Source organism: Centruroides vittatus, unplaced genomic scaffold (genome assembly GCF_030686945.1).
Source record: "Centruroides vittatus isolate TY-2023 unplaced genomic scaffold, ASM3068694v2 contig_876, whole genome shotgun sequence".
NCBI classification, from domain to species: Eukaryota; Metazoa; Arthropoda; class Arachnida; order Scorpiones; family Buthidae; genus Centruroides; species Centruroides vittatus.
This window is the reverse complement of record NW_027122568.1, coordinates 371,422-476,764: the sequence shown is the minus strand read 5'-3', so window position 1 is coordinate 476,764 and position 105,343 is coordinate 371,422. Positions and strand designations below refer to the sequence as shown.

The following is a 105,343-nucleotide window of genomic DNA, read 5'->3' as shown; positions in this document are numbered from 1 at the left end:
AGGTATTCTTTCCTTAATGGTGTGATTTTTCCCACCATTTTTTCAAGAAATTTAAGATTATAAAAAAAAAAGTCTTGTGATGATTAAATTTTCGAAAATTCAAACGAAAAAATATTCGTATATTGTTTTCAATTAGAATTTTAAACAGTACAGTATTGTCACAGGCAAATTGAAAATGTGTAAAAATTAAGGTAACTGAAAATTTTGTGAATACAATGCATCATTTTATTAAAACCCACAAAATCTATTCTCAACACAGTGTATTCTTCAAAGATAGAGTATATTCACACACTCAGTTCGAACCTTAATTTCTGAAAAAAAAGCTTCACAAAATTCATCTTCCTTGAATATTCGTGTTTAAATAAAATAAAATAAAATCTGTCAATTTTATCTGGCTAATAGTCGAAACGATAAGGACGACACTATGGACGATCTGATCTCGAATCCGGGTCAGGGACCACGAATTTTTCAGAGTTGGTCTGATCCGAATACATCGTCTCTATTCTCATCAACTGGCTGTCCTATTATGAGTCTAGATGACCATGATCTGCACGGAAAAGGCTATTTCAGCGTCTACAAGTCAGAATTTAAAAACATCTAGCTCATAATCGAGAATAAGAAATTCTTATCAATTTTAACGTGGAAGAACTACAGTAGAGACTCGTTAATCGGAACCCCGGTAATCGGAATCGCCGGTAATCGGAACGATTTTCAGTCGGACTGTGTCGTGCTGAATCGAACGTTTTTGATACTAGATTTACTTCTAAAGTATAATTTTCATATTTTTATATTCTTCAATATATTTATTTTGTTTGTACAAAATAAAGAAATAATTTTTAACGATACGATAGCCTCGATTATTATTATTAAAAATTTTCATTAGACTTAAAATCGACGAAAATTCAACACGAAGCGACACGCAACGGAGAAAAATTTGAACATCGGACAGGTTAATGTATTTTTTCGTGCATAATCAGTAATCGGAACAAATTACTAATCTGAATCACCTCAGTCTTCAATTGATTCCGATTTTCGGTTCTCTACTGTATTTTCATATAAAGCCAAAAACATTCAAAAAGAATATCAAAAACAACGACAAGCTTGCAGAGATTCCCAAAATCCCATTTCACATTATAATGTTGTTGTTAGTGATATCTTCACCAGAGAATTTTTATCGAAAATCTGAATCAAATTTGGAATGTTTACAAATTTTGTCTTAATTGGTAACATTTTCTTTGAGGTTTTTTTCCTTCTTTCCTGTAAGCAAAAAAGAGGACCTTTTTTCCATCTCATCGTAAGTTCGGCCAGAATTATCTTACAAATGGAGAGAAGGATAGGCTCATATCCAGGAAGGATCATCTAGAAAACTTCTTAGGATTTTCCAACCGCCTGGATTTGATCCCCTTCTCTCAAAGTGGCAGGTTGGTGTCTGTACCTCATCGACCCTCCGCCGTCTCCGTTTGGCAATTTGTACTATTGATAGAATTTCAACTCTTGATGGCATTTTTCCTGGCAACAACCTGGGGCAGACTATGTTCCTTATTAGGAAGCCAGTAGTTAAATTATTTAGAAGTCACAAAGTGTAGGCCTATAACGTTTGGTTAGGGACGGCCGGATGGCCGAGCGGTAAAGGTGGCAGCCTACCGCTCTGGGGGACCCGGGATCGAATCCGAACGGGTCGAATAATCCCCAGGAATTTTTCGGGGGGTGGTCCGTTCGGATATGTCGGGCCCCGTCCCTCACCACCCGGTCGCCCCATTGTGGGCCTGGCCGAACCCATAATGGGCCTACTAAAAGAGGCCCTCTTAGTGCCCACAGGGCGGAAAGAGTTAAAAAAAAAAAAAAAAAAAAAAAAAAAAAACGTTTGGTTAGATCAGTGCAGTGGCGCACTCAAGATTTAATCTTGGGGAGCCAAGTTGAATGGATAAAAAATTTTAACTATGAAATAAATAAAGTTCACATCTTATGTGACCGCTAATTCGTAAATATTATAGAAATAAAACGCACGAAACAATATAAATGAAAAAATAAATTTTAATTAGGAAAATATTTTTGGAAAATTTACTAGTGTTTCTTTCCCTTTTACTTTGCGGGTACCAGGGTCTCTTGGCCCACTCCCTGGGTGCGACCACTGGAACAGTGGTTCCCAAAGTGGGCGCTACAGTCCCTTTGGGATAAGGTGAGTAAACCTAGGGAGCAGTAAGAAGCAAGGGGCGGCAGTGGGCGTTGAGTCAGGGTCCTGACCGAACGGTGCCTTTCATTCTTTGTTTGTTAGTTAGGCAACGCAATACATGGGCGACCTGCCTACAAAGGATTGCCTTCCGGGAGGTCTTTTAAGGGTAACTGGTCCCTATTTAGGTGTTAGAGATCTGGAGAAAACCCGGAAAAACTTTACGTGGCCAGCCCGTCCTGGCGAACGCAAACCCACAACCGAACTACCAGTGTTTAAGGAACGGAACCGCTTGACCACTGGTGGGCCTTTTTCTCCATTAAACAAGTAAAAAGAAACATTGCGTTTAATGGCTTTTTTTAAAACTTTTCGCCCTGTGGGCACTAAGAGGGCCTCTTGGCCCACCAGTGGCCGAGTGGACTCCGTTGCCGCTCATAGCGACGGTAATCAGACCCTAAACACAGGGAAGTTCGTGGGTTCGCGCCTCGGTCGGACAGGCTGGCAGCTAGGAGTTTTCCGGGTTTTCTCCTTGCAGATAACGCCTAAATAGGGGCCAGCTCCCCATAAAAGTCCTCCCGGATGGCATTCTATCTCCCCTCGCGTACGTTAAGGCCGTCTTCTATAAGGCCGGCTCATCGGTCGCCTAGCGATCAAACCAAGCTCGGAGTATAGTGTCTAACTGTGCCATAAACTCCATATAAACACCCTGTCCAAGAAAGAAAGAAAGAGGGCCTCTTTTAGCAAGCCCATTATTGGTTCGGCCAGACTTATAATGGGGCGGCCCCCGACATATCCGGACGGACCACCACCGAAAAATTTCTGGGATTTTTCTACCCGTCCGGATCCCGGGTCCCCCAGAGCGGTAGGCTGCCACCTTGACCGCTCGGCCATCCGGCTGCGTTTAATGGTTTTCAGATATGGAGAACAATGTATAGTAAGGACATAGAGTGTGAGGTTTATAAGAAAGTTTTTCTAAGAATAATTCCAATCCTTTCTCACACAAAGAAAAACGGGCCAGAGGCGTTGGGTATGTCTATGGAACTAAGGAAGCTCAAAGAGGTTTGGGCGTCACTGTGTTAGTGTAACGCGTTTCGTTTCTTTTAAATATATTTTGAGATTAGACATTTAGACTGCTTAAAGTTTATATTTTATTCTACCAATACATGATATATTTTAAATTATTAAAAAATAAAATTTATCAAATATTAATCAAACAGAGCTCTCAGCAGTTCTTGTTTTGAGCGGTCAGTCTGCTTTTCAAGAGTTCTGGTCGCGTATCTGATTTGTTTGGCAGTTGTCTGCCTTTTTCATTGATGATTCCAGTTTCCGTTTTCTTACAATTACTGCTTTTAGGATAATTTTTTCCCACATATATAAATTAACTAGTTCATTTTCTTGTTGCTGTTGTTGATTGTCAATATTCTTCAATTGAGTGTTGTACTGTATTTACTTTTTCTTTGGCTGTCAAATAAACCAAGAGAAAAAATATATACAACACTTATAAATATTTTTTAAAGCAGAGGAATAATGTTTATGAAAAAGTGTTTACGCAGACATATAATAAGAATTGATGACCCCACTGGGGTCATCAATTCTATAATTAGAGGAATCGCTGTTCTAAACTACACTACGCTACTATAACGAGTGCAAAATGATCGAAAGTACAAAACGGATGCAATAAAATATTCTTATTTATTTATTTATTTATTAATATTAATCGCTTTTATTGAAAAAAATAATTTAATATTTATTTAAAGAATGGAACGTAATTAAGATAAAAAAATGTTTTTATTTGAATTATGTTTCAGATGGCGCTGCGTCAATTAATGTGTTCTTGTAGTAACACGTGGTTTTGTGAAGTTTTCGTTTGAAACAGAAATGTAAGTTTTATTTGTATTTAATTATAAAAGTGAAGTTTAGATGAATTATATATAGTTTAAAACATAACGATAGCAAATGACATTAGCAAATTAATGTTTTCGATATAAGTATAATGTAAGAACAAGATAAAAATGTAATTCACGAAACGATCAGTTTTAGATTTTAAGATATTTTAATGTCTGTATATATATATATTCACAAAAAGAATAACAGCGGGCAGATAAGAAACACTTAACTATTTCACAAGAATTAAACAAAATATCAATTACGGGTAAGAGTCCGGAATTCCTACATTTCTATCTGTTTAGGACAAATCTACTAGTGAGGTCTCCAAAGAAAGCAAAATTAAGAAAAAACGCGTAATGTGGGAATTCTATATTTTTTACCCTTAATTATTTTTTAAGAAACGTATTTGAATTAACGTAATTAAGTTTGGGGCTCAATTCAAGCTCCAAATGAGACCGTTGGGGTACAATTCTAGGTCCGAATGACGCGGTTGGGACCTTAACAGAGCTGTAGAGCATATTCATACGAGCAAAAAAGTCAAAAACCATATCTCTACATGTAACCCTTCGTGATAGGCTCTTGTCATTGAGAATTCTTGGATACCTCCAGCCACATTTTCTTCCACACTTCATTCATGCATTTATCAGTAATTCTTGCCAAGCAAAGTCGATATTTCCCATGGCATCCATGATGTTATATTTTTTCCAAAATTGCACAAAACAAACATAGATTTAAGGGAAGTACAGCACTATGACGAATTGCCACCTTTTCTTGATTGGTTCGTGTTTGTAAATAATCATATTATATACGAATTAATAAAATGCCATAATAATTTAAATCAGCGTAAATTTTGTGCTTTTTTTAGGCTTCAAGCAGATAGCAGTATATTGAATCAGCGTTAAGCGGGATCTTACTGTATTTTACACTGCAAGCTCAAAAGCTATTACATATGAACTGAAGCAAAGTGTGAAAGGAATTGAGTTTCCAAAATCAGCCACTAAATCAGATATCATTAGTTCTATTTTGAAACACAGTAAATAAACTAGATTTAAGCATAAGTCTTGCTCAGCTCAGTTTTAAGGTATTAAAAACAATGAATGTGATCCTAGTTTAAATGCTAATCATGGGAAATGTAATGTATTATACTGTTTGCTTAACAGAGATTTTGGAGAATTTAAAAAGTTAGGAAATTTTTGTCCATTGTCCACAAAAAAATGTGTGTACTTAATCAAGGTAAAAATACATTCTGGGATGGGTTGTTTTGTCTGATGAGTACAAGTGCCTGCTAATCCTAGCTAACTAAAGCCAAGCCTGTTTTGTGCTGTTTTCACAGTTTGATACAACTATTTTATATTATTTATTATAAATTAAATATCAGTGTTTCATATTGTTCTGTACAAGAAAGATTTGTTTGTTTATAATTTAAAACTTCTCTTCATTATTATAGTTTCTACACTTGATAAAATCAATCAAAAGTCTTGAAAAATTTTATATATTCAGTTTTTTTTAATGTAAAAATCTTAAATAGTAACTTATGATCTGCTAAATTTTTAGGTTATAATAAGGCTAATATAGTAATTATATACAAAGTAGTTTGTCCATATATAGGCAATTAAGCTGTCCTTTCATGATAATTTTAATAATTATAATAAATTATCACAAGACAGCAGCCTACCTCTTTGACTGCCTACCTCTAGACAAATTACTTCATATCTGGTTATTAACTTAGCTTATTATAACCTGATAATTTGGCAGATAATCTGGCTTTAATTAATAAGTTGTTCATTAAGAAATGGTTATATTATTTAAATATGTTATTTTTTTAAGAGTTTATGCAATGTTATTAAAAATACATAATAAATTATTAGAAAATATGGAAACAGCCTTTCCTAGGGGTGGAATTAAATCACATAAGAAAGTGCACAAAGTAAAAGATGATGATTTATTTAAGGTATGTGAAATATTTTCATTTTATAGTATTATAGAAAAAGTATGTGTATAAATTTTGTTGAAATATAATATAATATTGATATTTTAGGTACAACAAGATAAGAAAGTTTTCAAAACGAAACGAAAACGTGATAAGAGACGGAAGAAACAAGTAGAAGAATCTACAGATGATTTAGTATTAGTCGAGCCATTAAGTTATAAAGTATGTCATTATAAAGTACTTATAAAGTTCTATAAAATACTTATAAAGTATGTCATTATTGTTAAAATTTAAATCTAATCATAAAAATTTAAATTATAGGCTCAGTATTAATAAAATTTATAAAAATCTAAAATATTAAAAATTATATTTGAAAATGTAAATTAATTTCAAACTGAATTTTAGCTAAATTTAACATCTTTATACTTTTAAAGAATTTTTCATTCTAAACAAGGTAAACTAAAATAATTACTAGCTAAATAATAGATTAATTATTTAGCTATTACATTTTATTTATAGCTAAATATAAAGCATTTTTATATTACATGAAATGTGCATAATTATTTAACCCTCTTAAATGTATATGAAAATTAGTCAGGACATATAAATATGTAAAAAAGAAAATTACAGTAGAGAGTTGTTAATTGGAACGCCGGTAATCGGAACGATTTTCAGTCGGACTGTGTCATGCTGAATCAAACGTTTTTGATACTAGATTTACTTCTAAAGTATAATTTTCATGTTTTTATATTCTTCAATATATTTATTTTGTTTGTACAAAATAAAGAAATAATTTTTAACGATACAATAGCCTCGATTATTATTATAAAAATTTTCGTTAGGCTTAAAATCGACGAAAATTCAACGCGAAGCGACACGCAACGGAGAAAAATTCAACACGAAGCGACATGCAATGGAGAAAAATTTGAACATCGGTTAATTTGAACATTTGACAGGTTAATGTATTTTTTTGTACATAATGGGTATTTTGTACATAATGGGTAATCGGAACAACCCCAGTCCCCAATTGATTCCGATTTTCGACTTGCTACTGTATTTCCTAATAAGCACTAAATTCAAAATACAATCTTTTTAATTTAATTTATCATGAAAAGTTTGTTAAATTTAACTGTTATTGAATTTATGTATGTTTTTTAACTAAATACTTTGAAGTTTTCTTCTTATCATCCATTATCTGGACATGATAAGAAAATTTCTTCTTGAAAATATTTAGTTTAAGAATTTACATGATGTTTGTAATGAAACTTAATACAATTTTAATGGTAAATGTTTTAATAATTCAACAAATAAACACTTAATAATAATTGCTTGGAGATATACTTTATATGAGGGTAATTTTTTCAACCTCCACTAATGCCTGAAAAAAAATTGGAAGCATGTGAGTCAGGGACAGGTTGCACACCTAGTGAGTAGTATATTCCCTCACCACTTAGTGTTGTGCCAAGCTATATTAGACATACTCCACAGTGAACATGTAAACATGGCACTGCCAATCTAGTCTCTCGCCAATTGTGAAGTATACAAGCAGTAATTTGATTTCTACAGATTGAAGGGCTGAATGGAGGTGAAATTTGTGGAAGGATGTGTAATGTGTATAGTGAGAACTTCATGAGCTACAAGTGTGTGCGTGAATGGTGCAGGAAATTCAAACAAGGATGTGACAACGTTCATGTTGAGGGCGGTCAAATGAAGTGTGTGATGACCAAGGATTTAGTGAACAAAGTGGATCAATTGATGTGAGGAAGGCATAGGTTCACAATTTCTGTGCTCAGTGAAAAGTTTCCTCAAATTTCAAGGTCCATGCTGTATACTGCTGATTGACAGTGTTAAAGGTTGGCTGAATGGCCCGGTGACAATGTTCTTCAACATGGGCATACAAAAGCTGGTGTCACAGTATGATGTCTGCTTGAATTGACAAGGCAATTACGTGGAAAAATAGGTCAAGACTATAACTACCTTCTACAAATAAAGTGATTTTGTTCTTCATTCTTGTTTTTCTATTCTGGGTCAGTGGAAGTTGAAAAAAATAACCCTCGTATATTCAAATATGTAGATATATTAGGCTTGAAGATGGATTAAAATTATCAAAAAATGTGTCTCAGTGTACTGTATGAAAACTTTATACAGTACACCGATACACATTTTTAGATAGAATATATTTAAAAGGAATTAAAAATTTTAAAAGAATAAAACAAAAGATTGATTTTACTAGATTTTTTTTTGACATTTTATTTTTTAATATCATTAAAATAAAATTATAAAATTGAATGTTTTGTTGATTTATTATTAATATAATAACCAAAGTTTGCTTGTTTGAGGCTTCATTTGTTACTTATTGCTATTGCTTAAAATCAAGCTTAAAACTTTAAAAAACAAGAAATATTTATTTTGTTTTTACCTCTTTATCTGCTTATATAGTTATTATTAATATTACTAGTAATATTTTTATATTATTTATTAATGTTATTAATTTTATTATTATAATCCAAAGTCATACTGTTGACCACATGGCACTACTTCATATTATTCAGCATTGCTATTTTTCATTTAGAATTTGCCTTATCTCATTCAAGAAACCAGAAGAATATTAAGATCTCTATTACTCAGAAAAGACAGCAAGGAAACTTTTTTCAGAGCTATAGAATTTTCAGTTATTGTTCTGATACAGAATGATACCAAAAATCGGGAAGCATCTGTACTGTCATTGTCTGCCATTGTGTTGTCCTGGTTGGTTTAACGTGGCAGATTATGTCTTAACTAGGGGAAAGGTGTGGGATAAATATATTTCATTCTTTTCCTCATGTTACGGTAACATATTAACAAGGGGACTTCAACTGATTGACTGGGACAAAAGGCTGGACCATTAACTACATAGTTCTGTCATGCCAGACAAGGGACAATTTTCTGTTTATCATAATTTGTGAAATAAAAATTAATATCCTAGACAAATACATTTTTTATTAAATATTGTATTAATTTCTAAAATAGTTGAAAGTGTATATTCCTCAAAAATGATTTATAGTTCAAGTTTGTTGTTTTTAATACAAAAAACTTGAACTACAAATCTAAATTTTAATCTAAACTTCTATAAATTTTGAAAATAATTTTATATTACTACTGCTGATTAGCTTATATTTGTATAACTTCACATAATGTTATTTTTATGTCATTAGTTGATTTGAACTGATATTTAAATTTTTATAAGATTCAATGTTTATTTTAAACTTTTTATATTTTAGACATTGTCTATAGAAATGGTAGTTCTTGGTTGTATTGAAACTATCAAAGAATATGAATTAAAAGTGATATTACCAGGAGGATCAACAGGAACTGTGTCAATTGTAAATATTAATAATCATTACAGTAATTTATTAAAAAGGTATACTGAAGATCCAAAGAATGTGGAAGATGTAAGTATAATGAAGTCATTTCTCTTTTTGTATATTGAAAAATTTGGTTAAATTCTACCTGGGTAGTCCCAATGGCCACGTTTCCGGTTGCCATTTTGTTTGCAACCTGTGCACGCACAAAAATTACTCATCTAAAATTACCAATACACACATATTTTAAAATTTTTTAAAACTAAAATATATTAAAAATGTAAATTTGCTACTCAATTTTTTCTGTACTTATTTCATTTTCCTGTTATTTTTTCCTACTTGACGACTTGATTCTATTTCTGTTTCAGAACCTTTCTTTCTCTAATTTGGCGATTTGACTACATTTTTAGTAGACATTTCCTTCTGTTCTTTTCAGGTATTCCTATCTTCCATTTGCTGGATTTGGGGACAGTAGGGGCCCACGTTCTAACCTAACCTAACCTAACCTATTCTAATAAATTACCAAATAAATTCATTTTCTGATTTTTTTTTGGGCAGACAAATCCTCCATAAAATGCATTAGCAAAATTTTCTAGTTTTTAAAGTACAAAATAAATAAAAGTACATTTGAATAACATGAACACCATCCAAAAAAAAAAAAAAACACAACCTGTACCTTACGTCTACACCATCACAGAACTCAAAAATTTGCATAATTCCTTTTACTTTCTGAAGGGGAAATTTTGAAGCAAATTTGCATAAGAAAATGTCAATGTGATCAGCACCACCTACATCGGATTTCTAATTGTGCCTGCCGTCGAGATTCTGGAAGCATGGCCATTTTGGACTATCTAGGTAGAATTTAACCAAAATTTTTAATAATATAATAACTTTTCAAAATGTAGTTATCTATTAAATAATTTAATTTAAAAATGTGATTAATGTGACTTTGGTTAAACATATTTCCATACATAAATATATAGTTCCTAATAAAATCTTATAGATCTGTGTCTGTATGACTATTTGAATCTGTTAATTAACCATTTCATAATTGTTTTTTTTTTGGTATAACCATTTAACAAATACATTTTAATTAGACGCTCTACTTCTATTTGTTGATCTTTTCTCTCTCTCTCTCTCTCTCTCTCTCTCTGTTGTTCTGTCTTTTATTTTATTCATGTACATATGAAATGTGTTTTTTTTAATTGCCTGGGTGAAGCACAGGCTACTGGGGTATCATTTTCACTTTCTTGTTTGAGTTTTTAAAAATAATTTTCACATTAGATTTTTGTGATTTTGGTGTCAAAATGCTCTGTATAACCTTTTCTTTGTGGGAAATACTTTTTGTAAAATATAATCCACTCTGAGAAAAGATATATTCAAAAAATGAGAATCAACTCTCTCCACTTTGATACTTAATAAGAAAAAAGCATTTTGACATTTTTAGGTGCTGTTTTCTGGAATATAAAGGCACACAGTTGCTTGATATTTTTCCAGAGTTTGGTGAATTTTGGTTGAATTACAGAAAAGTTATATGAATTCTAAGAAAAAAGGAATGTCCCTCATTTCCACTAGATGGTGCCATGTTACCTAGCTCTGATAACGGAAATACATAATTTAAATGCTTAATTGGGACAATTTTTCGCTTAAATGGGACAGTAGCAGAAAAGGAATTTAGCAATTTTTGATATATTTTAGGGATCTTCTGAAAATATGTCAACTTTATGTATACTAATTCAGTGATCTCCAAACTTTTTTGATCACGTACCCCTAAGATGAAATTAATTATGAGTTGTATTTCCTATAATATAATATAATATATTATATTAGGGAAACTTGGCATACCCCAAGTATTACTTTGCATACCTCACGTGGAGACCACAGCACTAATGTCGTGTAGGCCTAATGGTTGGCGGAGACAAAGCAATTTTGTCTTTTGCTCAAGTGATTTGATTTTTCCGCAGAGGGTCAGCATAGTGGGACATAGTGGTATCACACCGGGATCACGTCTGAGGCAGACATAAATATGAGTTACTGACCCTCCTCCAGATTAAACTGGCTCAACTCCTCCTCCTTGTTCCATTGAAAATTTTTAACTTTTATGTAACTATTTCAAATACATGTTTTTAGTTGTGTCAAGCAATTCACTGATGTTATGTTTCACTTGCAGTTTCCTCAGTGGAGACTGGACAAAATTTCAATCGCAGCTGCTTTTAACAAGCAACTCCAATTTATCTAAGACTGTTCTTGCTTAACTGCCAATTGATTTTATTTTATTATTTTTTCATTTCTTATTTTTTTGTTTAATTTAATTTCTTTATTAAATTTCTCTTTTTTATATGTACTTTCTATCATATTTTTTTCTTTTCTCAACAATAAATCACTTATAATCTTTCATTTGTGACATATCAGTGCTTGAACTACTCACCCAGGCTAACTACATTGATAAACATCATCTCGAGTTTCTTGATGTTACATCATATCTAGTATCAGTTGGTATTTCTGAGCTTTGATGTACAGTAAAACCTTGCTTAACACTAATTCAATATAACGCGGTCTGCTTGATGCCTAAAATTTGAATCGGTGTAAAGCATTTTATGCTGATTCAAATTAATGCGGTATTTCATTGATTTGTATATAATACAATTATTTCCAAACACGAACCAATCAGCAAAAGGTGGCAATTTGTCATAGCACTGTACTTCCCTTAAATCAATGTTTGTTTTGTGCAATTTTGGAAAAAATATAACCTCATGGATGCCATAAGAAATATTAACTTTGCTTGGCAAGAATTAACTGATAAATGCATGAATGAAGTGTGGAAGAAGTTATGGCTGAAGGTATCCAAGAATTCTCATTAAGAAGAGCCTATCGCTGCATCTTAGGTTGACAAAATTGTCAACTTAATTGATACAGGACATGTAGACAAGCAGGATATTGGCGAGTTATTGCAGGTTTCTGGTAAGAGCCTTACCAACGATGACCTTCAAGAACTGGCAGAACAAGGAATTCGTGTAAAACTGGAATATAGAGATTCTGAAGACGAAGAACCCAAAAAATTTCTCTACAGATTTCCTTACTAAAAGTTTGGTAATGATGACCAAAATTGTTTATCAAATTGTAGCAAATGATCCAGATTTTGATAGGATACCAAAGCAAAACGAGTGTTTTGGATGCAATTTCCTGCTACCGACATTTGCTTAAAGAAAGAAAAAGAAAGTGTCCAATGAAACTACACGACTTCATCGCAAAAAACAAGAATTTCAGAAGAGCCAGGACCTTCATCACAAAAAATTAACTTTACATTTCTGTGTGCATATGTTTGTGTTATTTAACATATATTATTATGCAAAAGTTTATATAAAAATAACTTAAAATTATAGTAAAATTTGCTTATTTTTTGGTTGCGTGTTCTCATATCCCTATTTACTCTATGTTAAAATGGTCTTGTTTAACACTGTTTCGCTTAGCGCTTTGTCGTCTAGGAATGCGTCCCCCGCATTAAGCGGGGTCTTACTGTATAACTATCTACTTGACATTGTTTAACAAATTTCCTAATATTAATTCGTTTTTCGCTTCTAATCAATCTAATAAATTTTATATCCAAATATGATAACTATGATTCTTCTTCCAAATCAACTTTAACTTCTTTTTCAAATTTATTAACTTTATCAAGTATCTCCTGTGTAGTTATTTTTCCACTATCATACAAAATTAAACAATCATCAACATATCTGTATAAGGTATACTGGCATAATGAAGTGATGCTTAATCAACACTGGGCAAGTTTTCCATCTTTATTTAGTTAGTACGCTATTTTACATATGCGTTTTGGGCTTTCACCCCTTTTCAGCTAACTCAGTTTAAACCACACACCTGCGAACAACACTTAACGGATTGGCAGGTGACAAAAAAGTGCATGACAATTATTGTGGTATCTATAAATACAGTTCTCTGGTACTATCGAAATCGTGTTGTTATTTGTATTTGGTATACTGGCACAATGAAGTGACGCTTAATCAACACTGGGCAAGTTTTCCATCTTTATTTAGTTAGTACGCTATTTTACATATGCATTTCAGGCTTTCGCCCCTCTTCAGCTATAAATTTTCTATATTATTACCAAAAAACGAGAATGGATTCTACTAGATATGAAGCAAACAATAATAACTGAAGATAAGACATTAAGCATTTCCTGTGCAGTCAAGCACTTCATTGCATTTTATGTGTGATTTATTTTCAGCTGTAAATTTTACGGTTCATGTGATAATATAGTATTGTAGTACAAAATTTTCAGCAAAAGTAAGCCAATGAGTTGCCTACAATTAACATGACACATCATCTTCAGAATAACCATATCTTTTATGAAGACATTGCATAATTTTTTACACAATATTATTATTTAATGATATTCTACTGTGAGATAAGCTGCGGGTAGGGGGAGTCCCTAACCCTTGAGCAGCATTGGGTTGATGAAACCTGCTCTCTTTGTCACTGGATGGCTCTTCGATAATAGGTTGGTAGGATTACAAGATCCTTCCAACATCAGGAATCTGACACCAATTAGGATAGATAAAGGTTGCATCCTCACTCACAATTAGTCCAATCTCTTCAATTTACTGAGTTCAAAGTTTCAAAGAGGGCTATTAGTCGAGTGGGGAGTGCGGTAGGTAAATCAATAAGGTCTGAGAGAGACAGGTAGTGCCAGATTAGGAAACAAATACAACAAGAGTTTATTATAACTAAATTCTAGAATATACAAAAGAACTACATAACACATGACCATATATGGGGAGTACTCTATAAAGTGGTGCAACTACGCGGTGTATGTCGCTTACACTAGATTTACAAATACTGTCTTCTATGAGACTGAGACAGTCTATGAGACAGAGTTTACATAAGGCTAACAAAATACCTCTGAGAAAGAGATGTCATCCTCGATTTCTTCTGGAAGAATATATGAGGTCCTAAGGTGAGCCATGGTCTATGACAGAAATGAGCAGGGCAGGAGACTTTTTCTATAGGGATGTTCACTCTGAAATATGGCAAGGCTGGAGATGTCTGTCTTGTATGGTCCACTGGTCCGCCTGGAGATGTCTACTCTGGATGTCACTGGGATGTCCGCCTTGACTCAAGTGCCAGCCTTCTTTTTATCCGATCTAGCCTGGGAAAGCCCATCAGGTGATTGATTGTTGTTGGAGATGAAGGTCAATTTTGCAGGTGTTGGGTCATAGGTGAGTCATTGATGATATTAAATTGTCGTTCCCATGGAGCTGACAATACCATATTTGGTTCAAGACCTGTAAGATTCCTTCTGTTTACTTATTCCACGGTCAACTTTTCCCTCTTATAACAATAGGTTGTTATCGTTTAGCACTCGATTGTTATAATTCTCTAACAGTTGTTGATGAGAAGGGTGATATTCAATTCATTTTCTGTAGGATGTTTTCTTAATGATCACAGTGGAGAATTAGGCTAAAAATTTCATAATTTAATGCAACCTTCACTCTTATATCTCACACTACTGTAATAAAAAGTACAAAATAATTATTAAAAAATTATTTTGTATTTTTTGTTTATATAAAATAACTTTATGATATCATTGATCAAGTTGGTTAGTTGTGAGCCTGCTGTAGTAATTTTCTGTATGGAATTGTTAATTAAATATTAGATTTGATAATATGATGTTTTTATTTTGGTATGAAAATCTATTATTCGATAGCATGATAAATAAGTCATGTCTGCAGAGTTTTTCTAACTGATTTAATATTGTTATTTAGATTATATTTAAAGGCTTAAATGAATTTGATTAAGTTTTTATGCCATGTCGAAGAATTGATTTATATCAAACATTGCAAAACCTGATATGTATATAGAAATGTAACCAAATGATCGCCTCAATAATCGGACTATAACTCCGCTAATTTAATGAGTATTTCTAGTAGTAAATTACTTAGTATTAATCATTAAATTAGCAAAGTTGTAGTCTGATTATTTAAGCAATCGTTTTGTTATGAATTGATTTATGAAAGATATTTTTATAATTGAGTTATAAAATAAAAATAAAACTTAAATTGCTTGTTAAGGCAGCTTAAAATAAAAATTTGTAAGGAATTTTTTCAGTCTGGGCAGCATGTGGTACCCACTTTCATTCATTTCTCAGATATACACCAACCAAAGCCGAATATAATCGGGTGAGAAATGGTTATAATACTAATAATTTAATAGACAATTTGGCATTAGAGGTAGACGTTAGGTGCCATCTCTTAATAAATTTAATAATTACAATTAATTAAATTATTATTTAAATTATTTAATTAATTGTAATTATTAAATTTATTAAGAGATGGCACCTAACGTCTACCTCTAATGCCAAATTGTCTATTAAATTATTAGTATTATAGCCATTTCTCGCCCGATTATATTCGGCTTTGGTTGGTGTATAGCTTTACATGTATCGGGTGTAGTAAAGATGTTTGATTATTTCTCAGATAATTAAGCTATTCATATTGAATTTAAATTAGATCAAAATAAATTTTTTGAACATTATTACTCTTTACAGGCTGTTATTACTTTATCTGGAATGTTTGTTGTTGGACAAGTTGTTTTATGTAAAGTCATTTCAACTAAATATGATGCTGAGAAGATGAAAGCAGAGATAAATCTCTCCCTTGATCCAAAAGATGTTAATGGGAGTTTAACTCATTCATGTCTATATAATGGAATGGTAAATATAAATTATATAATTGCAATGGTTTATTATCAGTATGTATAAACATTAATTATAAAATAATTTTAATTGTTTTTATAATATAATTTTTTGTAGATATTACAAGCAGCTGTTGCTAGCATAGAAGATCATGGTTATGTTATTGATGTTGGAATAGAAGGTGTAACATCATTTTTAAAATATTCCAATGTTCCAAAAAATCAAGATAATCAATTAGTTATTGGCCAGCTGATAACTTGTTGCATTGATATACCTAAACTTTCAAAAGGAGAATGTATTGAAGACAGAACAATTATCTTATCACTTAAAAATTCTCTTGTTGATCATTCAAAGGTATGTCTTAAAATATTTCAAATTTTTTAAATCATTGTTTCTCTTCAGTTTGTTTTTTGAATTACATAAGAGTAATTGATAAAAGTAAAATGAACATATTTCAAATTTTCTAATTAATTAAAACTGTTTAAAATGTTATCTTTGTTGTAGAAAATTAGTTATTTTGAGACTTATCAATTATACACAATTTAGAATAAGAATGCCAACTTTTTACATCTCTGTGCCACTTTGAAAATTATTTTAAGCATGAGTTTTGTAAATGCAGAATAGACATAAAAATATTATTAAACCAAAATATTTTAAACTATCAATTAGATATAATTTTTATACTTTTACATTTGTAAAAATATATGACCATAGTGTACCTACCCACTTCTAACATAGAAATATTTTTGTTATTATTTTACTTGAAAATTTATTTTTATACTAATTTATTGCAGCCCATATTGCATATAGTGTCATTTTATTTCTAGTTTAGGAGTGCTCTTGAGAATATATCAGCAGAGTTCTGAAAATGTTTAAATTATTAAAATTTCAAAATTTCTTGAATGACTGTATATTATTATTAATTCTAATTCTGTATGATATATAGAATAATTGTAAAAGCACTTTGTGGTGCTCCCACAGTTATTGTTTGTCTTTATCATCAAATGATCTTGGCCTGAGTGGTGGCCACTTTATGCACCTCACTTTGATTTCCAAAGCACCTTGGTGAAAGGTGTCAGATTTTGTGGATCCAAATGTAGAGTGATTAAGCTTGCCAGTTGCTGAAAGAAATGAACATTTATTGTGATTTGTACGTACACACTGCAGCTAGTATAAAACTACAGCTAGTATAAAACTAGTCTGATTGTAGAGAGAGAGTTACAATTATTCCTTACAATTATTGTATACTTTTGATAGTTTGATGGGTGTCCATATCCGGCAATAGTTTTGACATCTTCAGATCAGTACTGTTGGACAATCTTCTTTAGCTCATTATCCCAGGACACACGCCAGGCATTTACTTTTTCAGAACTTTCCATTAGACTTCCTGTCAGAATGACTGTCCATCCATTTTTTTTTTTATTGGTGTACCCAATTAGCTGCTGACCAGTCAATTTCCATCCAATCCCAAATGACTTCTGGGATGATAAATAATTGGTCTTTACATGGGAATATATAACATACGTGGATGTTTACTAGGTAACTTGACAGTAATGTAATATCCTTTTGTTGTAATATTAAACTCTTTTCATGATAGATGTAATCTCACAACTTTGACACAAATAATTGAATGAATTTATTCTTATTTTCTCTTTAAATAAAATTAATCCTATTAAAATATTTTAATATTAATAGTAATGAAATGAAACTGAATTATTTTTTTTAATTTTATATATATCATTTAATAATTTATGTAAGAAACATTTTTATGAAATATATAATTTGCAATAGTAATACATTTATTGATACTATTAATGTTACATAATTTTTCTTTCTGGATTTTGAGATCATCAAAAACTCTGTTAATATACCAACAGGCAAAGCAGGTAAAGGACTGATTACTAAATGATGGAATCAATTAGAAACCAGTAAAGTTGAAAAAAGAAATGAGTCTTGAATTAGAATATTTTTAAGGAACATATTTCCTATAAAGCAAATTTAATAAATGAATTAGGTTACGTTTGTATAGATAATTAATCTATGAAATTTAATCTAATTTAAATGAATTTGCCTAATTCTTGTATTGGTTATGATGGTGATACTTTTGTGATTCAAAAGAAGAAAGAAAAGACATGACAATAAATAAAATATACATTTCAAACATAAATATTGTAATATTATAAATTAGATATATTAAAGCTGTATAGACAAATTTTTATTATTTTTTGTGAAGATGAATACTAAAATTTTATTTATATTTTTGTTTTATTTATTAAATGTTTATAAGAATTAAATTTGGGAATTTTAAATATAAAAATATATATGAAAAATGATTAATAATAATTGTAAAGATGATATTTATTTTCTTTTAAAATTTATTTAAAAGTTAGGTTATTTTATATTAAAACTGATGATAATTTATATTTTTTTAAATTCTTATTTTTTGAAGGTACCTGAGAATGTTAATTTGACATTGCATTCACTTCGGCCTGGAATGTGTTTATCAGCAATAGTAACAGATGTAATAAGCTTTTATTATTATTAGAATTTTAATTTACCATTTTTTTTATTCTTTTAAAATTATTTTTGTTATTTTTGATTTGTTCTTTTGTTACAAAATATAATTGCCTAATAAAATTTTTTGTTTGGTAATTTAAATCAATAACATATTTTTAATTCATTTAGTTAAATATAAATATTTACAATTTAAATATAGTAAATGGCACAAGTAGATTATAAAAATATTTTAATCATGACTTTTTATAAATTAATTAGATTCAAGATAATGGTTTGATTGTCAACTGCTTAGATTATAAAGGTTGTGTCTATAAAGATCATTTGAAAACTATTTGGTGTAAACCTTCTTCTTATGAAATTGGACAGCAGGTATGATATATATTATCTAAATCTTTTTAAAATGATGATTATATTATTTATTTGATACAAAATTATCAAATACACATATTTATATGAGAGTAATTATGCTAAAAATATTTTTATTAGATATATTTAATGATTTAAACTTTTTATAAACTGATAGGTTGATGGGACTGTGTTATACTTACATCCAGTTTCTAAACATATATATTTTAGTCTACATTTTAATATAACTCCTCAAAAAGTTAAAAAAATGTTTGGTGATTATAAGATTGGAAGTATAACTGAAGCTAAAGTGATAGAAATTGATAAGTTAATTGGAGTTTATTTTTCAATAGATGATAAAATCAAAGCTCTTTGCACAGTAAGTATATATTGCAAATTTATACTATGCTTTTTATTAATTAATATAATGTTTATTGTATTATGATTAAAGTTAGTTTTATTAACTTTTATTTTTGTAAACAAGTTGTATTAAAACAAATTACTTTTACATTAGAAAAAAAATCTGTCTGATGATGATATAGAAAATATTGGTGACGAATTTCTTGTTGGTATGACTCATAAGTAAGTTATAATTTTGATATTTGAAACTTATTACATTATTCATTTTTTACATATTAAATTTTGATATTTTCATGATAGTTAATGTTTGATAATTATTAACTGAAGCATTTTTGTTAACAATAATTATGTAATAATTATTAAACTTATATTACTAGTATAATAAAATACAGAATTTTAATGTACAAATAGATTATAACATACAGAAACTATTTATGAATTATATTGTTTAAATCAGGGATGGGCAACCTTTTTCTACGTAAGGGCCGCATTTCAAAACTTTTGAATTGACGCGGGCCTCACACAAGAGAAAAGAGGGGAAACTGTCGGTAAATCACAATTCTTTATTCATATATAATTATAAATTAGCGGTTAATGTTACCTTAGGTTCCGAGATGGCGGCGGTGGGAATTTTTCCCTATCTTGGCGACTGCGGCGGGGAAAAATTTTTTCCCTAGAGTCGTGACGTCGACGCCGTTGAGAATTTTTCCCCGTTCGGTTTCAACCCTGAGATCGACGTTGCCGAGTATCCTGTAACCTCGAAACGGCGACGGTCGTGTGTAAATTTGCGACGGTAGAGGGAGCCTTTTCGTGACGTCGTGCGAGAGTAATATCGGCGGGAAATTCGTAGTTGTGTTACGAACGAATATGCAAATGCTCGATCTGTGACGTGATTTCTGTTCATTTCAATGCAATTTTATGCAAATCGACTAGTTTCCAGTTGGAATCGTTTACTGCAGTGTTGCGACGAATTGCGTATTGGAATATTTGCTGTTTATTTTTCTGGTTACGATATTTCATTTTTTTTCCTCACCACCTCCCCGCGTTTAGTTTATTGCCAATTATTCGATAATGAGTAGTTTTGCCGATTTGAGTTTCAACGACGAATTTCGGTCGAGTTGCACCACACGTGATTTCTACAAGTTAATGGAAGACGACTTCTTGGAGCTAGGTTTGCCTCCCCGTATCGATAACGCATTGAGATTTCCGAAATTTGCTGTAAAATTAGGCATACAGCCGACCGAGTCCGTTTGCATTCCGTGCGATTCTAAATGCAAATTATATCATCGGAGTAATAGAGAAAGCTGTTTCTTGCGAAGTAGTAAGTGCGGAACGAAGACTTCTGCCTTTGAAGGAACATTTAAAAGTAATTTTGGCCACATTTCTTGGGGTTGCATTCTGTCGTTTATATGGCCAAGTAGTAATAAATCGAACAGAGGGAAACGCCAATCGACCAATAAAAGAGCAGCCGAATCGAAAAGAACAGGGAAGAAAAGAGCCGTACCAAGAGAAAAGGAAAGTATCCAAGCTGGCAAAACCGAAGAAAGAATGGATCGGAAAGGGAAAAAAAAGTAGGAAGAAGTAGGCAACCACCATCGAAAAGTGAGTAAAAATATTTTTTATTTTTTTTTTTTTTGTTATTTCGGTTAACGTCCGCGGAGTCTGCAGAGAAATTCAAGATGGCGGCCGGAAACGCGGCCATCTTGAATCGAGGGAAAAATTTTTTCCCCGTCGCAGTCGCCAACGTAGGGAAAAATTTCCCCCGTTGCCATCTCGGAACCTAGGGTAACATTAACCAAATTAGCATATGTATACTTAATATAGCTTCTGGCACTGATTTAAACGTAATATATCGGAAATATTTAGCCAAATATCAGTCACCGCTAGTTTTAAAATAGTTCCATGTGTCTGTTAGCCAGTTTCTTGTTTTAATTTTTACTAAATTCATTGTGAAAAAACTTTTCACAAATATAAGTTGTAGAAAACGTTTGAATTTTTGTCGAATATCTCATTAAGCTGGGAAATTGATATATTTATTCACATTTTATGCCATGCGGGCCGCAAAAAATATTATTGCGGGCCGCATGCGGCCCGAGGGCCGCGGGTTGCCCATCCCTGGTTTAAATGAATGCTGGCTAAAACTGTTTTCATTTTTCATAATTGTCATTTTTCAAAGTTATTCTTTTTCAAGTTCAATAACGGATGGTTGGTCAGATTTTATAGACCGTGTCACTGCAGTTAGTGGAATAGTTTCATCTTTCAATTCTCCATCTAATGTTCAACCATCTGTTATTGAACTTGAAAAAGAATTTCTATCATAGTGACCACAAGACTAGGCTCTTCAACTTAAATTTATTAAAATAAATCCAATTTATTGGCAAATCACTATTATTATTTGACTAATGCAAACGTACAGTCGGATTATGCTCATCAGAATTACATTCCTTCACAGTTAATTCATAAAAGGGAACAAAAATTACCTACATTCCTTATTTTAAGGAATAATGCATTATTTCTTCCCTTGTGGTAACTAATACTTAAAAATTTATGAAGGCTGTATTGTTTTTAGTTTTGAGTGATTTTGCTAGCAAATATTAATTATACAATTTAACATTCCATAACATTCCTGTTGGAATGATTACCAACTTTCCTTTTCTTCCCAAAGAGCTTTCCAAAAAGTTCATGTGATTTGAGTGAGATATTCAATGGAAAAAATTAACATTTAAAATATTAAGAACATGAATATCTGAAAATTTCAAACTAGCAGCATTGAGATTGATAATGGCAGAGAATGAATTAGATTCTGTGATGGTCTCTCTATACTTTTTAGCTTATAGTAAAAAAAATCAAAAATTGTAACTCGAAATGATATAAATCATGAATTGTATAGAATTTGAAAATAAGATTAGATTGCATGATTGCTACTCTGAACCTATTATATATATTCAAAGTGTCTTGAAAATTTGGGACAAACTTACACTATGGATTTGAAGATCAAATAAATATATTTTATTAAAACATTTCTCATCTCTCATATAAATACATAGGGCTGAAGCACTTTGATTAAAGACTTATTAATATCATAAAATGTGTACATTAATAAAATTTTAAATTTATTTTTCATGTCACTTTTCAAATTAGTTATATTTGTAATATATGCTCATATGTTACAAAGGATGTTTTTGACAACAATCGCTTGTTATTAATATTAAAAAATACACTAGCAACACAAGTCAAACCAAGCATTATATTCCACATTTAGTTATCAATCATAAATATTTTAATAACATCAATTTAAAGTCATTTCAACCTATACTGCAACTGGTAACTTTCTTCATACACATGGTTCTATAACATACAATACCATTAATTTATGTTACTTATGTATTCAATGAATTTGTTACATTAAAAATTTGTGGGCATATTTATATAGTCTATAAATTATGTCTATCTTGGCTGTATGGAATATTTCATACATTGCTCTTTCAGTAGTGCACCTTGTTAACATATGCAAGTCAAGATTGTGTGCCAGTTCCTTTGCATCTTTACAGCCACAAAACATGTGAAATTTTGAAATTATTTTTTGGCATCTTGGGCAGATACTCTTAGAAAACTCAATGAAATTATTATTAATTAATATTAATTCTTTGTTTATTCTAAGTTGTATGAAAAATCTTTTAACATTAAAAGCCAGGTTAGTTAACATGTAGTTATTAATAAATGGATACTCAAGAATTATGTTATACCAATCAGTTTTCTCTCTTGTGAATATGTCTTCTATGTCCTGTGATAAAGAGATTTCGAGCACATTTTGTATCAACATTTGGAAATGTTGTTCACTTATTTCAGGTAAATCTAGGAATATTTTAATAGAATATCCAAAGCGCTTTAAAATTTGTGCAATTTGTGACACCCAGTTTTTACTTTGTACTTTAATCAAAGATTTTCGATACAATTGGTATAATGGTATAATAAAATGTGTACATTAATAAAATTTTAAATTTATTTTTCATGTTACTTTTCAAATTAGTTATATTTGTAATATATGCTCATATTTGTAATATGATTCATATATGCTTTTTGTCAGCAAAAATCTTGTTTGAATACCTAGTTATTCACACGATATATCAAAATTTTGTTTGTTAAAAACATGATGGCAATCAAACAGTTGTTAAGTACAACATTGTGTGCGTTTTTTGTTTTATATATTAAAATAGTATATAAATATAGTATCATATTATTAATTATCAGGATATTTCGAGCCCTATAAGATTTTGTTATCCATTTGATTTTCTGAGTCCATTGTGTGGGTTTGTTCTTTTTGAGACACTCGATATATAATAACTGGAATATGCCAACAACATAAAATTTTGTAATCTGCATTTTTTTCAAATTTTATGATTAAAAAATAATGATACTCTTTTTATATTTTGTTCTTTGATGTTAATATACAAAAGAAAAATGTGAATCTCTGCAGCTTAATACAAAATGATGATGCTATGCATAACAGAATCATGGATAATTTTCTTCAGTAGTACTGAAATTTATTTCAATTGATCAGCTTTATTGTGTCTAAAGTTAATTTCATATCTTTGTTTTCTAGTTACTGTGATTTTGACTTATGTCAGTAAATTTTGACAGCCAGCAGGGTTTATGTGTTTTGTCCTATTTATGTACTACATTCTAAACTTTGTAGTAAAATAATAATAATAATACAGTTGTAATTGATGGAACTGTTTGTCACAGATATGTCCAAGCTTGTACATAAATCTGATATATTTACCTGAAATAAATATTTGCAAATTCACAAATTTTTCAAAGTTATAAATTTGCTATTTTAATGATAATATATAAGACATTCTGAAGGCAGTATTTTTCGGGACAGAGGTGAATTTAACTGAATTTATACTTTATTAAATGAAAATAAATTCATTTTACAACATTTACCTTAATTTCTAGACTGCTGATATTTTAATACAAAAAAATCTTGAACATTAAAATTTAGAACTTGATCCACTTTAGCTCTGAAAGCCTCATATATACAGTATACACATGTTATGGACAAAGTGATTAATACAGGCAAAGTGATGATAATACGTTGAGGAGTGATCATCCGACATATGCTATCCAATCAGCACTCGCATCTGAGTTGCGCATACATATTGCGTTTAGTACCGAATTTGGTGGCGGTTGCGACTGTTTGTGCTCTCGATGGATTCCTCCTGGAGAGGAGCTGCTGGCAGGCTGCCAATTGTTTAACGTCACTAGTTATTTATTCACAGTAGTTCTTGAACACATGTATCAATAACTAGTATGTATCAATATCTATTGACGTTAAACAATTGGCGGTTTCCCTCTGGGAGGAATCCATTGGGAGCACAAACAGTTGCAACCACTGCCATGATGGTACACACAGATAAAATTTTACCATGTAATTAATATAGTTAATAGTACATTAGTTTTAAAAGATTACATGTTCTTTTTAAAATACTTTGAAATAATTCACAAAAAATAAATATTTTTAAATGAAATAAGTGGAGTTTTTTTAATCAAATTAAAATGTTGCACAATTTAAAATTCGGTACTAAACACGATAAGCCTTTAACGCGATACAATTGGCAACTCAGAGTGCCGATTGGCTAGCATATGTTGGATGATCACTCCTCAACATGTTATTATCACATTGCCCGACTAGGTGATAGCAGTATTCATAATGACTGGTTAATTTGATAAATTAATCAATATTTATCACACTGCATGCCCGTTTTGGTCCTTATTCATAATGACTGATTAATCACTTTGTCCATATCACACACACACACCACGTGTGTGTGTGTGTGTGTGTGTGTGTGTGTGTGTGCTTAGCAAATGTGTGTACATATAAATAGTAAATCACTATTAAATGATAATATATTGAATATTCATAACTATAGCAAATCAATGGATAAGATCATGTAAGAATTTATACTGTATATAAAAGAATTTTGATTCTTTCAGATGACACTGTTCAATCGTAAGAAACCTGTTAGCCAAAATGAAAAAAATTTTTATTTTTTTTTTTTTTTTTTTTAGTGGCATGGATAACCATGTAATCTGTTAATCTAAATATTTTTCCTATAATGCTTATTTTATGAAGTATTTTAAAATTAATCTTTTAAAAATCTACAATTAAACATGAATTAAAAATAATTAAAACATGCTAGGATGAAATTAATACATTACAAAATTTAATGCTTAGAAGTATCACAAAAGTGTCTTTTTTTTTAAACTTTTAACAACCTTTACACACTTTAGGAACAAATAGTCCCTACGGTAGAGTCAACTTTCCTTTATGGGCTACTTTTCCTGCCTCAATATGTAAAAACAGTTCTCAGGTTTTCAGCATAATCATAAAATTAATTTATAATTAAACATTAATTAAAATTAATTATAAAGGAATGAAGGTCCACTCTGCCATAAGGACTATTTGTTCCCAAAGTGTGTAAAGGACATAAGGAATTAAAACATTTTGTGGTACTTCTACGCATTAAATTTTGTAATGTTATAAAACTCTATTAAGCTTCTTGAAATCAATTATTAAACAGAGAAAATAAAACATACAAATGCCTAAGATATGAAAAATCCATAGGCAGTTTTTGTTGGAACATGAGTAGATATTTTAAAATAAATTAATTTATACAAACATACATCAAATGAAACCTGATATCATAAGCAAATACACCAATAACTGTCGTAAATGATCAGGCTAAATTTTGGATAAATGATTATAGATTAGAAATAAATTTGGCGCTAGAGTTAGGCATTAGGTGCTATATCTTATTAAAATTAATATTAAATTAAATTAATTATTATTAAAATTAGTTAAATATTATAATTATTAATTTTAATAAGAGATGGCACCAAATGCCTAACTCTAGTGCCAAATTTATTTCTAAATTAATTTAAAAGAGTTATAGTAGCTTTTGTTATCAGTTCATATCTGATGTACAGAAATGTTCAAACTACTGTTTATATGTATCCCTGAGCATGCATGAGCATTTAAATTTTGAATTTAGTTATTAATGTATTTTTATTTTTATTTTTTATCGTTATTTGATTTGTATCTAGTAAAATTTGTTGACATCTTTGTGGGTTACTTCATCCACTTTTATCTAGAGTTGTCATAATGGTTGACAATACACAATTCAGACTTCTTATATAGTATCTTTTAGTTAAAATTGAAATGTATCTCAAACTTTTAGTCTAGCTTTAGAGGCAAAACAATTTTAAAAATCAACTAAAGAGGACTAAACGTTGAAAATGTATTTTAATTTTAAATAAAAGATACTATAAGAAGTCTGAATCATCTGTTACGTTGACCATTATGACAAATCTGGGTAAAAATGAATTAAGTAACCCATAAAGATTAATTTCGTTATGTAAATTAATTTTTTGAGTATCTGATGATGGAATGAATGAGTTCAAAAAGTTTATCCTGAATAAACTACCTTTCTCTTTAAAAATAATAATCCATGACATTAAAATCACAATTGTAGACTATCCAAAATGTTGTTCTCACTTGTCCTTTTTCACACTAAAAATGACAAGTGAAGATGCCATTTTGGATAATCTACATTTGTGATTTTAATGTTTTTCTCTTATTTACACTTTCAAGTGCTTGGGTTCTATCATTTACGTAAGGAGTTGACCTTATCATTGAAGATTCTTTTGTTATTTTTAGTTTTACAATTGTTTAAATCAAAATACATTGTTATTGAAACTTTAGTTTTATCTAAGGTTATGTAATACTGCATGTGAGAATGTTAAAAGTGATTTTTTTATGATTATTTATTAACGTTTCAATAAGCATTTATTTCTGAACTTAGTCATTTGTAAATGACTAAGTTATATTGTAAATTTATAATGCATTCATAAATACATTATTATTATATATATATAATTTTAAATAAATGAATTAAAAGAAGAAAACTTTTTAATTTGCTGGCTAATGAAAACAGATAATTGCACATAAAAGACATTTAATTTTATTTTCTAAACTTATTTGAATATAATAAGGAATATTTTGATAAATTACAAAAATTATTTTGTTTCAGGTGTCGTATTGTTGGTATGAATCACATTGATAAACTGCTTAAAATATCTACAAAAAGGTAAAAATGTTAATATCAAATAAGGGTTTTATTTTATTAATCTATAAATCGATTTAAGACTAGAGATGCATTAATTATTTATGTTGGTGTTAGCTAAATTTTAATGTTTAGAACTAATTTGTCAATTAATAGTTATTTAGCATTATTATCAAATGTTAACAGTAAATATAAAAAAAATTAGTAGAAAATTAAAGATAGTTCTAATATTATTTGTTACTCCATAATAAAATTTAAAATTAAAATATTCTAACTTTGATTCAAAAGCTTTTGATATTTTCCTATTTTAAATTATATTTTACAAATAATCATTAGTCAAAGCCATTTATCTCTTGAAAATGTATACAGAATTACTTAAAAACTTTTCATAAACTGGAAGATATAACACTAGAAAATAAGCAGACAACCTTCATAAATTCTAGCAAAATAATTTAAATAAATTGATAAATTTTTTTGCCTTCTTAATATGCCAGCTTCAGATCACATGATAAACCTACAGTATTTGATGTTTGTCAATTTTATTAAATTGTTTTGCTGAAATTTATGAAGATTTATTTTTAGCATCTCTAAATAGTATGTATTTCTTATTTTTATAGGTTTTGTTTTGCATAGGCCTTGTTTAAAATTTAACAAATAAATAAAATATTTCTCTTTTATTAATAATGTAATATCATGTTTTATAAAATTTTTAATAAATTGATTTTTTTGTGATGTTTTACAAAGTTTATGTGACTTTTCATTATGATTAAAATTTTAGGAGTGTTGTCGAGAAAAGTTATATTCCTTTTGAAGAATTAAAAGTAGGAGCTATTTATAAAGTAAGTTTTAATTATTGCTATTCTGAAAGTATTTCTTAATAAGATTTAACTGTAAAGTTCTTACAATATATAGTTTGTTTATAATTTCTGTTACATATTACAATTGTACAAAATATGAAATAAAAAAATTGTTATAGAAATAAAAATTATTGGATAATTTATTTTATAGCTTAAACAGAACAATTTTTTCATTTGATTAATAATAATAAAGAAATATATAAATAAAATATACTGGAAGAAGATGATTTTAAATAATTAGGAACAAATAGACACTCACAGTTGCCATAAGTAATCGGGCTATATTTTGGAAATAATAATTATGAATTACTCGTATTATTCATAATTATTATTTCCAAAATATAGTTTGATTACTTACGGCAGTTGTGGGTGTCTATTTGCTATGCATTGGGTTCTGGTTGATGTTTATATTTGTAATTAGGAACATGTATTTGTATTGATAACTTGTCATTACAAAAGTTTTTGTTTAATATAATAATAATAAATGAAGAAAAGTCTCTACATCAGGCATGTCAAACTCATATGATATTGCGGGCCACATGATCTATATTGTATAAGTCGGGGGCCGCATGTTTTCAATGTTCAAAAAATTAATAAAATACGGTTTTTAGAATGATTATATTATGTATTTATTAAACTCAATGTATTGTATATTACACGTACATAGACATTTTATATTTCATATTATTTTTTAAACTTAAACTATAAATATTTTATATTTTTTATAAAAAAACAAAAATAAAGGTTATAATAAAAAATAAACAAAATCACAGTTTAATATTACTTTTAGAAGATATTTGACAACGTTTTTCACAAAGCAAGTCATCAAAATTTGGTTGAATATATTGAGCTGATGCAATTTTTAAAAGTGATGATAAATGTTGATTGGTTAACCTCGACCTTTCTGAATTTTTGTTATTTTTCATTAAAGAAAATAGTTGCTCACATAAATAAGTGCTTCCGAACATGGGTAACAAATATATGGGTAATGGGTAACAAGCCAGTATATGGGTAACAAACGATAACATTTTAGGAAACCGATCTACAGATAAATATGTATAAAAATCTGGAATTCCAACATCCATATATTTTTGCTTCAGCAAATTATCACATTGGATTTCAATTAATTCCATTTGTAAGTTTTCATCAATAGTTTCAATATTGATAGATAGAGGCGAAGTAAAAAGACAAAATTGTAATTCACAGCTTTTAAAATCAGAAAATCTTTGATTGAATTCCGTTTCTAACAATTTAATTTTGTGAGCATATTCTGTAAATTTTAATTTAGGTGATTTAAGCAATAGATATTGACAGCTTTCAAAGTGAGACAAGTTTTCTTTTTCTATTTGTTTTCGCCAAAGTGATAATTTTTGTTTGAAAGCGTTAATATTATCAAATAGCGTTGTAACAACATGATTTTTGCCTCGAAGCTTAAGATTAAGTTGATTAAGATGACTTGTAATATCAACTGAGAAAGCCAGGTCCTTTATCCATTGTCCATCTTTTAATTCAGCACATTCATAATTTTTTGTTTCCAAGAAAATTATGATTTCGTCCAGCAATGTGAAGAATCGTTTTAGCACTTTATGACTCGAAAGCCAACGAACTTCCGTATAATATGGTAGATCGGTGTATTCACATTCAATATCTTCCAGAAATGAAGCAAATTGACGATTATTAAGTCCACGTGCTCGAATATAATTTACAATTTTGGTGACTATTTTTAAAACATGTCCCATATTTAAAACTTTGGAGCACAGTACTTGCTGGTGAATAATACAATGAAAATGTTCAAAATTATTATTACCATGCTGTTTGCATGTTTCTTTTAATCTTGCAACAACTCCTTTAGTAATACCGGTCATGGTAGGTCCCATCAGTTGCAGACAAACCAACTTTTCCAATGGTAACTTAAACTTCTTCAAAACTTCCATAAGTGCATCAAAAATATCAGCTCCGGTGGTTGTATTATGCATAGGAATGATTTCCAAAAGTTCTTCACTTATTTTTAAATTAACATCGCATCCGCGAATAAAAACGGCCAGCTGAGCGATATTTCGAATATCTGTACTTTCATCAATTGCAATAGAGTAGGCTTGAAATGTTGATATTGTTGAATTATGCTGATTTCTCGAATTATCGGCTATTTCATCAACTCTGCTAGCTACAGTATTTCGACTTAAACTTACACTTTTAAATTTTTTTTTTTGTGCTGGACATAATACTTTCGCCGCTTTAATTAAGCATTCACTAATAAATTCCCCTTCGGTAAATGGTTTCGATCTGCTTGCGATTAAATGTGATAATATATAACTAACTTTTACAGCAGCTGTATTGTCTTCAACAGATTTAGTGAATACACTTTGTTGTTTTTGAAGGAGTGATTTCAATTCTGACAATTTGTCTTCACGAAGTTTTGCAACGTATTGGTCATAGTTTCTTTTATGATTTCTGTCATAGTGCCTTTTAAGATTATATTCCTTAGGAACTGAAATAGAGTTTTTACATATCAAGCATAATATTTTATTCTTGTTTTGGACACAAAAATATTGCAATTCCCATTTTTCTTGAAAATTACGATGTTCCTCTTCAATTGACCTTTTCTTACTCATTGTTCTTGAAGTTAGTCAAATTTGAAATACCTCTTTTCAAATTAAACAAAACGTTTATGACAACTATTTGACGTTACATGAACTTACAAGGTTTACGAGATTTACAAATCACAAAAATTATGACGTTTACAAAGTAGATTCACACAAACAGTCAAAGTTCCAAAAGTTACTATTCCTGAACAGATCCGTCGAAAAGACACCTTGCGACGTATACTTCGGATACAGTTACTCAGAACACTCCTCCCGTCACTCGTCACGGCAATAGTAGACGAAACACTTTATGGTAGAGCACACAAATGTCCGCCTTGAAGTTCCAGCAAAAACTTGACTTTTGCACCAAAACCTTTCCTTTTATACGGATTGTAGCAATTGCTGATGGACCAATCAGCACGAAGCAGTCTTCCATGATGTCCGCTCTCGTACGATGTTCGCTGGCCAATCATTGTTCGTAGATTCAAAGCCGCGGCCGTTATCCAACTGTCTTTCGTAGTGTCGACCAATTTGAATTGGTTGGACAAAATACGGAACGAACAAACACAAAAAGGGCGGAAATCGTACAGTTCAAAAAAGTTCAAACGTTCCAACTTCAAGCGTCAAAGCTTGATATTTAAAAATTTTTAAAAAGTCTTGGCGGGCCACAACCCATGTGTTGGTGGGCCGCATGTTTGACATGCCTGCTCTACATGAACCAGTTTTCCCAAAACAGCACTGAATGTCAGTCTGTCTCAACCTATTATTAACATATTGTTGCGTAATTTTACTTGCTGGTTTTGTTTTCTAATATCATGAAAGATTGGGAATAATAGTTTACGTCTAATTCTGGATTTCTTTGTTAGATCATGGGAGATTTGCATATCTGTCCATTCCTTCAGTGAGATTTTGTTATTTCATTTTTATAAATTTTGTGAAAAAGTTATCACGGATTTGATTGTTTTGTAAAGTTAATCTTATTACTGGGTTCATTGATTTAGTCAGTTGAGTAATCTCCAGAATATCTTCATGTGATGCATTTTGTATATTCAATACTGTAGTAATAAAATTATGTAGGGGCATGGTTTGCATACTATTTAATCTGTGGTTGCTTGGACTTCTTGGGAGACTATTCGATTTTCTTTTGAACAAGTGGTTTAAACTGTTGTTTTTCTTTTTTCTAGGTAAGTTTTAGCCTAGTTGATTGTTAATTTGTTTAGGATAGTTCTCCCATGTAGTTTCTTTCTGATTGTATTTAGTTTAGAATGATATTAATAATTTATGAATTTTGTAATTATGTTATTGCAATTGTTGAATATATTTGTGGAACATGTTTATATTATCTTGTAAGATTACGTTTACTTATGTTTTGTACTATCCCCGCATCAGGGTCTCTGTACCAGAATGCTTAAATAAATAAAATTGTGTATTTCTACTTTTGAAATATTCCTTGAGGTCGGATAATTATAAAGAATTATATTATTACAATGAAATTCATTAATTAGAACATCATTTTGATTGTGTCATTTCTTTTTCTGATTTTAAAGTCTCAATTTGCTGTTTTAGGTTATTAATTTGTCCTTGCATATCTTTATATTGCTCTTTGGTTTCTCGGATACTTTTGCGTATAAGATCCAAATCTTCCTTAATATATAATATTTGGGTTGAAAGTTTTTCATTAGAAAAAAGAATTAAGTCAGAAATTTTATCCCATAGAACTGTCGTTGGGATGTCCGGCAAAAAGTTTGGATTATTTAAAGAAATATTTGGCTCACCTGGTGGTCTTTGCGGGTGATGGAGAGTTATATCTTGAAACAAATCAATAGCAGCCGAAGATGATTCTTGTGAAACTTTATCACCAAGCAAATTATAATCCGTTATAAATTTGGAAGTAGATGGAGAAGACAAGTGTTTTTTACTATCCTGTTTGGCACAGTTTAGCGTTGGTCTCCCTCTTTTGACCAGCAAATGTTGCATTTTAATTAGTATGTAATATTTCTTCAAAAATATTAGATAGAATTTGAAATAAAACTTTGTTTAGTAAAATTAATTGAACGAAAAACCAACACTGCAGTTCTTGCAAGTTAACAAAGTGCACAAAAAAGTCACCTGTAGCCTCGACTACCAGACATGCCTCCCGTTTTTGTTTAACCTTTTCCATTTGGAAAATCTTTAACATTAAGTAATCAGGTGGAATTCGTTATGCAGCACATTTTTGCATTTTTTGGGTATTTTTTAAATTGCAATAGTTTGCTTCAATATCACACAATATTCAATCTGTTTTTTGTGTTTGATTAAAAACATATTACAGTTTATGATTGTTTAATTTTTAGTTTTATACAAATTTAAAATAATATTCAAATTTGAAGTTTATGATCAAAAGAAAAAACAAATTAATTTATAGAGAATCGCTGAACTTTGTACATCTGTTAGGTAGACACCTCTGTCTTCTTTTAAACAAAACAAACAGCAGCTGTCTAGCTAGAGTAGGGGAGAAGTTATTGCCATTATTTACACTGTCTCTAATTACTTAGTAGGGAGAGGAGTCGATTGTTTCACGAGAGGAGTTTCGCGGTAAATTTTTCGGCTGGAAGCTTTTGATAAGAAATCTTCTTGTCAAAATAGAGTCAAATAACATAAAAACTAGTAGAATTATGCTCTAAAATAAAGAATATAGCTATTTTTTAATGTTTGTTTACATTATTTCTGACTCTAATCACGTGGATTGGTTCTTTGCGGAAAAATCCTGACCAGATGGTTCTGAAAAATTCTTATTCGTTGAAGTTGATTCAGTCATAATATAAATTACCAATTAGAGAGTAATAGGCATAGAAACAAAAATTTTAAAGCCAATTAACAGCAAGATCTTCCATAGACTTACTGTAGGGAGGTGGAGTTTTCCGGGATTATTTATTGCTAGATAGTTTTGAAAACATATTTACTCACTTAAATATTGTCAAATTAGCTAATTTAATGCCCAAGAACATTAAATTAGCTAATTAGAGCTAAAAAATGATTTAAAAAGCGAATTTATTGTGATTGTTTACATTTTAATTTGAAGGTTGGAGGCAGGGCTTTTCTCAGCAGTTTTTTCCTTTTACAAGTCTATTATTAGTTAAAGTAATGTCAACAAAGACAGAAGATACCCAATAAAACCTTAGAAAAAGTTTCCCTTTGATTGTTTTCAGCCAACTGTGTACTTAACTGCGAAGATTTACTGTAGAATGATAGGGGGATGTATTTACCAAAATATTTATGGCCCAGGGGTGATAATAAAACACTTATTGGCTTAAACAAAGTCAGTCGACCTACAGAAGAGCGAATCAAAGCTAATATCACTGGAAAACTTGAATATAATGCAAATTAATTGAATTTTTTTATTAATTTTTTAATTTACTGATCAGTGTATTTCACATTACCGATTAACGAAAAAGTCATGCGATATACACCGATCGGTAGCTAACTGCCTGGAAAGGATTAATATGTTTTCTACTAGTTAATATGAATGTGATAAATTTTAAGTTTTTCATATTAAATTTTTGTAAACATTTAATTTGAAATTTTTTATAGCAAATAAATTTCAAACTAACAGAGTTTAATATTTAAAAGAGTTTAGATATAAAATTTAAAATGAAATTGTTTAATATACTTTTTATTTTTGATTATTTATTTCTTTAAATTTATGAAATAAAATTTGTGTTATGTTTATTTTTTGGAAGTTAATAATTTTTAATTAATGTATTTTTCTTAAATTTTCTTCTTTTTTGTTTTTATTTAAGGCAACTGTTCAAAAACATGTTGATAATGGAATGATTGTAAAATTAGCATATAATATAAAAGGATTTATTCGTAAAATGGATATGTCTGAAATTTGTTTAAATAATCCAGAAAAAGTTTTTCATCCTAGTTCAGAAGTGAAATGTCGGGTAAGTTTTAATAATCTTAATTGACATTAATTTATTAAATATATAAAATGTTGTGTGTGTGTGTACGTGCACTAATAATATGCTGTATATTCAGAATCCACTATGAATAATTATCCAATATTAATTTTGAACGGTGTTCTATTCAGGATGTTATATGCGCATGCATTCTAAAACCTTTAAACATTGAACAGTACGATGTGTATTAAACTGTGCATGCATTCTACATTAATTCTGTTTGTAAAATTAAATGTTATTGTCCAACAGCCTTTTAATGGCCAGCTTGCAGGAAATTGTATGTAGATACCTGAGGAAGAGTCCAGAAAGGGTTTCGAAAATGATTGCAAGTATAGAACATTAACACTCTGGTTATTAGGTTAAGGCAAATAGATATTTATTCATTCCAGTGTGGTGGATAGTCAAGTATAGTGGTCATTCATTTACAAACAGAGCCAGAATATAAAATAAACATTCTCAGTCAATATTTGGCTATCCTCAGCTTACAATCTTATATTTAACAGTTTAGAATAAAATATCATAGAATATACAAATTAGAACACATTAAAAATTAATATTTTGAGTAGTATCTTGAGTGATGCTTTTACTCTGCCTCTGGATGGTGGACAAAGATAGTGTTACAGTTACTTGTGCATATCTGCTGCTCCCAAACTTCTGTGCAGCTCTGATCCATCCAGATGGCAAGATGGCAGGTAATTTTTCTTCACTCAAGTTGTATATGCAATCTTTGACAGCTGTGCATATTGTTTTTGATTGTGTTATACAGGCATTCCTGTCATTCTTAGGGCTCCAAACAATAGATACAGTGAAAGTTTTGAACATAGTGATCCTCTGAGAGCCTTTTTATAGGATTCTGGGGTAGAAATTTTAAGGTATTTTTATAACATTACCTGATATACAGTTGGACCCACAATTGCAATCATTTATCTATATATATAATCGAGACGAGTTGATGATAATAATAATAATAATAATAATCAGCGCAGAGCCCAAACGGTTAGGAGTTGAAAGTTGAAATTTGGTACACAGTTAGGGTACATCACGAAAACGCACACTAAGAAGGGATTTTTCGAAATTCTTCTTCATGGGAGAGAGAGACAGGATTTAAAGCTTCTATATACATTATCGAGATGTACCTAAACGGTTAGGAGTTGAAAGTTGCAATTTGGTACACAGTTAGGGTACGTCATGAGAACGCACACTAAGAAGGGATTTTTCGAAATTCCTCCCCACGGGGAAGAGGGACAGGATTAAGTCTGAACACTTCCATCAACAATGGAAGTGTTAAGTAACAATGGAAGTGTGAAGCAACAATGGAAGTATGAAGTAATAATGGAAGTGTTACGTAACAATGGAAATGTTAAGAGCCCAAACGGTTAAGAGTAGAAAGTTGAAATTTGGTACATAGTTACGGTACGTCACAAAAAAACACACTAAGAAGGGATTTTTTGAAATTTCTCCCTACAGGGAGAGGGACAGGATTAAGGCTTAACACTTCCATCAACAATGGAAGTGTTAAGTATCAATAGAAGTATTAAGTAACAATGGAGAACAAGAGAAGGCGACGTGCAAGATTTACGGGTGCTGGAGGAAAAAAAAAAGTAATATGTTAGAACATATTCGATTTTCAAATTTAAACAGATTAATTCGGTTTTTCTCGACTTTTCTTCTTTAGAACATTCGATGAAAATTGAACTATATAATCAGAACACGTCGTGAAAATCGAACAATATTACAATATTCGATTTTCAAATTCGACCTTTTATTAAAAATATTTAGTTTGTTGATAAAATTACTCTTTTTCTTCTGTGACTATAACGTAATAATCTTAATCTTTGCTATCATTACTTTTGCCCGAGCAACGCCGGGCCTATCTGCTAGTATAGATATAACTGACATAAATGTATGCCAAGTTTTTACAATGATGAAATAATTTTATTTGGGTGCATAACTGTTTTTGTCAATTAAAGTTTAATTTTTTTCTGCTTTTGTTATTTATATTATTTTATTTTTATCTATATTTTGTTATTTTTAAATAATTTATTTGACAAAATCTAGCTGTATGTAACTTTGAATTATTTTACATAAATTATTTTTCTTCCACTTTAAGTTGTTGCATCTTTAACAATTAGAAAAATACTTGCAAAAAGTTAAATATCATGAATAACAAATAAACACCAACGAATTTATTTAATTGTTAGTTTGCGCAAGAGATGGTGCTACTAAAATTAACCCGTTCACTTACGGCTGTTGGGTGTGTTGTTATCATGAATAACTCAAATATTATGAAATTATATAATAAAAAAAAGACACTATATATTTTATTCTTAAAAACCTGTAAATTTTTTATAATTATCAATTTTGGAAACAGGCAAACAAGTAGTTCAAATGCTCTACTTGAATGTTTGTAATACATTTGAAATTGTAACCTGAGGATGGTCCATTAAGCAGATTGAAGATGTTTGTTTTAATATAACTTGTTTTTTTATTATTATTTAAAATTATGTTACTAAAATTTTTTACTATCTTATTGTCCTTTTTTTATTTTAATCATTTAAAACTTAGTGCAACATTTAAGATTTTATTTAGATTTTTTAAGAAATTTTGAATAAATTAATAGATAAATTTTTACATAGAAAATTCACAAAGTCAGCAGTGTTCCAAACTTCAAACTATAGATGTTTGACTTCATATAAGTTTAGCCTGACGAAGGCCCTGAATGTGGCCAAAAACATTTGTTTATTAAACAGCTATTGCTGGAAAGTGTTAGAATAATGTGAATTTTCTATGTTATACATTAGTTTCAGCATACAGATTCAATAAGATAAATTTTTAGTTTTCTTAACTATGAGTAATATAAAAATTTATTTATGTAAATATTTGTGATATATGTTTTCTAGATACTTGAAATTGATGATTCAAAAGATCCTCCATCTTTATTATTAACATGCAAAAAAACTTTAGTAAATTCAAAATTACCAATTCTTGCCAAATATGAAGATGCTTATTCAGGAATGATGGTAGAAGGTAGCATTGTACTTGTGAAAAAGACAGGATTGCTTGTTCTTTTCTATAATGGTGTAAAGGTATGATTTGAAGTTTTTAGATTAATATTATTATTTAGCGTTAATCATATAAAATATTTCATTATATTTGAATAATTTTTGAAATATTTACCAGTAAATTTGTAATTTATTTACATGCATTTGACTAAAAAGTAAAAGAACAAATAAGCTACTTAACCATTCAGAAACTGCACTTGATCAATACATCAGTTTCCATCAGATCACCTAAGTTAAGCAGCATGAAGTGTAGTCAGTACTATAGTTGGAAAATGACATGGAATTGCTAGATATTATTGTTGAGCTCCAGCCATCAACTGCTAGTCTGGGTCCAGAAGAAAAGCGGGGGATTGGCATCAGAAAGAGCATCTAGCCATACAATGCAAAATCTAATTACATGCACTCACTCACTAACCACATTTTACATGATGTGTAAATGAAACCTGGAGTAAGACCAAGTTTTAAGTAGAATTAGTCAACATCAGTTTATTTTATTTATTTAAGCATACTTAATACACTCCATGAAGAGGGGAGAGAAAAACAAACTCTTACAAATATAAAACTTTTCTATCAAGTACAATCAACATAACACGCCATCAACTGCTGTAATCATCGGGCTATAATTTGGCAATAATAATAATAAATTACAAATAAATTTGGCCCTAAAAGTGTAGTAACTGACAATGGTTATATCATAGTATTAAGTATCTAGAAGAGGAGATGAGACTGGAGGTCTGGGTAGCATAACTGGCAATGCATCTGCACAGTAAGCGGCAGTTGCAGGTTTGAGTTCTACTCCAGGTCATTTCTTTTCTTTCAGTTTAGTCTAAAATTATTTAATTAAATAATAATTATTAAATTTAATATGAGATGGCGCCTAACACCTCCCTCTTGGGCCAAATTTATTTGTAATTTATTATTATTATTTCCAAATTATAGCCCAGTGATTTATGGCAATTGGTGTGTTATTGCAATGTATTGGGTTTAATAAAGTTGTTTATATTTACACTCAGTCAAAGTTCTTTAAAGAATTGGCAGATATCTTCAACAGTGGACTGGAGTAATGACTTCTGGGTTTGGAATGGATCTTCTCTTCTCGAGGAACGGCGATAAACTCCTCGCTCAAAGTGCGAAATTCGGTATATTTTAAAGATTTTGTCCAATCAAAATAAAGGATTTTCTATATGTCAATGAGGAGGGAATCTTTGTTTGATGCTAAGATTTTATGATAAAGGTTTGGCAGAAAGGAAAGTCAACTTCCTTTGCATCAGAAGTATGTCAAAACATCTTCCTTTTCTCTCAACCAAAAAATGGGAGGTTATTGGTCCTTTTGTAAATCAATTTAGTACAAACTTTAAGAAACAATAATTTAATTCATAGAGATGACCAATCTCTTATTTTAAAGTAAGAGAAAAATTAAAACATAATACTTTTATAAATGGGAAATGAAAGTTCTGTGTACTTCTGTTATCAGGATGTTTCCACTTGAAACTTCCTTCGAAATAAACAAAGTTTAAGTGAAAAATTTAAGTAATAAAATGTAATATAAAGGGCAGACCTCACAATACATATCATACTGAAAAATATGTGGAAATACAGCCTATAGATGAAAAATATAAAAATTTTTTCACAAATCTTTATTGGTTATAAAGATTGGTTCATAAATCTCTGTTATATATTTTAATTATAAAATGAGTATCACTTTCTGAATAACCCTTGTAATTTGAAACAAGCAAAATTGATAGAGAAATCTAATTATAATGACACAATATAAAAAGAAGACATTTGACAATTGTTATCAGAGTTAGATCACAAAATCCTGTTGAGTAAAAACTGAATGATTTTTACAGATTTTAAGAACCAATTTAGAATGGCTTCCATAGATTAGCATTATTTTTATTTACATATATAATATTTAATGCATTTAACATTATTTAATTAAAGACATAATTATCTTAATTAATACAAATTAATTACTATGTAGGGTTGGATAACATCAAGAGAATTAAGCACCGAAATTATTGAATACCCCGAAAAAGTATTCCATATAGGACAAGTGGTTAAGTGTTGTGTATTGTTGTGTATTCCAGATCAGCAGATATTGAAACTTAGTTTAAAAGTAAGTCTTTAATTTATTCAATTATTTCTGTCATTCATTCATTTATCGTGTTTTTATTTTTTGTATTATAAAATAACATATTTTTGTTTGATTTATTTAGTATTAAAAAATTAATAATAATAATTTTGTGAATTTATGCAATGGACTTTTAAAACTTTAAATATTCTAAAAACTTTTAATTATTTGTTCCAGTCTCTTTCATTTACAAATATTACAAGAAAGTTTATGACAATAAAATTCAAAACTTGTTCAAAAGAATCTGCATTATTAGAATTTTTTATTTCTCAAAGGAAATAAATTATACAAATAGATTTGAACCTCAATCAAATATTTAAAATTTTTAAATGTGTCTTTTATAATTAGATTTAACAGTTTTGTTAAAAAGTAAATAACCAAACACATTTATAAGTTTCTAAAAGAATAAACAAAGTTTAATTATCAAATTAAATGTAGCTGTTCCATTTCATTTAACTTAATTGACAAAATATGTTATGAACAACTTAACAGTTTTTAATACACCTATCCCTTGTTTTACACGGTGCTTCTTTTACACGTTTTCGCTTTTACACGGTTTAAAAAATAAATGTAGAAAATAAACTGGCTATTATCAAAAGGAACAATTTTTAACTCTAATCTACATCTATATTCCAATCCACCTTAATTATATGTTATAGTTGATACTTAGGATACTAGGGGACAGTTTTATTTCAATCTGTCAAATAGTAACCAATAAACCGATGTAGAGTACTCCCCCATACTCATGAAGTTGCATTCATTGCACATAGTTTTAAACCAGAAAATTTTAATTTTTCATATTCATAAGTAACAAACGATTACATTATTTTTAATTACATTTTTTACATTACATATACATCACAATTACATTACATTTTTGTGAATCTTTCAGATTTTATTTTTTGTTCCTTTGTACTTTGTATTTAATTAATAAAAGAATATATTTTTTTTTGCCTTTCAATATTTTTGTTTGATTTATGTACCTTTAAAAAATTGAAAAAAATTCATAATTAATAAACAACGAAATTATGCGTTTTTTGCATACTTTTCGATTTACACAGTTTTACATTCAAAAAGATACAAATTCGATTTACACGTTTTTCTCAGGAACCTATCTTCCGTGTAAATCGAGGGATAGGTGTATTTTAATAGCTCTAATTTCATCTCAGTTATGCATATTGAACAGAGAAGAACTAAAAGAGAAAAAAAGCAAAGATTAATATTGGCCCAAATGAAAAATCTCAATAAATGCTAAAATTACTGAGAAATTATCATGATGGAGACATTTGATAGCTTGGGTCTTTTAATGGATATAATTTTCAGTTTTTGTTATTCCTACTGTTTCATTATACACATTATCTTTCCTATTGATATTGCTAGAAGTTATGTTTGGATTTTAGAATTAAAGCATTTCTCTAAATATCAATTAAATCTCATTTTTACATTAAAAATATGGGAATTACAGTCCTTTTTGAATGTGTATAATAGAAAATTTTGTGTAGATATCTTAGATAATTTAAAATTTAATGAACTTTATTAACTTTTTCAAATTATACCATATTATTATACCTTGTTTTTTGTATTTTATGTACTTTTGTGAGATTTTTATTGTTATCTTGTTAATGTGGGGAGGTGATCCATTGGTCATAGACATTTCCTAATGTAAAGATATATATATATCTTTATATTCTCAAAGTAAAGATATGAATATATATATATATATATATATATATATATATATATCTTTACTTTGAGAACTTGTTTTTTCATTGTAACAAAAATGTAATAAAAGGTTGTTTAAAAGTTTTTGAACAAAGGATGAGAGTATTTATTTTTGTTAAAAAATTTTAAGTAATTGATAATTTTTAATAAATGATATCATACTATCATAATTTATATTTGAAAATCTTGTTTTAACATTTCTAATTCATTGAGTTTATAAATGTGTAAATTATTTATTTATATACATATACAGTAGAGAGTCGTTAATCCGAATCAATTGGGGACTGGGGTTGTTTGGATTAGTGATTTGTTTGGATAACGATTATGTACGAAAAAATATATTAACCTGTCCGATGTTCAAATTTTTCTTTGTTGTGTGTCGCTTCATGTTGAATTTTTCTACGTTGCGTGTCGCTTCGTGTTGAATTTTCGTCGATTTTAAGCCTAACGAAAATTTTTATAATAATAATCGAGGCTATCGTATCGTTAAAAATTATTTCTTTATTTTGTACAAACAAAATAAATATATTGAAGAATATAAAAACATGAAAATTATACTTTAGAAGTAATCTAGTATCAAAAACGTTTGATTCAGCACGACACAGTCCGACTGAAAATTGTTCGGATGACCGGCGATTCAGATTACCGGGGTTCGGATTAACGACTCTCTACTGTACAAATTAAATGCTATAGAAATTTTTTTTTAAATATTTGTTAATATTTTCCCAATTTTAATTTTTATATAATTCTTTTACTTTTAATTCTTTATAATTTAAAATATTATAAAAAATTTTTGTATAGATAGAAGGTAAAGTTCCTTTTGGATTAAAAGAAATGGCAAAAGGAAATATGTTTGAAGTTGGAAATGTAAGTAAAATAATATTGATAAATTACTTATCAAGGTAATACAATTAGTTTTTATTTGAAAAAGATTTTTCTAACAAACTAATTACATTAAAATGAATAGAAACATAATTTCTTAAGTATTTATAATTACAAATAAGAAAGTGATGTGATATATAGATTAGTATGCATTACAATTATTTTTAGAAAATTTACATTTCAATCTATTAAATTTTGATGGAACCAATACATAAGATGCCTGTGAGTATTTATCCTTTACGTAACAGCTTTTCAGGTGTTTTTGGGGTGTTTTTACATTTCAATTTTATAATGTCAGATATTATTTTTTATATAGAAGTATTTGAATTATTCTTTAATAAACTGAAAATATTTTAAAAGTGATAAATGATTGGCTAAATAAAAAAATACAATGCAAGTGACTGTTTCAGTCATCTTTTACAATACAGGGTCTGTTCGAGAAAGCTTGCAAACTTTGCAAATAAAAGTTGTTTGCATTTATGTAGAAGCTATTCAGTTTTGTTGCCTTTGAAGTAGTCTCATCCTAAGTCTATACACTGAATCCAGTGTTTCTGCAATGAAAGGAATACTTCCTGAATTGAGATAATGGATGTGCAACTACGCTAGTGAATTTTTTTTAATGGCATCAAAGGATTCAGTGACTTTTGAGAGTGAATTTAATCTGGGAAACAAAAAGAAGTGTGCTGGAGCTTAGTTTAATGAAAATGGAGATTGAGAAACAAATAATTTTGAGTTCTTAGCCAAAAAATCTGTTATCAGAAGTAATATTTGGGTGGGTGCATTGTCACGTCATGATACTGTTCTCTCCAAGCAGTCAGTCTTTTCATCCTCACTGCTTTATAAAGACAAGCCATCATCTCCGGACAATATTTATGGTGAATAACACTTTCAGAATCAAACAAAACAGCGAGCAAGACCTTCACATTCAACTGAACTTGTGCCTTTTGGGTCATGGTGAAAATTTTTTCATCTATTGTGCTGACTGACATTTTATTTCCATATTGTACCCATAGACCCACAAGACATGGGTCTTTGGGTACAGTGTGGATATGTATGACATGTGATGATGTTTTTTATGAAATTTTCATTAGATCTGACTCATCCCAGAAGCTCTTCACTTGCATTCACTGGAAGAAAATTTCAAAACACATTCAAACATTTGTTTATACGAATGAATGTAACACAACAATAAATGAAGATAGAACAAACTGCTTTCAGCAGTTAGTACAAAAAATTTATTGTTAGAGAGCTGTGCAAGCTACATTCAAATTCAATTATCAGTTGCTACATAATTTTAAAGTTTGTGAAGTTTCCGGAAGACCTTGTATATTGAATAAAAAACTTTTTCAAATTATTACATATTCTTGAATTTATAATCTTCATTGCATCTTAATTTAAGTAATGTTCAAATAAATAAGTAATATTCAATACTAATAAAATATTAAAAATATAAAAATCAAAGATTATCACTGTATATCTTCACTGATACCTTAATGCATACAATAAGTAAACAATTATCAGTAACATTGAATTGTCTATTTCTGTGAAAAGATTCTTTCAACCCTACAACCATGTAATGAAGTAAAAATTTTTTTATTCAAATGTTTTCAGTCATCTCAAATGATCTTCAGGAAATTATATTCTAAAAGAATGAATGCTTAACAGTTGTTTTAGAACATATTTGATTTATGGAATGCATTTAATGAAACAAATTTTGATTTTTAAAGCTCTTACCAATAATAAATAAATACAGTAGAGAGTCGAAAATTGGAATCAATTGGGGACTGGGGTTGTTCCGATTACCAATTATGTACGAAAAAATACAGTACATTAACCTGTCTGATGTTCAAATTTTTCTCCGTTGCATGTCGCTTCGTGTCGCTTCGTGTTGAATTTTCTCCGTTGTGTGTCGCTTCATGTTGAGTTTTCGTCGATTTTAAGCCTAACGCAAATTTTTATAATAATAATTGAGGCTATTGTATCATTAAAAATTACTTCTTTATTTTGTACAAACAAAATATATTGAAAATAATAATAATACTGTAATATTTTGGAATTTAATCTAATATTAAAAACGTTCGAATGCAGAAATGAGTTACATGCCTTGAGTAGGCCTACAGTTTAAGAAAAAAAGTCCAAAATTGTCTTTTGCTTCACAGCTGAGAGTCGCTTTTTTGCCGCTAAATCACGCACACGTCTTAAAGACAGCAATTGGATAGCATCACATTCTTCTTATACCCACGTGCCTGGGACCCAACAAAATTTTACAGAGAAATTGCGATTAATTTCTCTGTAAAATTTTGTTGGGTCCCAGGCCACGTGGGTATAAGGGGAAATGAAGAAGCTGATGCAGCTGCAAAGTCAGCAAGTCCTTCTCAGCATGCAATGCATATTGGAGCAGGTGACTTGAAGCTGGTCGTTAAAAAACGACTAGCAGAGAGTCAAAATATGTGGAATTCACAAGTCCACAATAAACTACATGAGATCAAACCTATGATAGAAAATTGGACACATAAGCAACTCTATGACAGGAGATCTGAGGTTATTTTTACTCGTTTGAGAATTGGGCATACTTGTCTGACTCATCAATACCTTTTGAAGGGCGATGAGCAGCCAGTATGCCAGTATTGCAAATGTCCACTTACCATAAAGCATATACTGCTCGATTGCTCTGCCTTTGAGATAATGCGTAGACAGTATCTTGGGACAGGACGTTTGACAGAGATTCTGGGCCAGAGGCCCAATGTGTATAATGTATTAGACTTTTTAAAAGTCACTAATTTGTACAAACTATTTAACTATTTATTTATTTATTTATTTTTTACTTTTATGTGTTTTGTCATTAGTTCGTTTTAATTGTGTATATACTTGTTGTTTTTATGTTGTTATTTTCTGTTGTTTTTATTTTGTTGTTATTTTATATAATATATACATACAGTGTTTAGAGAATCAACCATTTGGCGTGGCGCAGCTTGGCCGTGGTGGCCCTTGTGCCAAAAAACTTTAACTAACCAACCAACCATTCTTCTTGCTGTTCTAACCATTTCAGAGCCGTCTTAAGGCAATGAAAAGCTTCCTCACTGGATGGTCCTTTTTCAGCATGGTCAGCGTCATTAGGCTCTTCCTCATCTATCGCAAGAGTCTTGGTTGTCGATGACACTGGCAATAATTTCATCTTCCGACAATATTTGATAGCCAGGGTTATTGACATCACACTTGAGCCAGTCTTGAATGTTTTCCTTGTCACATTCTTCAAATCCAGGGCATTCTTTAATCAGGTCAAACAGTTGTGATACAAATTGGCTTTTTGGTGGCTCTTCAGGTGCAGCGATAGACTCATCTGATGGTAGGAGCTTATTTCAAGCTGTTGCTAGTGTAGTTTGCTTGACAGTAGCCCAAGCTTCTGCTGCCATGTACATAGCATCCTTTAAGTTTATTTCAGCGTACACTTGCTGAATTGGTTTCTCACATTCTTCTCCGATTATTACCATACGCAGCAATGCCTTCCTGTAATATCGTTTAAAGCTTTCAATGACCCCTTGGTCCATTGGTTGGAGAATTGAAGTAACGTTGGGAGGCAAGTAAACAACTTTAAACTTTCCGTTTTCTCTTTCAAGAGAAATGTTTGAGGGATGACTTGGGGTGTTATCAATTAACAACAACACATTTCCAGAATTTCCAGTTTTAAGATGATGCTTTTTGACTTCAGGGATAAATACTGTGTCGTACTATTCTATAAAAATGGTTGTATCCATCCATGCATTCTTCTGATTTTTGTAGGTCACTAGCAATTTTTTTATTCCTTTAAAGCACCGCGGATTTTTAGATTTTCTGACGATTAGCAAAGGTAGCCTGTGCGTTCCGGTAACATTTCCGCATACCATAACAGTGATGCGTGATTTGCTTACCTTAAAACCAGATGCTGACAATTCATTCTTAGAAACTAGGGTTTCTGTTGGCATTTTTTCCAATACAAACCAGTTTCGTCTGCATTGTAGACATTGGTTTTTTAGTAGTCCTCCTTATCAATCATGTTCTTAAAAGACTCAAACATTCAGCTGATTCAGTATCAGCCGATAGTTTTTCACCATGGATGTCCAATTCCCTAATTCCATGCCTAGATTTGAAATGCTTAAGCCAGCCAGTAGTCGCTTTAAAATCAGCGTTACCCCCTAGTTTCTTGTTCATTTCAAGAGCTTTTTCGCAAATCAAAGGGCCAGTTATTGGTTGTCCTTGGCTACGCACCTGCATGAACCACATGTAAACTGCAATGTCCAAATCTTGGTTTTCTGCCATTCTCATCATTTTTCTGTGCAAGCTTCCGTCTTCACTGTCAAATACACTAGCAAATTTTTTAATGGCATCACTGTTCTTTTTAATCCTTGATATTGTGGTCTTTCCAACTCCATATTCCCGAGCTAAGGTTGCTCCACTACCACCACACATCAACTGATTTATTATTTTAAGTTTATCAGAAATACTGAGAAAAACGTGTTTACGTTTAGTTGCCATTTCGAACTTTTTAACAACTACAGAACGATCTGTTACAAATAAAAAATTCACAGATCCAAAATTAACGTCCCTCGACAAAAACGGATTTCGATTAACCATGACACACGTCCCGAAACAGAGTCTTCCAAAAAACACTACACAAAAATGCCAGTGCTGCCAGCTAAAACACACACGCCAACAAAAAAGTATTGGAGTAGCCCAAAACATAGCCAAAGATTGCAGCGCCACAGCACTAGCAAAAATTTAAATTTACCGACTGAAAACTATTCCGATTACCGGCGATTCCGATTACCAGTGTTCCGATTAACGACTCTCTACTGTAAATACATACATAAGTAAATTATTTTGTATAAGTAACAAATATATATATATATTTATTTATGGTGTGGTTTTTTTATATACATATATATTTTTAAAAATTGGTCTTTTAAAAAACTTCTTAAAAAATTAAAAAACTTCAAGGGTTAATACATAAGACAACCATTGTTTTTTAGCTATAACCACATTTTACCAGAGACAAAACTACTAAGGATTACAGCCATTATTAGCTTTTATTAAAATGCATGTTGGGTGCAAAATTTGTTTCACTCGAACCCTCTTCAGGTAATACATATCTGCAATAGGGAAACATACAGATGTTACAAAATTATTACAAATTACAGCATTTAAATGATTTATATTATAACGAACTAACCTCTTTTGCTAAAACATACAGCACTCCACTATATCGATGTCCTACATCGTTCTAACAGGCATTGTTCTAACAGTTTTTTGTCTGTTTATGTGCTATTTTGCCCTTACCACTTCTGCTCACATGTCATCTAACTCCATCCCATTATTTAAGTTAATGGTGTGTGCACTTACAATCATGAAATGTTCTTGAACCTTTGTAAGAACTTATCTTTTTCTTTGTGGATTATTTTTATATTATATATTTTTTATTTTATATTATATTTTTATTTTTGTCTGAAACGCATTGCAATGTAATAAAAGCTAACAGTTGTAATTCTTAGTAGTTTTGTCTCTGATAAAATGCGGTTATAGCTAAATAACGATGGTTGTCTTCTGTATTAATCCTTGAAGTTTTTTAAAAGATTGATTTAAAAAAAAAAAAATATATAGTAAAATTATTATTTGTGTATATGCATATATTTATTTATTTACTGATGTGTTTTATTTATTGAGTTATTTATTTATTAATGATGTGAGCTTTTAAAATCAAAATTTGTTTCATCAAATGCTTTCCGTAAATCAGATACGTTCTAGAGAAACTGTTAGGCATTTGTTCTTTTAGAATGTAATTTCATGAAGAAGGTTGTTCAAAGAGACTGGAAACGTTTGAATAAAGAAATTTTTACTGCATTAAATGGATTGATAGTTGTACAAGTGCAGTTCTTGTAGGAATAATTAGTTGAAAAGATTTTTAATAGTTTTAAACTTTTTTTTTAATTATTAAAATCAGTAGTTCTATCCTAATACTCTGATTATTGATATTAATTTAATTATGTCTGTAGAACATTAGTAACTATATTATTTTTGCCCGAAGAACTGCCAAAAAGAAATATATTTCTTTTGGGCAGTTCTGTATTTAAAAAACTGAAAAATATTAAATATTCCATATAAGTTTTGATTTTAATTTCTCCATAACTACAGAGGAATAATGCTTTTTTTAATCATTATGTCTTGTGTAACTGGAATAATTAAAGTGAGATAAATCTAATATGATAAAAGTCAAAATTAAATTAGAATGATATTAAAGTAAAAAACTAAAAAGAAATACCAAATTGAATGTTAGGATTGAACCTTAGACAAGCTAAAATAAGATCATTGCTACCATTAGATTAAATTTTATTTTGAATTTTTGCTATAGAAATCTTGCTATTATTTTTTAAATTTGCACAAGTTAAATAAAATGATTTTTTATTATATCATTTTACAATAATAAAGATAGAATTTAGGATAAAAGGTTTTTTAAAAATTATATGGATTTTGATTTTCTCTTAAAAAATACTGTGTAAAAAAATTCATTTGTATTAATGTTAATATATTTTTATACAATGTAATCTGTATTTAAAAAAGTTTATTTATGATACTATAATAAATGTAAAATTTTTATATATAAATTAATTTTGATGAAATAATAGATGGTTTTTGTTAAATTAAAGTATATTTATTTTTTTCAGATAACAGATGTTAAAGTTTTAAATGTTTCAGATAAAGGCTTGGATGTCATAGTTTTGTCTCATAATATACCTGCATTTCTTCCAGTAAATCATCTGTCAGATAATCCTGCTAATTGCAAATATTTGCTTCATGCATATGAAATTGATGAAATAATAAAAGATGCAGTGTGTTTTTCTACTCGAGGCGTATTGGTATCCTTTACAAAGATCTATATAAATTATCTTGTTAGTCTCAAGCAGGCAGTATAACATCTTTAATGATATCTTACTAAAACTATTTTTAATGGTGTTTTATTTTGAAGCTTAATATAGAAATCATTGAAATATTAATTATCATTTGATATTATTAATCACTAATAAAATATTTCTGCTTTATTAGAACTATTTATGAACGTTGACCCATTTTTAAAATACAGTAGCTTATGAATATGTTACATGATTTATCAGAATCTTTGGTAATCTGGCATCCTGTTGAAATTAGCTGGTAATCCATCTACTTTTCAAAGGGTGCTGTTTCAAGCAATTATATCAACTTTATCTCAAGAATAGTGTGAGGCCCACCATTTCCCCAAAATTTTGGTTGTTATTATATACCTGTATATATATATATATATACACACAGGTATAACATATAATACATATAATTATATATTCTTAAATATATATATCTTATAAGTAATTAAAAATGTATATTAAATATAAATTACTATTAACATTATAATTTTAATTTTAATCAACTTATTTTAATTTCAAGATGATAATGTATTCTCTTTGTAAGTTGGAAATTTTATTGTATTTTATATTTCTTTTTTGTTTTGTCTGGTTGTTCATCAAACAATTATTAGCTATCAGACAAGATACCCTTTGCACCCACATCTCGAAGATGTGTGTGTGAATGCGACACCAGGATTGTTTATGTTTATCAAGCAATGTTGTAAAGGAATTTTATCTATTTTTCTGATTTTAGGGATTTCCCTTCTAAATTTTTAGCAATATGATTAAAAATAATTAAGAGAAACAAATTAGAAAAAACAAGTTATCAATTATTATAAATTCACAACATTGGAGGAAAAGACAGAGGGGATGACCATTGTTTTACCCTTTTTCAATAGTATTAGGTGACAGATGTTACTCTATCCAGATCACATGGACAAATATAATTCATAATAGACAAGAGAGGAGGAGGAGTAAAGAATAACCAATCATGCTTATCCTTCATTATCTCAAATTCCTTCGGAATAAAATCATGATTGGTCAATAAGAATAAAACAAAAGGGAATGACGAAAATCAGGCAAAAAGTGAAGCAGAAAGGGCGAGGAAGAGAAAGCAGAAAGTGAGAGAGAAAGACAGAGGAGCAGGGAGAAAATGAAGAAAGAGAGATAGAAAAGAAGAGAGTGAACACAACATCCAGAAAGAGAGTTAACTCTGAGAAAAGAGGACCATCACAACTGGAGAGAGCTGCACCCGAGGAGAGTGTTAAATTTGGAGAAATAGTCAGCAAAAAGCAAAAAGGAAAGTGCAAAAGGAACTGAAAAGGAGATAGAAGGTCTTTGAAGAGAAGACAACTCTTTTCCTGATATGTTGTGAGTCTCAAAGTTTTGGATACTCTGTTAGGTACCCCGTTTTACTAATATAGAAATAGGCTAACTTCCAAGGACAGACTTTGTATTTAATATTAATTTAACACTTATTCTAATGTTATGTTTAGTTTTTCTGTAATTTTCCTTTTTATTCTTAAGTTGGTTTAATTGATTTAGCATTCACCCTATTGAGAGGCTAATTCCTGGACTTTGAATGATTCTTATCCTTGCATCTTACATATCTGCCTTTTCTTTTTGAGTGTAAATTGTAGGTGTGTCCGATAATACACACCTATGGCAGCACCCTTCACACACACACACACACACACACACATATATATATATATATATATATATATATAATACATGTCATAAAGTAAAAATTATATGTGTTAATATTAATTTTGTGCAACAATGTATTCATTAACATTTTTGCAAGTTTTTCAATCTTAATACAGCATAGTCATGCACTGTGTTGTCTTCAGACTGATTAAAGAGCATGATAGATTAAGATATATACAAATATTTTATATGATTGTCTTTAATCAAAATATAGATTGTTAGTAAGAAAAGTTGTTTTATTCAAGAAGCAAAATCAAATAAAGTGGCTAAACAGTTCTCAGATTTCGAAGTAAGTATTTCAACAAGAAATTTAAATTATGCTTTATGAAAAAAGTATTGAAGTTTATTTAAATATTAATTTTAATAATAATAACAATTATTTATTCTTTTTATCTTAGGAAGAAATGATTGTACCTGGTATTGTAAAAGGTTTTGCTACATTTGGAATGTTTATAGAAACATTTAATAATGTAGTAGGACTAGTACCTCTTAAGGTAATAATTTTAAAATAATATACTTTTTCATAAATAATGATATAAAATGATTATTTAAACTATATATAATGTTAATATTGTTATGTTAAAACACATAATGTTAATATTTAGAGAATGCTTAATGAAAAAGTGGAAGAAGCTTCTAAAGCAGGATATGTTATACATCAATCTATAATGGCAAAAGTAATTGCTCTTGATAAAGAAAAAGAGAGAATTGTTTTTTCAACAAAACTCAACAATTGCTATTTAGGAAATACCAAACCAAGTTTAGATATATTGGAAAATTATTTGAACGATTGGATGAAAATAAAAGAATATTACAAAAAACAAACAGGTAATAATAATTAAAATGTATACATATTTTTTAGAACAAAGTAAATTTTTATAAAATGTTTTCAGGATTTTTTAACTAAATAAAACTAAAAGCTTATGATTCTATTAAAAATTTTACCTGTATGAACAGAAAATCAATTCTTTTTTTAAAAAGTTTAGGAAATTTACATTGATTTCTATAAATTAAGAAAGAAAATGAATTTTGAAGATTTAAAATTTAAGTATTTGCAAAAAAATAGTAATAAAATTTATTAAAATATATCTTTAAGCATATTTTTCAAGAACACTTTTAAAAATATATTCTTAAACCAATGACGAGCAACATTTTCTGGATGTGGGTCACATTGAACTTTGTAGAACTTTGTAGATTTTTAGTGTACTGCATGCATTTTTTATTATGGCATTGCATGATTTAAGCCTGTAGTACCATCTTATTAGTACAATAGATACTAAAATAATATATGCTAATGATATGCAGACTAGTAACCATATACAGTAACTTATTTTCATTGTTTCACTGGTCAAGTTCAGTTTGAATGCTTGCCAGGAATATCAAAATAATTAGGCATAATGACATAAGACAGAAAACAGGAAATTAAAATTACATTGACAAAGCTCCAGGAGCCACAAACTAGGACCTCAAGAACTACATATAAGCTATAGGTTGATCATGACTGATTTAAACAATATCTATAATATCTGTAGTTAAAAACAAATAATTAAAAACCTAAGAAATTAAAATGAATACTGAATGTCATCATTTCTGACAAAAATATCTTGCATTGTGTTTTATGCTGGTTAGGATTGTCTAGAAACTCTCTTAGCAATAGCAATAATGACTACTATTTTATCAAATCTCTTTCACATTTCTACATATCTGAAATTGAAGATTTGAGAGTAGTAATAAATCTCAATAAGGCATCTGTATTAATTAATCTCAGTAAGATTCAGATAAAATAACTGTGTTCTAGTTTAGTAAGTTAAAGCAGTTGATACTGTTTTCTTATTCCTTTGACCAAATGAAATTGATGAAATTCTATTTATTATCAACTCCATAAATCTCTACAAACTAATTTGAAATGTAATTATTATGTTTTTAAACATTCAAGGAATTATAAATAGCATAAAAAATTCTTTACAACTATTCAAGGAAATGTCTTCAAACCATAACCATCAGAGTAAGTTTTTAAGCAATTTGCAGATGCAACTTATTTGTATTGTTTTCAATAATAAACTAGCTTTATCACTAATTGTGAGTTTGCTGTTTTGAACTAATCATATGAGGACTATAAGATGGTTACTGCTTCAGAAGCATTTTATTACTAATGTTTCTGTCAGATATGCATTTTTGGTACAAACCCTCATCAGTCTGTCCTATACAGATATCAGAACGTATGAGTTACAATATTTAACAGTACATTAATTATCTTATACAAATTAAAAATTGTTTATAAAGATAACTAATTTTACAATTATAGATTTCAACTGTTCAGATAAAATTCTTAAATTAAGATACAAAGATTAAAATTATTAACTTTATACATGAGTAAATGGAATAAGTGTAAATTTTAAAATTCAAACATTAAAAAGATAAGCTGGTTTATACAGTACATTAATTATCTTATACAAAATTCTAAAATAATGTTGTAATTTGACATTAAAAGTACCTAAGTGTAATTCAACGTTTTGAGTACTGTATAGCTAAGGTCTATCCCAAAAGTTTAGGTAAAATGAGTTTTCATGAAGAACTTTTAAAATACTGAACTTTCGACTGATTTAATAAGTGAATGAGATCACATCACGTCAAATATAAAAGATAAACTGAGGAAACATGAGAAGTATTATTGCATTTTCTCCATTAAACTATACTTCAAAAATTTTGAGCAATGTAGTAGTAATTTAGTTTCTTAATAGATTTTTCAGAATTTTAATCAAATATGTTTAATAATTATTTATAGATGTCAAATAAAGTGGCTGAATATATTTAATTCTATCCTTTATATAAGGATAGAATTAATTAACTATTAGATGAAACAATATGGCCAAAATATATATTCAATATTGTAGTATTTTTAGACTTTTAGCAATCCTTTACATAAATTATTAAATTGTAATTTTACAGTATAGAGATAGTGGAATCTGCATCTACAATTTCATTGTCCTATCACTCTATAATTATTGCACCAAAATCTTTAAATCAACTTTTTCTGAATCTATATGAATCATATAGATCTAAAGGCAATCAATTTAGAATGTTTAAATGGTGTAATTGATTAACTAATGATTTCAGAAAATAATTTTTGAATTGGATATTATAGGTTTAAACTACAGTTTCATAATTAAAGAGTGTCTTTTGTATTTGTTATAAATTTCCATATTTGCCTTCACTGCTTTCCTATCTCAGTACTCATATATATTGATATTCAAATATTAAAATTTTATTTTATTGTAAAGGAATGAAAAAAAAGTTGGCAAAATTGGAAGTAGGACAAGTGGTAAATGCTACAATAACTGAAATCACTGATATAGGAGTTCTATGTAAAGTACAGAATGATCTTCCTGGAGTAGTTATCAAAAAACATTTGGGAGGTAAATTTTAAAATTTTATATTTTTAAATAATAAAGTTTTAGAATAACTTATAGTAATGATCAATTAATAAGGTCAGATTAACTGTCAGACTAGAATATAGTTAATTAATTTCATGGATATTATGTAATTTGGACTAAAGTTTGGCAGTTATATTGTCATTTATATTAAATTTAATCAGCATGATGAGTGATCTATATCAGCGGTCAGCAACTTTTCTGACTTCACGGACCACTAAACTCACAATTTTGAATCCCGCGGACCACTATCATGAATTTTTTTAAATGATACAAAATCTGTAGAATAATGATCATAAAAGTTTAATTTTACTATATTGATATGAAGCTAGTGTGTTTAATTATAACAAATTAATGCAAGCCTAAAGTTCATTGCTGCTTGTTTGAAACAAGTTTATGGATTCTTAGCGCTTTTCCATGAAGGATGACAATCACACTCACAATATTGTTTATTGTTCATTATTTATTGATAGCAGTTGCTTTGTATTTGGTTTTAGATCCGAATAAAAAACCCCCAATAAGTGAAAAAAGTAACTAAGCATTTTGCATTTCTTTCATAATGCTTCACATAACCTTCTGTTGATCAATGTCCAAATTTCTCCACGGACCACCCAAATTTTCTCGCGGACCATTGGTGGTCCATGATTGCTGACCGTTCTGGTTGTGGTTCTGTATCTATATAATTATATTTCAAATTAAATATTCTGGAAACAAAGATCAGGCAGAAGTAATTTGAAAAGTATATGTACTGAAAGCAGAAGTTACAGATTTGAGTCCTGCTGCAGACCAATTTTTTCCCAGAATAGTGTAAATTAAATAATTTCGCTATTAAATTTAGTACAAAATGATGGCATAACTGCTTAATTTTAGAAATTAAGTAATATCTATGAAATTAATTTAGTCAGGCTTTGGCCAGATAGTTAATCCAACCTTATCATTTAATCATTAGAATAATTTAAACTTAGTTGTCTGCATGTATTTATAACTTATTCCAAATTTCAAAAGTATATGTTTAATTATGTAATCATTATATTTGCAGCTGTTTTTGAACAAAAAATTTCAAATTTTAATTGCTAAAGTTAAATGTTTAATTTGAGAAACCTCTCTATAAAAATGTCCTCTATAAAATATTACTTTTAGTCGTTATTTATATTGCTAAATAAAATTCTGAAGTTCTTTATTAAATTCTTTATTTTCTAGCTTAATTGAATAAAAAACAATTTCTTTTTTAGCTCAGAATTTGAAAGTTGGAAGAGTGTATGAATCACTTATTCTCTTTATTGATTTAATTAATGACTGCGTAGAACTATCTTTAGATTCACATTTGATTAAAGGATTTAAAAAGACTCGTGATAAAGAAAGTTCCAAGGTAAATTATTTTTATTTTTTATATGATAAGTAAAATTTCTTGAAGGTCTTAGTGGTTCTGTATTTCTGCAATTCACTGTTCTTGATGTTTAAAGTTGTATGTGCTGATTTCTATTTAATTTGGAAAAAGTATTCATTTAAAGACATTATACTTGTTTTTTTTTTTTTTTTTTATTTGTGGTTTAAGGCCCTTTACCACTCAAAGAGAGTATAAAAAGGCCCCTAACATTATACTTGTTAAAATATAATTAGAGATATATATATAATGAAAAGCATTTATTCAAATAATAAATTACAATTAAAAACATTATAGATAGTGTGCACTTCTTTATTTGATGTTGATTCTAAAAATAAAATTACAGTAGAACCTACATAATGTTATTATTTAGTTATTAAATAAATAATAGTATAATTACTGGAAACTCTAGTTTTATTGACTGTGACATTATAATTAATATATTTTGTTTCTTTTAATTATAATAATTTTTATCAATTAATAATACAAATGTTGTTTATCTACTGATTTTTTTTCTGTAACAATAGCTAGTATGTAACTGAAATAAGAAACACCAGCAAATTTAAACTATTGTATTGAAAACAAATAACTAATATTTTAAACATGAAACATTTCAATACTGGGGGTACAAATGACATCACATGATCCCACCTATATACACAGAGACTATGCAAAGGAGCATATAGGAGCATATGCTCCTTTGCATAGTCTCTGTGTTTTAGTTGCTTCTTGGTATGGTTGTTGAGCTCTTTGTCCCTTAATAAATCATATTCTCTGAAGTTTAATTTGAATTTACTATGGTTTATTGTGTAGTATTTGGTTGTAATTCCAATTATGGAAAGCATAAAGATCAGTTTTTTTTAAAATTCTGGTGGTAAGTCAAGATAAAAACCAGACTTTTCAAGGCAAAGGTGAATGACATAGCTTGCCAGAATTAACAGGCAAAACTCTACTGATTCCACTGACAGACAATTAACATGAGACAGAATTTACAATCTAAAAAATACTACAAATAGAACATAAGATTTTATTTAATATTTAAATGAACAGAAATAAAAGGTACAATACAAAAATAAACTTCTTGCTTTAACGTCTCTTTCACAACTAGAGTTAATGTTTAAACCTGAATCATAGAGGAAAAAATCAGTTAAACAGAACAGAGAAGTAAAGTTTGATGAAAATAATGTACAAAATCAATGTAAGAAACTGCTATATTTTCATCTAAGTAAATAGTTTAATCTGGTAATATATTTTAAGCAACAGTAGATTGTTAGAGACTTTGCAAACAGCAAAACTATGGTGACAAAAGGAAAAACTTGTTAGTAATTACAGTTAAAAATTACATTTATACAAATACAACTTAATCAACTTAAAATATAACTTTAAATATAAAGCTACATTCATTTTTTAGTAAAGTAGTTTGTGTTGTGAGTAATACAAATCTCTTGTATAGATACATATCTTTCCTACAAGCAAAATTAAATCATTATCAACAGCTCTTGATAAAACATTATGGTGGCTAAATCCTCTTGTCAAATATTAACAATTATAGCTTCAAGTAATTTGTATGCCTTCATCTGATCCAATGTGACAGCAATATTTGTTAAAACTTAATAATTATTAAGTTTAATCTCTTACTAAATTTAATAATTATTAAGTTTAGTAAGAGATGGCGCCTAATGCCAAGCTCTAGTGCCAAATTGTCTTATTAATTATTTATTATAGCCGACTCTAGCCCGATAATTCGGCTTTGGTGGATGTATAGCTTTGTAATGGGTTAGTTGTTATTTATTTATAAAACTTAATAATTTACATGTCACCATATTCTATAGTGGGCCATGTGGTTAGATCATTGGATGAAAAAATCCATTGGTTGCATTTTGTATGGATCCCATCTATTTTTTTCAAATCAGCTGCATACATAGCCAGACAAGATTCCATTCTTTCACATTGACATAGTAGAGTAAATGAGTAAGGTAAAGCAAAATCAGCAACCAATATGGCAAATGAATTGTTTTGGTGGGCAGAGCTATGACATTAAATCACATGACTGCACCCTCTATTGTTAAGTCATAATGGTAAATGCTAACTATTGTGCATTATTAGTCTCAAATATATAAATATAACCAAAATTCTGACTAAAAAACCCTTATAATTTTAAAAATTGGCAATAAATGTTTTGGAAGAAGCTAATTCTGATAATATTTGACTGTTGATAACAATATGCTTGATTACAATAAGTGATTCTACTGTGTATTCTAACACTAAAATTATTATTATCTTGGGTTAAGTGAGATATACTCGGTTAACACTGGTGGTTGTACTATGCCAGATCAAAGTCAAGGCATAGTAACCAAAACAAAAATTGAAGTGTATCAGTGTATGTGTCTGTATTCAGCAATTTTCTCACAATATGACATGTATTCAATATAGTGGCCTTCTGTAGTGTGATGTATGTGTTTCTATTCAATTGTAATGTGCCTAGGCTTTTGTGTAGTGTGTGTGGTATGACACCTGTAGAGGAGAGAACAACAGGTACAATATTGGGAAATTCATTTGGGAAATTCCCTATCCATACATTTGGGAAATTCCCTATCCATCCTCCACAGATGCCTTATTTCCTGGGCGAGTTCTGTGTACTTGCTAATTTTTTCAGTGCATGCGTTTTGTATATTGTGAGTGTTTGGAATGGATATGTCTATAATGTATGTGATTTTATTGTTTGTCAGTGAGTGTGATGTCTGGTCTGTTGTGGTAAATTGTTTTATCTGTGATTATGGCTCTGTCGTAGTACATTTTGTGCATGTTGTTTTCCAATACTGTCTGTGGAATGTATTTGTAATGCAGTTTGTGGATGTCTAATAATTTGTTTCTTTGCAAGCTCTTGGTGTATTATATTTGCTACTTGATTCTGTATATATAAATAATCTGTCTGTGCCAAGAGCTTGCAACCAGAAGTGATGTGTTGTATAGTTTCTGGCATGATATGACATTTTCTTCATGTGACATTTGTGAGTGTTGTACCTTCCAGTATGTGTTTCTTATAGTTTTTATAGTATTTATGAACTGATCCTGTATGGCAATCATGAAACCTTCTGTCTCCCCAAAGAGGCATCCCCAAGATAACCAGCTGTTTGACACAGTTTTGTCAACAAAATCCTGGGTCAGATCATAAGGATGCCTGCCATGGAGTGCCTTTTGAGCCCATGATTGCTTAATGGTGTCTATGCTTTTTATATGTTGTGTTGTGTCCATATGATGTGAGTGTAAGTTTAATGATGTGTTATTAGAGTCTGCTAGAGTTACTGCTTTATGTAACTGTGATGTTTCTTGCTTTTTGTAGAAAAACTCTCGCAATGTCTGTATTTGTTTGTAGTGAAGGTTAACTATGTCAATCAGGTCACATCAGCCATCTTTATGTGGAAGGGTTAGTCTTTCTATGGTGGATTTAGGATGATGTTGTTTATGCTTAGTAAGTGTTGTTCTTGTTTTTGTTTGGAGTTGCTCAAGATCTGTGTGAGTCCAATGTATAACTCCAAAAGAATATGTGAGTACTGGGATGACATATGTGTTTATTGCTTTAACTGTATGTTTTGCATTTAACTGTGTTCTGAGAATAGCATTTAACCTACTTTGGTATTCTTTAATCTTTGCTTTATTTGTGTATGTTCTGTTAGGTTGGCCTGTTGGAATCCCAAATACTTGTAGAACTTGCCCTCTTCCATGGATTCAATAATGTCTCCATTTCCAAGTGCAAAATCTTCTTTCTTCAGGATTCCTTTTTCTATGTGAAGTGTTTTGCATTTGTCTAGGCCAAACTCCATTTGTATATCCTTGGTGTATGAATGTGTGATTTGTAGGAGTTGATGAAGTTGTTTTTGTGTGGATGCATAAAGTTTTATGTCATCCATGTACTGTACATGAGATGTGACAGTGTAAACTGTGTTTTTATTATTATTAATCAATCTTCTTTACACACCAGGATTCAATATAAAAACACACTTACGTAAGAACCAGATAACCAGAGTGGTTGATATTAGGATTGATATTTGGAAATTGCCACACAAAACAAGATGGCAGTTTGACAGGGAATTAAAAAAAGATAAAAATGTATTAATAGTAAAAAAAATATTTGTTCTTTTAGTGTGAGTGGCATACACTACAATAATAAATAGTTTGATAGCCAAAATTTTAACAATAAGAACAGAGTCAAGATATTTGAATACTTTTTTTACATGTAGTAAGGATGGAAAAATTAGAAGGATACCTACTCCCTTGCTGATTATGACTAAAGAAATATGAGAATATCCTAATTGGATTATAAAGTTCTCAATGTCATATAAGTCAGGAGTGGCCAGCTTTCAGTCAGAATATAAAAACCAAGAAGATCATTTAAGATAGTAGGCATATTTAAACATTTATTTTTTAAATCAGTCTTCTTTACACACCGGGATTCAATACAAAAACACACTTACGTAAGAACCAGATAACTGGACCCTAATATCAACCACTCTGGTTATCTGGTTCTTACATAAGTGTGTTTTTGTATTATTATTATTATTTTGATAATCAATAAAAATTATTTTTAATGTAGTAAATGGTAAAATATACTAAAAACAAAATGCATTTGTTTCCAAGTTTTTATTAATTATAAATATTTAAATCTTTCTAGCCCAGGATAAAACAAATAATTAAATGTGAAGCTATTTTAATTAAGAAGTTCTTCATTTTAGCAGCACTTAAAGGACATGCTGTTGGAAGTTTAGTATATCTTCCATCACTAAAGGTAATGTAGTACAATAACAGCCTACATTTTTTTTAATTAAAAAAATTAAAAAAGTAAAACTTAGAAATTTTAAAAGAATTAATAATGATTTTATTATTAACTTAAATTAATTGATTATGACCATACATTAAAAATATAATATACATTCAACTATACAATGGAGGGAGAATTTTCAAACCCAGTAGACTGCAATGTGTTAATGTTTATTTAATAGATTTCAGTATATAGTATTTGAAAAATTTCTCATTAATATTTAGATGATATTATTCAAATATTTAAATAAATAAAATGTTTTATTCCTTTATTTATTCTTTATCAATGGAATAAAATTTTCTGTAAATATTTTAGGAAATTGGAAATCTTGTCTTATATGTTTGATGATGTAAGCCAAGGATAAATTTTCTGAATATATTTAAAACAGAAAATAAGAAATATAGTGTACTGTTTTAATTGTAATATGAATTAGTAAAAAAATTAATTTTTAAATTAGGTTGTTTTACCTTTCAGATGTTTTAATTAAAAGAAAAAACTCTCAATAAAAACATTTTCTAGAGAGAATCAGAAAGATATTTAAATAGTTGTAGATAATTAATACAATCATCATTATGTTTTCTTCTCTTCAGAGGAAAAACTTTCTATAATTAGTTGGTTGATAAAGTCTATAATTAGTTGAATGATATTTATAATTATTTCATATCAAGTAATACATTATTATAGACAGTAGAGTCTCACAAACTCATTTTAATGTGGACTGATAAGATGACAACTTACCAAAAATGATGAATATTATGGCATAGTGAGAATGCTAATCTAAACAGCAGAATTTTTTTAAAGTTATTACATGTACAAATTCATATACATATTAACTATGTACCAATATTAACTATTTCTATTCTTAATTAAATTTTAATTAAAAGAAAAAAATATTGGCTATTCAGTGCCTACTTTCAAGTCAGTGACATTCATGTCATGACATTTTGCAGTGGCAGTTTGGAAGAGGGGTTATATTCTTTGTTAACATGTAGAATTGATGTTATTGTCAAATGTTGCCAGTGAAGAATGATAACTTATTTGATCCTAGTGTTCAGTTATAGATGTAAAAATTGATCACATGCATTTTGGTTTTTTGAACAACGTGATGAGTTTTAAGGAATGTTCAGTTATCAAGAGTTGAGTTTCCAGTATTCTACTGTATGATTTAAAAATCACATCATCAAATATGAATGCAATGTAGAAATAATTATTATCAAGTTATATGAAATATCCTGTATATTAAGTAAATACTTCAGATTTAATTATTGATGTGATATTATCAATTTGCACTTGAAATTAACATCAGTTCCACATATTAACAAATATAAGCCTTTTTCTAAAGTTTCACTGCAATTCACCACAGTGCGGGTGTCACTAACTCAAAAGTAACCACCGAATAGCCAATATTTTTTTAAAATTAAGATTTAACTACAAATAGAAATAGTCACTATTGGTATGCAGTTAATATGTACAGTACACTAATTTGCACATATACTTTTACCAAAATTCTGCTATTTAGACTAGCATCATTGCTATGCTGCAAAACTCATCATTTTTGGTAACTCAACACCTCTTCAGTCCACATAAAAGTCAAGTTTGTGGAACTCTATTAATTTTGTCATTAATTTTTATACAAGATTGATTTTTTGACATAAACTAAATGAAAATTATATATTTCAGCACTTAAATGACTTACAGGGAAGAGATAGAAATTATACTATTAGAGAATCATACCATGCTAAAATTAAAAGGTAAATGTACAAGCTATTTTAAATTAAATTTAATATTTCTTGAAATTGCTTGATTTAAGATTTTGCACTATTGCTGTAGTATCAGAGTTAATATTATTTACTAAACAAGAATATTATTCAGTTTAAAAATATAGTCATTTTCACATTTTCATTATGTCCAGTCACCAAGAACAAAACAGTCTTCCTTTGCAGAGATGACTTTTTTATTAGATTTTTAACTATTTTAATACTGTTTTACATAATTTTTGCAGAGACAGAACCTCTAATAAAATATTGTCTCTATAAAGGAAGACTGTTTTGTTCCTGGTGATTGGACATGATGGATGTGTGGAGACATTCGAGTTTCTTCTATATTTTTAATTGTATAAAAATACTGTCAGCCATTTTACTTGAAATTATACAAGAATATTATTGTGTTAGTATTCTTAGCAATTGCTTTACAATGTATAACAGGCTTGTTCTTGATTTTGACTTGCTAAATATTGTATACTAAAATTTAATTTTTAGTCATATATTGTGTTTTAAAATGATCAATTATTAATCACTTTAGAATAGAGATAGCTTATTTATTATGTTTTTTTTTTTTTAATAAATAACAAGATATTTGAATAAATTAATATAATTTATTCATCAAAATTTGAATAATGCTGTATGTAAAATAACATCTATTTATTAATGTAAAAATTTACATTAATAAATAGAAGTTTTAAAATGTTGTTAATTTAAAATGTTATTTATTTTAAATATTTATATTTATCATTCAAATTTGAATATTGTTATGACACAATTTATTAATTAAAATAATTTAAGTTAGTAATAGAGGACATTTCTTATACTTTAGTGTTAAATTCTTTGAATCATTAAATTCTGAATAATCTAACTTGTAATTGATAAAAATTTTAGAAATAATTTTTCTGCTGTTGATCTTTAACTATTTTATTAATATATAAAATGAAGTTTATGCTTTATCTATTAAATAAATAAGATCTGCAAGTAAAATTGATTATATGAAATTCACTACAGATTGAAAAGATAAAAATATTTAATACGCCAACAACTACCAGATTATATTGTGATTATTTTATGTTAATTACTAAATAATTTGTCACTAGAGGGCGACATTAGGCATCATTTCTTATTAGATTTAATATTTATAATTTAGGAAATTCTGGAATAAAAGAATCGGTCCGGAGCAGAACTCTAATCTGCAACTGACGCTTACCATACAGATGCGTTGTTATGCTATCCAAGCCTCCAGTCTAAACTCCTTTTTCAGATATATTACATGTAACCGATAATGATTAGCTCATGTTTAAATATATCTGGAGGAGAAGTTCAGATTGGAGACTTGGGTATCATAACTGACAACACATCCACATAGTAAGCAGCAGTTGTCGGTTCAAGTTCTGCTCCAGGCCGATTCTTTCAGATTTTTCTAAATTATTTAATTTAATTATAATTATTAAATCTAATAAGAGATGGCATCTAATGCCGCCCTCTAATGACGAATTATTTAGTAATTAATTTAAAATAATCGCGATATAATAGCCTGATATAATCCAATAGTTGTTTGTGTATTATGTATGTCATCGGGTTTTTAGAAGTTGCTTTATATATATATATATATATATATATATATATATATATATATATAAGGGGCAGTCAAATGAAAATGAGACAGACTATATAACAAGTGTGGTGTGGAAGTTGGTAATGCAGATAGATGTGTGTGTATAGAAAGTGCCCTCTACCATCTATTGGGAATCAGGAAGGAACAGCGTGAATCTTCACTGCTGTGCCATTTGTCTGTTAGACGTGCTCGAAGTGAGGTCGGCAAGTCGTCAGACATTACTATGCATCAGATATTACTATGGAAGCCCACTGCTCATTGACTTTCTGGAACACGGCACCACAATTAACACATAGCAGTATGTGGAAACTTTGCAAAAATTGAAGTGTGCCATCAAATCCAAACGCCCAGGAATGCTGACAGACAGCATCATTCTGTTGCAGGATAATGTTTACCCACATGTTGCCAAGGTTGTTTTGACTATGCTGCAGAAGTTTTGCTAGGAAGCCCTTACTTATCCTCCATACAGTCCTGATTTCTCCTATGCGATTTCCATATTTTTGGAGTCTTGAAGAAAGACATTCATGGCTGTCAATTTGCTTCGGACGAAAAGGTGCAGATCTGGGTACAATTATGGTTCCGTAGGCAACCACAAACATTTTTCTATGAAGGCATTGACCATCTTGTCTCACAATGGGATAAATGTAGTAACAGTAATGGTGATTACTATTGAAATAATAAACAGTTTACTTACTTTTTTCCCATCTGTCTCATTTTCATTTGACTGCCCCTTATAAATGATTACATATTGTATACAGTGGTGCCTTGTACTTCAGACTTAATTAATTCCAAGAGGTCATTTGAACTCTGAATTGTTTGAAGTCTAAAGGAATTTTTTCCAGAAGAAATAATGAAAAGTGAATTAATTCATTCCCTGACCCTGAACAATACCCATTTCAATAAATTTAAAACTTTCAAATACACATTATGTAATGTGAAAATAAGACAATTACATGCTCTAATAACAAATTAAAACTTGAAAACAATAAATAAAATAATAAATAATGTATGATAAAATTAAAATTGTGTTTACTGGTTGCACACAGTCAACTTCAGCATCTCAAACATGGCTGCCAAATGTGCCACATGTGTACTGCTTTTATGTTTTGCAATAAGTTTTTTTTCTAAATTTCAATTGTCTATACTACACCCATCCTTTTAGACTTTGTTGCTTCCAAACTCTTTTCTGATTTCATAGTTAATAAGTAAGAGTTACATTGAGTTAAACAGAAAGTTTTTGCCTATTTTAACAGCTGTCATTACTTAGCATAGTTGTATGATTTAATTGTAACAATCATAAAATTTAACACATTATTGCCAATGAGAGATTGTATTCTTTGTTTAGAAGCTTATTTTAAACTTTTTGCTTCATATTTTGTTTGAATAAAACCCAGTTGAAATGTCTTCAGATAAAAAGCATATCTGTCATTCTACTTTACAAATTTCAGAAAGGATATAATGATGTACAAACAGTAAAAGAGGTTTGTAACATGTATGGGGAAAATGCTCTTAACCTTCGAATATGCAAATATAGTTTAAAAAGTTCTGTTTGGGAAATTTTGAACTAACAGTTAAACAAGATTCTTTCTTTGTAAAAGTCATATTTATATTATTATATTTCTTAAATGTAAATAATGCCGGCCACGTACCTGTATTGGTTTTTTACTTAAAGTGTAATATTATGATTGTGGCATTAGCACCAGAGGACGCTTTACTTGTTTTACATTCTTTTGTGGAGGCAAGTAGCCTCAAAAGGAAGGTGGTCTCCGAAATTTTTGTGAATTGTTCAAAGACTGCTGATGGTGTGAATGGTGAAAAAGAAGAACAAAATGCAAAGTTTTTTCTTTCTAAAAGTCATATTTATATTATTATATTTCCTAAAGTTAAACAAGGTTTGGGACATTCAAAACATATTGACAAAGAAAAATTGCAGGAAGAAATTGTTAAAAATTGATGAAAAACAATATATATAACCAAATATACCAAAATGATGTGAAAAGGTGTTGAAAATATACGAGCATAATGCAAGAGTGAGAGATGCATTGTTCTCACTTTTGATAGGTGCATTATTTAAGTGCTTGCACAGTTCAACCCTGAGGCATTATTTGAAATCTGAGGCAAATTTTTGTCAAATTTAGTGGTCAAAGTTAGAGTCACTTGAAGTATGAAGTACCACTCTACTTATATTAATTATACTTGTATTTTAAAGTATTTCAATGGTTGATTGGTTTATTGATAAATAAGGCCTCAATTTTTATGAAACTAATTTGGATAGAATAACGTGGTCAATTTGAAATAGTAGTAAAAAAGTATTTAATTTAATTATAGATATTCATTTTTCAATGTAATCAGAGTTTAGAGTTAGACATTTTTTTCTAAACATTCAATTGAATTTTGTATTTCATTCATAAAAAAGTTGCTAGTTTTTATTTATTTATTTATTTCTATGAAGCAAGTTGAACTTTGGCATATGATAGAAGCACTGATCTTTCAACCTTTAGTTTTTCAAATAAATCAGCACTTAATTTTTGAAAGAACCAATAGTCTATCATTGTACAAAAAAGAATTTTTGTTTTTTTGCATTCTTATGATGCAACACTGAAAACAGCAAAGACAGTGACAAATTTGAAGTTACAAGTTATTCTACATCCTTCTTACAAGCCAAGATTTGGCAATATTGGATTGTCAAACCTTGTTTTTCTGGTTCTGGTTGTTCTCAAAACTAAGGAAGTGTTGAAAGGTAAATGCTTTTTTATTAGATGTCAAAATTTAAATATGAATGGGAAAGCTCAAAAAAATTTTTCATGTACATAATGTAAAACTGGATTGAACATTTGGAGAAGTTATTCTAAATGGTGATAATGTTAAAATATGAATATATATGATTAAAATAATTTCTGCTAATTTACTTTCACAGCTGTTATGTATACGTAACAAGACAAAGTATTGGAATCATATTAAAACTCGATCTTTTAGTTTTCTTTTTTTTTTTTGTTTTTTGCAAATCTCCATGTTTTGAGACCTGAACCCAAAAAAGTAAAAGACTGGGAAAAAGATTCTTTGGATGTGTGTGTGTTTCATTTAGTATATCAGGATGGGCTAATGATTAAGAAATGGAAATTTGACATGGTAGCTTATATATAAGGGGCTTTGATACTGTTAAATTTTGGTGATTAAAGGTTGAGGGGTGGAAAGGATAAAGGGAATTTTGTGTCATATCTTGAGAGGGATTGGACTTAATGAAGATTTTACTCATTATTAACATTTACAAGTTTTTATAAAACTCATCACTATCCTCAAAATTAAGCATTTTGCCTATTTCCAATAGTTAATAATACAGAAAGTTTGTGATAAAATCTCATAACAGATGGAGCCATACACAATTTATTTATTAATAGTATGATTAATAACAAAAATTATTTTTTTTAATAAAATTTTTTAACAACCAGGAAAGTCATGCAACTTAATGCTGAATTTTTTAAAGACTGATCCATTATTTGATTTCTTCTCAAACTAATTTTATAAAAATGGAGATCTTATTTATTAATCACACCTCCTATATGTTGTTATACAACTCAAAATATTGTATTTTTAATTTGTGAATTATTTATATATTTTATATTAATAGTAAATAATGCTCATCTAAATGTAACTTCATGCATATATTATATAACTTCATTCAGTAATACTATGATATCATCTTAAATTAGCTTTATTTATGATAATTTGTTAAAATTTTGATTAAAAGTACCGTATTTTCTGGCATATAAGACAACTTTTTAACCCAGGAAAATCTTCTCAAAAGTTGGGTGTCATCTTATAGGGTGAGTATATCCCAAACTGTATATTTTAACTGTAAAAGTTGGGGGTCATCTTATATGCCCAGTCATCTTATATGCTGGAAAATACGGTAATAATTATTGACATAGAAAATATGCAATCTCCTAATTTTACTATTATATGATGATAATTTTATGCAGTTTTTTTTTGTTTTGCATTTTTATGCCATTTAATATTTATTATTATGATTTTATAGAAATTGTACTAATTAAGGTAATTTAATTATTATGCTATTCATAATTATTAGCATCATAGTCTAAGCAATATATACTGATATTTAACATATGATTTAAATATGACTTTAATATATTTGTAAATTCCATGGAAAATAAATAAATAATATGAAAAATATTTTTCATTTTAGAATTCAAGATAATATCAATATTGGTATTTTAAAACAGCATGATTATGATGATGATGATGATGATGAAACTCAGCTAGAAAGTAAATCATCAGAAAATGTGCAAGTTTCAAAAGTTAATTCAAATGTTGACTCTAACATTAATGACAACGCTTCAAAAAATTCAGTAAAAAGGAGACTTATAGAAATGAAGGAAGAGGAATCTGATAACATTTCAAAGAAGGCAAAAAAACTTAATAAAGATGAACATGAAAAATTTGAAAAGATAAAAAGAAAAAAATCTAATAAAATTGGAGAAAAAGAAAGCCAAGAAAATATCAGAATGTAAGTTAACAATTTAAAAAAATAATTTTATAAAATATAAAATGCTTTTATATTTGAAGTTATTGAGTAATATAGTCAAAAAAATTTCATATAATTAATTTCTACCTAATAGCATATATTATTTGATGAAACTTGAATAATGCTGCACAACCTTATTCAAGTTTCAAATTTATAATTTTTTTTGTAAAATAACATTGTGTTGTTAAAATAAATTCAGTGTTCCTACACACTTGGAAAATCAGAGATTTTCATTAGTGTTCAGGAAAGGTCATGGAAAGTCAGGGAATTTGTTTCCTTGGTTGCCTTGTTGATTTTGTTTACTGGCAGTATGGCTGACTAAGTGTAGCTGTCTTCAGGCAGCAAGAAGTATTCTGGTACAATGGAACTTACGAAAAGGGAGTGTAGAATATTTTCAGGATCCAAAATTTCTCCAAAATTATAGTGCACAAAATGTTCAAGCATACAACAATATCAATTGTTATTTTCAAATTTTAAAATACTTTTAGATTTTAAAACTGCTGTATTAATTATGCAGTATTATAAGTTTGAGAGAAAAATCTAATACGCTTAATAATCTAATGTTGATAAAAATGTTTTGAAATATTTTAACTCTACATCTCTCACAATTTCAGTTTGAGGGCAAGTATTAATGAACTGATGAAAAAAAATGATAACAAAGAACCAAACATGATAAGTAATAATAATTCAAATGGTATTAAGTTATTTATTATGTTTCATTTTAATAATTTTGATCACATAACAAAACAATTTTTGATTTCAAACTTTTTTCCAGTTTATTAATATTTTATAAAGATTGAAAAAAGAAAAATGCCATTAATTATTATTAAAAAGTTTTTCAAAGCCATGAAGTTTTAGTTATGAGTTAATAACAGGATAAATTATTTTTATTTAATATAACATTTTAGTTTTATGTAGATAAGAAAGACAGAATTATGGCATTTCTTATTTTATTTTTAATTTTACTAATTCATCAATTATAAAAAAATATATAACTGTTAATAAGAAAAAATAACCAGTTAAAAAGTTTGCAATAATATATGTGCATAATAAGTCAAGTGATGTTTTATTTTGCTAATGGGCCATATTGTAAGGAATGTGAGGGTCAGGGAATTTGTACAAAGTTGGTCATGGAAAGTCAGGAAAAAAGTCATGGAATTTAAAACAAAAATTTGAGTAGGAACCCTGTAAATTTCAATTAAAAAATTTTTTTTAAATGTCATTTGAATTGATTGTATTCTTTCTTTTCAAAATATTGTAGAATCTGCTTATTTAATCAAGGATATTGTTATCAGTCATTTAATGTTATCAGAAATAGCATGTCCTGAAATGTAAGTTAATACACACTTATACTAATACAAACTTTGAATATTGTAATCAGTTTTGTTTAAGATTATTTATTTCTTAATTAATATAGGCAAGTTCCAAAATGATTACAATAAACAGATTCCATTGTAATTATAAATTTTATAAAATGGTTATACTGATTTGAACACTTGAAAGTGATTGAATACTAAAATGTAATTAATTTGTATCCATGTTTTGTACAGAAAATTTTCTAATTCTGAATTTTTCCTAAAACAAACTTCTCCCTATGTTGAACAAGTGGCAATCCTTGGCAAATGCAGTATACAAATGTACGGAGGTTTATTATGCCATGTAACAAACAAATTTAAAAATCTGGTAAAATTCTGTTTATTTTGAACGCTTGCCATTTATATTACAGAATGATAGATCAAAGTTTCACTGTATTAAGTTACAATCATTATCACTATCATCTATAAAGTGATATATTTAATATATAATTCAAATATAATTTTATTTTTTACAGAATTTATAAATATATTAAATAAATGTACAGTATTTATTTATGCTGTAAAAATAAATGTGTTTTATAAATTATTTATATTATTTTTTTTCTGTTTATTTAGTATTCAAGATAACATTAATATTGGTACTTTGAAGCAGCATGATTATGGCAATGATAAATGTCAGTTAGAAAATAAATCATCAGAAAATGTACAAGTTTCAAAAATTAATTCACATGTTGACTCAAATATTAATGACATTGCTTCAGAAAACTCAAAAAAAAGGAAACATTTGCAGATGAAGGAAGAGGAATATGATGAAATTTCAAAGCAAAAGAAGAAATGTAATGAAGATGAATGTGAGAAAACTGGAAAACTAAAAAGAAAAAAATGTAATGAAATTGAAGATGCCAAAGAAAAAGAAAGCAAAGAAACTAGCTTGTAAGTTAACAATTTGAAAAAAATATTAATTACTTTGTAATATTTGAACTGATTAAGTTGTGAGTTAATAAATCAAATTTTTAAATGCTAACAATTCCTATGTGATAGGCATGTTTCAATGGATAACTTATTATAGTAAACATCTTGCTAACTTGGACTAATAGAGGGTGAAGGTTGTCAGAGTTAGTGAGCTGTTTTCTCCAACAATGTGGAAAAAGAGATGGTGGATATTTAATACAGTAATTTATTATGTACAGAAGTTTTGCTAAGCTTTAGTAGGTTATACTGCTACATTTATTGTTATATGAAGTGAGATCAACAAATTTCATGACAGTAATGTACTGTACAGTCTTAGTAAATTACTGACTACAGTAATATACAAAGACTTCTGGATATTGAAAACACTCCTTAATTATAATTTTTTATCATCAAGAAATTTTAAATTACTATACAGTTTTTCAAAAAAGTTTGTCCAAATTGGCAAGGGTTTACTGTGTAATGTTTTCAATTTGGAAAAGATTCTAAAAATTATTGATGTTTTAGGATATTATTTTTGATTGAATTTTGTTTGGAAGAAATAAATTTAGAGACCTTATAAAATTGAGTTTGGCTGATTATCTACCTTAATAAATTCAAGCAAAGTCTAATCTCCTGCATCTAGAAATACCCAAAACATGCTTTATTGAAGAACTAACATAAGATAAATGAATACGATCAACAGATCCTAAGTATTTTAACACTTTTGGGATTGACGTTTTTAGAAGTCATGTTTATGTGCACTGACTTTTGTTGACCTTTTTAAAATTGCATGTATTTGAAAATGATTAACTTTATGGTTTTTGTTATTAGTCTGTGTTAAAGATTATTTTTTCTTCATTGAATTTGTTTATAATTTCAGTTTAATGTAAACAAATGCAAAAATCAATTTTTAGCCTTTTTTATAATTGCATCGTTTGAAAAATCCATATTCAGTTCTGATTGGGTAATGGTTTATTTTCATTCTATTTATTTTCTGTCATTTGACAAAGACTTAATAACAAGTTTTAGTTTTTGGTTTTGTTTATACACTATTTTGATTGATGTGAAAACTAGCATTCCATTAAAAAAAAAAAAGCATAAAACTTCAATAATTGTGATGTTTTTGCCTATTTGCTTATTTATATTTATAATTTTTAAAAGAACAACATTAAATTATTTAATAATAGTAATAATAACAACAACAATAACAACAACTTTGGTACAAGAAAAAAATGGAAAACCTTTAGTTGTAAAAAATTCAATAAAAATTGAAAAATTTCAAATTTCGAATTTTAATCTTAAAATTTTGTCAATAGAGAGAGCTTGGAGTATATTAAAAAAAGAACAATGGCATTGGGAAAAATGAGAACACACATTTAAACCATTATGAGAATAGTATTTTAGGGATGAAAGATCATTCCTGTATCTTGCACAAGAGCTGCTCTGAAAGTAAAATGGAATAAAGAATGAGAAACAGAATATGAGCCAGAAAACTTGATAGTACTTAGTACTTGCTATATGTTGATTGGTTCTATTAAATTTATATTGCTTCATGAATAAACAGGTTTAGATTTTTCGATAAAATTTTAGAAAAAGTGCTTCAAAACTTAATTGGGTTTTTACTTTCATTTATTCAAACAATATTGATATCACTAGTATTATATTAGAGTGACAGAAAAGGGATATAGAGTAACCAAGTATCGAGTATTGAATCCAGGCCTTTTCTACAGCTCATTTTTGTATCACTGTCTATGTAATAAGTTAGATTACAGTTATTATAAATAAAAGTAAATTTTATTTTAAACTTATACACAAAAATAGTTTTTATAACAACAAAATAATATACATACTGTATATAAATATATCTATGCCTGATAGTTATATTAAAGCCAAACAATTGCTGGATTAAATCAGGATATACTTCCAAATTAAATCTAATTTCATTAATTGTTTAATTTCTAAAATTTGTAACACATCATTCATATTTATAATTATAAATCTTTTAATTACAAATTTATTTTATATCAAATTTGTAACTTTTAAAACTTCTTTAAAATGAAAATCTAATTCTTTCAAAGTATATTTATATTCGTGAAAAAAAATTGTCTTTATACATTATGAGTCTTTATTACAAACTCCTTGATGTGTGCATCAAGGAGTTTATTTCATGTATATACTTTCTGGTATGCTTCAAAAATATGAAGCACACCAGAAAGTATATTCATGTATATTTTTAGTATAATGATATTTATTATATTTTCAGATCAGTGAAAGAAGAAGAAAAAACTATTTCTACAGAAAAATCAGATGAAATTAAAATAGAAAGAAAGAAATCAAAAATTGAATCAGCTTCTTGCAATGAAGTGAAAAAGGAAGAAAAACTACAAAGCGAAAATAATTGTAATTTAAAAGTTGGCAATAGATATAAAGCAATGTAAGTTCTTATATGAAATAATTTAAATTTGTAAACTTTTTTGCTTGTTAATACAATATAATATTGATTGTTATAAATTTTTTAAAAATTTAGAAAAATAATTGACATTTAAGTATTAAATAAAAATTTTTAATCCAATAATAGAAAAGTTATGTTTTGGTTTGGTATCTGCAAGCATTTTCATAATTGGACAGTTAAAATTCACGTATTCACAGAAGAATTAACAAAATAAGCAAACAATGAATAAAGAAAAAATTAAATAATTTTTAATATCTTTATCTCACAATATAATGCATTTAATTCATGTTGTTGACGATTAATTAAACTAATGGATGGTATCTTATAGTTTCTAGTATTATTTTAGAATGTGCACTTAAACAGATAATAAACATTGTGTTTTATATGAATAGGTATTGTGAATAGTCAGCATTATGTTTTTCAAGAAAATTTTATTTAGTTTGTATTTTTACAAATTAATAATATTTTCTATGAAAAAGACCATAGTGACAAAATATTTTTAAAAAAAGTACATATGAAGACAAAATTAGTTTTGGATTGTTTACAGGAAAGAAATTCAGTAACTATAGTTACTTATATTTCAGACGTAACTTAGATGTTTTTATATTAATTACATTATTATATATTTTTAGTTAATTAATTTATTTCCTTTAAGTTATGCATATTACTGGAAGGAAATGTGACAATAATCTTACTTAATAATTGAAATAATTTTAAAATAAATGTTACAAAGCAGTTTTTGTTGAATAACATCTGAAAACTGTTTAAAATTTTTACTCAACTACCCACATATTAACTTCTTATTTTTGTATTATTAACAATTATACTTTTATATTCAAAAATCCAACGTAGTGTGAAAAATTCTATATTTTACAAAATGTACATACTTCTGAACTAACTATGATAATACTATACTTGTTCCATAAAAAAAATTATTTAAATGAAATTAATTTTCCATTGAAGAAATATTTCATGCAGATTTTCCTTTGTATATAATTGGTATGTCTGACATATTTAACAAAAAAAGCATGCCCTGGATGATAGCTTGAGTTTTGTAATCTTCCATCATCAATTTGATTAAGATATTTCTGAAAACTGACCAAAATAACTTTAATATTGTTATTTTTATATTTTATTTTTATAATCTTTAGTTAAATTATGTCTTAATATGGTGTTTTTTATTAAGAAGATAAATTTAATGAACATTTTGGAAACATCATCATCATTTCTGTGGCCAGATAATTTTGACTAAGTAATTTTACTTTATATAAAATTGTATACAAGCACTTCTGCCATATAAGTTGAAAACATTTGTGTAAATTATTATTAAATTAACAACTGCTACTTTAAAACTGGTTAAAAATAGAAATTAATAAACACTGCAATAACCTAAAAACCATCAACAATATTTTAAACAAAGTGTGAATGTTTTCACTGGTTTGACATGGGTGTAAATGTTTGCACTTTGTTTAAAATATTGTTGCTGGTTTTTTAGGTTATTGCAGTGTTTATTAATTATTATTAAATAATATAATTTTTGAATATGCACATTAACATTATCCATATATTAATTTTGAGTCATAACAATTGCAGATATGTTATGAATGAATATATTATATTTTTTATTTATAACATAGAGAGAAATCTTCATTATTTTACAATCATCCAAAATGCAGAAAGTATGCTCTCAGAATTAATTAATTATATAAAAAGCAAGAAAAAATAATTATGCAAATATTTTAAAAATACTTTAAGTATATATCTTCATTCAGTACTTATCTTTTTTTAATATAACAAAGCAAAAATGTAATCACACACAAACATACAAAAAGTTTTTAATTATCTGTCTATTTGATGACGATGATTTGTGTGTTGATAGTTAAAATTTGACATTGCATTGTTGATTTAGTTTTTATATTTTTTCTATTAAAAGAAATAAATAAATTATATTTCAGCATTAAGTCAGTGAAATTATTTCAATTGAATATTCTTGTTGATGGTAATGTTCCTGGTCGTATACATATAACTGAAATTGCTGATAATGTGCCTGAGGTAAGAAAATATATATATAACTAAAAATACAGTAAAACCTCTAAATTTTGAATTTGAAGGGACAAAAAATAACCAGTTTGAATTATAGATAGTTTTATATGTGGAGATATATGGAAAATTTTCATTCAGATGCAAAGTACAAGGCAGTAGAATAAGGATTATAATTCTGTATTGTATTTAAGTCTATGATATTTATTTTAATCATTATTAGGATAATTTATGAGGATGTAATAATGATTGAATTAATTATCACAAATTTAGGTATATTACAGAATTACTTTTCTGTACTACATTGAATTTATTCAAAAAAATGAAATTTTGCATAATACATTACATCAAATTTTGATATTATCAATAAACTGACAACCTGTTCATGAGAAAAGGATGCATTGCCTAGCAAACTGGTTTTAATACAACTGGATAAGCAATTCAATAACATTTCAAGTGAAATGGGCTATGTTATTGGCTTGCTTGTCCAGTTGTATTAAAACCATTTTATCAGATGACAAAGAGATTTTTCAGAACTCAATAGGTTGGACAGCACTTGCTAAGTTTGACTAGTTTGACTTAAGGAGGGATTCAAGATTAGAAGTTTTACTGTACATAGTATTAGTGTTAACATACATATAATGTTACATTATTTTTTAAATTAGGGTATCAATCCTCTGCAAAGTTTCAAATCAAATCAAGAGTTGGAAGTAATTTTCCTGGGATTTCGTACTTGCAAATCACATAATTATCTACCTATAAGCCATGCAAATTCAATACTTCGAGCAGAATGTAGTTTAAGATCAGTTAGACCAAAGCCATTTAGCATCGGGCAATCAATAACAGTTTTTATTAAAGAAGTAAGTTTAATTACATAAATTTACTTATAAAATTTAGAATAACTTTTAGAAAAGAAATTAATTTTAATTCATTAAAGTCTAATATTATTAATGTACAGAAGAATTATAGATTTATTAATATGCTAATTAAATCAATTATTACAATTATTGATGTAATAATAATTTAGAAATATAAATAAATAGAATTTAAATTTCTTAGATTTTATAGTATTGATAATTATATTCAAATATAATTATTTTCAATTCTTAATAGCTTCTTTTTCAATAAGCACTTAAAAGTTTAGACACACATTTATTTAACTAAATTATAAGTAATAATATTGAATGATAATCATTGCTACACTTTATTATATATAATTATTATAATTTTAAGATTGAAGGGTTTAATATTTATAATTTAAAAAATCAATTAAAAATTGTATTTGTTAATTATTTCTTTGAACAAATATTATGTAATTCATGTTAGCTAATTACATCATAATGGCTTTGTATTTCAAAAAAAAAAATTTCAGTTAATTGTATTAAGATACTTATATGATTATTTAATTTATCAGTGTAGAAAAATTTTAAAATGTAATGATTCAAAATGAGATACAAATCAGACAAAGCTTGTTTTAGAAAAGTTTTCTTCTTAATGTAGAACTAATTTTAAATACAATATGATTATAATTTGTATGTAGGCTGTATTTTTAGAGCATATGTATAAAAAGATCTGTGAAAATTAATATCAGTTATTGAAACAATTTGGGAATGTGAGCTTCTATTTTAAAACTCGTCATCTCAAATTGTTATGTTAGTCTAAAAATATGATTCTCAATATTTTTGAAGTCGGGAACACTAAACTTTGACAGTAAAATTGATTCTATGAGGTGGAAATTTAATGCTGGAGGTTATAAATGCAATCCAATTAAAATAATAATTATATCTTGTTTATATCAATTAGTCTATGGTAAAATTGGTTTCTTTTAATGGTACTTCATTTGATGCCATCAATAGATTCTTTGAAATTGTGACATTAACCTCTTAACAGTGAGGGACGATTATAATTGTCTAAGGCGATCGTGTGGCAGTGGTGAGGGACGACTATACTCGCAAAATTTTTTTGGGGGTATCTAGCCATAAACTACCAAAAACTAGCCAAAAACTACCGCAAAAAAGAAATTCACATAAAAAATGAATTATGTAACAATAAAAAAAGACTTTTCTTTACTAGACAGAACTGTTTACAAAATCTTTTTCCGAAACGGTAATGAGAAAAAAATGCTTGAAAATATACTTTAAAAATTTCCCACATTTCTTCTCCACAACTAAGTGAGAGCCTTACACCTGACTGTTCCACTGTTGAAAGGTTAAATGAGGACTTGCTGTATACACATATACCTCTGTTTTTGTTGATAATTTGTCTGAAAACAATCGGCAAAATCCGAAACTGACAAAAACCAAGGCAATTATTTACATATGAATCAATGTACTGTACATCCAACTAATTCATTCTAGACACTCCAAAAATACATACCAAAAACACATTTTATAGAGAATTAATATAGTGTTAAATACAATAAGAAAGTAATTTAAAAGACTAATCTAAAAGAAAGTGATGGAATTGTTTAGCTAAACATGCAGGGTAATGTCTTGTTTTGTAGAAGCTAGTTGGACATGAGTTTCTAGCCTATATCACTATGTGGTAAAGTGTGATGTAATTGTCGTGTAATAGTATTTCTATGCGCTTATGATGGTCATATCACAGGGAATAATGCCTTCCGGGAAGTCTGTTTAAGGGTAACTGGCCCCTATTCAGGCATTACAGATGTGGAGAAAACCTGGAAAACTTCATGCAGCCAGCCCATCCTGGTGAAGCGCGAACCCACGGCTGAACTCAGTGTTCAGGGAACAGAAACTTTGGCCAATGGTGGGGCCTCGCGGGGTAATGCTCACACAACAAGAAATAACGTCACACTTAGCCGGAAAATGTATGGGTTGCCATTTGTTTTTGTAAAATTAGCAGTGATATCACTTGGGCATGCTGACGAAAACCAAGAGATTTTTCACGAAAAAAATTGACGAAAACCAAAACCAATGATAACCGAAGTCAACGAAAACAGGTATTACTGTATTTAACATGAAGTACAAAAAATATTATACAATGAGACATTTTTATGATACTAAAAGAATATCTTTAACATTAAAGCAGTTTGTCAGATTTATAAACAAAATCAGTTCTTAGTTCTGGAGATTTAGCATGATATTTATACTTGACTATTGATTGATATTAAAATTTTGCCAATGTATCAGGTTGTTGCAATTCAAATGGCTGATTTGAACCTGCTTGATAGACTTAAGCAGTCTGTGGTTATTAATGTATATCTGATAATACATTATCAGACATATTAGATATGATAACCAATATTATTGTGTTTTAAAAATGCTGTTAATATGAAGAATTATTGGCTTTGGATGTGGATGCTTTAATGGAATATAAATACAATATAAAATTAACACAAGTATTTCATCAAGCTGTTTGTCTTCAGATTGTACCACAGAATCAGTTTTAAAATGAATTTTCTACAGAAACATAACAAAACACCTATTTATGAGACATCTTAAAAAATAGAATTTTCTTAAAAGTTGGAAAATCTCATTACTACAGTTAACAAATACTGCAGTTACAATAACAGTAGTGTTTTTTTTTTTTTTTTTTTTTTTTGGGGAAATCTGAAGATGGACAATTTGCTCAAAATACTTTTATTTACTTTTATGCTAGTTTTATGTTTTATTAAGATTTCATTAAAGCATTTCATAAATTTATTGTATATTTTCATGTTATAGTATTACAATATGAAAATATACAATATAAAGTTTAAAAGTTTTTTCTGGTTTTCATTTTATGCATAATTTAAATTGCTTCATATTTGAATATTTTCTTTTTATATCATTTAAATAATAAACTTAATGCAGATGAAAGAAATGCTACTTTAATATAAATAAATAAGGATAAAGTTTACTTAATTTATTGTTGCATATAAAAATTTTAAATTATATTTGTAGACTAAAAATGTTTGTAATAAATGAATTTATGTATTTTTAAAATTAATGATTATAATTTTTATTTAGTTTGCTAAATCTCATATTAAAGTTTGGGTAAGATCCGAAGAAATTGGAAGAATTAATCTTCTTAATTTAACAAATGTTATAAAGGTAATATTTTATAATTTTACTTCAGCTCTAAATTCATAAAATTTCTGTAAATGCAGTTGTCATTTTATAGCTAGTAATAATTTATGTTAAAAAAAAGATTTAGATTTTTTTTATGTAAGATATTTAAACTGATAAAATATGAGGAAATAACTATATTTCATTACAGAGAAGAATTTCCAAACAGATACTCAATACTTATCTGATGAGAATATATACAAGACATGGCTACTTGACAAATTTTTTTTTTAATTTATAAATTGTGTGATAAAATGCTAAAAATAAAGGAATTATCTTTAGTTTTAAAAACAAGTAAAAACTACTTTCTTATTCTGACTTTGAGGAAACGATACAACTTTAAATGGATGAGTCAATGATGAAAAAAAAGACCTCAGTATTTTACCATTACCAGTTTTATTTTATCCTTTTTATAATTCACAAAGTCCAAATGCATTTCCCTCTAGGTTGAGCCTCTTCAGTGGAACAATTGAATTATTAATCGTTACATTCCTTTTATGTCAAGCGAATCTATCCCAGCATGCATCGACGGCTATGCTGGTATTCAAATTCATAGTATTTGCATGTGCGATGATATAAAAATGTTCTATAATTTTTCTTTCGGTACAATTTTCTTTTTTATATAATATTTTTACATCATTATTATTTATGTTACAATTGAATTCGTTACAATGTAAAAACAATGCTGACTCTTATCTCTTTAATCTAATCGCCGCTTCATGTTTTTTTATTCTTATGCCAAGCTTTCTTCCTGTTTCCCCGATGTAAAAATTTGGAATTGGACAGGTACAAAACAATTTATAGACCACTCCTGCGGTTTCCAGTTTGTCTTCCGGCGTCTTTTTTTTCTCCACTATTCAAAAAGTTAATCATACCGGACATCTTGTTTTTTTGACATGTCACTATACATACAGAAAACTCTTTAAAAATTGGTTTATATTTCTCAAATAACTTGAACATATAAGGAAATTTTATATAAGATGTATTTTTTATCTCGTTTTTTACATTAAATCTATAATTTAGATATGAATTGTACCACTTACTAAGGATGTTCCTGGGATAATCATTTAACATAAATTTTTTAAAAAGCTGTTTTAATTCTATGTCCATATCTTCTTGTAAGGTGGTTCTGTTCAGAATCTTTTTTAATTCCATAATGAATACATTCCTTTTGGTGTCTATGGGGCAATAAGATTTATAATTAATAGTTTTTTTATATTACATGGTTTTTCGTACTTATTGAATAATACTCTTGTTTCCTTTCTCTTTATAACTACATCCAAAAACTTCATATCTTGTTCTGATTCTTCTTCACTTGTAAATTTTAAGTTTCTATGTAAACTGTTAGCATGGTCTTCTATATCTTTGCACGTAACTATTTTTGAATCATATATTATTATTATGTCATCAACATATCTTGCATAATACTGAATACCTTTAAATTTTGATATTTTTTCATCCATTGTTATCATAGTAATATCTGCTAATTTTGGTCCAATGACTGATTTCATGGCAATACCTTCTTTCTGTCTGTAATAACACTGGACAACAATGATTTTGTTACGGGCTCAAAATTAGCATATTCTTATGTATTTTCATCCGCTGAATTCAAAAATCTTTATAAAAATGACCGATTAGCTCTTGCTTTGGAGATACAGTGATATGTTATTTTTTAGAGTCTACATTTGTATTTTGGAGAAAATTTATTTTTTGGGAGTTGTCACACCTCTCACACTGACATAGCAAAACATTCTCCATATGTTTGTAGGTTATAAACATAATAAATGTAGCTATGACTTTGAGTTTAATATTGCTTCTGTTTTTCTTGGTTAAAATTTCTGGTTTTGGAGTACTTTTGAAGTGTAATACTGGTTATACCAAAATGCCACGAAAATGTGTAAATTTAGTGAACAATTTTTGTTATATTCGTAGTGAAATAACATTTTCATCACAGAAACACAATCTGACACCTCTTCTGAAGACTGCCTATTACCATTATTTGGGTATAAAGGTAGGGGCAGGATAAGTCATGGGCTCCACGTTGCAACTCTGTTCAGTTATACTACAAGAATGACTGAAAAATAAAAAATGATCTATGGCTTTTGCTGTGCCTAAGGTTTGGCGGGAGCCTACAAACCATACAGATGACTGCTATTTCTGCTTGACTCCACTTATAAAGACAGGATTGTCAATGAAGAAAAAAGAAACAGTTCAATACCCAAATATTCCATCTGCAATTCGACCTATTCCACATTCAGATAGTTTACCAGTTTCCACTCCATTCCAACATTATGAGCTTGAAGTAGAAAATGAAGAAAGTGTGGGTGAAGAAGAACCCAATAAGCGTTCCACATTCCATGACCCTGATTTTGAGATAAAAGGTGATACACCACAGACTGAATTAAGCAAAATTGAGTGATCTCATTCAGGATCTAGTCTTGTCAAAGAATAAAGCAGAACTTGTAGAGTCAAGACTACAGCAACGGAATCTTCTCCAACGTGATGTCAGGGTCTCACAGTACAGAGAATGTCAGAGGGATCTGATTCCTTTTTTTGAGAAGAAAAACAATCTGGTTGTTTGCTGTGACGTTAATAGCTTGATGAAATGTTTGAATTTGAAATTCAAACATTTTCAAAAATTCAAAAGCACTTTCAATGTTGTTAGCATATGTAATTAAAATGTGTCGTTTCTTCTTAAGCCATTAAAATCACATACTGCCACCTCTTGTATATCACAGAAACTAGAGCTAATAAAAATTTTTCTTTGTCATATTCAATTTTATCACCCCAAAATTTGTAAGATTTCACTCATGAAATAAAGGAAACATTCAAAAACATTTTTTTGTTGTCCAATGTAATCTGTAGACATTTTAAAATAGTTATTATTAAAAGTAAAAAGGATAAAATAAAACTGGTAATGATAAAATACTGAGGTCTTTCTTTCATCATTGACTCGTCCATTTAAAGTTGTATCGTTTCCTTGAAGTCGGAATAAGAAAGTAGTTTTTACTTGATTTTAAAACTAAAGATAATTCCTTTATTTTTAGCATTTTATAAGTATACTGATCCCATTGTTTTATTATTTATAAATTGTTTGATGTTTTAATGATTGATGAACTGTACTCACTATGTGGATAAGCATATGATTACTAGAAATGAAATACTCTCAAGAACAGTTTTTTCAAAGCTTAGTTTTGATTATTTTTTATGATTGCAGTTTTGAAATTTATTATGTAGTATGTAATATCTTGAATCTTTTGTTCTTAAAAACACCCAGTGTTTTGAGAACAAGAGATTTGAATTCTAACAGTGTTTAAATGTATCAGTATTAAATAGTCAATAATCAAAAAAGTGATGGTTTTTGATTCTCCAAATGGTGTTATATTCCATTAACTTCATTCAACTGATATATATATATTACTGGGAAAACTTGAAATCTGTTAAAACCTGGTTTGTCTAGTTAGGATTAGTTTCAACAAAGCTCTTTTATAAATTCTAGTATTACTTAGTCAATACTAGAATTCACTAAGAGATTTTAGGGAAAACTGGAATTGTCTGCAAGAATTGTTTTATTTTCACTTATTTACATTTTTACTTGTTTAAACTATTTTAACTGATAAGTTAAAAGTGTTTTTGCTTGTCCAGGCCTGCACATACTTCAAAGTGATTGTTTTTTTCTATCAGTTTACTTCTCCTCTTATAAGAACTAATAGAATCTCAGCAAAATTGCTCCACCTGTGCTGTCCTGTTCAGGACTACTGAGAGTACATGTGGGACTGTAACTTCAGTGTATTGAGAGCCATTGACAAATGTGGACACATTTCTTGTCGTGGTTTCACTTTTTTTGATTTTGTTCAGTTGGCATGCAATAACTTGTTCATTTTAATCATTCATGGTCTAATGAGGACCAAAATCAATCAGAGAAGGAGGTATCAAATAATGTTTTTTGGGACAAATTCATTGCTTGGCAAATGAGAGACTCAGAAACTTCTCTGCTCACTGCAGTGTAATGACCAGAGTTTACAATAGATTTTTGAGTGAAGTTGAAGAAGCAAATTGTGCAATAAAAAAATACTTTTACAGTACAAATGATTGAACAATTCAATGTTTTGGAAATTTGTCAAACAAACAAACTGATATCGAGAAGTGAATCTGAGAAGGACTACTTATCTGCTGATGGCAGTCCTGGTAAGCTTTTTTCGGAATGACATTAAAACATGTCAAAATGGCGTCCTTTCAGCACTGATTTTAATTTTGGAAATAAGAAAAAATTGCAAGGAGCCAGGTCTGGTAAGTAGGAAGCTGGGGAAGAACAGTCTGGCACAAAACTGGTGAATTGACAAGGCTGAGTGAGCAGGCACGTTGTCATGGTGAAGGAACCATGAGTTGTCTCAGCACAACTCTGGTCTTTTTTCGTGAATTTTTTCATTCAACTGTTTCAAAATACCTGCATTGTACTGTGGTTGACTGTTTGACCTTGAGGCAAAAATTCAAAGTGCACAACTACATTAAGATAAAAAAAAAACAGTGATCATCACCTTGACATTGGATTGAGACTGTCATGCTTTTTTCAGGTATGGAGATCCCTTGCCAACCCACTGTGATGATTGAACTTTTGTCTCAATGTTGTAACCGTAAACTCAACTCTCATCACCTGTTATGATCCTTTGCATGAATGTTTTTTCATTGTTGGCTTGTTGAAAGAGTTCCAGGCAAACATCTACTCAATTTTCTTTCTGCAGTTTGGTCATCAAATGAGGAACAAATTTTGCTGCAACTTGATGCATGTTCAATTTTTCTGTTAAAATGTCATGGTATGACCCTATTGAGATTCCAATTTCTTCTGCAAGTTCTCTGACAGCCAGACAACAATTTGCATGCACCAGATTCTTGATTTTCTGAACGTGAATGTCATCAATTGAGGTCAAAGGCTTTCCTGGTTGAGGGTCATCTTCAACTGATTGATAACTACTTTTGAATTGGATAAACCATTCATAACACTGTGTACAACCTAGACCATCACTTCCATAAGCTTGATTTTAAAAGTTAATATGTTTCTGTAAAAGTTTTTCCCAGTTTCACACAAAATTTCAAATTGCATCATTGCTCTCATAAATCACACGTTGCAAAAATTGCCGCAAACACAAACACATTTACTCAAAAAATAATAATGCGGGAATGAAACGAGATATCAATAATCCAAAAAAAGCAGCTTGCTTGGTAGGTTATCATGAATGAGTGTTGCCAACCTCATGATGCTAGGACACTCCAATTCCGCCCAATTCGAAAAGTTTGGTTATGTTTTGAACAGACCGCATATTTAGAAGTGCCAGATTAGCTTCAATATAAGAGCCAATATCATCGTTTTTGTGTTTCTAATATTTATTCATACAGAAAGATTCTTTAATTGTAAACTGTCTTTTTATTCTTTTTTTAAAAGAAAATTATAACAAGATTAATTTAAAATTGTCAATTTTTAAAACATCGAATGTAAACAAATGTAGATTTAAAAATAACTTAAGTTACTTTAGAAATTCTTCTTAAATAATCAATATTATGATGTCAAAATTAATTTACAATATGTATATAGCATTTAAGATTTATATTATTGAGTTTATAAAGACCTTTAAAACTTTAAATTTTTAATTCATATAGGTTTTAAAGAAACCTACCAATGAATATCAGTTATGTCAAGCACTAAGAGTGAAAGTTTATAATATTACTGAAGATCATATTGATTTACAAAAATTAGGTTTGTATAGATTTAATAACGTAATAGGAGAATTTATAAATACAAAAATACTTGTATATGTATTTAAGATAATTTAATCTAATTAAATGATAAAAAATTCTTATGCTTTAATTCAAATAAAACAATGCAATTGTCTCATTGTTATGATATTATACCATATTTTCATGGATTGTCTGGAATGTTGGTCTATTCGGAGGAGACCATGAAATCAAATATTTCTGTACAGTAAAACTGGCATGCTGGTTTAAGTGAGGTTATACATCCCTCTCTACAGGGTGCATTAAAAAAATGAATGACTTACGTCACATAAAAATGAATGAGTTTTTATTCTAAAACTGTGAAACTGTCAGCATTACATCAAAATCTGCAATTATGTTTAATTTCTTCATTTTGTCTTCTTTCTAACAATGTAAAATACTGTGGAATTCTGAAAGTGCTTCTTTTATGCATATTTTATTGTTATTTGATTCAAAAAATGCAAAAATAAACATTAAATTTAAGAAACTTGCTGTAAATTATCTCAATTTACACCAGTTAACATTGGCTTTGTGAGAAATTTGTGAGGAAGGTGTTATTTTTAAGGTTGGAGTAGATGGTCAGTGTAGTCCACACTGACTAAATACTACTACTACTACTACTACTACTACTACCACCACCACCACCACCAATAAGTTGTTAATTGTTTTATTGTCTTGTAAACAAAAACTCTCTTCCTGACTTTAAGTCAGTTAAATTACAATATTATTTTATTGTACTTGGAAAAATGTTTTCTTTAATTAACAATTAGTTGCAGTTTAACTGGCATGCCAGTAACCTTGATGTTTCTGGCTTGCTGGTGTTCCCTGTTTACATGTGGCATGCCGGTCACTCACTGAAAATATGGTAATCGTTTACAACTATCATCATCATGAAGTTCACATAAATAAAGTTTCATTCAATTCCAATGTCTCCTCCTTAGTGTGTAGCTCTTTTTGGTCAGTGGCTGCATTCGGCAGACTCAACAGTTCTGGAGCAGTTGAACACTTTTATGCTGAATAGCTTTTACAGGTACATGTGGAATGTGTTGATGTTATATTTAACAGTAGATTTCATTTACACTACTTTTGAGTAACTATAACTGATCAAAGATGGCTGTGCTCATAAAGCAAGTGAAGTATATATTATTTTTTGTACTATTACTACTACTAATGTTCTGGTTGTATTATGCCAGCGTTACAGTACTAATCCACTCAAAAGCATTTTATTATTAACTAAAAACAGATATGTGCAAAATAAAACTTAAAAACATTTGAAAAAACAAATTAAATTAATTTTTAAAGTTCATGGAAACAAGCGTAAGCTATTGTATTGTCATTATCACTTGCAAATATAAACATCTTATGAAACCTGATACATTACAATAAAGCTACAAGAACTGTCATATAACATCAGGCTATATATTGGCAATAATAATTACAAATTACTTATAAATTTGACTCTAGAGGGAGCTGTTAGGTGCCACCTTATATCTTTTCTTCAGTTTAATCTAAAATTATTTAATTAAATTGTAATTAATAAATTTAATAAGAGAGGGTTCCTAATGCCCCCCTCTAGGGTCAAATTTATCATTAATTTATAATTATTATTGTTGATATATAGCCGAATGTTATATGGCAGTGTAGCATTGTCCCTTGCATTGAGTTGATGTGATAGCATCGATACAATGAATGAGATGATGCAAGTCATTCATTGTCATTATGTAACAGTTACTGCTACCATAAAGTCTGCTGAACACAGCCAATGAGTGTATTTTAATAACAGTCTCTAACACAGTTTGAAAATAGCATAATGGGATTTAACAGATGCAAATAATCTGTTAGATCTGTGTAAATAATTACATAACTATATACTTTTGTACTGTAATGCAAGGAATTGCTGTTTAATATTAAAACATAATCATATAAAAATATTTATAATGTATATTCTAAATAATTTTATTTTCAACTACATTTAGGAATTGATACGATAAAAGAAGGAAAACCAACAATTGGCCATGTTCTCAGTGTTCGTCCAGATTTGGGTGTGTTTCTACATTTGCCTTTAGGTTATCGTGGAACTATTTCATTGACAGATTTTAAGGATGAATTTAAACCTTTAAATAGTTTTATGGGTTGGTTAATGAAGCAATGCTTCATTAGATGTCAAATATTGCATGTAGATCATGAAACGAAACAATGTGTCCTATCAACAAGACCTTCTAGGTGAATATAAATATTTTAAAATTTTTAGTTGAAAATTTATAAATTAAAATATTCTTTAAATTTTTAAAACAGATTACAGGGAGCATCTTTAGAAAGTATCATTGACAGAGAAGTAGAAAGTATTTCTGATTTATCTGTAGGCGATTATTTACGTGGATATTTAGTTGCACTTAGTCGAAAAGGAATATTCGTAGAAATTGGAAGAAAAATAAAAGGAATCATCCCAAAATCAAATCTCCCTCCAGATTTCATTTATTCAGAAAATCATCATCCATTGGGATCTGTATTAAAAGTGCAAATTGTATCAATCGAAGATGAAAATATTATATTAGATTTGTTAGAATCTGTTTCAGATGAAAAAACAGAGTTACCTCAAATAGTCCGTGAAGAGTCATATGAAGAGTTAAAAGATGTAAGTAAAACTATAATATATTAGTTTTAAGAATTTCTTTTTTAATTTTAATGATTAATTATTAAATGGCAACTCTATAAAATCTTTAGCAGAAACAGAAATTGTTAGCTATTTCATATTCTGTCTAGTTTCAATTTTCTCTATTGTTATTGGATACCATAAACAGAAATAAAGGCACACACTAGTGGGCTGAAAAGTAATTAAGAAATCCAATATAGATGACATATGTGCATTGCTTATCTTTATGTTTAATCATGTTGTTGGAAATGACTAAAAAACATAATTTTTGGGTACTATATATAGAATTTTCTGTGATTATTTAATATAAAGTGTATAGTATAGTAAATATTTAAAATAATAAGATTATTATTCAAAACAATTGAATCAAAAATAATTTACTAAGAACCATTTTTTTGGGAAAATTTTGCTGCTTTTAGTTTTTGTTTTGTGCTCTTATTTATATCTGTGGAGTCACTTGCAGCTTTAATTTTTGAAATTGAATTATGCTGCTTTAGTGAAGACTTCAATATCATAAAAAATAACATAACAATGAGTTATTCAATACAGCTGAATATAACAGAAAAAATTTTTATTCAATAAAATTAAATTTAAGTTATCTTGTTAAAAAAAATATAATATATTAATTTTTTTGTTAGAGAGCACAACTTTCAAGATTGGAATTATCAGAAGGCTTTGTTTGGGATATTGATACTCATTCTTCTACAATGAATATTGACAATGAGAGTGACAGTGATGTAGAAGAAAAAGTTGTAAATAAAAAAGAAAAGCAAACAACAGAGAGAGAGGAAGAAGACTATTTATATATGGTAAAATGTTTAAATATAATAATTTATAGCTTTACACATAGGTTGTTACACAATATAATTGACGACAAGGATGACTGGAGAAAAATATTTTTTAAAATTCTACATAAACTAATATTATTTGATTTGTTAAATAGTTTTAAATTACAAAATTTTATAGAATTAATATTGAGAAATTTTATTTAAGATTAACTAAAATCTTATCTTATTTAACTTTAATTAAGAGAGAACGACAGCTGATGAATAATGAAAGAGAACCGACAACAGTTGATGATTTTGATCGCTTAGTTTTAGCTTCACCTGACAATTCAATGATTTGGCTTAAATACATGGCTTTTCATCTGCAGCAAGCTGAGATAGAAAAAGCTAAAGCTGTTGGATTAAGAGCATTGAAGACAATATCTTTCAGGTTTATTTTTTTATATTTTATTATTATACTTGAAATATAATTTTTGACACTAAAATTGTATATAATATTTTGTTGTATTTATTTTAGGGAAGAACAAGAGAAGTTAAATGTCTGGGTAGCTCTTCTTAATTTAGAAATATTATATGGTACAGTAGAATCCTTAAAAGAAACTTTTGATAAGGCTTTACAATATAATGAACCAATAAAAATTTATAATCACATGGTCAACCTATATGTTAAATCAGATAAATATAATGTGAGTATAACATTAATATAATTTATTCTGAGTAACATTCATTAGTATTATTCTGAACACCTTTTTTCTGTTGACTTATTTCCTGTGTTTTGTGCTAGTGCACTTTTCCTATAGACAGACTTATCAGAATGACCTTGAGACACAATTTTTTGTATGTATTTATTACAATATTCATTTCGGATCTGACAGGTTCCTCCTCAGTCATGATACATAGATCTCTTTGTGGATTTCTAGATATATGCACTTACATTATTAGTTTTATAGTAAAAACTTCTCAGCATATATACTCATATATGACAAAATCCACTAAACGGGTACATTTTATCCTGGACATGCAAATTTGGAAAGAAAATTCTGTATTATTCCATACAAAAATATGCCCTCAATCATCCACTATTCCAATAGAATGGTCTAGATCAGCAGTTGTCAACCAGTGGTCTGTGAGAAAATTTTGGTTATCCGTGGAGAAATTTGGACATTGATCAAAAAGAATTATGTAATAATGAAGGATGTTGTCTGTTACAAAAGCATATCAGATGCTAAAATGACTATATCTTAGGTAATTAATCATAATTTGGCACAGATCAATCTGATGGGTGGAACCATTGATGAGGATAGAAAATAGGTAGTACATTACAGGAACAATTAAAAGAAAATGATGGGATATGAAGGAGTAGGATGACCTCAGTGAGTTTGATGGAAGCTTAGCTGTCAAGAATTTTTAACCACAGTATGGAAAAGATTAATATTTAGAAATGGATTGGGAAAGCATTAATTTTTAAGACATGGATATTTTGCTATCTTGATACTAAGGGAGAAAGAGGCATATATATATACTGCTCTGAGGAATCTGATTTGAATTCAATTTGATATTAGGTTAATACATAAATATAAAAATAATATTTTTCTTATATTTGAATCTGAATAATCAACTTTATTAATTTAATGATTTTTGTAATATTAATAGATTTTTAAAAATATATTAATATGCTGATTAAAAGTCAATTATTATATATATGTAGGAAGCAGAAGATTTATATAAAACAATGGTGAGGAAATTTAAACATGATAAAGATGTTCATATCAATTTTGGATTATTTTTTATGAAGCAGAATAAGATAGATGCAGCAAGGAATGTATTACAAAGAAGTCTGACTGTTTTAGAAAATAAAGATCGTAAGTAACAAAAAATTTTTAATAGAATTTAAAAATCAAATTTTAAGTGGAAGATTCGTGCATTTTAAATTTTTTTGACAATTCTTATTTTTATATTAAACTTATTTTTAAGAAAGCTGAAAAAAATTTAATATAATTTGGAGTTATAGTAGATAATTGGAAGTATACACCATTTTTATTTAATGTATTACATAAATATGTAAAACTACCTTTCATCGATTCATCTAAAATTACACATTTTGATAGAATTCTGACATTAACATTTTTAATGTCTTATTTTCTTTTATTATAAAATTATCTTTTGCAAAATGAAATTTGTCTTGTTACTAGTGATCCAGTTTAGAGTTTAATACCTTTGAAAGATCTTTCTTGTAAATATTATAAACCTATAAAAATGTTTAAAAACTTGTTTGAAAAATTAAAAACTGTTTCTTTAAATTCTCACAATTTTAGGGTATATACAAAATGACCATAAAGTCTGGCTCAATTATTATTTACTACATAGTTTTAACATTTGTACATTTTTATTAATGTATGATAGAACTAATTTATTTTATTTTTAGTACTACATTAATAAAAAGACAAAGGAAAAATAATAATTTTTATTTATTGAAATGATGGGTATGCTAAATCCTAAACATTTTAGTAATAATAAAAAGAAATTAAAATTTATCCTCTATTATTTATTTCCTCAATCAGAAGCAGAAACTGTGTCGTAATATGAAAATTACTTTTCAGAAGTTTAACCACTATATTTCACATTACTTGATGAAATTCTGTACAATTTTATATAAATAGATGAAATAACTGCAAGTTTAATTTTTAAATTATTCAAATGATACTTTAGATGTTTAACTGAATATGGTGGTATTAGTACTTCAAACTTGATCCATTCCAGGAGGTCGTTTAAAGTCCAAAGCAATTTTTTCCATAAGAAATAATGGAAAATGAATTAATTCATTCCCTGACCCTGAACAATATCCATTTTAACCCTTAGCCAGCCGTTTGCCACGTTCCCTTATTTTGTAAAACGGCCAAGGTCAAAATAGGTGAATCAGGCAATATTATTTTAAAAATTCACTAAAAATTAAATTATTATTTTATTCATATGAAAAAAATCACATATATTTATCAATATAGTTAGTTTTAAATACGACATATTTCAATAAAGTTCGTTTGAAAAATTTATGAGAAAAAAAAATAATATATGATAACTGACATTCAGACTTGAAAATTTGTTACTATTTGTCAAAATTAATATTGCCTGGTTACTTCATTCTTATTGTCACTGAGCCAATACGACGTACAATATTGTTCTGTACAATTTGATATAACATTTATGCATGTACGTTTATTCGTTGTGAAATTATCGCACATTATATCAAACATTTGTTTAAAATCTGAACTTTATTCTGCTTTCAACTAATATAATGAACTAATATACTTTATTCATTTTATATCAAACAAGATTATTTATTTTCGTAATAAACATATGATTACCAGTAGCAATAGATGTAACATTTTCGGATATTTTAGATTTAAAAAATAATTAAAAATTAAAAAAATATCTAAAATATCAGAACTGAAGGTCATAACTTGAATATTTATGATGCATTAACATATTATAGCTGAATAAACTTATTATAGCATTGATGAACTTATTATAGTAATATTATTGCATGAATATGCTAAAAATAAAATAAAAAATAATCAGTAAATAAAAAATTAAGGAAAAACCATCAATAATTAAAATTTTTTAAGTCGACAAAACACTACCTGGACAAAAATATGTGAAACAGACAATAAACAAGACGATACCGTCAAGTTCTGACATCTGTTGTCGATAAATTTTATAAAAATCGATTTTTAACAGGGTAACAATGAATCGGTACCCTGGCCGTTTTGCGACACAATTAGGGTAACGATAGATCGGTACCCTGGCCGGGAAAGGGTTAATAAACTTAAAACTGCAAATACACATTATTTAATGTAAAAATAAGACAATTACATGCTCTAATAATAAATTAAAACTTGAAAACAGTAAACAAAATATATAAATAATGTGTAATGAAATGAAAATTACATTTAATGGTTACACACCATCAACTTTGGCATCTTAAACATGGTCGCCAAATACATCACATGTGTAGTACTTTCATATTTCACAATAAGTTCCTTTTTAATTTCAATTGTCCACACTACACCCATCCTTTTAGACTTTATTGCTTTCACACTCTTTTCTGATTCCATAGTTAATAAGAAAGAGTTATATTGAGTTTAACAGAAAGTTTTTGCATATTATTAACAGCTGTTGTTACTTAACATAGTGTGTGATTTAATTATAACAGTACTGAAGCTTAAATTAACACATTATTGCCAATGAGATTATATTCTTAGTTGAGAAGCTTATTTTTAAACTTTTTACTTCATATTTTGTTTGAATAGAATAGTCGAAATGTCTTTGGATAAAAAGCATATTTGGCATATTATTCTTTATGAATTTCAGAAAGGATATAACACTGTACAAACAGTAAAAAAGGTTTGTAATGTGAGTGGGGAGGATGTTCCTAAGCTTAGAATATGCAAATATGATTTGAAAAGTTCCATTTGGGAAATTTTGAACTAATGGAGAAACACTATGGGACATTCAAAAGATGTCAACAAAGAAAAATTGCAGGAAGAAATTGTTAAAAATAGACCCATAAAAAACCACAATATACAAAACCAAACACACAAAAGTGAAGCAAAAAAAAAAGCACTGAAAACATATGAGCATAATGCAAGAGTGAGAGATGACTTGCATTTATGGTTCAGATGCATTTTTTCAGTGCATGCTTCAGAGTTCAAACTGTTCATCATTTTGAAACCTGAGGAAAATTTTTGTCAAATTTAGCATTTGAAGTACAACATACCACTGTATTTTTATGCAATGACCTAGAGCTATTGAGGATATCCATAAATTGTAGAATATAATATACCTGTATTCTAAGTTTTGGATTTGAAAATTTTCTTAAAACACACGTAAATATTTCCTTCTGACTGTATTGTTTCATTTTCTTATAAGAAGAATTTGTTTCCACTCAAATATTTCATGTCAATCAGCAAGATCAATACAATTATACTGTTTCAAATTTTGAAATTAAGACTATTTACAAAAAATTATTTCATTTTTGAGTCTATCATTTAATCCTTTACACTACTCCAGAAGTAACAGTTACTATGGACTCAAACAGTTAAATGATAGACTCAAAAATGAAATCATTTTTTGTAAATAGTCTTAATTTCAAAATTTGAAAAAATAATATCCTGAGTTAACATTGACAATTATACTGGTTTTGCTGATTATTGTAAAATAGTGATATTATCACTATATATCATAATTTCTTGTAGATAATAATGTTTGTTGGGAATTATTGCTGTGTTGAAATTTTTTTAAATTTACACTTTATCAGTTGGCATTTTACAAAGTTCAAAGCATCTATATTTTTAATAAAATCCTATAATTAATAAGGAGATAACATTTTCCATTTTCTTTTATGGATTGATTCCATAATTTTAATAAAAAATTTTATAGTTTTACCATTTAAATTTAAATTTATTTCATAATTTAACTTAATAATTTTTTTAATTATAGATGTTGATGTTATTGCAAAATTTGCACAGATGGAATTTAAATATGGTGAAGCAGAACGTGGGAAGACAATGTTTGAAAGTATTCTTACAAATTATCGAAAAAGGACAGATTTATGGTCTCTCTATATCGATCTTATGAAGAAGCATAGCACAGTGGATGCAGTAAGGTAACTAATTGTTTCTCTTCTTTTTTTTTATCATTTTAGATATTTCACTCTTTTAATCATTGCAATATTTTTAATAGGAATTTATTTGAACGTGTAATCACACTGAAATTATCAGCTAGGAAAATGAAGTTTTTCTTCAGTCGTTATTTAGATTTTGAAAAACAATTTGGTAATGAATTGACTATAGATGCAGTAAAACAGAAAGCTATTCAATATGTAAAATCAAGTAATATGAGTGTATAAATAACAAGAACTTTTGTAAATTATTTTTTAAATAAGAAAAAGATATAAAAAAATAAATATTTATATTTTTAAAACTTTTTTGCAATGCATAACATACCTGAATCAATTTAGGAATGTATACAAAAATTCTTTCTTAAATCTAACAGAATTTAATCATAAAGTTCTTGGAACTCGAAACAATTTTCTATTATACAATTCTGACAGCAAAATAGATTCATAATTACTAGCTACATAGATGAATATCATTCTACCAACTTTCTGGAGAAGACATTCAGATAGATATTATTGCAATGTAATCTAATAAAAGAAAGATTTTAATTGATATCAGATTCACAATATATGCCAATTATTAATAAAATATTGCAAAATATACAGCTAAAACTTCTTAAAGAATCTGAAACAGATATTATTTAATCTAAAATTAATCATTTAGAAAAAACAACCAACAAGCAATTTTGGTCATTGGCAGTTTATCTTGTTCATTGCTAAATTTTTAACTGCTTTTATTGATAAGAAATTAGATGAATTAGCTTATAAATTACTAATTGTTTTTTTCAATAAATGATAAGAGTAATTAGTAAACTTATCTCCATATTTCTGTCCCATTATGAATTGCTTTGGGACAGATGAAATTATAATTTTAATACAGTTTAGAAATGTCAAATGGTTGTGTGTATAATTTAATATCAATCTGTAATTATCACACACTGTCTTTTGATGATGAATAATCAACCAATACAACTGCATTCTTACCATGCTACAATATTTGCTGATTATTGTAAAATAATCAGCAATGAAAAATAATCTCAAAATAAGATGGCATTGAGAACCTGGAATCAAATCAGAACAGGAAAAGAAGCTCTAGTAATTTTTTGAGGGTGGTCCATCCGGATATGTTGGTCCTCGTCCCTCACCACCTGACCACCCATTGAGGGCCTGGCAAACCCATAATAGGCTTGCTATAAAAAGGTCTCTGAGTGCCCACAGGGCTGAGAGTTACCAGCACAATATGTCTGCTGCCATCTCGTGATTAACTTCTAATGATTAAATGTACATCAGACTGCAGCTTAACAACCTATTTCTAGACAATTAAATACTGAATTATCGATATGAATTCTTATCGGGCTATTTAATTGATCGCTATCATTATCGTCTGAGTAAGACCAAACTCAATATTTGTTAGTAAAGTCAATTTCATATTCAAATATTATTTATAATATAAAATTAAGAATTTTTGGTAGATACACTTAACATGTAAAAATTAGCTAAACAGATAATCATATATATGAGGGTCATTCTAAAAGTAAAGAACGTTTGTCTCTCTAGATATTTTTATTTAAGATAACGAAACAAAACTTATTTTACAATACACATGATACCTTAGCTATTTTTCTGCATAGTCTCCATACAAATTTAAACATTTGTCATAGTGTATCACCAGCTTTTCTATGCCTTCTGCACACTCAGTTATCACCAAGTTCTCAAACCAGGCATTAATGGCCTCTCAGTTTGTTGTTACTTCCATAGTGATTCCCAATCAAAAAAGTCTTCAATTTGGAAAAAAGATGGTAATCACTCCAAGCCAAGTCCTGGCTATAAGGAAAATGTTCAAAAACTTCACACTTAAACTGCATAAGCAAGTTCTTCGTCAACGCAGCAGCAATAATGCACATCTGCATGTTGCTGGACTTCGAGCCAGAACTTGGCTTGGAGTGATTACCATCTTTCTTCCAAATTGAAGACTTTTTTGATTGGGAATCACTATGGAAGTAACAACAAACTGAGAGGCCATTAATGACTGGTTCGAGAACTTGGCGTATGAGTGTGCAGAAGGCATAGAAAAGCTGGTGATACGCTATGACAAATGTTTAAATTTGTATGGTGACTACGCAGAAAAATAGCTAAGGTATCATGTGTGTTGTAAAATAAGTTTTGTTTCATTATCTTAAATAAAAATATCTAGAGAGACAAATTTTACTTTTAGAATGACCCTCATTTATCATCAGAAAGATTTATACAATTATTAAAAAACAATTAGAACAATTAGAAGTAGTTATGACAAATTATTAGATTTTAAAATGATTGATGGCGAGAGTGAATAATATATAATTAACTATACATTATATATGAAAGTAGCCAAAAATGTAAAGTACGAAATGTTTTCCAGGGAACTATAACAAAATTTCTGTACTTAAAAATGAAATTTTGTTATGGTTAGATAATGATATGCAATTAATTGGATTGATGGAATTAGGCCAATGGTTTTCAGCCGGGATGCCGCAAAATAGTGCTGACAGCGCTGTAACACTGATTATGTGTATTAACTCGTTAATTCCCCCGCAGCGTAAAAAAAATCATACATAGATTACAACAATTAGGTTTGTCACAAGAAAAAAAAAAATATATGAAATTAGGGTGCTATTATTAGAAAAAGGCTGAAAAACACTGAAGAGGCAATCTGCCAATGGGAGTTGTTTCCTGGGAAGAATTATGGGAAACTGGTCCCAATTCAGGTGTTTTTTCTTCCTAATTCTTTCCACCCTGTGGGCACTAAGAGGGCCTCTTTTTAGCAAGCCCATTATGGGTTCGGCCAGGCCCACAATGGGCCGGCCGGGTGGTGGTGGACAGAGCCCGACATATCCGAACGGACCACCCCAAAAATTCCTGGAGATTTTTCGACTCATCAGGATTCAATTCCGAGTCTCCAAAGTGGTAGGCTGCCACCTTGACGCTCGGCCATCCCAATTCAGGCGTTAGACACGCGAAGTAAACCTAGAAATGACGTGGCCAACTCGTCAGCCGCAAACCCAAAACCAGTTACCAATGCACAGTGATTTATCCTTGGTCACTGATGGACGGACTGCAATTGATGTTACATCAATTGCAGTGATAACAGGAAATAAATGGTTCCGATAGAACGCTAAACAAGGATTATATGTCTCCGATAGAAATTTCAGGGAAGTGTGTTGAGGAGATTGGTATGTCATGTCGACAGAAGAGCAAGGAATAGTGTGGAGTGAGCATTGATCAGAAGAGGGAAAATGTTTTTATAAGAAGTTGGAAAAGTGACAGGTAAAGGATTGCGCATGAGGATCAGTAAAAAAAATAAATAATATGATGTGGCTTGACTACAGGACCAATGTGAACTTTCGTCGGGTGGGATTCCAAAACTGCGGTTCCTTCCAAAAATGCATTTATTATAATGATTAAATTATATTAAATTTAGAAGAACAGAATGCGAGTACATACTAGAGATACTAGAGAAGTTTTAGTTTACTAAAACTAAAATAGTAATAATAATGTAAAAAAAATTTAATGGTGTTTATTCACAAATGCACTAAAAAGTAAAAAAAAAAAATTTCTTCAGCTTTCTTAGTATTTTTGGTATGCAATCAAAAATAAAAATATGGGGTGTTCACGAGAAGCGTATAAAATTGAGAGAAAGTGTAACTAGGTTTGAGTGTGTATAAATATGGATCTTGATTTTAAATAATCCCGATAAAGTAGATGTGTTTTAGAACATAAGAGGGGCGCTCGTCCGGTAAAAAAAAATGCGAATATCGTTAAGGCACCAGTTATGAAGTTGATCTTTATTTTATAAATTGCAAATTTTTAAGCCAAAACATTCAAAAAATTGTTTGTTTACTAGACAATGTCATTATTAAATAACTACAGTATATTTAAAATTCACTTTTAAGTTATTAAATATATGAGTTGCAAATTGGAAGCATTCTGATCTTTTAATACAGTAAAACCTGGATTTAACCGACTTCGGACTTAACGGACAAAACTTTTGGTCAGTATGTCATATGTGAAAATTAGCACCCCACTAATTTTAAAATGCTTTTTATATGTAATTAAATTAACGGGTTATTTTTTCAAATCCAAGAGTCACCGCTCTTAACTTCAACTCCATAGCGGGAGTATTTCGATATATCATCCTACGAGACGAATAAATAGGGTTTCTTTTTGTATTTTTGTCAAATTTAAATTTCGTTTTCTTTTTAAGAACATTATTTATTAGTTTAGTTAAGTACAATTAAAATGCATTTTCCAAAAAAATGCTTGTTTATTTATTTCGATTGTATTATTTATTTATTTGTATTTGTATTTGTTTAATTTGTATTATGTATTTATTTATTTCGATTCGATTGTTTATTTATTTCGATGTACACCTGTTTATTAGTCTCGGAACTACGTTGAGTACATAAATAATAATGCACATAGAAAACTTTTCTGTGAGATTGAATTTCTCATACATACTTAATTGTAATTACATAAACGTATCTACGAAAGTAAAAACAGATGAATGAACTACTTTGACAATTTTTTAATACCTGCATTCGGGAAGCCTACTTTATTAGCTTATTTAACGAATTTTCGGCTTTAATGGACACTCCCACGTCCGAATTAGTCCGTTAAATCCAGGTTTTACATTCAATGTAGAGTATAAATATCTAGTAATTTCATTTCTATAAGTTTTTTATACGAAATATTAAACTATTTGAAAACATTATTGTTTCTGATGTCTGTTACGAATCATCGAAAGATATTTAATTCTTGTCTAACCAGTTTGTCCAAGCAAATTGGTAGAGTGAAGGATCAGCCAAAGGATCTATATCTTGTTTCGCAATAGGAGCCGCAGTTGATTCTAATTCCTTTAAATGTTTGAGCATTGACTGTACGATCTGAAAGAAAGTTTAAATTACTATATCATTGTTCATAAAAATTTTAAAAGAGTGCATTTGGTTTATTTGAAAAATGAGTAACGAGTCGTCGTTCGTAGAACAGGTAGTTTTATTTCTTGCTGTGTTGTTATATTTCAAAATTGGCATATGGTAACATATTTGGAAATAACTCCCAGATCTACAAACGACGTCTCGTTATTTTATTTTTAAAACAAACCAAACATTTTATTATTAATTACGTTCTGTAGGTTTTTAAAATTAATTTTACGAATGTTTTAATTAAAAATAGAAATATAAAGAAAAATAATTATTAACTATTTTTTCAATTATTAAAAAAATAATAGTTTCAATAAATTTATTATTATTATTATTGATTAGAGTTGAATCTAAATTTACATATAAATGATTCTGCACTGTCCTTGTCGGAAATTTTTGAAGCACTCAAACAATAGCGAAAAATGCCGTTACTCCAATGTTACCAACTTCGACAGCGGCGATGGATCATCAGAATCCGCGTGAAAACGAAAAAGGACGATTCGCGATAGCAATAAATCCACATTTATTAAAAACTATTATTTATTTCTGGCTAAAGACTGACTTCAATACCACCCTCGACCGGCAACAGAACTTCAGAATTTACGCGAAATGTTAGATGTACAGTCAAATTGTTCGTAACTGGGGAGCTCCTATTTTATCATTCAATTTAAGTAAAATATAGGATACTCACAAAGATAAACGATATTGCTAAATGCCTATTTATTCATGTTTCATTCGTACCAGTGGGCATAGTGCAATAACTAGAAGGTGTAACGAGTGTACAGGCACAAGGCCCAGACAAATGGTGAATTTTCCATTATTAGATCCCCTAGACCTGGGCTTGAGGATACAAAAGTTTAGACTCAAAAATTCAAAATAATAATGTAAAATAATTTTATGTAAAAACAATTCTTAAAGGAATTAGTGCAAATTAATTGGTACATTTACCAGGAATTAAAAAAAACCGACTAGGTTGTACAGCTGTTTTTCAATCCCTCATAAGTTAGTGTTTTCAAATACAATAAATTTGGAACTATATTGAAAGTAATTGAAAGACTTCTGAAGTGAAGTGATGAAGTCACAGCAGGAAAGTCACTATGTGTCATTTGTATGTTTTTGTGCATATTAACTTCCTTACTCATCTTGTTCTTGTTTATTCATGGAAGCTGTAGCAACATTGCTTTTCATCGAGCTATTATTTCTTAGCAAGTCACAAAAGCTTCAGTTGAGAGTATTTTTTAGAGAACAAGACTGAAGCCATAATTTCATTTTGGAAGTAAGGAAAGAAGGAAGAGCAATCTTAAAAGAAACATTAATATCAAATACAAATTTGAAGAATATATTAAAATATTTAGTAACGATGTCATCTAATATCTATTCATTAATATTCTATAAAATAAATCTATTAATTAATATGAATCATTTAAATGATCTTTTTAAAGACTCTAATTAATAACTATAAAATGGATATAAATTATACTGTATAAAAATATTTGTAAACACCATAATTACTGAAATTTTACCTCTGGATGTTTATCAGCGATATTGTTAATTTCACATGGATCATTTCTTACATCAAATAAACAGGGAAAAATATTTGGATTGCAGTTATTAAATTTTTCTTTGGGTGGATTGCATTTTACTTTCAGTTCAGAAAAACAGTTATTCATATAGAAACATTTTTCTCTTCGGTGAAGAATATGCAAAATAATTGAACAAGAAAGTCTTTCCTCGTAATCGCAAGTAGAGATAACATCTTCATTTTCCATAGCACCGTACCACATGTTATAATGTCCATTTAAATTGGAACCATTTACAATTTTATAATTTTTTACACGAAGAGCAGAAGCTTTGTCGATTGGATCTATATTCAGTAGTAGTTCTTCTCGAGATGATGGTATTCCTTCAGATATAGAATCCCATTGATTTATGCCATAGATGTTACTTAAGTCATTAATATCCCCTCCTGATAAGTAATAAAGATAAATTATTAAATTAAGTTTATAGAAAAAAAAAATCTGAATTACGTGAATTAATTGGACCTGCTGCATGGTACAGAGTTGGCAACCAATCTGTTATGTGCATCAAACTATTTTCAATTCTTGGTTGATGCTTTATCAGTTTGCTCCATACAATTCCAACTGCTCTTATTCCTCCTTCCCATAATGTTGCTTTAATACCTCTAAGAGGCCAGTTTGATCCAACTCCTTTTCTAAATCCGGTTTCTGCTCCGTTATCCGAAGAGAAAACAAAGATGGTATTATCTAGCATCTTCTTATGATCGAGTGCTTCAAATATTTCTCCAACTAATTTATCTAATTCTGAAATTGTTGCTGAAATATTTAAATGCACATTTAAAATATCATAATTTCCATTAATTATAATAAAATTATTTAGAAAAAATTTATTTTATAACAATTTAATACAAAAATCAGCAAAAAAGTGATATATTTTTAATATTATATAACATAAAAACCTGCATAAATTCTTCTTTCTGGGTTTTTAATATGAGAGAATTTTGATATTTCAGCGAACGGAGCTTGAAAAAGCGAATATCTATTTCCTGAATGAGGAGCACTAGGAGCAACGTATAAAAATAACGGCTATAAATTTAAATATTTTTCCATGTGAATATAGATTTAAAAATAATGTAACAAGGCAAAAAATTTATAAAGTAACCTGTGTCGTGTTATGTGTTTTAATTATGTCGACAGCCCGATTTGCAAAGAGATGAGTAGCGTAATGTCCTTTCAAATCACTGACGATTTTCATATTATCCCTCAATACATCTCCCCAGGCATACTATGAATTAAAATTTAAATTACATGTGATTCTTTAATGCTTAATTAAAATTAATATAAAATTACCATTAATGTAATAATGTAAAATAAATCATATTTATATTATATTAATATAAAGCGTTAATATTAAATTAATTAAACAAATGTTTATTCTACATTTTACAATAATAATATTCTTAAAAATAATTTTCAAATATAATAAATGTACAGTATATTATATTCAATCAAAATATTTATCTTTTACAGTTATAATGCACAAAGTGGTTCAAAAATAATTTTATATATATATAATTATTTTTCTTTTAATTAATCTTCTAATTAATCTTTAGCTTAATATATATATATATATATGTATATATAATATATATAATATATATATATATATTAAGCTAAAGATTAATTTGTAATTATTATAAATTTGGAAAATTTTCTAAATCAGTGGTTCCCAAATAGAGACGTCACCAATTCGCCTTATGGGGTCACTTTAACTTCTTTTCGAAAACATTATTCCCACCTACGATGAATATAGGAAAACGGCCCTTGTAGTATAAATAAGCCGGAAGAGCATAATATAACAGTAAAAAATACAAATCGAATACAATGAATTTTGTATGAAATTGCCTTATCAGCATTGCCAAGCATCAATAACACTGTGGTAATAATAGCAGAGTCGACAGATATATTGGTCACTCTACTAATAGATATAATGCTAATTAAATAATAATAAATATTTCTGCACTTCGAGCGCTGTAATCGCTTTGCGGCAAAAGTTTACTTGAGCGTAGCAGGAATCGGCTTTTAAAACATGAAATTTTCTCATTTTTAACTGGGATATATTATTATTTTTTTTTAAGGGACTGTTTGTAAATACTATTTTAATTCGATTTTGAAAATTTATTCATAAAAGTCAATAATATTACATAATTCTAATAACTGTCACTTTCATGATTTTAGATTTTAAATTGGTTAAATTGGTTTGCTCTTTTGCTCACAATTTGTGTTCATTTTGAAATATTTTTGGGAAATTTCATAACGGGTAAGAAAAGACACTCAAAAAATTATAGTTAGGCCTTCCATTAATTCCTATACATTATTAAAACAAGCTGGCTTCAGGAGTACCGAGAACTCTTTCTTTCGGAGTCAGAAAGAAAAAGGGTTGATGAGAATTATATCAATTTAATTATGGGAATGTATAAAAATGTTAAAACAAGTGTTAGGATAGATAAAAGTGTTACAAAAAGGAAATTTAGGATTCAGAGTGGATTTTGAGTTCATCAAGGTTTAACTTTAAGCCCATATCTTTTTTTATTATTATTAATACGAACAATTTATTTATTGTGACATCTTCACAATACCGTGCTGCAATTTTTAATCATATTTTAAATTTATTTGATTTAAAATATATGCTCTCCACCTCAAATTAGTAGTGGCATGCTCCTGTATATATTTTTCCTTTAACAATGAAGTCGTGCGGTCATCTATTAACTGCTTTCAGGAGAAATTTTTGAATTAAAATACGTTTTCCGGTTTGCATTGGAAGTTCGTGTATAATTAATCGGAGTTTCCTGCCCGGATAAGGTTTCCATATCTGGTCTCGTCTTTCATCTATCTAACTCCGTTCTTGAGATTAAGAAAAGACATGGACAGACGGACAGCCGACAGTAAGAATTTATTTTTGATTGAATTTGATCGTGCAGAATATCTTATAAATTACCAAAATATGTAGACTCAATGTGAATGTCATAAGAAATTTAATTTCATATGTCGAAAATACAAAACTATGACATCCCAAATACTCTTTCTCGCTATACTGAATCAAGTAAAATTCTATACATTATGTAGTATTGTAATTTTTTTTTTCAAATAATTTATTAATTAAGTTTACCTTTATCTAGATTAAATTTCTGTCTCTTTAAATGCACAAGAGGATAAGCTATGGTTTTCCCAATTTTACTGCCATAGATATGCAATAAAATATAATATAGAAAAATGCAAATGCACCTTATTAAACAGATACACTGTGTACAGAAAGAATATTATGTACTATGTAACTAGCATATACAATATGTAGCAATATAACACAGTTTTAAATACAGATATTTTAAAAACAATTTTATTTTCGATTTAATTTATCCATACCCTCATATGAAATTTCAAATTATTCTCTTATTAAAATTTTCCTAAAAAAACATAATTTTTCTTCTTTATACCTGATATAAAGATAAAAATGTGTTTAGTAATAAGATTTGTTTGACAGAATCGTAGAAAAACTTACAAAACTACTGTACTTGAAAACAGCAAAATTATTTACTAATGAAATGGATAAAACAGTTTCTTTCCTTTAAAACTTTTCGAATCTTTAAAAATTTTAACGGTTTAAATAATAACGGATTAAACCTTAAAGTTTCTTACAGTTGCGGTGGAAAGAAACCTTACAGTTTCAAGTCAAGTCACATTGCGGCGGAAAGAAACCTTACAGTTTCTTTCCGCCGCAATGTGACTTGAGCGCCAGCTATCGTCAGCCTAATACATTAATTTTATTTTCAAATGCAACTGAGTGACCAATATCTACTCTGGTAATAGTTGTCTTGCTTGTATATATGTATAAGAGAAATAGAAATTATTAATGTAAAATTCATATAAAATTTCTGCTATAGTTTTCTTCAATTAATTTTGCAAATATATACACCATAATCTTACAGCAATTGTAGTATCAGAAGAGTCCCATTGTTCTGGACTTTCAACCATATTCAACAACAAAAGTTTTAATTCTTGTTTATACTCCATACAGTTCACAATCCTGCTATTGTAATTCCATCTAATAGTCATGGCTAAAGGAAAACATTAGGTCTAAGGCATGAGATCTTTTAGAAGATTTAGAAAAAAATGAAGAAAGTCCTGCCATAGTTTGAAAAAATATTTTATATTATTTTATATATCTAGCAGATTGAGAGAAAACTAGGTTCAATCTGTAAGCAAAGTTACGAAAATAGCAGGATTCGATATTTCTTTAATATCGGCTCGGACACCATTATGTTGTCCGGTCATTACCGTCATATGTTTGTGCCACTAATTTTTTAGTGCATTGAAATTTGTCTAATTAACTCTTAATGAGTAAATAACAAATTTGCATCTC

General features: G+C 28.7%; 2 protein-coding genes across 2 annotated transcripts in view; one reads left to right on the top strand and one right to left on the bottom strand.

Moving 5' to 3' along the window:
- Nucleotides 1–5,904: 5,904 nt before the first annotated feature.
- Nucleotides 5,905–94,756, top strand: Rrp5 (Ribosomal RNA Processing 5). The gene is made up of 38 exons (XM_067279729.1): nt 5,905–6,008; nt 6,096–6,209; nt 9,248–9,418; nt 15,891–16,055; nt 16,155–16,391; nt 18,487–18,558; nt 18,813–18,923; nt 19,078–19,278; nt 19,414–19,481; nt 27,353–27,409; nt 28,164–28,224; nt 34,604–34,750; nt 37,666–37,851; nt 39,812–39,946; nt 42,485–42,550; nt 49,261–49,452; nt 51,398–51,472; nt 51,582–51,677; nt 51,789–52,011; nt 54,465–54,599; nt 55,847–55,983; nt 60,671–60,784; nt 62,498–62,568; nt 68,403–68,723; nt 70,673–70,990; nt 73,272–73,442; nt 75,416–75,512; nt 76,166–76,360; nt 79,472–79,555; nt 85,226–85,322; nt 87,316–87,562; nt 87,635–87,974; nt 88,631–88,801; nt 89,023–89,207; nt 89,295–89,463; nt 90,486–90,639; nt 94,274–94,439; nt 94,517–94,756. Exons 1-38 carry the CDS (start codon nt 5,931–5,933, stop codon nt 94,680–94,682), a joined length of 5,793 nt encoding a protein of 1,930 aa, XP_067135830.1. The 5' UTR covers nt 5,905–5,930; the 3' UTR covers nt 94,683–94,756.
- A 4,362-nt stretch (nt 94,757–99,118) lies between these two features.
- LOC136983109 (arylsulfatase B-like) overlaps nt 99,119–105,343 on the bottom strand; it is an 18,899-nt gene continuing 12,674 nt past the window's right edge. Inside the window, exons 5-9 of the mRNA XM_067279745.1 lie at nt 102,086–102,208; nt 101,883–102,009; nt 101,449–101,739; nt 100,930–101,372; nt 99,119–99,370 (exon numbers count right to left, since the gene is read on the bottom strand). Coding sequence (XP_067135846.1) covers nt 99,236–99,370; nt 100,930–101,372; nt 101,449–101,739; nt 101,883–102,009; nt 102,086–102,208 — 1,119 coding nt within the window. The 3' untranslated portion in view covers nt 99,119–99,235. The remainder of the gene's footprint in view (nt 99,371–100,929; nt 101,373–101,448; nt 101,740–101,882; nt 102,010–102,085; nt 102,209–105,343) is intronic.

Excerpts from the sequence above, each read along its gene's own strand:
- Rrp5 (XM_067279729.1), top strand. The coding sequence starts at position 5,931 with ATGGAAACAGCCTTTCCTAGGGGTGGAATTAAATCACATAAGAAAGTG. Across the intron at positions 16,392-18,486 it reads CTCTTGTTGATCATTCAAAG|GTACCTGAGAATGTTAATTT; the intron begins GTATGTCTTAAA and ends TATTTTTTGAAG. Across the intron at positions 51,678-51,788 it reads TAGGACTAGTACCTCTTAAG|AGAATGCTTAATGAAAAAGT; the intron begins GTAATAATTTTA and ends GTTAATATTTAG.